Raw genomic sequence first — 143,812 nt, forward strand, 5'->3', positions numbered from 1 at the left:
CAAGTTGGACCCCCCCAAAATAGCCCAAGGAAGGTTAACATCTATCAAGTTGGGAATGAACACATTGCAACAGATTTAGCTGACTCTCAGACAAGAGTAGAAACAGCTACAGCCCCACCATATTTATAGCCATAATTTACTCAACCCAGTTTTATGAGTTTGTATGACACATGGAGCCATAAACAAAGTTGGGATGACACATGGGACTGTAAACTAAGCATAGATGACGTAAGAGACCATAAACCTTGGATGACACATGGAACTATAAACCAGGTTTGGATGATACATGGAACCATGAACCTAAGTTGGGATGATACACAGAACCATAAAGCAAGTTGCAATGATACATAGAACCATAAACCAAGTTGGGATGATACACAGATATCATCACAATAAACCACACAGGTTGGGTTCACACATACTCAACTATGGTACAATGGCCTACTAGTGAACAAACCCTACATTGCCACCCAGGAGCGGGTGGCCAGCCCATAAGCCAAAGTCGGCAGGAATCGGATTGACCCCACCCTGACATTTAAGGAAGAGCAGAAGTCGCAGTTTCGGTTTATCATCCCCAAAAGGCCGTTTTGCAGACGTCGCTTCTAAAAGCGGGGATGTGGGGGTGTGGGAGCGGTCGCACAACCTAAGAAAAGACCCCTCCTTCTCCAAACTCGTCCGAAATGCCTTTAAAATATACTTGCAAAGGATCCCCTCCTCGCTCCCCCGCCCCCCCGCCCGTTCTTTTCCTCCTCCAGAGAGCAGCCAACGTGCGACCCACTGACGGGTGGGAGCCGGGCGCTTAGGGGGGTCTGACAAGCGATGGGGGGGCGGGGGGTTGGAAGGAGGAGATGCTGCCGAGCCCTCCAACCGCAGGCGTGCGCCCTAGGTCCCCCCCCTCCCTCCCGGACCCCGCCTCACACAACCAGCGGCTCCGCTTAGAGCGAAAGCGGGAGGGCAGAGCGAAGGAAGGTGGGGAAAGAGAGGGTTTTTTTCGGTGCCTGCGCGCGCGGGTTTGCGCGTCTGCGCGTGCAATTGCTATTACAGTAGAGCAGCTGAAGGGTCAGCCAGGGAATATATTTATACACTCCGGCGCGCGCATGCCCGCCCAAGTAGCGCTCTCCTCAGCCGGGCCAGCCCCACTTTCTTCGCTTGGCCGGCCTCGGCTGGAGACGCAGGGTCGCCCAGCTCGGAGAGGCGGACGCGCCGTTCCAGCGCCGTGGGGGGGAAAGAAGCGGCGCTGTGGCGGAGCCGTTGCGGTCGGGAAGGCGAGCCTGCCAGCCAGCCAGCCAGCCAGCCAGCCAGTCAGCCAGTCAGCCAGCCAGCCAGCCAGCCAGCCAGCCGGCGTGAAGCGCTACCAGGTGAGAGAGGCTGCTGAGGAAAACGGTACCCGGGCACGTGTAACGGAGCCGGCGGGCGTTTTTTTTAGGCCGGCCTGGACCGGGGGTGGGGGCGGTGGGGTGGGGGTGGTCTCAGGTGGCTTTTCCGGAGAGGCTCGGCCATCGCTTCGGAAGGCGCCGGGAAAGCCAAGGCCGCGGGGACCGAGCGGGGGGCTCGGGACCACGCGCGCGTCTGGCCGCCCACGGGATGGTGGGTGGGCAGGCGCCTCTGGAGGCGTTTGGGAATGGACGGGGATGCGCGGGAGTCGCTCTGGGGCTGCCGGCAGCGAGTGGTGGGGTGCGGGGTGGAAGGGAAGAGATGCGGAAGGCACTTCCTTATTCCCAGCCGGACTGGCAGGGCTCCCGAGGAGGGCAACACTGCGCAAGGCAGAGTGGAGGCGGGCTGGACGGCCACGGCCGAGTGGACCCTCGCTTCTGTCCCTCTTCCGGATTCTCAACGCGACCTCCTTCAATCCCTTTCGCGCAGTCCGCAGCCAGCGCAGAACTGGACTCTCGGGGTGGGTGGTGGGGAGCGGGAATACGGGCGGCTTTTGGGGGGGGGCGTATCAGGCGCTGCTTCATTCCCAAATGCCTCCCCGTCCCAGTCTGCAATCCGGGGGCAAGGAACGTTACTTCTATTCGATCCCCCCCTACCCCCTTCCTAATCCGGAGGAGGCTGATCCCTTTCGCGCGGTGTCCTCCACCTCTACCCACTAAAGGCTGCGGTTGAATTGGCCGCGCGACCGCCAGGACACCTGTGACCCGCTTCCCCCTTTTTTGGGAGGGTGGGTGGAGTGGCTCGTCTCCGCCCACCCTCGCCCTGAGTTTCCTCCTGCCCTTTGGCTTCCCCCTTCCCGCCTGCCTTTGGCGCCCGCTCCTTCCCGCAGCAGGATCGCAAGGGCTTCTCAATCGAATTCGCTCGGCGGGAGGGGGGGCGCCTCACGTTCGCCCCCATTGATAGGCTCCTGGCTCGAACCCCGCCTCCCCCCCCCCCGCTTCGCGCACCCTGTGTTGTAGATCGGAGGAGTAACCTTTCAGAAAGTTCGCCGCCGGCTGCGGCCGCGAACGGCTGCTGGGTTTGCGCCTGGGTTTTGTTTTTGTTTTTGGTTTTTAATGTATCCTGTGGAAATGACTACCTGCATCCTTACGACAAGGTGGACTTCCCTCCCTCTTATCCCCCGTACGGAGTTCCCACGACGGAATAAATCCCAGGCACCCTAACTACAGCATCTTCCCCCCCCCCCCCAAAGCACACTTGTTTTAAGCGATCCAAGCTTAACATGCTGAATTGATTGAGGAATATAATGAGCACAACTAACAAACTATACTTTGAACTTCAGTTAGCCGTAATATCCTTTTTGACTTAGTGCTCTGGGTTAAAAACACCGGTTATTCAGTAAGCATCACCAACCATTATGGCTTAGAGCTGGGTTGGCAATACATGGCTCTGGAGCCACATGTGTTCCCGGTGGACAGGTAGAGGAAAAAAGACACTAGGAGACTCTGGTGGGGGAACCAGATTTCCAGTCTGCTCCAGAATGAAAGAAGTGGGGTTCTGGTTAAGACCTTTGTGGCTCAGTGTTAAAGGTTGCTGACCTCTGGCTTAGAGCCATGCCTGAATTTAGCCATATTTTTCTGTGTTACACTTATCTGGTTTTGCAATATATAAGCTTGTTGGTAACTTAGTTATGTCTATTCACTGTAACTGGAAATATTTCGGCTTTTATGTTTAAAGTCTTCTAAAAGAAGATGATTTATTATTTTCTTCTCTGAATCTTTTCCATCCTTATTAGTATTAGCTGCAAAGATTTTTTTAATGTTAGCAATATTTGTATTGCAGTATATTATTAAACGTCTCCTTTTCAGAATTGGGAGTCCCCCCCCTCCCCAGAAATGGGACAGTTTTCTCTTAATTTCCAACACTCGGAGATCCGGGAATTGGTCTCGGCTTCTGACGGAAATCCTGTTTTTCAAAGCTGAAGATTGCATTGTGTGGGGATGAGAGGACCAGGAGGGCGGAGAAAGACCGTTACTATGACTATTCTAAAATGAGGTGTTTCCTCTCCAGCATTAAGCAGAAGTTAATTCTCCTTCCTGAGAAAGAACATTTCTGTAGCCCATAGGGAGTGTTCCTCCACCCTTTTCTTTTCATTTTGTAAAAATGTTGATTTTAGACTTAACAGCTTTTAGGAAAGGACTGTAGCTAAAAAGTGTTGGAGGGTAGATGTTGTGAATGCCTTTGGATTTGGTTCCCAGCATTTCTGAATAGGGCTGCATAAGTGTAAGAAATGAGCAGGCTGAGCTGGAGCACGGGGTTAAATCTGTCATCAGTTTGGAAACATTGTGTTCCCACAGGAGACCCAAGTCCAGCCTCTCCCCATGAACTGTTGACCTTTATCTAAGGTCAATTTGGCTTGACTGTTAGCTCAGGTAGTCCTCAACTTATGATCACGGTGGAGCTCACAATTTCTGTTAAGACAGCTGTTAAGTGAATTTGGCCTCATTTTACAACCTTTCCTGCCACAGGTGTTAAGTGAGTCACAGCAATTGTTAAGTTAGTAATGTGGTTAAGTGAATCTTTGCTTGTCAGGAGATCGTAAAATGGGATCACCTGGCCCCCAGGGCACTAAAACTGTCATAAATATGAATCAATTGCCAAGCATCTGAATTTTGCTCATGGGAATACTGCAATGGACATGTGAAACGCTGTCAATTTTTACAGTGCTGTTGTTGTAACTTTGAACGGTCAATAAATGGACTGTTATAAGTTAAGGACTACCTGTAGTTTAGATTCTTGTGTATAGGTAGCCTGGAGTAAACTTTCAGGGCTTTGAACTCTGCTCCTGTTCCCGGTTACTTGCATGTGACGGCAAGACTCTCTTGTTAGAGGCAGTGAGAAGGTCCTGGAAGGACAACCGGAGAAAACTTGCTACCAAAACAATGGTGAGATAAGAGTGGCTTAAACCTGAGCCAAGAAAGTAATTTGAGAAAACGCCTGGGGCAAATCCATCCCTAATTCACATGAAGATAAGATGAGGGAGGGGGAAGCACATTCATACAGGTAACCCTCAATTTACAACAGTTCATTTAGTGACCATTCAAAGTTTCAATTACAAGGGGGGGGACTTAGGGCCATTTTCCACACTTACAAACTTTGTTGCCATCCCCGTGATCAAAATGCAGATGCGTGGCAACTGGTTCTTACTTTATGACCATTGCTGGGTCCCAAAGTCACTTGAACACCTTTCTCAACTTTCCAAGTCAATGGGGACGCCAGATTCACTTAACAATCATGTTACTAACTGCAGTGATTCACTTTGGACAAGAAAGTTCATTAAATGGGGCAAACTCACTTAACAAATGTCTCCCTGAACAACAGAAATTTTGGACTCATTTGTAGTCGTAAGTCGAGGGCTACCTGTGCTTGCAAGATTGTTACTTACAACTGTTGCATTACAAGTGAACCTGGCCTTTATGGAAATTGCTTGCTTAGCCTACTCTACCCGTGACCCGACAAATGCGCGAACGTCAAAAGCGCGCCGACAAAACCGCGGCGCTAAAACCACGATGTCAAAAGCGCACCGACAACAGCGCACCGACAACAGCGCACCGACAAAACCGCGCCGACAGAAGCGCGATTTAAGTTAAGGTAAGGTTTAGGGTTAGGGTTAGGTTTAGGGTTACGTTTAGGGTTAGGTTTAGGGTTTGGTTTAGGGTTAGGGTTACAGCGCGCTTCTGTCAGCGGGCTGTTGTCGGCGCGCTTCAGCGCTCATTCGTCTGCGCGGTTTTGTCACTGCGGTTTAGTCAGGCGCGCTTTTGTCGTTCGCGCATTTGTGGTGGAACCGACTCTACCTTATAGGGCTGAGATATCTCTTAAAAGTTACTTCTGGTCCCAGCAGGTAAAATTATCTGACTTCTTCCTAGTTTTAATCCATTTCCTTATTCAGGGTCATTATTGCTAGGGCAGAGATAACAGATCAAATTTGAGTCTGGGGATGTGTGCTTTATGAACAAGAAGTCCCAATTACAAACTTTTTTAGTCAAGTGCTTTCCAGATGGGCTGGGAGGACACCTTCTAGAAGTCTAATTAACAAGTTTTCCCATCTGGCACTGCATCTTGAGGAAGAAATTCACATTATTTTGTCAATCAGCCCATGCATTTTCCTCTAGCTAAGTGGATATCACTAAGATTTCCACTGATAAGATCTTGGCAGGTCATCCTGTGTTGTCTAGTATCAGCTGTTGTGCCAGTATGTTATGAAATAGTTAACAACTAGAACTGCACATTAATCATCCAACTTTGGTTGATTAGCTAAGGATCTGAGAATTCAATGTTTTGTTTTGTGGGCTAAGATATCTTTGATTCTCATGCATTATCATACAAACAAAAGAAAATACAGCATGAAAGAGGAATTCGTGAGAATGTGATAGTCCCTTTTATAAAGTTTAAAGTTGCTTTATAGTGGAACTTTATCTACATTATAGTTTTGTAAAAAGGAAATTATGACACAAAATTACTCAGTAAATTATCATTTAGAGACTTGAAAGGCCGGGATGATGAGGGCAGGACAAGAAGCAATGGTGGAAACTAATCAAGAGAAGCAACTTAGAACTAAGGAGAAATTTCCTGACAGTTAGAACGATTAATCAGTGGAACAGCTTGCCTCCAGAAGTTGTGAATGCTCCAACACGGGAAGTTTTTAAGATGTTGGACAACGATTTGTCTGAAGTAGTGTAGCATTTCCTGCCTAAGCAGGGGGGTTGGATTAGAAGACCTCCAAGGTCCCTTCCAACTCTATTCTATTCTGGAGAAAATCTATGTGGTTTTGAAGAGTTAACAGCAACTTGATGGTCTCCAATAAATCAGGCAGTTAGTTATCAGTTTAAAGAAACCACTAGGTCATTGGGGTTAGTTCATAAACTGGCAACTCTATGTATATTCTCTACCTTTCACCAAGCTATATTCTTCCATGCTGACTGAGGAATTCTGGGAATTGAAGTCCACACATATTAAAGTTGGCAAGTTTGGGAAACTCCAATTTAAGTCTTGAAATTCATCATGGTTTAGCAAGAAATATATATCTTCACAACACTGGGAACTGACTTCCATGTCAAGGCTGTGATTTAACCACAATAATTTGTGCATTAGTAGTGTGTGTATTAGAGAGCTGATTTTTTATTAGAGAGCAGAAAAACAATTACTACCAACCTGCCTTCCATCCAGGACCTGTATACTACACGAGTCAAAAAGTGGGCTGTAGAAATATTTACAGACCCCTCGCATCCTGGGCATAAATTGTTTCAACTCTTACCCTCAAAACGACACTATAGGGCACTGCACAAGGACAGATTTTCCCGAATACCATCACTCTGCTAAACAAATAATTCCCTCATCACTGTCAAACTATTCATTAAGTCTGCATTACTATTAATCTTCTCATCGTTCCTATCACTCATCACCTCCCACTTATGACTGTATGACTGTATGACTGTAACTTTGTTGCTTGTATCCTTACCATTTATATTGATAGTTTCCTAGTATGATTTGATTGCTTATTTGTATTCTATGACTATCATTAAGTCTTGCACCTTACGATTCGTGACTAATGTATCTTTTCTTTTATGTACTCTGAAAGCAAATGCACCAAAGACAAATTCCTTGTGTGTCCAATCATACTTGGCCAAGAAAGAATTCTATTCTATTCTATTCTATTCTATTCTATTCTATTCTATTCTATTCTATTTGAAAAGAACTTAGCTTCATAGCTGGAATTGTACATGTTCCATTTCAGCTAAAATGGGATTGAGTTTTGCATTTCACATCATTGGGAGTCAGCTATATGCCTTTGCATATTGTACCAACCAAGCCATCCCATCAAGCTAATTGTGGTTCAATTGTTTGGTCACCATAAGTTACTGGAGCCCAGAATTCTGCCTTGTTGCCCCGGAGTGTTGTGTGAACCAGACACTCTGTTTGACCTTTATTAAATTTGCTACTTTGGTCCATTATAGCCTTAAAGTTTCTTAAACTCTTTCTTACGGATCTGCAAATTAAAACCAGGCTCATATCTTATAGAGAGAGAGGGAGAGAGAGAGAGAGAGAGAGAGAGAGAGGGAGGGAGGGAGGGAGAGAGAGAGAGAGAGAGGGAGGGAGAGAGAGAGAGAGAGAGAGACGAGATCAAATCTTTAGATTCCCAACTGTATAAATAGCAATATCTGGATGGCTTAAGTGAAGAACTTGATGTAATGAAACTACTGTGTTATTGTGTTTTGGATGTGAAAAGCCAATTCCCACCTGCAGACTCCCTGGCCAAGCAGAACAGCTTTTATTAATGTCCTGGGTATGCTGAAGCACTAATTTGCCTGGGGAATGTTCATTACTGGCAACCCCCCCCTCCCTCCCAGCAAATGTCTCTATTGAAACATATGTGTGCTGTTCAAAAAATGCCTTGATGTGCATTCATCGTGTACTTGGGTAGTCAGCAAGTACAAAATGTAGCATATGCAGCAGCCTCCGCAATCAGTCCCCATTCCCCATATCCGCATAGAGATAGATAGCTGCTCTCTGTCTATTAAGAGTTTTCAGTGGGATCTGGAAAATTGGAACCTTGAATAGATTCATAAAAGATACATTTACTTATTTGGTAGCTTTTTCTGTGTGCAGAGAAGGCTTTGTCACCGATACAGTACATGGGGGAGTAACAAAGCTTTCCTTTTGTGACACGGTTGCTCTGTGAGCTCTGGAATGAAAGAACCTGTATTTAGGATAAATTTTGTGTTGATATGTATGAACAATCAGAAAGGTCGGCAGTTCGAATCCCAATTGCCTTATGTAACGGAGTGAGCTCCAGTTACTTGTCCCAGCTTCTGCCAACCTAGCAGTTCGAAAGCATGTAAAAATTCAAGTAGAAAAATAGGAACCATCTTTGGTGGGAAGGTAATAGCGTTACCTGCGCCTTCGGTGTTTAATCATGCCGGCCACATGACCACGGAGACGTTTTTGGATAGGGCTGGCTCTTCGGCTTTGAAACAGAAATGAGCACTGCCCCCTAGAGTCAGGAATGACTAGCACATATGTGCGAGGCGAACCTTTACCTATGTATGAACAGGTTAGGGCCAGATTGTTAGAAATTCAGGTTTAAGGCATTGACCAACGTTTCTTCCCATTCTTTGGAAGCGTCATAATTCATGGGGAAATTCTGGGAGTTGAAGTCCACCTATCCCAAAGTTGTTGAACTTGAAAAACATTGATTTACGGGTAGTCCTCTATCTTTGATGACAATTGGGACTGGAATTTTGGCTGTAAATCGAGGCACCCATATGACTGATGCAATTTGATGGTAGTTTTTTAAGCAAATGACACCATCGTAAGCCTGAATCTTGTTAAGAAAATCATGTGGTTCTAAGTCTGAATTTATTCTCCCAAAATGACTAAGATGTGATCATGGGTTGCTTCAACCAGTTTTAAATGTAAATTCAAGCACCAAAATACGGCCATGTGACCGTGGAAGAGGGGGGTTTAAACATTTTACAATGGCCAGAAGTACTTTATGGGCCATAAAGCACTCTGTCTGAGGCTGTCGTAACTCTGACCAATTGTTTTATATTCATAAGTTGAGGTCTATTTGTAGTTCAACCCTTTGCAACATGCAGGAAAGCTATTTAAAGCATTCAGGATAAACGGTTTCCCAGTCACTTTTTAAAGTCTTCAGGAGATGGGAAAATCGTAATCTCCATAGATAAGATTTTATTATTTTGTTGTGCCTTGCTTCGATTGTCTGTGGAGGTCCTCAGTCATCCAGGTCACGGTTGTCCCAAAGGTGCTTTCCAAAAGGCAACTGGACTTTGGGGCCTCGCTTTGATTGACGTCTAATCTAGTCTCCCACTCAGGGAAGTAAATCCAGTGCCAGCTATAGGCAATCACTCATCTTCTGCTTGGAAAACTTCGTGGGCAGAGTACCTGCTGTTTGAAAGCTGCATTTACACTTAGCTACAAGGCCACTTATATGACTCGGGCGCAGTAGGATGGGTGAACCCAACCATTATAGGTTATCATTAAAAGTTTAGTATTTTTTGTAAGCCCCATCTACCTGTTTGGGAAATGTTGGTGGCATGGCAATGACTCATCCCCCCTGGGTATTAACTGGCCTCCCACCACCACTATTTCCACTCCAGCATTTTGCCAATTCCATTAACCCTTTGTTGCCTGAGTTCCTTCATACCCTCAGAATAACAGAGTTGGAAGGGACCCTGGAAGTCGTCTAGATTGTCCAACCCCCTGTTCAAGCAGGGAACCCTATACTATTTCAGGCAAGTGGCTGTCCAATCTCTTCTTAAAAAGCCTCCGGTATTGGATCACCCACAACTTCTGGAGTCAACTCATTCCACTGATTAATTGTTCTGTCGGGAAATTTCTCCTTAGTTCTTGGTTGGTTCTCCCCTTGATTAGTTTCCATCTATTTTTCCATCTTCCACCTCTGGTTCTGAAATCTGCTTGTTTCCAAGCTTCTGCTAAGGTAGAAGAAAGTGGAGAAAATCTCTACTACTTCATTTTATGGAGGGGGGGGGAAAGGGAGGTGTATTTTCTGAATTCCTTATTAGCAATTCTCCAAAATGGAGTCATTCAGAATCTGCCCTGAAAATCCCCAGATCTATCAACAGGGTTTGTCTTGCTTATTTGCAACTTTCACTTTATTTGTGACTTTCAATTGGTTTCTTCCCCTTTCCCTTAAGAGAGGTGATTGTCCTGCAGATCAGTTTCAGTCCTACTCTTAGCTAGTCCAATAGAGAGGACTGGATCTATCTGAATCCTCATTGGTTGTTTTTGTGTCCTGATATTTTCCCATTTTAAAACTTAATTTTTGCTTTATTTTTGATTGGGAGTTCTAAAATATGGGGCAGGCAAACCAGAGTAGTGGAGCTCAAGCAGAGTTCTGAAGACCAGCTGACTCCAAGTCATGTTAAAGGTAACGATAAAGGTTCCCATCGCACATATGTGCTAGTCGTTCCCAACTCTAGGGGGTGGTGTTCCTCTCCGTTTCAAAGCCAAAGAGCCAGCACTGTCCGAAGATGTGGCCGTGTATATGTGGCCGGCATGACTAAATGCCGAAGGCACATGGAACACTGTTATCTTCCCACCAAGCTGATCCCTATTTTTCTACTTGCATTTTGATATGCTTTCGAACTGCTAGGTTGGCAGAAGCTGGGACAAATAATGGGAGCTCACTCCATTACGCAGCGCTAGGGATTCAAACCGCTGAAATGTCAACTTTTCTGATCAACATCTTAGCCACTGAGCCACCATGTCCAACAAGTCATGTTGCAGAGCCTCATTGGATGATTTTCTATCTGCTGGCTGTTGTGATCCAGAAGAACTTGATATGGTAGTGAGTCAAAACACATGGAACCTAGAATTGGCAATTGATGCTGGCTCTTTTTTGTGCTAACCCTACGTCCTCAAACTTGGGAACTTTAAAGATGTTTGGACTTCCAACTCCAAACTGGTTGCTGACTGGGGAATGTCTGGGAGTTGAAGTCCACACATCTTAAAGATGCCAAAAGCACTGTGCTACTTGAAGAAGGGTAGATACTGTATTGTTGAGAAAAGTCTAAGGATGAGGCTAGCTCAGATAGATGCTATAATCTGCTCTTAGATGCCTATTTGAGTCCCATGTCCATGATCAGGAAAGCTTGAGAGAAAGCCACATTTCTAGAGATGGATCTGAAGGCTGCCTGCCCTCATCCATTGATTCGTTCCGTAGCTTGAAGCAAGAGGCTTCCTCTAATACTTGTCCTGAATCTTCTTCTTTTGAAAGGGAGAACACTTAGTGTGTCTGCTCCCTTGAATATTCTGATGTGCAAATGTGTTTAGCCAAATGTTACTGGTGAAATTCTGAACTCCCCCCAAAAAACTAGAGGATTACTTTTCAAGGGCAGGTTTCCATTGTTGGAGGAGACATTATTACATCATTACTAGCATGGTAGGCAACCTCAAAATGTGACAATAAAGATAATCAAAGGCCATGTAAGCTTGCGTACTGGGATTACTGGTCATACCAAACCATGGGTCATTTAATGATGGCTTCCTGATTATTGTAAGCCACAAACCATGGCTTACCAATGATAATGGCTGGAATCACACAGCATGCCTACATCAAGAACAAACACTGCAAACAAAACTATGAGGTTTTGGAAGTGATTGCACATCACAGATGTTCCCCTTCTTGCTTGCATAAGCCTATTGTTTGACAAGGTGATTGACACATATCCTGTTCTGACTATATGAACAGAGGCAGGAGATGACCAAATGTGAATGGAGAAAAAAATTTCTCCACTAGTTCCTAGGTTAATAAGTGAATGAAGCAAAGAGAAATTTTGAGAAAAACTCATTGAAGAATTCCGGTGTCCTGGATTTTATGTTGATAAGAGAAGACCAACAATTGTGTTTGGATGGCTCAATATACAATCTCCAGCTGCTTCAGCTAGCCACACTTCCTTTTCTCTTATATATTTTTCATATTTTGTAATTTCTGCCAGGAACTGACTGACTAACTAATTAACTAACAATCTCTCTCCTTCCCTCCCTCCCCCCTCCCTCTCTCCTCTTCTTCTAGTTCTCAGAAGTTTGTCTTGAGATGCTAATAATATAGAGATGAGGTTTTGTTATTATTCCGCTTTGGACCAGCCCTGATCTCACAATACATAGCTAGCACAATTTTGTTTTACTTATGAATTGGCCATATCTGGGCATAACCTTAGAAGTGTGAAAGACATTTTGGTCTCCCACCAGCATGTGGCCTGTTTTGGACCACAGATCCTCCCAATTGGAGAGATGTTGAAATGAGATTTCCCAGAAGGCCACTCTCTCTTCCGATTTCGTTTGGTCATCAAGCTGACTTCAGCTACCAGCTGCTGTATATTCCCTCTGAGAATGCTGGGTTGTTTTCAACCCCATCCCTGTCCTCCCCCTACCTTGCCCTCCCTCTTGCTCTGCTTCCCCCTTGTAGTTGCAATGAAATGGACCGGAATCTGGTGGCTTCCTGTCTCCATCCTGTTTCCTTTCAACAAACACCCTTCATTCTCCTGCACACTTCCTCCCTGCTTGTGCCTTACTCAGACCCTCGCCTGCTCTTAAGACCTTCCGTTTTTCAGGGACACTATGCAAATGTACCTCTCTCCGTGCAGTGCAAGTTCTAGGATTTGATGCAAATAGGACTTCATAAGAAATTGTGCGTTTTCACACTTGGAGAAGGACAGATCAATGTTTTGAAGGTGCTGGAATTAGGAGCGGAGACTCCTTTATTATGGAATACTTTAAGAGGATGTGTATTCATCTCTTACCAATGTAGAGTAACAAAGTTGGAGGGGACCTTGAAGGTCTTCTAGTCCAACCCCCTGCTCAGGCAGGAAACCATACACCATTTCAGACAAATGTTGTTCAATCTCTCCTTAAAAACTTCCAGTGTTGGAGCATTTACAACTTCTGGAGGCAAGCCATTCCACTGATTAATTGTTCTAAATGTTTTTTAGGTACTGTTCTAATTTTTCCACCAACCTTTGCATAATAAAGGTAGTCCTTGACTTACACTGTTTCGTTTAGTGACTATTTGAAGTTACAGCGGAATTTAAGTCATTGGAAAAAGTGACTTAATGACTGGTTTTCACATTTAGGATACTTGTAACATAGTTACCATCACACGATCAAAATTAGGCTGCTTGGCAACTGGCAGGTATTTCTGACAGTTTCACTATCTTATGATCATAGGATCACCATGGGAAACGTCCCCAGATGCCTTCTGACAAGCAAAGTGAACAGGGGAAGCCACATTCACTTAAGGACTGTGCAATTCACTTAGCAACAGCAGTGATTCATTTAACAACTGTGGCAAAAAAGGTCGTAAAACAGAGCAAAACTCACTTGACAGCTGTCTTGCTTTGTTGTTGTTGTTGGTTGTGAAGTTGTGTCTGACCTATCGTGACTCCATGGACAATGTTCCTCCAGGCCTTCCTGTCCTCTACCATCCTCTGGAGACAATTTAAGCTCACACCTTCAGTGGCTCCATCCAGCCACCTCATTCTCTTCTCCAGTGAGTCCTCCTTTCTCATTAAGTGGCCAAATTTTTTGAGTTTCATCTTCAGGATCTGGCCTTCTAAAAGGCAGTCAGGGTTGATCTCCTCTAGGACTGACTGGTTGGATCGCCTTGCAGTCCAATGGACTTGCAGGAGTCTTCTCCAGCACCAGAGTTCAAAGGCCTCCATTCTTTGGTGCTCAGCCTTTCTCATGGTCCAACATTGCAAGTGGGAAAACCACAGCTTGACTATATGCACTTCTGTTGCTTAACAATTGAAATGTGGGTTTCTGTTGGGGTTGTAAATTGAGGACTACAGGTTTAGTATCAGTTCAGTGTAGAGAAACACACAACAGGTGGCCCAAGATTGCCATTGTAATTTTTTTAATGTGATTTAATATTGGTCTATTGAGCAATTCTATTTACCATTTGTTACTATTAAAAATTGGAAGAGAAATTATACCGAATGTAATTTCTCTCCTAGCCTCACACTTTATTTTTTGACATGGGGGCCTCTAGCATCCCATTCTGATGCCAACAACAGTCAGTAACCATCAGTCTGCAACAGTCGCACTCCACTTCCCGCTCCAGAGGTGTAGGCCCAAGTTACCACCATTTGGTTTTCACTACCTCTTACCAGCCAGTCACACGGAACAAGAGCTAGGGTGGGGATGAAGGCGGAAAATGCAGAACTTCTTGATTTTGGGTGCTCAACAGTTTAACATTAAGAGAGAAAAGTTGACGTGACAGCTGATTTTTAGCCAGAGCCCAACATTTGAAAAATTTCTGCATTTGGGGGGGGGGGGGGGCTGTCTAGGAGAGGGACATAGTGGCTCAGTGGTTAAGACTCTGAGCTTGTTGATCGAAAAGTCAGCAGTTTGGCGGTTCAAATCCACATAATGGAGTGAGCTCCCGTTACTTGTCCCAGCTTCTGCCAAACTAGCAGCTCAAAAGCACGTAAAAAAAATGCAAGTAGAAAAATAGGGACCACCTTTGGTGGGAAGGCAACAGTGTTCCATGCATCTTTTGTGTTTAGTCATGCCAGCCACATGACCACCCAGACGTCTTCGGACAGCGCTGGCTCCTTGGCTTTGAAACACAGATGAGCACCGCCCCTTAGAGTCGGGAACGACTAGCACATGTGCAAGGGGAACCTTTACCTTTACCCAGGAGATTGGCTGAGGTCATCCAGAATAATAGAAAATTGGAAAAGTTAAAAGGGATCTTGGAGGTCTTTTAGTCCAACTCCCTGCTCAGGCAGGAAACTATGCCATTTCAGACAAATGGTGGTCCTCTTCTTAAAAACTTGGAGCATTTACAACTTCTGGAGGCTAGTTGTTCCACTGGTTAGTTTGTTGAACAATCTACAAGGGAAACGGAGATCCCACACTTCATCATGCTTGCCATCTGTCCCTTTTATCTTTGATTTATTTATTTATTTGCTTGATTGTTGTCAGCCATCCAAATTCATTGAGAGTTGGGCGTGTGTCATGATGCTGTAGGTGGGAATGACCTTGGGAAAAGGCGAGGAGCCAAAGTCCGGGGAAGGGGTTGGACAAGAGGCTGCTTCCCCCACAAAAGAAATGTGGGCTTGGCAAACATCTCGGAAGGGACCCTCCTAAGTGTCTTGAGCTGCAAAGATGATGGGAGAGAAAAGGACCTTCAGACTTGCAAGATCAAAGTCAACCATGTGAGATAGCCCAGACAGGAAGCTCACCCAGGTGAATTAATTCAACTTTATCATAAAGTTGCATTAACAGAATTTTGCAAGTCTGAGAAAATAAATTTCTCTTGCATTGCCTTGCTACCCCATGAAACTAGAGATGGTCTCTTGTGAGACATTTATCACATCCCTATTTCTTCTGTGGACTAAGCAACCTCTTGTCTGATGGTTCCCCTGGCTACAGCCTTGCCCCTGTTTCCCAAGGCCATTCTCACATGTTTTACAACAGCATACAAGTTATCTTCATGAGTGGTGCGCTGGCCTAGAGGTGGAGCTGTGAGTTCGATCCTAGGCAGAGGCAGATATTTCTCTCTCTGGCACGTTGAGATTACCGTATTTTTCGGAGTATAAGACACACTAAGATTTTGAAGAGGTAAATTAAAAAAAAGTTTTTGCACTGTGCAGGCCTCCCAAACCCTCTGCATGCCTCGTTTCTTGTGAAAAACAGAGCATGCAGTGGGTTTGGGAAGCCTACAAAGTGTTCCTGGGAACGGGGGGGGGGGGGCGAGCAAAAAATGCCCCTTTTTCCACTCATTTTTGCCCTCCCCAGGAACACTTTGCAGGCCTTCGAAACCCTCTGCATGTCCATTTTTGTGAAGGGGACAGGGTTTCGTGAGGCCAAAAATGCTGTATTCAGTGTATAAGATGCACTTAGATTTTCACCGTCTTTTCTGGGGGGAAAAGATGTGTCGTATACTCCGAAAAACATGGTATATCTGCTGAATATATCTCCGCATTGGCGACAGGAAGGGCATCCAGCCAGTAAACAATGAGCTCCATTTAGCTGCCCAGACTCCACCCTGCAAGGAATTATGGGGTCATTAAAAGACTGCGATGATGATACATTTCATCTGCAATTTTGAGCTTTTCCAATTCCAGAATTCCCTCTGACTTTTCTGGGGTGGAGGTCCACTGATTGTCTCTTAGCTCTGATTCTCAACTCTTGGCAAGACCTTCTGAATCCCAGCTTCATCTGCTTAGCTGGCCCTCTTAGAGACCATCTGCCATCTCTGAGTAGGTTGTTGTCTTCGTGCCAGGAACTTTGGCTGCTGGAGGGGCTTAGAGGCCATTCCGTAGCAAGCTTACGCCTGCCTTGTTAATCTTAAGAAGACTGTGTTCCCCGCTGACAGGCTCCTGCCTGCTAGCTTTACCCTCTTTTTATATGATGTACAAGATCTCATCTCCCTTCCCCAATAGATCTATAAAGTCTACTTTGAATGAAATATAGTATGGCACTTTTCCATTTCTTATCTTGCCTTAAAAGCAGCCGTACATGCAAATGGATTCGAGAGAGAGAGAGAGTTAAAAAAAATCTGTTTTGTGAAGATGCTACCCAGGAGCAACAGATATCAAACATCCAATGTGCTGTATTTATGCCAACGCTTTTAAGCTCTTCATCTCCAAGGACCCAACAATAAACTGTCATCCAGAAACCTGGGGCAAAATGCAACAGTTTAAAATCTGATACCACTAAATTCAGCTCATCCGCCCTGGGAATTTGCTCTTGTGTTTTTCTGTTCAACTACAAAGGATTCTTAGTGAAGTAGGGATATTGAGTATGAATCATCCTAAACCCACTTACCTTGGGCTGGAATCAGAAGCACTGTTGTGCTGCGTTGATGTTTTGTTTGGTTTCCTTAGATTACTTTCATCCTGCTTTTATTATTTTATAAACAACTCAAGGCAGCAAACATACCTAGTGCTCCTTTTCCCTCCCATGTTCCCCACAACAACAACAACCTTGTGAGGTGGGTTGGGCTGAGAGAGAGAGAGAGTGACCGGCCCAAAGTCTCCCAATTGGCAGGACCACAGCATAAGTACCTCCTTCCACTTACTCCTTGGCAGCTATTTCGTATTTAGGACATGCTATCCAGGGCTGTCTTAATGCATGGGCCTGATGGGCACTTGCCCAGTGGGCCCCATGAGCATAGGGGCCCCACACTTAGCTGTGTATGTTAACCCTTCAATGCACCTTGTATCATATAAATACAGCAACTCTATGGCTTACTGAGTATTATTGTGTTTTTCAAGCCTTGTGTATCGTTCAACTGTTTATCATGTTGATTTGTTGTTGCTGCGCAGCATGTTTTTAAAAGGTTCAACACTGATTTTGTTGGAAGTGCCAATAAAATAAATATATGTTTAATTTTATCGACCAATTACATTTTTATTCCTGTGAGTTCTGTGTTTCCCCGAAAATAAGACAAGGTCTTATTTTCTTTTGACCCACGAAATAAGCACTTGGCCTTATTTTCGGGGAGGCAGTGAGCATGGTCACCTCATGGCTGTTGCTGTGTTGCAATATTTTCAGGGAGGGCTTATTTTTGGTGGAGGGCATGCACTCAAAAGCCCGATTGGGCTTATTATCTAGGGAGGTCTTATTTTCAGGGAAATAGTGTAGTTGTCATAGGGGCCCCATTAGACTACTTTGCCCAGGGCCCATAATGCTGTTAAGATGGCCCTGGTACTACCTGTGAGTCAGGATTTGATAAACAGACATCAAACCAAATTATGCCCGACTGACAACTATTTCAGCCTCTAGGATTGGCAAACAGAGAGAGTCTCCTTGACTCTGGTGTGCTTCATTGAGTCCATGTAGCTTTCCTGGCATGAATAAGGAAGATTGTCTTGCCTCTCCAGTTAGAAACCGTGAGAAACCTGAACCGTGCAAGCAGACAGACTGAACAGAGTTTGCAATTCATCATTTTAAAAATCCATTTTAAAAAATTGATTGAATCTTTCACACCTGGTAAGTTTTTTTTCTTTTAAATTTTTTTATTTTTATGAAGCTTTATTCTGTGAAGCAGGGAGCCTGTTCAAAAGGACAGCTGTGGCCATCAAACTTTGAGAAAATAGTTTCCCGCAAACCACTGTTTGCAGCTTGGCTGCTGTGAACCTCTGCTATTACCAGCATATGTGATGCTATAATACTTTGTCGCTGGTAAAAGGAAGCAAAGTCCATCTAGTTTGTACCGAGACAGAAATAATCTCCAGGGACCCAAAAGCAGGACCCAACTATTAATGACCAATCTGATGAACCCATGAGAGGGAAACGATCATTTAGCTCCATCTTGATATATAGCTAGTCTCTTCCTAGGCATCTTTTGTGTTTTAGGAAAGCATCTGGTTGGTGGACAGGAAGTCATCTTGCAAAGGCAGGCCCTGTTCTGTGCTGCCAATGACACATGCGGCCAGCTTCTGCTATCTGTGCAAGATATTTGCTGCAGCCATAAATCCTTAACTGAAGTAACGCAGAAGCAGGTCGCAGACTTAAGACTTCCTGCTGCACAAGTGCATGGGAAAAAAACGTAGGCATGAGAAATGCTCCTCCAAAGGAACCCAGAGAAAACAAACCACACGTATTTGGGGAGAAATGAAAACTAGTCAGTCTACGGCAGCGGTTCTCAACCTCGTCAGGTCTTAAGGGGTGAGAACTTCCGTTGCTGGGCTGGGGAGTTTTGGAAGTTGAAGTCCACACCACTTAAAAGTTTCTGAAGTTGAGAAATACTGATCTCCAGTTCGATAGGTAATTCAACAGAGCAGATTGGCGGAGTTTTCAGGAAAGGAAGTGGAATGTTATTCACTACCAAAAGCTGGTCAAGCAGTCATCCCTGACTACTGTACCAGCTTGACTGATTTGCTGAATTGGCCTTATTCTTTTCAAGAGGATACCAGCAGCCTTTGTTCCTGTACTTCATAATTTGAAATGTGAGGCTGGCCTTAGGACCTTGCCTGACTCAAGTTCTGGATCAGTTGACTCAGCCTGTATCTGGATCTCCTCTGGTGAGTTTTCCATCAATATACCGTCTTTCCAATTAACAGAGGAACAGAGTTGGAAGGGGCCTTGGAGGTCTTCTAGTCCAACCCCCCCCTACTCTGGCAGGAAACCATTTCAGACACCTTCTTGCATCTCAAGCTGAGCTGAGATTCAGGCTAGGAAGATCAGGCTTTGTGAGTTTAGATTTTTTTTAAAGCCAATGATATGATTTGTACTTAGTTTTAAAGCACTAAGTATAAATCACAGGAGTAGCAAATAAAGGACATAAATTAAAAGTAAATTAAAAAATTATTAACATCTCTTCTTCTGTTATTTCTTTGCGCTTTCTGTCTTTTTAAAATCTTTTTTTATGGTTTTCATGTTTTTTTAAAATAATTAGTAATGATAAAGGGGATGCGGTGGCTCAGTGGCTAAGACACTGAGCTGGTCGATCAGAAAGGTCGGCAGTTTTGCAGTTCGAATCCCTAACGCAACTTAATGGAGTGAGCTCCCGTTACTTGTCCCAGTTTCTGCCAACCTAGCAGTTCGTAAAAAATGCAAGTAGAAAAATAGGAACCACCTTTAGTGGGAAGGTAACAGCGTTCTGTGTGCCTTCGGTGTTTAGTCATGCCGGCCACATGACCACGAAGACGTCTTTGGACAGTACTGGCTCTTCGGCTTTGAAAAGGAGATGTGCACTGCCCCCTAGAGTCAGGAACGACTAGCACATATGTGTGAGGGGAACCTTTACCTTTACCTTTAATGATAATGGCTTTAAGTATTGATAGGCTGTTTAGCTTTTGGCATGTCGCCCATGGTCACTTGTTTGATGAGAAGAGTGGCTAAAACTTGGCAACTGGATTTCTTTCTCTTTAGAGTCTCATTCATTTCCTTCCTTCCTTCCTTCCTTCCTTCAGTCTTGCCTTTATTATTTTTACAAGTAACTCAAGGCAGTGAACATATCCAACACACCTTCCTCCTCCTATTTTCCCCACCACAACAACAACCCTGTGAGGTAGCTTGGGCTGAGAGAGTGTGACTGGCCCAACGTCACCCAGCCGGCTTTCATAGCTAAGGTGGGACTTGAACTCAGAGTCTCCCTCTTTCTTACCTGGTGCCTTAACCACTAGACCAAACTGGATATATGAATACAAATAGAGCTTGCTATATTTATTAGTGTGGTCTTTTTCTAAAAGCTATACTGTAAATCGGGCTTTTTCTCAGATAACTGAAAAATGTACACGAGTCTGATTTCAAAACCATCTCCTGAATCTTTTATCAGGCTCCGAACAGACCGTTGTAATTGGCTAGGGTTGCACATCACAAAGTTATAATATAGTTGTTTACTTTGAGAGTTGTATGATCTGCAGGCAGAGCCTTGGTGGTTTGGAACGCATGTTTTATGATTTAATGCAGTGTCCAAAACCCCGGTCTCTTATGGCTTAGGCAACAAATCATGATTAAAATCGGCCACAGTCCTCGTGGCGACTCTTTTATGCATATTTCATTTTGAAATAAACCCTGCTATATCGAGTTGCAGTTAATTCATGGATAGGAGAGCCTTGAGTCTCAAGGACCTGATGAATTACAATTCCCAGCAGCGCCAACCAGCATGACCAATAATATGGAACTCTAGAACTTGCACGCAACATCTGGAAGGTTTCAGTTTTCCACCTTTTAGGTGTAGTGTCTGAATTCAGGATCTCAGTTTGCTGGCGAGATGGAAAGCAAACCAATTGAATAAATAAAAAAAATGTTTGCATAATATCCTATACCACAAACTAGCTGACCTTAGATTAATTAGATAAAGTGAACAACCCAAATGATAAGTTAATGATTTAGTTCAGATCCGTAGAAGTGATCGGTTTAGCATGGGTCATGCAACCCCAGCTGTGGTTATAATAATCACCTAAAGCATCTCACCACATCAAGAGGGAGAAGCATTTTAGAGTATTGGGTTTTGGGGAGGGGATTGGGGGGGTATCCCGTTGCACAATCACATTAAGTTCTGTAGCCCCACATTCTATCTGCCACCTTCCTCTCTCCTTCTGAGAAATATCATTGTTGCAGTTTGAGGCTGCAGGGAAGGGTGAGATTGCTTGAGTCAAAGCAAAAGAAGAAGAGATCCATAACTAGTTGTGCAATTGGACCTTAACACGGTTTGTTGAATAAATTACAGTGACCAAGTTCATACAGAACAGTGATGGCTAACTTTTTTGTCCTCGTGTGCTGACAGTGTGTGTGTGTGTGTGTGTGTCCACACAAACAATGCAATGTGCCCCCCCTTCGCATGCACGCACACATACTCACACTCCCCCGCCCCCATGCATGTACACGACCCCCCTGGTCCCATTTTGAGCTTAGCAGGCCTCCCTCAAAGCCTCCGGAAACCGAAAACAGGTGCAGGGGGGGCTGCAATGCCCCATGCTCCACACTCCCCCATTCATGTGCACACCCATGCGCATGCACGCACGACCCTGCACGTGCACGCACCTCTCCTGCATGTGCGGCAGAGGCCCCAAAGCGAGTTGGTCAACGGGAGGTGCGCATGCATGCGCGATGGAGCTGGGCTTGTCCGACGGCTCGCGTGCCCGCAGAGAGCACTTCACATGCCATAGGTTTGCCATCATGGATATAGAAGATGCTAAGCTAAAATCAGGCAATCCAGTTTACGGCTGATGTGTGAACTCGCCCATAGGTTGACCAATATGGTGTTTATCAGATAATTTTTGTAACAATTGGTGGCATCTGCCTTTCGTCCTCGTGTGCTAACAGCGTGTGTGTGTGTGTGTGTGTGTGTGTTCACACCCACAATACAGTGTGCCCCCCTTCGCATGCACACATGTTTTCTTCTTATGTAGAAGTTGGTGAAAAGAATTTTGAGGGTGCTTTTTCCCCACCTTAACAATTCGTATACAGTAATTGTCCTTCAGATTTTCACGCTTCTCCTTCCTGGCTGCCAAGAGATAAATCATATTCTCAAATTTGATCAAATAAAACCTTCACTTAGCAGGAGTTCGGCAAATGCTTGAGAGAAATGCCCAGCAGGTTCTATAGACAGTAACTTTCATAAGATTTTCTCCCCAGGCAATGTAGTTAAAAAAAGAGTTGTTCAGGTAGTCCTCAATTTCTGTTGCTAAGCGAGATAATTGTGAAGTGAACCTTGCTTTATTGTATGACCTTTCTTGCTACAGTTGTTAAATGAATCTCTGCAGCTGTTAAGTTAGCAACACAGTGGTAAAGTGGATCCAGCTTGCCCTTTGACTTTTCTTGTCAGTAGATCACAAAACAGTGATCACATGAAGCCAGGACACTGCAGCCATCATAAATATGACTCAGTTGACAAGCATCTGTCAGCAAATTTCCCGACAGTTAAAACAGTTAATCAGTGGAACAGATCCAGAAGTTGTGAATGCTCCAACCCTGGAGGTTTTTAGGAAGAGATTGGACAACCAATTGTCTGAAATGGTGTAGAATTTCCTTCCTGAGGAGTGGGTTGGACTAGAAGACCTCCAAGGTTATTCTATTCTATTCTATCTGGATTTTGATCACATGGCCATGGGGATGCCATAAGGGTCATAAACGTGGAAAAACAGTCATCATTCCCTTTTTTCAGTGCTGTTGTAAATTCCAGTGGCCACTAAATGAACTGTTGTAAATCAAGGACTAACTGTACTAAGCTGCCTAGATGGATGTCTTCTGGTTGGGCTCCCCTCTGTAAAAGAAAGTGATGTAGCAGGTCCTGCAAAATTTCACAGTGAATTGGGTGAGCAATACGATGCCACAGTTATCCTGTGGTTGGAAACAATGCAAGCTGAAATATGAAAGTGAAATCAACATGCAGAGGATACCCATAAGTGTTAGTTTTCGATCATTTGATTGAATTTGAGCCAGGGTAGTTTCCACAAGATCTGAATCCAGAAAACATGTATTGAAAACAAAAATGGGTGGGGAGACACTGTTTCCACTTGGCTTGCTGGGCTGGGAAATTCGTGATTTCCATCAACTGCTGCTGGGTAGACAGGAGATTCTTTTTCGGTGGGATGGAATAGGGAGAGTACCAATTCCTCCCCCACTTCCACCTCCAATTTCACATTTCTAAAGCTATATTCACTCTCAGCCAGCGTTGAAATTCAGCAGGTTCTGACAGGTTCTGGAGAACCGGTAGCAGAAATTTTGAGTAGTTTGGAGAACTAGCAAATACCACCTCTGTCTGGCCCCAGGAGTGGGGAGGGAATGGGGATTTTGCAGTATCCTTCCCCTGCCACACCCACCAAACCACACCCATATAACTGATAGTAACAACATTTGAATTTCATCCCTGGTCTCAGCCACAGTTTAGAATAGAATAGAATAGAATAGAATAGAATAGAATTCTTTATCGGCCAAGTGTGATTGGGCACACAAGGAATTTGTCTTTGGTGCCCAGGCTCTCAGTGTACACAAGAAGAATAAAGTACATTCACCAAGAATAAAAAGATGCAACACTTAGTGATAGTCAAGGTTACTAATAAGCTAGCAAATTGTATTAGGAAATAAATAACAATATAGTTTGAAAGATAAAAGCAACATGGTTATAGTCATAAGTGGGAAGAGATAGAAACTAGGAAGGAAGAGAAGAAGAATAGTAATATTCTTAGTAAATTATTTGACAGTGTTGTAGGAATTAGTTGTTAAGCAGGGGGATGGCATTCGGGGGGGAAACCTGTCCTTCTGTCTGGTTGTTCTGGTGGGCAGTGCCCTATAGTGTCCTTTTGAGTTGAGGAGTTGAAACAATTTATGTCCAGGATGCGAGGAGTCTGTAGATATTTTCACAGCCCGCTTTTTGCAGTATACAGGTCCTCAAGGGAAGGCAAGTTTATAAAGAAGTACCATATGTTCCGCAGATTAAATCAAGGAGCCTTAATCAAGATGTCTATGGAGATTCTCTGTCATCCCAGTCATGGTTGTTTCAAAGGTGTTTTTTCCAAAGGCCACTGGACTTTCTTTGTTTTTCCTTGAAGATGTTTTGTTTCTCACCCTAGAAGCTTCTTTGGTTCTGACTCTGACTTCTTCAGTTCAGTCCGAAGCTGATGAAGTTTCTTGGGCGAGAAGTGAATCATCTCCTTCTCTTCCTCTCCCTGTTCTTTGTCATCCTCTTTTCTGTCTTTGGCTTACTCTCTGAGCTTGGGCTACCCAGAGAATTTCAGACAGAAACTCTGTGGGCTGAGAAGCAAAATGTCCCCTTAATAGAGCCCATTGCACTTAATGACTTGATTCACTTAATAACCACAGCCAGAACTGACAAATCTTTGTTGTAAATTGGGCAACGTCCGCATGAGTTTCCACTTTGCAATTGCGTTGCTTAGCAATGAAGTTGCCAGCCCCAGTTTCAGTCAGTCAGTGAGGACTACCTGTATGCGTTTTTACACCTGTAAATGGAACAAAAACGAACAAAACAAACTTTTGAAATACTAAAAGAATAGAATCAAAAAAAAAGAAAGGAGGAACTTGGGAAAAAGCAGGAGGAAAAAAGCAGCTTCTGACTTACAGCCAATCATTTAGTGACCGTTCAAAGCTACGACGGACCTCCCAAAAGCTACTTACGTTTTGAACTTTTAACATCTTCCCCCCCAGGACTGCATTTTGGGTGCTTGGCAGCTTGCCGGCATCGAGGGATGCTTGCAGTGTGTGCAGCCACACAAATGTGATTCACAATGTTTTTGCCGTAAACTGGCGTTTACTTCCAGTTTCTGCAAAAGATGGTCCACAGTGAACAAGGAATTCACATAACACACAAAGCGTTTACTTAACGACTGTGCAAGCGAGGCCATAAAACCAGGTTCAGTCACATACATGGTGACTTTCATTACGGCTTTATAACTGTCATTGCAGATAGTCCTCATCTTAGTTGAGCCCAAAATTTCTGTTCCTAAGCAAAAGGTTTGTTAAGCGGGTTTTTGCCCCATTTTATGACCTTTCTTTCCCCAGTTGTTAAGTGAATCACTGCAGTTGTTAAGTTAGTAACACGGTTGTTAAGTGGATCTGGCTCCGCCATTGACTTTTGCTTGTCAAAGGAGGTCACAGAAGGGGATCACGTCACCCCAGGATGCTGCAAATGTCATAAATATGAGCCAGTTGCCAAGCCTCTGTATTAAGATCATGTGAGCCTGGGGATGCCGCAGTGATTACTTAATGTGAAAACGGCCATGAGTCACTTTTTTCCAGAGCCATCGTAACTTCTAACGGGCACTAAGCGAACTATTGTTACACAAGGACTACTTGCTCAATTATGATGGTAAATCAAGGACTACCAGAAGACCTCGCTCACATCCTATGTCACTGTTGCTTGTATAAGAGGGTAGGAGACAGGTACTTTGGTCCATATACCAAACAAAAGACCCATTGGGATCCCCATATCAAAACCACTTACTTTAAGTGCAGCCAGAACCGGAAAATAACATTGAACACAGCACAGTCCTTAAGCAAAAGGGTTCAGCTGAGATCTGCATTGGAGTAGATTGTAAGGGTGGCACCAAAATATAATTTCAGGTCACTTTATTCTATTTTATATATTTATGTATTAAATTATATTGTATTTTATCCTATAACCATTGTATTTTACCTACTCTTACTTTAAATCGTTGATATAAGACTATGATGGCGAACCCATGGCACGCGGAGCCATATCACCTGCCACATGTGGCGTCTCCAATTCCTCTTCTGGGTTCCTGGCATGCATGTCCACGAGCCGATCAGCTGGCCTTTGTGTGCGCGGCAGCTCCGGAAACCAAGAGAGATGATCTTCCGTTTTCCGGCCTCCGCCAGCACAGGCTCATGTGCGGCCGTAAGCAGAAGACTTCCTGGCCATCGGTCATGTATGTGCCAGAAACCGGAAGTATATTTTCTAGCGTGTGCATGCCCCCTGGGCAACTCCTCCTCCTGGTCACGGCCCAGATGAGGGCGTGTGCATACAAAGTGCTCCCTTTTTGGCACTTGGTGCCAAAAAAGTTCACCATCACTGGTGTAAGATTTTATTGGAAATAAGTGTTTGAACCTTGTGCTTTGATATGGCCTATAGGCTAATCAGTAAAGCTATCGCATCATCATAATTGACTACTTGTCATAGATTTTGCAGCCAGATCTATTTGGGGGAACATCAGATCACAACTGCCTCTGCCCCACTGAGTGGTGGAGAGATAAGGAGCTTGGGGGTTTGGCTATTTCCAGCCTCTTTTTTTTTGTGAGGCTCTCTCCTTTCTTCCTCCACCCCCCCCTTTCCTTTGGGGCTGCTGTGAAGGTCAGCACTGGAGACAGAGGACTCCCATAATTCATTGTTATCAAGGCCCCAACCATCAAAAATAATTCCGCAAACTAGCCGTCAGCAGACAATGATTTGGGTTGACAACTGTGCAGTCAGAACTGGGCATGATGGCGAGGTGTAGTTGATACAGCCAGAGCCAAGGGTTGGCATGGATAACGTGACCCCAACAGGGTGAAATCCTCCCGGTTCGGCCTGGTTCAGCCAAACCAATAGGGACAATTGTCCTTGGTTCTGCGAACCGGTAATAAGAAAAAAAAAAGATTCCGAGGATCATGCTACACATCTGTGAGCTGCGGGGTCGTCGGAAGCTTTTCCCCTGCTTTCTAAAGCAGTTTTTTCCCTGCCAGTTTGGGCGAACCAGCAGGGGAAAAATGCTTTAACAAGCTTTAGAAAAAGGTTCTGACGATTGCGTGGCTCACAGCTTGGTGGGTTGATCGTCGGAAGCTATTTATTTTGGATTTTAAACAATTTTTCCCATGCTGATTCAACCAGCAAGGAGGGGGGGAAATGCTTTAAAAATAAAAATAAAATAGCTGAAAGTGAAAAAAAGTTGGTCACGCCCACCCAGTCACATGACCCACCACCACCACCCACCAAGCCATGCCCATAGAACCAAGCGGGGAAAATTAGATTTCACCATTGGACCCCAAGGGCACCAAGTGGGGAACAATTTTCAGCAACTGCTTCTCCAAAAGATTGGGAAAGTGAGAAGTATGCACAATGTCCTTTTCACAGTGTTTTTTGTCCCATCCCCCCCTAAGATCCAATGATCGGAACACTGGAGAACAAACTGAGACCAGACTTTTCGGCAGCATTTATTCACTGATTCGTTTGTTTCTACGGGTTTCTAAGCTTGACAACTCCCAAATAACCCTGGGCGGCTTCACAGATTAGGATAACATAGAAAAGAAGCCATGTCAGATCAAAGGAACAATAGATGCCCAGAAAGAACCAGCAGAACACGCTCCCTAAATTGGGGGGGGGAGGTGTCAAACTCAATTTCATTGAGGGCTGCATCGTGGTTGTGTTTGACCTTGGAGGGGCCGGGCTGGGCATGGCCATGGTGGGTGTGGTCAGCTTGACATCCCCTGTGTCAGGGGTGCCTGTGGTGACCCGAGTACTCTACCAGTGAAAACGAACTCCTGAGCTCCGTTTTCAGCTGCGACGACCTCTTGCAACGCGGCCCTCCTGAGCTCCGTTTTCATGGCAGAGAGTTGCAGGAGGCTGCCGCAGCCAAAAATGGAGCTCAGGAGCCTGTTTTCACTGGCAGAAGCGCCCCAGGCTGGTCCTTTGTTGTTTCCAGGGCAGCCCCGCTGGCCAGATTTAAGCACTCCTCTGGCCAGATCTGGCCCCCGGGCCTTGAATTTGAAACCCCTGCCCTAAATCATTTGCAGCCCAGATGGTTCTGCAGGCATCTTGACCCAAGGCATGGGAAAACTGAGGTTTTAGGTTTTGCCTGAAGGCAGCTGCTACCCTACCACCTTCTCAAGAACATTCTCTGGAAAGGAGAGATAGAGCACAAGTTGTCCAGGACTCTTGGGTCCAGCGGTGGCTTCTTGAGGAGAAGATGCACCATGAGAACCTCCTTCAAGGTTGGTGGAACCAACTCATGTCTCGAGAGGCCAATACCACATCATGGACTGTAATGGAATGTGAGATGGAAGATCTCACGTTAGAAGATGTGAGATACAACTAGACACAAGGATAGTTTTTCCCCAAACGCCATCACTCTGCTAAACAAATAATTCCCTCACCACTGTCAAACTATCCACTAAGTCTGCATTACTATTACTATTTGTCTTCTCATTGTTCCTATCACCCATCTCCTCCCACTTATGACTGCAGGACTGTAACTTTGTTGCTTGTATCCTTATGATTTATATTGATATTGATTGTTTCCTGATTGCTTTTTTTGTACCCCATGACTATCATTAAGTGCTGTACCTTATGATTCTTCACGAATGTATCTTGTCTTTTTATGTACACTGAGAGCGTCAAAGACAAATTCCTTGTGTGTCCAATCACACTTGGCCAATAAAGAATGTTATTCTATTCTATTCTATTCTATTCTTCTTTATGTACACTGAGAGCCTATGCACCAAAGACAAATTCCTTGTGTGTCCAATCACTCCCGGCCAATAAAGAATTCTATTCTAAAAAAAAGAAAAAGATGGTGGGGCGAATGTTGCCTATAGCAGCAGTCCTAAGTCCTTTGGGCAACAGGGACCAGTTTCATGGAAGAAATTTTTTCCACAGACTGTGTGTGTGTGGGTGGGGAGCCTGCAGCCCAGATCTTTCACACGGACAGTTTCGTTTCACCTGCCTCTCACCACCAGCTATGCGGACCAGTTCCTAACAGATCACGAATAGGTACTGGTCCCTGGTCTGGGGGTTGGGGACCTCTGGCATAGAGAATGATCAGATAAACGGAGGAGGAGCCCACAACTGAGTAACAGCTAGAGAAAGAAACATAATAAAGAATCCTAATCAGATGGTAAAACTAGACAGAGGGAGATTTATACTTTCAGACTTGCAAGAGAGATGTCGGTCTCCCAAGTAGGCCAAACGGAAAAAGAACGACCTCAAGATGAACTCAATCTACTTTATTGTAAGGCCGCAGTAACAGAATCTTGTGTATCTGAAATTAAAAATGTCTTCATTTAGTTGCTTTCCTTGGTGTCATTTTTGAGCCTAATAGTTTTGCCCTCTCCGTGATTGTGAGTTAATGCTTGTGTGAGTTGGCATTTGGAGCTGAAATTACCCTTCTGTTTTAGATTAGATTCCAATTCAGAATTTTTTTTGGAGGGGGGGGGTTAACGAGGTTCTTTCTGAGCCTCTTCCTCTTGTCTTTTGTAGAAAAATAAATTTAAGACACAATGGGGGAGTTCAAAAGACACTTTCTGCACTTTGCAATTCAGACTCAAGCTTACCTAGTACATAGGCACTGGGGCAGGTTTTTGACATCACGAATAAATGAATGTAAACTCTACTTTGCCTGGATGATCAGCCATTTGATCTCTCTGACCATTTAATGTAAGGGCAAGGCTATCTATAGAAGATACTTTGTAAAAGTGCCTGTAATTGCAAATATATCCATTGACCTCAAAGATCTGTTTGTTTATTCCGGGCATTTTAGCAGCAACATTTGACTTAGAAGGCAATAGAGAGAGGACTAGAAATAATAAAATTTCATTAAGATTTAAGAGGCAATTGGGAAGTTTGTGAAGCCAAACCATAGGGAAAATTAGCATTTTAACAAACGTTTGTTGCAGAGTAGATGTTAAAAGCTACATACCATGGGGGAATCTGTATAAGAAATCTGTTGAGGGAACTTTGACAAATAGAAACATGAAATTTCTGTCTATTTTTAAAATAAAATTTCATAAAGCAAATTGATAGATTCAGTACTATTTTCCTAATGTAGTTGGTAAAAATAGACATGACTAATTTACGTGTGTATTCTAGCTTAGGTTTGAACAAATGCAAAACAATAGGCAGTGTCCTTCAGCATCTGTTTCCAAGTAACTATGGTTATAATGGTGAAAGTTATAAGCAATTGATGGGGGTGCTCTATGCTAGAGGTGGTTGGTAGAATAATAGAGAAAATTCTGCCTCGGTACCGTTTGTGCTTTTGATTTTTAGTCATTATCTAATTCTTGCTAATTTTAATGTTTTTATACTTATGGTTTTATTGTATTGTAAGTGTCCCAGAATCACTTCGAATAGTGAGATGTCTGGCAAATTTAATAAATGAATATATATAAATAAAAAGTATGTTTCCTTTTTTCCCCCTTTAGACTCCTGTTCTCCAGCAAGAAACATGGAACAAGTGAACTGACGTGAAATCTCATTCTGGTGAGCATTTCCACTGATGTAGGGGTGGGTGGGTGGATGGAGCACGCCCCTGGTCTTGGGTAGGGGGTAGTGGTGGGATTCAAATAATTGAACAACCGGTTCTCTGCCCTAATGACCATCTGGGTAGGTGGGGCTCGGTGGTCATGTGACTGGGTGGGTGTGGCCAACTCAATGTCACTCAGGTCGAGAGGTGCTTCGCCTTAGCTGTTACAATGTAATAAGGGTTAACTGGAAAAGCAGTTTCTGTAAGCAAGGACAATAAAGATTAGGCTAGAAACAACACCAGAATGTTTCCTTCCTGCCTTCCTTACAGGATTAGCCTTGTAAAGTGGGAAAAACACAAAAGGAGATTTCTTCCAACAACCGGTTCACTGAACTGCTTAGAAAGTTAACAACCACTTCTCCCGAATAGGTGCGGACTGGCTGAATCCCACCACTGGTAAAGGGCATAGAAAATAGCCAGACAGAAAAGCCCCTCCCTCTCCAGTGGGACTTGAGTCTATTCCAGAAAACATCTCAGACCAGCTCACTCTTAATTTATACAAAGATAAAGGACATTCAGACTTGCAAGATTCTGTTCCTAAAGCTGTTAACAATAAAAATAGTTTTAGGTCAATGTGGCATTGGTTTCTTAATCTAGGCTACTTTATAGGGCTGACAGGGAAAATGGAAGCAGAGATGGGTTTCCTCCAACTTTGGGGAGTTAGAATTAAGAGGTTTAAAGAGGAAATGAATCATCCAGATCTGGAGGAAGATAATTTAAAGAACCCTGAAAGAAATTGCTGTCGGATATTGCTTCCATCTGTTTCTCCAGAATAGAGAGAAGGTTCTTCATCCAGGACAGTTTTCATCCTCAAATCTGCTTTTTTACAGCCCTGAGAATTCTTCCCAACCTGTGTTGTGTGGGAAACGCGTGGCAAATTTTCCTCTGTGGGAAACCCACGAATGCACATTCTTATTTTCCTATCACTTTGCTTGTTACGTTCCACTTGATTTCATTCCTGCTTCATCTGGACAGAAGTGGTGGGGGCACTTCTTGGGGGTAAAGGAAAGCGAGATGGTGGAGCCTGCATTAGAATGTCTCACTGCCACAAAAAACACATTGTGTGTAGAGGCTACTGCAAATCTGCAAAGTGGCAATAGGCTGAATTTGCAAGGCTGTGCCCCTTTCTGTGCTTTTGATCTATGAGATCAATTCAGGAGAATCTACCGTGTGTGTGTGTGTGTGTGTGTTTGACCAAGTTATTGTCTGCCTACATTTCTAGATGCCCCTTATTGCTCTTCTGTTACTAATGGAGGGCTGCTGTTGGCAGGTGCCTTTGGGGTCCCTGTCATTCTGAATTAGGATATATCTTCAGCTCGGTGCTTATTTTTCCTACGGTCTTCACTGCTCCATGCTTACAACCCTCAACGTAGCCGCAGGAACTCTCTGGATGCAATTCTGCTCTTCCTTTTGTCCCTTCTACCTTCTGAAGGCAGGAAAGCATTCCGGCCACAGTCCAAAACCCCCAATTTAATATAAAACTAGAATAAAATTCCTTTTCCAATATAATTTATGTCTTTATACCTTGGGTTTAGAGAAGGGTAAGGGTAATGTTCTGACCTAGGCTTCACAAAATCATGAAACAGACTCATTGTCCCCCCCAAAAAAACACTTTTTATTTGACGAATGTGAATTTCTAGCATTCACGTACATAAAAGTCCCGGCAATAAGCCTTTCAAAAGTGAATTGCAACAACAGACCTTATCAGTCCTTGGACAGTTGCCAGGCCGATAGCTTCTAGGCTCAACATTGAAAAATGAAATACCTGGCAAGGAGTCTCTGTGAGGCATAACTCAGATAAGCAAATCTCCACACTACTAAACGAACTAATTGTCTCCTGCAAACTCAACTCCCCTTTTGCTCCTATTTATTCTCTGTGAGAGGGGCCATTCAGTGTCCACTGGTGCCTTTACTCCTGAGTTGGCCTTTGTTCCTTAACTGTTCCCTTCTCCTGACAGCTCTGCGCATGCGCACATCAGGAACAGGCTCCAGCTGTTCTTCTGCCCTACTGATCTCCAACTCGGAAGACAGCTGATAATTGTCAGATGGCTCTGGCCCCATCTCTGCCACTAACGCAGAGCCCTCATCAGAGCCTTCCCCAGACTCCAGGACTGGCCCAAGTTCTCCCCAACCTCCTCATTATCCGAGTCTGACACCAACCCTGCTAGCCACTGATGCGCCACAACAGATAATACGTATCTTAAGACAATCCAGATCTACCTGGCGTTTAGCATTGCTTTGATTTGTAGGGAGAATTGGTCTTTGCTTCTCTTGCCCCTCCCTTTTCATTCCTTTGTTGATACTCCAAATGGCCAAGAGAGATCAGAAGGCATCTAGTTTTATTTCCTTGGATTATAGGGAATATTGTCCAGCTGGCAAAATGCTCTTTCCTCAACCTTCAAAAAATGTTTGGTCATAATAATTCCCTTTTCTGCAGGATGCCTCTTTAATTGAAAGCTCAGCTACCAAGGAAGTTGGGCTGATCCTGGAAACTCCCCAAACATGTCTAGCGGTTCTCTCTTATTCCTGAGCATTCACATCCCTTTTTGGAATCGCCACAAATGTCTGCAGATAAAGGAGGGAAGCCCAGTTTCCCTGCAGACTCATTTCCTGTGGTTTTCCTCTGCCAAAAACTGCAGAACTTGGCCTTATATGATGCTGCTTTTTTTTTTTTTTTACAAAATTGTTTGTGGAAGGGTCATCAGTCACAGTCTGAAAAGGACTGTGCTGGAAGCCCAGGACTAAGCTAGGACTAGGATAGGTTACTATCCAAAGCTCTGGCAGCTGTAGTAAATCTTAGGCTAAGATAGAGTCAGATTTATTGCAGTTGCCAGAGCTTTGCATACAACCTTTAAAAATGTCACTCTTTTTTGAGTGAGAAGTAATTTGAGAAAAAATAATTGCAGGTAAAGGTAAAGGTTCCCCTCGCACATATGTGCTAGTCATTCCCGACTCTAGGGGGCAATGCTCCTCTCCATTTCAAAGCCGAAGAGCCAATGCTGTCCGAAGACGTCTCCGTGGTCATGTGGCCGGCACGACTAAATACCAAAGGCGCACAGAACACTATTACCTTCCCAACAAAGATGGTTCCTATTTTTCTACTTGCATTTTTTACGTGCTTTCGAACTGCTAGGTTGGCAGAAGCTGGGACAAATAATGGGAGCTCATTCTGTTACGTGGCGCTAGGGATTCGAACCACCAAACTGCTGACCTTTCTGATCGATAAGCTCAGCGTCTTAGCCACTGAGCCACTCTTAAACTACAGGTAGTCCTCGACTTACTATCACAATTGGGGCTAGTCAGTTGCTAAGTGTTGTTGTCATTAAGCAAGAGATCATGTAACTGGATCCAATTTTGTGGTCATTTTGTCATGGTCATTAAGTGAATTATATGGTTGTTAAGTGAATCACATGGTGGTTAAGCAAATCTGGCTTCCCCAATTGACTTTGCTGGTTGGAAACTGGGTCAGGTGTGTTATTCAGCCAATTTTGACTGTAGGGATAAATGTTTTATGACTCTTCCTGTTTTGATGGAACATGTTTCGTTTTGAAAAGGATCAGCTCCTTGCTTTGTTTGGAAGTGGTCTCATGGTGCGCTTCCTGCTCCCTGGTATGCCCAGCGGGTATCCCTGACCTCCCTGGGTCATTCTGAATCTTTCTAAATATTGCTTTTCGCCCCATCACGGATGCCTTCTCTTTGGACTGATGTGCCAAACAGGTTGCCATGCAACCGACAGACAGCAGAAAGGAAGAATAAGATGGGGGGCGGAGGGAAGCCCAACTGCGAATTCAGCAGCACTTGAGAGAAACAAAGCCAGAAGTGTGTTTTTCCTTGCTCTTCCTTTGAACCTCGTGTTAAATTGCACCATTGTCTTCTCAACCCTGAGGTCACCATCATCAACCTGCTGCAGCAGCTAACACAGTTCTAGGTTGCATTAACAGAAGGATAGAATCAGAGGTGGTATTTAGCTGATTGGGGTGAACCGATAGCGGAAATTTTGAGTAGTTCGGAGAACGGGCAAATACCACCTCTGGTTGGCCCCTCCCCTGTTGCTCCCTGTCCTATATTCCCTTGGTTTTTTTTAGCTCAGCTAATTCGTGCAGCCGAGTGGATTACCGCACCTCAGCTGAGCTAAAACACAGCTCAGCTCACCAGCGCTGACACCAAGGGTGGTCTTTAAGTGCTGCGCTCTCTCTCTCTCATATAGAACCAGTAGGAAAAGATTTGGAATCCCACCACTGGATAGAATCAGGATCACGTGAAGTGTTAATACCACTTTATAAAGCCACATTTGGAATATTGCATCCAGTTTTGGTTGCCACAAGGTAAAAAAGATGTGGAGACTCTAGGAAGAGTGCAGAGAAGAGCAACAAAGATGATGTGGGGACTGGAGGCTCAAACATATGAAGAACGGTTGCAGGAACTGGGTATGTCTAGTCTGTTGAAAAGAAGGACTAGGGGTGATGACATAATAGTAGAGTTCCAATATCTCAGGGGCTACCACAAAGAAGAGGGAATCAAACTATTCTCCAAACCACCTGAGGGTAAAACAAGAAGCAATGGGTGGAAAGTAATCAAGGAAAGAAGCAACCTAGAACTAAGGAGAAATTTCCTGACAGTTAGAACCATTAATCAGTGGAATAACTTGCCTCCAGACATTGTAAATGCTGCAACGCTGAAAGTTTTTAAAAAGGGATTGGACAACTATTTGTCTGAAGTAGTGTAGGGTTTCCTGCCTAAGCAGGGGGTTGGACTAGAAGACCTCCAAGGTCCCTTCGATCTCTGTTATTCTTTCTATTCTGTTCATTATCCCTGACTTTTTCTGATGGTCAAATAGCAACCTTACTCTATCAATAAGGCCATGAATCTTACAAGCAGATCTCCTGTTTCAGAAGGGAATCTTTCTCCCCTTCTCCAAGTTCTGATTTCTCATGCCACTTCAGTTATTCTTTACTAAGCAAATCATATATGTGTGTTGAATGCAAGTAGTCCTTGACTTACAACTATTTGTTTAGCAACTACTCAGAATTACAATGGCACTGAAAGAAGTTATTTATGGCTGACCCTCGCAACATCCCGTGGTTACAATGATCAGTATTCGGGTGCTTGCCATCTGACAAATATTTATATCAGTTGCACCATCCTGGACCACAGCAGAAGTCATAAATTGGACATGACTCACTTAACAACCATCTTTGTAGCAAAGAAATTCTGGTCCCCATTGAGGTTGTCAGTAGAGGGCTACCTGTTTTAATTTAATGCACTGTGTTGGTCATTTCAGTACAATTTTGGGAACACCCAAAGAGCTACTTTTATTTGTTTTTGTTAATTTTATTTCATTAAAGTTAGGGTAAAGAAAAGCCTAGCCCGCTGCAAATACCAACATGCCAGCGGCTGCAGTTCAAAGATTGCAAAATGATGTCATCCAAATTTGACTCTAAGGGAGTAATAGCAAAATCTAATATTAGCAGATTCATGGGGGGGAAATGGTTGAAGCAAAATTGTGTTGTAGCAAACTATGGCATAGTGCAAGGAGTGAAGGTAAAGTCTGATTAAGACCTATAATTTCGGTTAAACCTAGTATGATATGGAGAACTATCCGTTGCTATTCGCAAACTTTAGTATATGGTGCCACCTGTTGTATGAATCAACTTAGTTGGGGAGCTTATTCAGTAAACAATGGTTAAACAAACCATGGTCTCTCTCTCTCTCTCTCTCTCTCTCTCCTCTCTCTCTCTCTCTCTCTCTCTCTCTCTCTCTCTCTCTCCCTCCCTCCCTCCCTCCCTCCCTCCCTCCCTCCCTCCCTCTCCCTCTCCCTCTCCCTCTCCCTCTCCCTCTCCCTCTCCCTCTCCCCCTCTCTCCCTCTCTCCCTCTCCCTCTCCACTTCTGGCAGCTGCTGCCCAGCGATGGGTTGTGTGCAATGCAAGAAAAAGAAGGCGAACCCAACTCCTCCCAACAACAACAACGATGGAGCCAACAACTCACTGCCCAACTCCTGCTACGATCCTAACCCCTCCCAACAGAACCCTCCCAACTTCACACGGATCCCAGATTTCAACAACTTCCCAGGGACCCCAGGGCCTTTGACTCCAGCTGGCCCTGGGGTCTCCGGGCTCTACCCAGCACCCTCCATTCACATTCCAGGAATGGGGATCACAGGTCAGTCTTTATACCTGCTAGGGAAAGGATGCTTGGATTCAGATTTTCCTCTTCGCCTCTTTTCTCTCTTTGAACCCCGGTGGTGCAGTGGTTAGATTGCAGTAATGCAGACTACTTCTGCTGCCTGCCGGCTGCCTGCAATTTGGCAGTTTTACTCTCAGCAGGCTGAAGGTTGACTCAGCCTTCCATCCTTCTGAGGTGGGTCAAATGAGGACCCAGATTGTTGGGGGCAAGGGGCTGACTCTGTAAACCGCTTAGTGGGGGCTGGAAAGCACTGTGAAGCGGTATACAAGTCTAAGTGCTATTGCTGTTGCTATATCAATGATTGTAAATCATATTTTTCAGTTGGTTTAGAGTTTCAGGATGGTGTCTGATAAGTAAGGCCATCTTTTCAAAATGATTATTTGTTGTCAGTCCAATGAATGAAGGTAGCCAGGAAATGAAGGTAACCAGGAGGACTATGGAGAAACCTGTAGGCAAAACCAAACACCCCCAAAACAAGAGCACCCCCTAGGTGCTGTTGTGAAAATAAAATAGCAAGAGCACTTAGACTTATATACCGCTTCACAGTGCTTTACAGCTGTCTCTAAGTCAGTGTTTCTCAACCTTGGCAACTTGAAGATGTCTGGACTTCAACTCCCAGAATTCCCCAGCCAGCGAATGCCAATCAAGGTTGAGAAACACTGCTCTAAGTGGTTTACAGAGTTAGCATATTGTTCCCAACAATCTGGGTCCTCATTTTACCCACCTTGGAAGGATGGAAGGCTGATGAGCCTGGTAAGATTTGAACTGCCAAGCTGCTGGCAACAGGCAGTCAGCAGAAGTAGCCGATGCACCTGACAAATTTGAGAGGAAGAACCACAGAAGGCCATTTGGGCAGAGGAGAACATTTTCATGCCATTGGAAGGCACCGTGACTTTTCGCCATCTCTGTCCTACTATTCAAAAAAAAAATAGATGCATTGAAGGGTCTTTCAATGGACTCAGTCAGGATGCCCTCAATGGCAATGCATCTAAGGTTGAGTTCGTCCCGCCCAGCTTCTTTTGGTCCATCTTTCTTTCTCTCTTTGTAGGTGGGGGAGTCACCCTTTTCATTGCCTTGTATGATTACGAAGCCAGAACAGAAGATGATCTGACATTCATCAAGGGGGAGAAATTCCATATCATCAACAACACGTGAGTGTTGGGTTCTGACATGATGGGAAAAACAGGACAGATTCCTTAGCAAAGCTAAAGGGGTATTTATTTTCTGGATGGGGATAACCAAGCAATTGCATTGCTTTCAGTTTCTTCATGGTGGGATATAAATAAAGAAAAAGGAACTCTCGGTCTAAGCGTGGAGGTGAAGTGGCCCGGCCTTTTTTTAACTTCTGTCTGTGGAATTGCACACCTGGGACAGCTGTGGGCTGGGTTTAACTTGATATGCCTGTGTGTCCATGTGCAATGCAAGCAATGCCATGTGAGTTGCAGGGAAATCTCTGCTCCTCTTTATTTATTTATTTGTCAAGCATGTTGTCAGCATTCCAGATATCATCGCAGAATTAAATCAGAGTCAAAGCCAAAACTATGCTTAAAGTTCCAATTTAATAAGGCAGGCATGTTGGCATCGTGCTATGGGATCCCAATTCTGGAGGTTACATCAGAATCCCACCCAGTTAAAAGTTCATGATCTTGTCCCCACACCCACAGTCCATCCCATGGTCCAATCTTCTTCTTCCACGCTAGCACCTACGCCCAACTGCTTCCGATCAGGTGCAAAGGTTTGGGAGACAAAAGATGACCTTGAGCTTCTAGGAAGGAATTTTTTATTTTGAAAACAACACATTCTACCCCTTGCTAAATCCCCCCACCCTTAATGAGAGTGTGGCAGGCCAAAGATTCTTAAAGGAACCGCTGCAGGCCTGACACATGTATAAGATAACAGATATAAGTGAAAACCGTGACCCGTCAAAACTGCGGTCCACTAAAGCGCGCCCGATTAAAGCGCGTACGTGACGTCATCAGCAGCGCGACAAATAAAATTAAAAATAAATTAAATTAAAATTAAATTAAAGCAAGCTGATTCACATAATGGTAAGGGTTAGGTTTAGGGTTAGGGTTAGGTTAAGGGTTAGCGTTAGGTTTAGCGTTAGGTTAAGGGTTAGGGTTAGGTTAAGGGTTAGGCTTAGGGTTAGGTTTAGGGTTAGGTTTGGGGGGGTTAGGTTTAGATTTACGTGTTAATTTTAAGTTTACCGCTCACAGCGTGCTGTTTTCGTCGCGCTGTGATGACGTCACGTACGTGCTTTTATCGAGCGCGCTTTAGTCTACCGCAGTTTTGTGGTGGAACCAGTGAAAACATGATTATGAATGCAGGAAATGGATATGAATAAATGGGGACGTTAGGACAGGGATGGTAGGCACGCTGGTGCGCTTATGCATGCCCCTTACAGACCTTTTAGGAATGGGGTGAGGTCAACAGTAGACAGTCTAAGGTTTAAGTTATGGGGGTTTGGGGAAGAAACCATTCAGTCAAGTAACGCATTCCAGGCATTGACCACTCTGTTGCTGAAGTCGTATTTTCTGCAATCGAGTTTGGCGCAGTTTACCTTGAGTTTGTATCGATTGTTTGCCCATGTATTATTGCAGTTGAAGCTGAAGTAGTCATTGACAGGTAGGACGTTGTAGGGGATAATTTTATGTACTACACTTAGGTCAGACCAAAGGTGGCACAGTTCTAAGTTGTCTAAGCCTAAAATTTCAAGCCTGGTGGCATAAGGGATTCTATTGCAAGCGGAAGAGTGGAGGATTCTTCTCCTAAAATATCTCTAGACTCCCTCAATTGTATTAATGTCTGATATGCGGTGCAGGTTCCAGACAGATGAGCTGTATTCGGGAATTGGTCTAGCAAATGTTTTGTATGCTCTGGTTAGCAGTACAATATTTACCTGAGAAGAAGCTACGCAAGATTAGGTTAACAATCTTCCTTGCACAGATTTCACTGTTGATGCAGAGCATGCTGTGGGTGTGAAAAGAAGACAGAGACCCCAAGGGGTTTTGGCCAATTAGTCCAATATGGTCCACTCTTGGCTGACAATCATACAATAAAAGATCGATTTGTTCTTCAGCAGCTGCTTTTCAATTCTTTTGACTGAATTGCTCTCTGGATTCTGTGCCCTTTGGCTGGTGAAATTCCAAGCAGGGGGTCACTGATGTTGTGTTTCCCCCCCCCCCGCCTCTTTTTTCTTTTGCTACAGAGAGGGTGACTGGTGGGAGGCACGCTCCCTGACCACGGGAGCCACCGGCTACATCCCCAGCAATTATGTAGCTCCTGTGGACTCGATCCAAGCAGAAGAGTAAGCACAGGGGGCAGGAAGCGGGTTGGAGGGACGTTGAGTGAAATCTGGCAGATGTACTGCATGCATGCCTTAAAGTTGAGAAACGGTGACCCAGAGCTTCCCTTCTTCCTTCCCAGGTGGTACTTTGGGAAGATTGGCCGGAAGGATGCTGAGAGGCAGCTGTTGTGCCATGGCAACCCCCGGGGGACCTTCCTCATCCGCGAGAGCGAAACCACCAAAGGTACCACTGGGGTGTCAAGCTGTTTCTCTTGCCTTTGGCAAGCCATTGAAGGACAGAACCATGTGCGGTGCTTCCAGGGGTGAAATTCCAAATCTTTCCCTACTGATTCTGTGGGCGTTTCTTGGTGGGGAGAGGGTGTCATGTGACTGGGTGCGCATGGCCAACTTTTTTTTTTTACTTTTAAAGCATTTTTTAACTACCTCCCGAAAAAATGCTAAAAAAAGTTTTTAAAAAGTTTCAACCATCAGCTATGCGACAATCAGCTGTGCCGTGTGATCGTTGGATCTGAAGGTTCCCACTGTTTTCACCTAATTAAAAGTTTTTCCCCTTCCCCAGTCAGTCAGTCACATGGTCCAATCAAGGCGCCATCCGGTTGCCGGGTAAACGTCACTCCTCCTCTCTCTCTGACCAGGTGGGAGAATGTCCTTGGTTCACAGGAGAAGGTGTTGTGTCTGATGTGTCAATCAGGGCTGAGGATGATTCCAATTGGCTGAGTAATGGGGAGTGTTCAGGCAGGAAAAGTTCGTGTTCTCATTGGTTGCCGGTTTGACAGGAGTTGTATAAATAGCTGTCAAACTGGAGAATTCTGTTTTTTAGTTCATTCTAGTTCAACAGTTGTTGAATTGATCACTTGCCTCAGTCAGTTATTCCTCTACTGGGAATACACAAAAGAAAGTATTTTGCTTTGGCTACAAACCCCCAGCTATCTGTATTGCCCCTTCCCTATCCCTCAGCTCCCGTGGTAACACCGAAGCTTCAAAATGGCTTCTGTCAGGTCAGCTTCAGGGTTGACAAACAGCTTTTTTGGGTTAATTATAAGCCTATATCAGACCGAAGGGCACATGAGTGACTTCCAAGATTATCTAAAATGTTGTCATCTTTGCTATATCACCATCTGTATTCTATTAACTGAGGTCCTCATTTGGGGAGGCAAGGAAGATGTTGACCATCCCAGTAAGGTTAAACTACAATCCCCAGCATGCCGTGCGGTTGGCCTCTCTAGCTGAAGCTTCTGAGAATTGGCATTCAGTAATGATGCCAAAGTCAGGTGGCTTCCACCCAACCCATTTCTGCTTCCCATCTCCTTTTCCTAGGTGCCTACTCATTATCTATCCGGGATTGGGATGAGACGAAGGGAGACCACGTCAAGCATTACAAGATCCGGAAGCTGGACAGCGGTGGCTATTACATCACTACCCGGACCCAGTTTGAGACTGTGCAACATCTGGTGCAGCATTACAGAGGTAAAGAGTGATGGATCCAAAAGAGGGGCAAATGTTAAGGTTGGTATGAGAAAGATCAACATTTCAGCCTCTTAAGGTTATTCTGATAAGGAAACAGAGTCCACAAAAAGACTAGAACTAAGTTTTTTAGGACACACGGTGGCTCAGTGGCTAAGATGCTGAGCTTTTATTGATCAGAAGGTCAGCAGTTCAGTGGTTCGAATGCCTAGTACCACTTAACGGAGTGAGCTCCTGTAACTTGTCCCAGCTTCTGCCAACCTAGCAGTTTGAAAGCACGTAAAAATGCAAGTAGAAAAATAGGGACCACCTTTGGTGGGAAGGGAACAACATTCCGTGCACCTTCGGCATTTAGTCATGCCGGCCACATGATCACGGAGACGTCTTCGGACAGCGCTGGCTCTTTGGCTTTGAAATGGAGATGAGCACCATCCCCTAGAGACGGAAGCAACTAGCACGCATATGCGGGGGAACCTTTAGTTTCAGTTTCAGTTTAATAAAATTTGTATGCCGCCCACTCCCATTGGGACTCTGGGCGGCTCACAAGCAAGATAAAAGCATTTTAAAAGTTTAAGAAAAGATACAATTATTAAAATTAATACACCATCCATTCAGTCAAGTGGGGCTGGATATTAATCAACAGCCCCAGGCCTGCCGGAACAGCCAGGTCTTGGTCGCTTTACAGAAGGCCGGGAGAGTGGAAAGGGTCCGGATCTCTACGGGTAGATGCAGCTACAGAGAAGGCCCTCCCTCGGGGAGCCGCCAGCCGGCATTGTCCGGTTGACGGCACCCGGAGGAGGCCCAACCTGTGCGATCTTTACTGTTACCTTTAAGCTTTATCAACATAGGCAATAAAAACAGATCTTGCAAGTCTGGTTATGTTTTTCCTCTCCTTCTTCTTTTACTCTAATGCAGTGTTTCTCAACCTTGCTGACTGGAGAATTCTGGGAGTTGAAGTCCACACATCTTGAAGCCACCAGGGTTGAGAAACACAGCTCTAATGAGTCAGGGGAAAGTTCAGCCTGAGCATCTTCCTAATCTCAAGGGATTCTTTCAGGCTTTTTTTTGTAACAGCTTCTGAATATTTTTTTCCCCAAGGCCATCTCCATGGCTCTTTACAGCAAGAGACTGGCAGGAGAATGGTGGAAGATCAGGTGCCAATTCCTGCATTTTGGGGGGTCCTTGGGATATTTTGAGGCTGGTTGTGGAGGGTTATTTTATTCTTTTAAATGCTAGGACTCGTCTTTTCAGGAGCCCCTTGTCTCTGCCTTCAAGATTGTTAGGGTTGCCGTATCGTGATTCAGGGATAAATCTAGCAGACAAGTTGCACAACATCCTAGCTGTTTTGGCTAGCCAAAGATTCAGGCCTTGTGCAGCCATCAGGACCCAGTTCTAGTAGAGTGAATCCCAAAGGTGCTTTTTCAGGAAGCCAATTGGACTTTCTGGTTTTTAGAATGGAATGGAATGGAATAGAATAGAATAACAGAGTTGGAAGGGACTTTGGAGGTCTTCTAGTCCAATCCCCTATAGGAAACCCTACACCACTTCAGACAAATGGTTATCCAACATCTTAAAAACTTCCAGTGTTGGAGCATTCACAACTTCTGGAGGCAAGTTGTTCCATTGATTAATTGTTTTGTTCAGGAAATTTCTCCTTAGTTCTAAGTTGCTTCTCTCCTTGATTAGTTTCTACCCATTGCTTCTTGTCTGCCCTCAGGTGCTTTGGAGAATAGCTTGACTGCCTCTTCTTTGTGGCAACCCCTGAGATATCGGAAGACTGATATCACGTCTCCCCTAGTCATTCTTTCTATTAAACTAGACATACCCAGTTCCTGCAACCATTCTCTGTATGTTTTAGCCTCCAGTCCCCTAATCATCTTTGTTTCTTTGAAGACGTTTAGTTTCTCATCCAAGAAGCTTCTCCTACTCTGACTGGATGTTGGGGAATGGAAGGATTTATACTCCTTGCAGACAGCTGGTCATTTGCCTTATTTTAGCGAGTGGAGTCCTGAGAATGCAAGATACAAGAATGCAAATGACCAGCTGTCTGCAAGGAGTATAAATCTTTCCATTCCCCACCACCATCAATACCAATAGCTGAAGAAGCTTCATGGATAAAGGAACAAAACATCTTCAAAGAAGAACCAGAAAGTCCAGTTGCCTTCTGAAAAAGCATGCTTGGGACAACAATGACCTGGATGACTGAGAATCTCACAGTAGAGTGAATGTTTTTTTAAAATGGATTCAGGGAAGGCTACAGTTCCAACCATCTTTTCTGTTGTAGTTTTGACCTGGATTTAGCCAGGGTTCCATGGCTAGTAAACAAACACAGGTAGTCCTTGACTTACAACCATTTGTTCCAAGTTATAATGGTTGCTGAATGAATGGTGGTTATAGATAGTTCTCAGAATTCTGTCTGTCCCAGTGTCCCCATGATCTGGATGCTTGGCAACCAATTCACATTTATGACTGGTTGCCAAGCATCCCATATTTATATGTTTGCTGTTTGCAGCTTTTCCTGCTGCCTTCCCCAGAAAGTCAGTGGGAAATCTGAAGGGAGGAGGTTGCAAGTTGCCTGGGTAAATATTTTTCCAATGCACAACCTCCTTCAGCCCTCTATGCTTATGATACACCTGTCACACATGCACCCTCCCTCCTGCCCCACCTCACACACTCTCCCCAACCCCCTTGCATTCTCATACATCCCTTCCTCTGTCCTCCACATACCTGCCTGCTGGCCTGGGACTTCAACTTCCTGCTGGCTTCCCCACTGATTTTGATTGCAGGAAGCCAGCAGGAAATTGCCTTGCCTAATACCGAGGGAATTCAGTTAATGACAGCAAGCGGGACTAGAGGAATTGCTGTTGCTAAGCAATGCTTCCACACTTTATTAATTGCATCACTTAGAGATGGAAATTCCAGTCCCAACTGCCATCCTAAGTCGAGGACTACCTGTAACAAATCATGTCTCTCAAATAAAAAAACAAAAAGGGGCAAAATTGTAATTGACGGATGTCTCTTTTGAAGTGCCCGAGGCTACCAGCTGTGAGATCTGCTCCTGAATTTTGCATGCAGAGATTTGCAAAGGTCAAACTCCCCATTTTGGCACTGCGTTGAAAATTCTCTAGGTTTCCTGGTTTATCTCCTGTCTTCCTTTCCAAAGAGGAAGAGAAGATGGGGAATAATTAATCAGCAAGTGGAATGAAAAGGTGCCAGACGAAGTAGCAAGCTCAATGAAAAGCCAATCGGCAGCATTTGGTGTTTACCCAAAGTGAGGATATTTGAGACATTCTCCAGAGTTCCTGTTGTGCGATGAAACAGCAACAGATTTTTTGATCCCAACTCCAAAAGAGGGTTTAACACAAAGTGGCTCTGCTAGAAGCTTTGATTAGAATGGTTAGCAAACCACAACTTTTCTCAGCTTCCAATTATGGCTCCATCCCTCTTTTTCAAAAAGAAAAAAGTTTTAAAGCAAAATAATATTTCTGGAGATGGTCTATCCGAGATGCAGTGGTGGCCCTTGCACTGTCCCAACTCGTTACACTAAGTAACTTTTAAGATTCCTTCCTATTCCACCATTTTCTATGTGCCATGGCGGTGCAGTGATTAGAATGCAGTATTGCAGGCAAACTCTGCCCAATGCCAGGAGTTTGATCCTGACCCACTCAAGCCTTCCATCCTTCCAAGGTCGGTAAAATGAGGACCCAAATTATTGGGGGCAATATGCTGACTCTGTAAACCGCTTAGGGAAGGCTATAAATATTGTGGCCTGCCAGCAGACCTGGCAACAGATTCGGACAGTGAGGAGGTTGGGGAGGAACATGGGCCAGTCCTGGAGTCTGGGGAAGGCTCTGATGAGGGCTCTGTGTCGGAGGCAGAGAGGGGGCCAGGGCCGTATGCCAGTTATCAGCTGCCTTCAGAGTCAGACATCAGTGAGGCAGACGAACAGCTGGAGCCTGTTCCCAGTGTACGCATGCGCAGAGTTGCCAGACGAAGGGAACAGCTAAGGAACAAGGGCCAACTTGGGAGTATGGGCCACATGTGGACGATGATTGGCCCCTCCCAGAGGAAATAAAAGAGGAGGGAAGTTGGCTTAATTGGTTCGTGACTCTCTAAGACTCTTTGCCAAGTTCTGCAGATATCGGCCTGTCCGCTCTCCAAGCCAGATAAGGTCTGTGACTGTAAATCCTCCCTTGAAAGACTTCGCTGGGTGTGAAAGAGAAAAATTCACAATAAATTAATAAAAGGTTTTTTTGTCGGGACCAGGAGTGTGCTTCATGCTCTTGGGAAGCCTAGGTCAGAACAATAAAGCACCATGAAACGGTATGTAAATCAAAGTATATAAGTGCTATTGCTATGACTTTCCTAGAACTGGGAAGGGGTGGGGGAAATGGGAAACCTAATAATAACTGCAGCTGTTTTATCAACCCTCCAACAGATGTGTAATGAGGCTCCAGCCTCCTGCTGCCTTCTGCAAGGACTTGTGACTCTCTGTGGGCTCTGGATTGAGTGGAACAGGATTTTCCTCTTGTTCCTTTCCAGCTCGCCCTCATCTTACCACCCTTTGTTTCTCTCTCTTTCCCTTCCTGCTTCCGTGATGTGTCTCTTGCTCTTCTGCCCCTTCCCCCATTGGTTTTGGGGCCTTCTTTTGCAAGAGAGAGCCGCAGGATTGTGCTGCCGCCTGGCCGTGCCGTGCCCTAAGGGGATGCCCAAATTGGCAGACCTGTCCGTCAAAACCAAAGACGTCTGGGAGATTCCTCGCGAATCGCTGCAGCTCATCAAGAAACTGGGCAATGGGCAATTCGGGGAAGTGTGGATGGGTAAACAACCAACCATTGGGAGGCTGGATGGAAGAGAGGAGGAAGAGAAGGAGCTTGGGCAGGTCCCGGGCACTCAAGAAGTGGGCTTGGCAGGGGTGGGGAAAGATGGCTGCGTTTCTTTCACTCTGGCAAAGTCAACTGGGCAGGCGGACTGCAGAGAAGCAGCAGGATGAATTATAGGAAGTCCTCCACACCAGGGATCTCCAACCATGGAAATTTTAAGACTTGTGGACTTCAACTCCCAGAATTGAGAGTTGCAGTCCCCAAGTCTTAAAGTTGTCAAGGTTGGAGACCCCTGCTCCATACAACAATGGAACTCACTGCCACAAGAGGTAGGGACGCTTGCCAACTTGGAAGCCTTTCAAAGAGAGTTAGATAAATCCACGGTGGAAAGAGCTGAACAGTGTTTATGGATCCTGGCTCTCTTTCTAATCTCCAGCACGGGAGGGAGCACATGGCTCTGATTACCAGAGGGGAGAGCATTATTATAACCATGTGCTCCTTGTGGATTTCTAAACCTGTGGCATCTGGATGGCTTCTCCAGTAAGAAGAGAAGGTAGAATTTGATAGGGGTTTGGTCTGAGTCTGCTTAAGAGTCTTGGAAGACAATGTGGAAGTGGCCCAGACGGTGATCTTAAGTTAGACTGGTCTGTGTGACCAGAGGACGTTTTGCCTCAAATTTTTGATGCTACCATGTTAGATGTCAGGGTTCCAAATAGAATCCAAAAATAAATCAAGGCAAAGTATTGCTCAAAGTTCCAATTTATTAAGAGAGCCATGTTGGCACATCTGGGAAAACCCAAATCTGAAAGCTTCCCAGTTTCCCCCACCCAGTTAAAAATTCAAGATCTCCCCCCTCCCCGCACACAAGTCCATCACATGGTCCAATCTCCCACTGCCATGTTGGCAGTTTCATCCGTAATAGAAAGTGTGGCAGGCCAAAGATCCAGAAGAAAAGATGGCTACAATCCTGACATTAGATCTGTATTCTGGACAGGATTTGGAAAATAGCCTTCATTTAATTTCAGTAATTGAGTCTAAAGATGACCAGGATACAGAGTGGAGACTTCAGCTGCATGCCCCAAATTCTCTGCTCAGCATTTGCAGCCAAAGTGCAGGAAATGCAGTGTGGTCCTCGATGCTTTCAAAGTAAGCCAAGGGCACCACCTGGTGGTTGAAAGCAATATTGCCGCCTGTGCTCTGCTCCTTTCTCACCCTCCGCTCTGAAGTCCAGCCTCCGCTCCTGGGTGCGTGCATGCTCCATTCATCATTCTGCTTTCCCATCTCACTCCATCCCATTCTTTCCACCCTCCCTCATTCCACCCCTTACAGAATACAATGACGGTCTCTGCTACCTCCTAACCAAAATCTGCCCCACCCTGAGGCCCCAGACTTTGGGACTGTCTAAAGATGCGTGGGAGATCGGGCGCACGTCCATCCACTTTGACAAGAAGCTGGGCATGGGCTGTTTCGGAGATGTGTGGATGGGTAAGGCAAAGGGCCAGGGTTTCTTTTTTCTTTTTTAGGGGGCACACATGGGCGAGGTGGGCAGCCTCCCCTGGAGAAAGGCTCCTTTTAGGCTCAGACTAGACTTGAAGATCAAAATATGAATCTTAACCTCTCTGTTTCAAAACCAAGGGGTTTTTTTTTGTTACATATTTTTACTTCTTTTGTAAACAAAATGTTGGCTGGGTTTTCCCCTTTTACATCTTCTCTTATGCATAGTTCATTTCACATCCTATTTTCCATTTCGAATTTCAGTCATCTTATTTTCTTTCCATATTTTCCAATTTCACTTTAGTTTCTTCTTAACATACAAACTCATGATTTGCTCCTCCAAGTTAATCAAGTTTAACATTTCATTTCCATCCATTATTCTGTTTTACTATCAATGACACATATCCTCAAATTTAATTTTGCATAGTAAACATTTCACTTAGTTAATTATCTACAATTAATAGTATGGATCTGATTCCTTCACATCGTATTAACTATATACCATTGGCAATATTACTGTATTTCATTCTATTCTACTAGTAAATCCTTTTCCTTCTTTCCTCCTTTCAACCACTTTCTCTTAGTCTCTCAGGAACTCCACTTCTCTTATATTATCTTCTTTTCACCTCTCTGTTTCATTCAGGGGAAGACGCTAGAGCTGTGTTGCGCATTGGGTTCAGTTCCAAAAAGGTGCCTTAGTGTAGCAGCCCCCAATCTTTCGGGCACCACGGACTAGTTGCGCGGAGAGAGGTTTTTCCACGTTAATTCAGGGTAGTCCTCGACTTACAACCATTTAGTGACCATTCAAAGTTACAACAGCACTGAAGAAAGTGACTTAAAGCCATTTTTCACAGTTACGACCTGTGTAGAATCTCCATGGCCATGGGATCAAGATTCAAATGCTTGGCAAGTGACTCCTATTTATGACGGTTTCATGGTCCCAGGATCACATGATCCCCTTTTGTGAAACAAAACAAACTCAACGGGGAAGCCAGGTTCACTTAACAACTGTGTTACTAATGTAACAAATGCAACGATTCGTTTAACAACTGTAGCAAGAAAAGTAAAAAAAAATGGAGCAAATTCACTTAGCAAATGTTTTTGAGCTCAGTTGTGGTCGTAACTCGAGGACTACCTGTAGTCAGGGCAACTAGATGAAGCTGAGCATTTACTGGCCAGATGCCCTTCCTGACACCACCCAAAGTTAGCAGCAGATATTTTTTTCTTCAGATTCCAGGAGAGAAATATCTGCCGCTACTTAGGATTGAACTCTCAACCTTCCAAGTGGGAAGCAAGTGTCTTCACCTCTAGGCCACCCCATAGCCAAGGAAGTGTAAGCTATGGGAAATGACTCCTTTTGAACGGAAGTCCTCAGTGTGGAGGCATTCCTGTCCCATCATTTCTTCTTCCTCATCTCATTTTTGTTATCGTTCATCTCATGCCAGTTGTCCGGGTCAGCCGTCCCTGACTTTGTGCTCCCGAGATGATGGGCGGGAATTCCAAGAATCATGGGCTCAGCTTAGAGCTGCTGGCTAGAGATTCTAGGGATTGGCGTCCCAATGCATCTGGAGGGCCCTGGGTTGGAGGACGCTGAACTGGGACTTCTTCCAGCCCTGTCCATTTCCATAACATTGGGGTGAGGGAGGCCTGGGGCCTGATGGTGTCTGACTTTGGTGACCCTGACGCTGGTTCTTGCTGGTTCCAGGCACTTGGAACGGCACCACCAAAGTTGCGGTGAAGACGCTGAAACCTGGAACCATGTCTCCAGAAGCTTTCCTGGAGGAAGCCCAGATCATGAAGCGCTTACGACATGACAAACTGGTGCAACTGTATGCTGTGGTATCAGAAGAGCCCATTTACATTGTGACTGAGTTCATGAGCCAAGGTTAGATAAGCTGCCTCCAGCGACCCCCTCTAGATGGGCGGGTGGCAAAGTGGCCTCTGCGAATTGGGTGAAGTAGGAACTGTTGGGGACGCAGTGGCTCAGTGGACAAGATGCTGAGCTTGTCGATCAGAAAGGTCGGCAATTTGGTGGTTCGAATCCCTAGAACTGCATAACGGAGTGAGGTCTTGTTACCTGTCCCAGCTTCTGCCAACCTAGCAGTTTGAAAGCATGTAAAAATGCAAGTAGAAAAATAGGAACCACCTTTGGTGGGAAGGCAATAGCATTCTGTACGCCTTCGGCATTGAGTCATGCCGGCCACATGACCACGGAGACATCTTCAGACAGTGCTGGCTCTTCAGCTTTGAAATGGAGATGAGCACCGCCCCCTAGAGTCAGGAACAACTAGCACATGTGTGCGAGGGGAACCTTTACCTTTAGGAAGTGTTGATTCAATTGAACCATCAAGTAGGTTTTGAGTCACTTCAGAAATTTTGATGGCTTGAATTGGCTCACGCCAAATTGTCTGAACTGAACACCTTCTTCTTAGATGTGCACATTCAGCAACAAGAGTTGTCCAAATGAGAGTCGATTTAGGGAGCCTTGTTTCAAGAAAAAGGACCGAATTGACTCCAAAATGAATATCCATCCTGGGCTACCAAAATGATACCTGAGCTCGTGCGGTTAGGATCATAAAGATGCCCAGGGTTCAGACAGTTGACTCAGAATGAAGGCCCATGTGTCTGTCTGCTGACATTAAGCAGACCTAGAAACCAGGGGTGGGCTGCTGGGGGTTTGCAGGGATTCAGTGCAGTTCAGAGAACCCCCAAATCCCACTCCTGGCTGGCCCTGCCCACCCCTCCCCTCCCAGGAGTCTCCACACAGCCCATTTTGGATGCGGGTAAATGCAGGGCATGCCCGGAGTCTCAGGGAAGGTGGAAAATGAAACTACCAGAAGTTCGGCTTCCAGAGGGTCTCCGGATCGTGGGGAGGGCATTGTCACCCTCCCCCGAGGCACGAAGAAAGCTTCCAGGGAGGGCAAAAACGCCCCCTCTGCTGTGGTGCAGGAGGCCAACTAGGCCACGCCCACCATGGCCACACCCACCTAGCAACCGGGCAGAAAACCCCTCGATAAAATTTTTTGAAACCCACCCCTGCCTAAAACCACCCATTAACCTGGATGGGAGTCCACATGATAGGAATATCGTGTTAACAATGGGTCATGGAGGCAGCAGCCCATGGTGAGAGCCATGAACCACTTTCTCCTCCTGAGATCACCCTATCCAAGGTTCTTTCCTCAAGAAAGAGAAAGCGACAAGGCATAGGTAACACGGTGCCTATGAGCCTCTGGTTGCTTACAAATATCCCTTTCATCTTCTATCAGGTGCCTTAAAATACTAAGTTTCTTCCTTTTTATTAAAATTAAATAGAAACCTAACACCCTGCAAAGGACTTCCAACATTCGTCCTATGAAAATTCTAGGACCATAAAAACAGATTGTGCTTCAGTTTCATGCTTATCCATGTACTTGGCCATTAAACCCCACCCTTCCTTCAGCCTCCCCTTCCCAAAATAGCCTAGGGGTAAGATCTCCATCCCAGCCAGGAGGGGCAAATTCAGGGTGCTGAAGAGCAGATCCAGCTGTTGAATTTCAGGGTTTTTGTGGCCTCCCTGTTCATCACACCAGCCGTTTTGGCAAGTCCTCAGGATTTCCCACCCATCTGAAAACATACTCACCTGGGTTCACCCACAAAACCGCGCTCGACTAAACCGCGTCACTGACGTCATCAACAGGGCGACAACAGCGCGGAGACAGAAGCACGCTGTAAACCCTAAACCTAAAATTAACCCCTAAACCTAACCCCTCTAAATCTAATCCTAAACCTAACCCTAACCCTAACCCTTAACCTAACCCTAAAGCTAACCCTAAACCTAACCCTTACCTTAAGTTGAATCGGCTTGCTTTCAAAGCGCTATTTAAAGCGCCCTTCTTTCTCCGCGCTGTCTGTTGTCGCCCTGTTGATGACGTCAGCGACGCGGTTTAATCAGGCGCGGTTTAGTCGAGCACGGTTTTGACGGGTCAGGCTCACCTGTGTACTAACTCACATTCCTTCACCTGGCCCCCTCCAATGTGACTAAGCTTCTGGAGCAGGACCTGATGGGGATTGTAGTCCTGATACATTTAGAGTAGAAGGTTGGGAGAGCTGGGGGATGGATTTCCAGTGTTTTGTCTCCCATGAACAGACATCCCCCCCCCATTCCCTTCACAAATAATTTGATCTAAGAAGAACAGATAGGAAAGGGAGTAAGCAGCCAGTAGGCCACTGCTACAAATGTATTATACTTGTGTTCCCCCCAAAATAAGACCTGGTCTTTTCTTTTGGGCTCCAAAAGAAGTCCTAGTGCTTATTTTCAGGGGATGTCTTATTCCCCCCCCCATGTACTTTAAGAGTACATGGGAGGCCCACTTCTTCTGCTTGCTCACAGTGAGGCAGGAGGCCACACAGTCTGATCGTGCCACTGCCATGAGGCAGGGGTGGTGGAGCCGCCCCACACACCATGCACCCGCTTACCCTAGGGCAGTGATGGAGAACCTTTTTTGGCTCACGTGCCAAGAGCATGGGGAGCGCTGGGGGGTCGTGCGTGGACGTGCCACACCCATAATGCAATGCGCACGACCCCAGTGCGCATGCATGCATGACCGGCGCTCCCTCCCATTTTTGGCATGCTTTTTTCGCCCTCCCCAGGCTCTCAGAGGCTTTATAGGAGCCCGGGGAGGGCGAAAACAGCCTCCCCTGCCCCACCGGAGACCCTCTGGAGGCTTCAGGACCTTCCCTGAAGCCTCCGGAGTGTCATAAACCCGGCTCTACAGCCAAACCGGAAGTTCAGGAACGGACTTCCAGTTTGCTTGTAGGGCTGGTTTTAGCTCTCCGGAGCCTTCAGGGGCCTTCCGGCGGCTTTCCTGAAGGCTCTGGAGGGCAAAAAAACCCGCCCCTATGAGCAAACCAGAAGTCACTTCCAGTTTGCCTGTGGGGCTGGTTTTTTGTGCTCCGGAGGCTTCAGAGAAGCTCCTGAAGCCTCTGGAGGGCCTTCCTGGGGGTGGGGGATGTTTTCGCCCTTCCCATGCTCCTATAAAGCCTCTGGAGCCTGGGGAGGGTGAAAAATGGCCTCAAAAGAAGGCCAAAATTAGCTGGCCATTTGACAGGGCAACGCCTTGCATGCCCTGACAAATGGCTATGCGTGCCATAGGTTCCCCATCCTGGCCCTAGGGGCCCCTGCAGCCAGGCTATTGACGCCTAGACATTTACCTTGTCCCACGGCGGCAGCTCCAGCAACTCCTTTCAGCGGGACCTTGCGTGGCCACTGGCCCACCTCTCCTGCTTGACTATGTGGCTGCAACAGAGCAGGAGGCCAAGGGATGTGTGAGTGCCGTGGCCGCAAGGCGAGGTGTTGGAGTGGAGCTGGCCCACAGGCCCCACATTGCCTTACCTCAGGGCCCTCGCAGCCACACCATATGACACCTGCCTCATGGCTGCAGCACTGGCTCGTCGCTCGCCCTCCTAATCCATTGTGGCTGTGCAAAGTGAGGGAGGTGTCGGGGTATGGATGGCCCGGCTGCAAGGGCCCTGAGATAAGCCGGTGCGGGGCATGTGGGGCAGTTTCACCCCCTCATCTCGCCTCGCGCCCATGGCACCACAAGTAACCCAACAGAATGGCTGGAACCGGCAGCAACCCTGGTCTGCCACCCCCCTGAACCTCTTCCCCATTCAGCACCATCATCTACACAAGCGAACCAGCAGTAGTGCCCGCCAGAACCAACCCCTGGTGGATTGCTATGGGTTCGCCCAGGTTCGGGAGAATCTGTAGCTAACGTTATGTCCAGGTCAGAGAAACTCCAAAGCCCACCCCTGGCTGGCCCCGCCCTCCTCTCCCCTCCAAGGAAGTCTCCCTGCGGCCCGTTTTAGATGCGAGGTAAGTGCAGGGCCCGCACAGAGGCTCCGGAAGCAATCAAACAAAATGGGTGGATGACGAGCCATGCAGGCTCTTAAGTGGGGCTTATTTTTGAGGTAGGGCTTATATTGAGTGCAGATGCAAAACCACGGAGGGCTTATTTTCCAGGAAACACGGTAGTAGAAGGATCCCACCAAGAAGTGGCTTTGCTGACCTCCCGCCTCTTTTTTTCTACAGGTAGTTTGCTAGATTTTTTGAAAGACGGGGATGGCCGTTTCTTGCAGTTGCCCCAACTGGTGGACATGGCAGCGCAGGTAACTTTGATGGGCAGGGGGCAACCTCAGTAGTCAGTCTGTCTGAAAACGGGGAGCCTGATTTTTCTGACTCTGTTGGAGAGGGGGGAGGGGAGAGAAGGCTGCCCGGGATCTGTGGAGAACAGGAGGAGCGGCAACGATTAAGCCTCCCGTGTGATCTCATCCCTGCCTTTCTGCTTCTGCACACAATCTAGATTGCAGCTGGAATGGCTTACATTGAGCGAATGAATTACATCCACCGGGATCTGCGTGCTGCCAACATCCTTGTGGGCGACAACCTTGTGTGCAAAATTGCTGACTTCGGCTTGGCCCGCCTCATTGAAGACAATGAATACACAGCTCGCCAAGGTAGAACTCTCAGGGGCACCCTGGAGCAGGAGAAAGAGTCACCTTTAAGCGGGCGAAGCTATTTGTGCAATTAACCGTTGATTGGCAGATGCTGTCTCCGCTCTTGGGAAGAGGGAGCTTTTCTCGGTGTGGTTTTAGCAGGAGGCGCCACAGCGAAGCGGAGGATTTCTTTGTGCAAGTCTGCCAGGCACAAAGAATCAGGACTACACGTCAAGCTCCAGCTAATCTTATTTATGGCTCACACCTGTACACAAGGATCTAGTCAACCATCGGCCAGCATTAAATTTGCACTAGATAAGAGTTAAAAGGAGTTGGTCTTAGACCAGGGGTCCCCAAACCTGGCAACTTTAAGACTTGTGGATTTCAACTCCCAGAATTCTCCAGCCAGCTGTCCACAAGTCTTAAAGTTGCCAAGCTTGGGGACCTCTGGCTTAGACTGTGAGAACGTAACAATTCTAAGCTGATCCCTCTCTTGATTCCACCTCCCGCCTGTGCCTGTCTTTTCCTTACAAAGGCAACCAATTTCACTGAGCAATGGTCTCTGTACGATGCTCCCCCTGGCAACCAAATGACCTTCAGAAGCCCTTGCTAAACCGTACCTATAGGCTTCCTGCCATGTGGTGCCTCAGGACTGGATAAAATATTCTAGAAGCTGCCTGAAGTTTGCAGTAGGAGTAGTGAGTCTAGAATTGGAAAATCAGTGATACTTCCAGGATGGACCATACCCAGGGGTGGGCTTCAGTGGTAAGTTCCTACTGGTTCAGACCGATTTGGCCGAACTGGTACTGGTTTGGCGGCCTGGGTCACTGGAACTGGCAGCAACCCAGGTCTGCCACGCCCTCAAACCAGTTCCCTGGGCAGCACCATCTTGTTTTTTCAGTTCTCACACGCAGAACAATTTTAATCACACTGCGTGTGCACAGCACACACACAAAACAACGGTGGGCTGCTACGGGTTCAGCCAGGAGAACCTGTAACTAATGTTGTGGCCGGTTAGGAGAACCTCCAAAACCTACCCCTGGCTGGCCCTGCCCACTCTGCCCCACCCATCCCACCCTTCCCCTTCCAGGAGTCTCCACACAGCCCATTTTGGATGTAAGGTAAGTGCAGGGCCCATGCGGAGGTTTGGGGAAAAATGGGCTTCCCAGGAGTTCTGGAAGGCCAGAAATGGGCCCGTTTCCATCCTCCAGAGCCTGGGGGAAGCAGTATTTGCCCTCCCAGAGCCTCGAGGAAAGCCTCTGGAGCCTGTGGAAGGCAAAAACACCCCCACCTGCCATGGTGCAGGAGGCCAACTAGGCCACACCCATCATGGCCACGCCCACCCAGCAACCTGCCAGAGAACCCGTAGCTGAAACTTTTGAAGCCCAGCCTTGACCATACCTCAAATGTCATTAAGATCTGGAAGGAGGAGGCTGATCTCCAGGCTAGAGCCCAGTGTCAGCCACGCAAAACTGGATTCCCACAGTCCAGATGGCTGTTGTATGAAATCATGTCTGGATGCAAACTGGACAATCTTCACAAAATAACAGTTTCTTCCATCCTGTATTGAAAACAGGAGAAAGCAAGCAAGAAGTTATGTGCCCTTCTCCCCCCCTGTTTTAAATAATTTCATTCCATTTTACAAAATATATCCATAAAAAAAAAATAACACGAACTAACAATCCAGAGAAATGATAGAGTGAAAAGAAAGTAGGGATAGAAGTGTTGGGAAAGTATTTAAAAAGGACAAGAAAAACACAAACATATAAAAAGAATAATTTCTGACTTCTTCCAAGGATATAGAGAAATTAATAAACTAAAACTCTTAGTTTATTAATTTCCCCTTTTCTTTTGGGGAAAAAATGGACCACTTTAAAGGGTTCATTTTTCCCCCAAAAGAAAAGGGGAAATTAAAAAAAAAACACTTTTTTCTCTCTTTAAATTTTAACAATCATCGAATCCATGTGGCAAAATTTGATTATTCTCCCTCCCCTGCCAAAAAAATAAGTCCACAAAGAGCTTCCAATTAGAGATGAATTTCTTCAGTGACATTTCTCTCACAAGGGCCATTCACTTGGCAAGAAGTTATTTTCTGAATTGCTTGTACATGAAGTTCACATTCGGTTGGCGTGTTTGCACTGTCACCTTAGCCTTTTCCCTTCTAAGCTTTCCTGGACAGAGGGACCTTGTTCCTTGATTGTCCAGATTGGTGCTTGAGGCTTCTGACAACATAAATTAAGAACACTTTCTCTTGGCTGACTCTGTTTCTTGAAGAGGGCGGGGGAGGCTGGTATGATCTGTGCTAAAAAGTCCATTTTCAATCCACTGGTGATGTTTCTCCCACAGTGGAGAACATAGGCACCTTTCTCATCTAGGTGGCTGTTGTGGCCCACTAGCAGAGCTGGCAGCAGAGTTGGACAATGAGAAAGTTGGGGAGGAACATGGGCCAGTCCTGGAGTCTGGGGAAGGCTCTGACGAGGGCTATGTGTCGGAGGCAGAGAGGGGGCCAGGGCTGTCTGACAGTTACCAGCTGCCTTCGGAGTCAGACATCAGTGAGGCAGACAAACAGCTGGAGCCTGTTCCCAGTGTGCGCATGCACAGAGTTGCCAGGCAAAAGGAACAGCTAAGGAACAAGAGTCGATTTGAGAGTAAGGCCACAGGTGGACGGTGAATGGCCCCTCCCATAGGGAATAAAAGAGGAGCAAAAGGGGAGGGGTCTTTGCAGGAGACAATTAGTTCGTTCCTGCATTCTTGCCAAGTATTGCGGCATCTGAACGATATCAGCCTGGCCACTATCCAAACCCGATAAAGGTCAGTAATTGTGAACTACCTTGAAAGACTGTGGGAGAGGAAAGACTTTGCTGGAAAGGAATTCACTGTAAATTAAATAAAAGGGGTTTATCAGGACGAGGACTCGGCATCGTGCTGCTGGGGAAGCCCAGGTCGTAACAGTGGCATCTCCATATGTATGATCTTAACCTCTTAATTCCATTTCCTTGCCAACAGGTGCCAAATTTCCCATCAAGTGGACAGCTCCAGAAGCCGCTCTCTATGGCAAGTTCACCATCAAGTCAGATGTGTGGTCCTTCGGCATCCTCCTGACAGAGCTGGTGACCAAGGGCCGAGTACCATACCCAGGTGAAGTGGAAGAGGCTTCCTTTAGCCTAGAGATGAATTGTTGCAATACTCACTGATGCCAGAAATCTTCTTTTCAAATAGAATTGGCCTTTGGGTTTGCATAATCCATTAAATCATAACATCATTGGATTATGTTGCGGTTGGGTTGGGTTGGGTTGGGTTGAGCTCAACATCCAGTCATTGCAATTGCTGCAGTTTTAGCAGTGTTTAGCATCTCACATGAGGTGCTATCTGAGCCTAATATGCTGTGTTTTATTTGATAAACACTGGTGAATCAGCTCCTGATTCATCTAATGATTGAGCAATTTCTAGAGCTTTGAAGGCCACATCAGAATTCATGTGGCTGACGGAGGACTATATTCCCATAGTCATTGGGGCCCAGATTCAGAGTTGACCTGATTTGTGTGGAGAAGTAGTTGGGAGGCTAAAGAAAAGATAAAGGGGCTCTTGAAAGCACATTTTTTTTGCCTCTCTGAACTTCACAAATTTTGGAAAAATCTCCCCAAAGGCCAAATTTTAGCCCCCTATTCTGTTGGGGTCTGGGGACCACACATGTTGCCCGTTTGAGTCAGTATGATGCACCAACCCTGCTCTATGTATTCTCACACAGCTCCTGTCTTTTTGATGTGGCTTGAGTTACCAAATGTTGCGGTGGAGCATCTCCCAATTCACAGGAACTGCGAACACAATCTGTTTGCAGCCCCAGTGAATTTGTGCACACTGGCCCTTTTCTTAGTTTTAATTTTGTATGCCAGTCTATATGTCTCTGTGCCTTTAAGTCACCCTTGGCAACAATTTCAACAGTGATTTTGAAACTCTTGACTACCTCTTGGGGCTGAGAGGGAATGATTAGCCCAAAATTGGCTTTATACCTAAGATGTAACTAGAATTCATGGTATCCTGGTTTCAAGGCTGCTGCTTTAACCACTATCCAAAATTAGCTTTCCATTATGTCAGGGTTCCAAGTAACACCCCCCAAGGAAAGAAGACTCCAAGGCTTGAAGTTCCTCAAAGTTCCACTTTATTAGAAATGTCATGTTGGCACATCTGGGAAAATCCGAATCTGAAAACTTCCAGGTTTTCCCCACCCAAGTGAAAGTTCAAGTCCCCGTCCAGCACCCACATGTCCATCACATGGTCCAATCAGGCACCATCCAAAACTGGAGATGCCTCCCAGTCACACCACTCCATGTGCAAGGCAAGATGTCCTTGACTCTCTGAGAAAGGAATGTTATTTAGACTATATATCTCCCATACTCCATATAATCTCCCCTCCCATTTTCCCACAGTAGAAAATGTGGCCCAGTTCAAAAGATGGCTCCCAGGCCTGACACCTTGATTCCTAGAGATTCACAACAGGGGCCATCCCACCCTTAAGCCTTTATCTTGTCGTGTCCTTCTCGTGCAGGCATGAACAACCGGGAGGTGTTGGAACAAGTGGAACGGGGTTACCGCATGCCCTGTCCGGCGAATTGCCCTCCGTCATTGCACGACCTGATGGTGCAGTGCTGGAGGAAGGAGCCCGAGGAACGCCACACTTTCGAGTACCTCCAGTCATTTCTAGAAGACTACTTCACTGCGACAGAGCCTCAATATCAGCCAGGAGACAACCAGCTGTAATGGATGGATGGGGACCACGGAGAGCTCCCTCCATGGGGAACTCTCTCCCATGTGGTGGGAAACTGGGACGCATTGCAGGAATGTCTTCCCTATCCAGGGCCAGGAACCGAGGGTCCCACCTGGTAGAACTGGGCTTAAACTCCTTTCTTTTTTCATTTTAATTTTATTCCCTTTTTTTGGGGGGGGGACATTGCTTTTTTTTTATCATCGTGGTTTTGTGTTTTAAATTCCGACTCATTCCAAATAGATGCCAGGCCAGTTTTTGGAAAGTTTTTTTTTTTTTAAGATGGAGATGATGAGGAGTGGGGAGGTAGATGGCCAGAGGAGAGGTTTTGTTTCTTTAATAGTCCCATCCTCTCTTAATTAAGTTACTTCTGTGTTAATTGGAGAACCTTTGGCCCTTAAAAGTTCCCCCTGTGGTTCTCTGAAGAGGCTGTGTACTTCCCCATGGGTTCTGGCCCACAAGGAGGGACCCGAGGGGAGTTGTAGCCCCAAATGTTTGAATGCACCTTTCCCCTAACCCTGCTGCAGCCTACAAGGATAAAGACAGGAGGCCTACAGAGCCACAGGATAAAGAAATTTGCACAACGAAGTTACCTAGCCATCCTGCAACCAGTGTTCTCCAGATATATTGTGACTTGCACCTCTCGGAATCCACCAGCTTGCAAGGGCTATGCTGGCTGGGGATTCTGAGAGTTGTAGTCTCGTGGCATCAGGCATGGGTTCCAGTTCCTGTGGAACTCCCAACTGTCCTGAGGCCGTTGGCCAAACAATCTGGGTTTGATCAGCCCGTTCAAGTCTTGCAAGATCTGGACTCCGTTCCTCCCCTACAACATTCCGCGACGTGGCCCACACTATGGACGGTGGGCACAAATTTTCTTCTCCTTCCTCATTATCGCCCATGCTCTGAATTCGTGACTTGGTAACTATCTGGATATCATGTTTGAAATCAACGCGTTGCAATTATGATAGGAGAATGCATGTAGGCAGAATCCATGATAGGTGGATCAATCAATGTCAGCCTCTTTCTCGAAGGGGGTGCGGGTGGGGGGGTCAGCTTGGCTCTGAAAGGATACCCTGGGGGCTGCACTTCAAAAAGGAGATGGGTCAGGACGCAGCCCTAATTCGCTGGTGCATAAGGGAAGCAGACAGCCTTGGCTAGGACAACTGTCAGGGAAAGGTGTGTGCCAAAATGGCTCTGGAGCCTGTTTGCAGAAGGAGAGGAGCGTCTGAGCTGATTACTGTGGAACTGTGAAGTGTCTGTTCCACAGCCACATGGTGCCTTCTGACAATAAGATGACGCGCCTTACCAGATGGGGGCTTGTGCAGCATCCCTTGAAAATTAATGGTTTTTGCTTGTCAACTGGAAGCCGTTCCAGATGTTCCTTACCAGATGTGCTGGGACTGCGGCGTCCAAAATTCCTAGCTAGCAATTACCTAGCCCTAGCAAATGTGGAGGAAACGGCTGCCTTACCTGGAATCCATACCCCAGTTGTTCACCGGCTAACTTTTTCTCATAGATCCTCTTGAAGAGCTCCTGGACTGCGGCGTTGGTGCCGAGGACGGTGGCAGAAATCTTCAGTTCCTCGGGGAGGAATGTCACACATGAAGTCACGTCATGGGGAGGGGGGAGGGATCCATTTCACAAAGAAGATGCTGCTTTTGACGTTCAGCATCTGCTCATCCACCTCCTTCATGGCCATTCTGCCCTGGAAGATGGCTACCACCGTCAGGTATTGGCCGTAGCGGGGGTCATTTCCATCCTTCTCTGTAATTTGAAATACAGCCAAGACACTGGGTTGATAGTAAAGCTATGCAGATTTACTGAGAAATAAGCTTTACTGCTTACCGTATTTTTGGTCTTCAAAACGCACTGGCGTATAAGATGCACCATGATTTTGAAGTGATAATTTTTTTTAAAAAAAGTTTTTGCACTCTGCAGCCCTTCCAAACCCTCTGCATGCCTCATTTTTGGCTTGTAGAGTGCTCCTGTTGGCTGTAGGGGGGCAAAAACAAGCAAAAACAGTCCATTTTTTGCTCATTTTTGCCCTCCCAGCCCCCAGGAGCACTTTGCAAGACTCCCAAACCCTCTGCATGTCCATTTTTGCAAAGGGGGCAGGGTTTCAGGAGGCCAAAAATGCTGTATTCAGTGTATAAGACACACCCAGATTTTCACCCTCTTTTTGCAGGGGGGGGGAAGGTGCGTCTTATAGTCGGAAAAATACGGTATTTGAATCATGGTTCATCACTGTATGGCTTATCACCTGATGGACAAAATCAGAGAAAATGCAGAGTGAATACAGGCAGCAGTGGCTCTTCCTTAGCACCTCAACAAAAGAACAAGAAGCTGAAAAAATCGTTGCGCCAGTGACAAGCAGTTTGTGACAAGAGGTCCTCCACCATGGGACTTTTGAGACCAGAGTTGTCGAACCTCATCCTACATTGGCAACTTTAAGACTTGTGGACTTCAACTCCCAGAATTCCCCAGCTGGGAGTTGGAAATTCACAGGTCTTAAAAGTTGCCAAGGTTGGACAAACTCCCCCCCCCACTTTAGACCAAGAGAAGGTTGGCAGCTGCCCAAGGGTGCCCTCTGCTGCCCATGGTGCTGAAGAGCAACGCCATAGAACATAAGCCACTTTATTTGGGTTTCTCCAACCTTTTCTCAACCTTGAGATTTACGATTAAATCAGCGTAGGGTTCTGGGAACTGAAATGATGTATTTTGGCAGAGGGAAGGATGAGTTCACTGACCATGAGGAAGCAAGTAAATGAGTTGGAGGTCCGTATCCTTTCCTTGCCACGGGCTTCCGTTCAGTGGGGTCCTTCCAGTGAAGCAAGCAAAGCCCATCCATTGACCATATTCTCTTTGCTTCAGGACCATGATTTTCTTCGCAGAGTCCTTCGTAGTCCATGAGATATCTTTACTATCTAAGCTGCACTTCTGGGAAGCTATCATGTCAAGGTTCCTATCCTGGAAATTTTTTAAAGCCCTTGATTGATTGATTCATTGATTGATTCATTCATTCATTCATTGATAGGACAGCTAGCCAGATTCCATGCCAGTAGACCCTGGGAGGTGTAGGCAGACAAGCCAGGATGAGAAAGGGAGGGGCAGAGTCTTTGGGAAGAGGGTAACCACTGCTGGCTTATAGCTAGACAATATTGAAAAGGAACCCAGCGCCAGGTTGTTCAAGTGTCTTTGCTTGGAACAGAAATCTATAGATACTGAGCACGCACAAACCTACAAAGCAAAGTTAAATAAGTTTACATGCCCTGTCCAGAGATTTTTTTAAAAAATTGTTATTCAGATGCCTAGGAGCCGACCCTTTCTATGCTATATAATGTTGGTTTTTTTTAAAAAAAAAATACTGTACATAAAAGAGAAATAAACCTTTGTAACAAGGCTGGGTATGGATCTTTGTCAAGCAGAACAAGTCTGTTTTCAGAGTTAAATCAGAGCAAAGATGAATGGAATATAATCCTAGGCCACAGTTTGGTTTGTTTGGAGTAAACGTAAAGGTTCCCCTCGTACATATGTGCGAGTCGTTCCCAACTCTAGGGGGTGGTGCTCATCTCCATTTCAAAGCTGAAGAGCCAGTACTGTCCAAAGACATCTCTCTGTGGTCATGTGGCCGGCAGGTGCACGAAATGCCGAAGGCGCATGGAACGCTGTTACCTTCCCACCAAAGCGGTCCCTATTTTTCTACTTGCATTTTTATATGCTTTCGAACTGCTAGGTTGGCAGAAGCTGGGACAATTAACAGGAGCTCACCCCACTACGCGGTGCTAGGGTTTCGAACCACTGAACTGCCGACCTTTCTGATCGACAAGCTCAGTGTCTTAGCCATTGAGCCACCACGTCCCTTCTTTGGAGAAGTGTGGGGGGGGGAGGGGAATCAAGAAGATAGCCACAAAATGATTAAAGTCCCAATTCATTCCAGGTAGTCCTCCACCCGACGCCCATTCATTTAGTGACTGTTAAAAGTTGTTAGGGTGCTAGAAAAAAGTGAATTATGATCAGTTTTCACACTTCAGACTCATGCAGATCCTCATGGGGGAACAAAATTCAGATGCTTGAGCAACTGGCAGGTATTGATGACGGTTGCACTGTCCTGGGGTCAAGTGATCCCCATTTGTACCCTTCCCAGCTGGCTCCCAAAAAGCCAAAATACCCTCAATAACAAATGAGAAGCGAAATGTCTTCAAAGAAAAAGAACAAGAAAGTCCACTTGCCTCCTGGGGGGCGGGAAAAGCACCTTGGAGACAGTCGTTCTGAGAAAACATTCCTTTGAAAATAGCTTTCGATTTTCAAAGTGAGAAATACCAAATGGATGGTATTCAGGAACAGGCGGAGAGGCTCATGTCTGGAGTGAGTGGTCACTTGTATTGGAAGAAATGTCAAATCTGGGTTCAGTTCCAAGTGGGAAGAAAGACCCTGGAAATGTGGAGACTGCTTGGAAAGATGGTTTAATGGTGGACAGGATCACATCATGGTATGAGGTCCTGGGCAAAAAAAAAACACCTGGGTAAGAGAGAGAGAGAGAGATTTGTATACCCTCTGTTGGGTTTTGAACTTGCTTCTTGTTCCTGTGGCAAGAAGTGTATCCTGATTGGTTGTCAGACTTTCACGGGGCCATGCAGGGTACCTTTGTAGGTTATCTTGAGTCTCAAGCTTGGTTGAATCTTGTTGGGTGATGTAATCTTCCCAGGTGCCATGTGGGGAGATGGGTAGAGGGCTTATCACCGTGATGGTGAACCTATGGCACGCGTGCCACAGGTGGTATGTGGAGCCATTTGTCAGACCAGCTGACTTCGGCCTTCTTTTGAGCCCATTTTTTGCCCTCTGGAGCACAAAAAACCATTCCTATGGGCAAACCAGAAGTTCGGGGACGTGCTTCCGGTTTGCTTGTAGGGCCAGTTTTAGCCCTCCGGAGGGTTCAGGAGGCTTCCCTGAAGGCTTCGGAGGGCAAAAACGACCCTACAAGCAAAACAGAAATCTATTCCTGAACCTCCGGTTTGCCCGTAGGGCCAGTGTTTCATGCTCCAGAGGCTTCAGGGAAGGTCCTGAATTGTCCAGAGAACCTACGGAGGGTGGGGATGCTGTTTTCACCCTCCCCAGGCTCCTATAAAGCCTCTGGGGAGGGGGGAAAAGCACACAAAAAACGGGAGGAGCGCTGTTCATGTGTGCGTGCACATAGCATTATGGATGTGACACGCCTGCACATGATCCCCCCTGTGCTCCCTCCCGCTTTTGGCATGTGAGCCAACGAAGGTTCGCCATCACTAGCTTATCCTATCATGTCTTGAAGGCCATGTCTTAATTCCATCACCCTAGAGCTGAAGTGGGGGCAGCGAGTTGCAGGAAGCTGTTTTGTCTTTAAAAACATGTTTCTCCTTTTCTCATCCAGGGAAATATAATATTCTGCCTTAAAATGTTTCCTAGAATATTACGTTCTTCTAGGACAGTGTTTTTCAACCACTGTGCCGTGGCACACTAGTGTGCCGTGACATAGTGTAAGGTGTGCCGTGGGAAAAACACCTTATATATAGTCAATATAGGCACAGAGTTAAATTTTTTTAACATTTTCTAATGGTGGTGTGCCTCGTGATTTTTTTCATGAAAAAAGTGTGCCTTTGCACAAAAAAGGTTGAAAAACACTGTTCTAGGAGATGGGTAGGTGCTAACTTTCTACCCTTGTAAAGATTGAATCTGGCCACAGGTGTCCATGAGAAGCCACAGTGGAAGTGTGTTATATCTTCAGCACCTTGAGTTATTTGTAAAAATAATAAAAATGGGATACAAATAAACAAAAATAGTGACATCACATGCGTTATAACATGGTGCAATGCCACACATGATTTCATTACATGCTCACATGAATCTGGAATGTTTAACCTGCCATGGAGGTGGGTTAATGGAGCAATACACCACCGTGATATCTCTGGTAAGATCTGGTCTTTTTATTCTGAAAGTTTATTATTATTGAACGCCTTAATTTATATCCTGCTGTTCTGTCCTGGAGGACTCCCAAGATGGCTACGGTAATAGTTTTCTTTTAAAAAGAAGCAGGCATTAAGCTAAAATTTAATAAATCCTGTTAAAAACAACATCTAACTAATTGAAAAGAGGAAAAGGGATGAAATTAGAAGAAATAAACTCTTGGACCCCATCCCAAAGATAAAAGTGGATGCTGTGTGTAACTATCAAAGAAGCAGCTTCTACAATTTAGCTGAAGTTTGCTCATCTTGGATACACCTTGAGTAGCCACCAGCCCTCCTCATGAGTAAACATTTTCTCATGAGTAAAATCCTACTTATCTCAGCCATGACAATAGCTGGATGACTTGGGGCTTAGAAGCTAAAAAGGGTGGGCTGTGATTAAAAGTAGAAAATGTAGGCTGGAAAACATGTTTCAAATGGTATAAGGTCTGGTCAAACAAGGGATAGACTAGAACAGGGGCCAGCAACCCATGGCTCTGGAGCCACATGTGGCTCTTTCAGCCTTCTGCTGCAGCTCCCTATCATGGGTCGACTCCACAATTGATAAGAGTTAGGCTTAGAGCTTTTGGTTAGGATAGGTGGAGGAAAAAGGACGCCGCGCTAGGAGGAAACTATGGTGGGGGAACCGGACTTCTGGTTGGCTCCAGAATTGTATTTTTGGTTAGGACCTTTGTGGGTCTTTGAGTGTTTTAAAGTTGCTGACCCCTGGACTAGAAGATCTCCAAGGTCTGTTCCCACTTTGTTATTTTATATGTTATGTTCTGGAGGAAGAAGAAACCTGCACAGGTGAAGCCATAAAAGTTACTAGGAATAACAAAATAACAATTGGAAAGAACCATGAAGGTCTTCTAGTTCAACTCCCTGCTCAAGCAGGAGATTGAAAAAAATGTGCTACCTTCTTAAGGTCCTTCCTCCAAGGAGGAACTCTGGAAGAGCTGCTCCAATGATCTTAAGTTGGTACCAAATGGATCCCTGGGAAGTATTCTATCCCAGGTTCCTTGAATTATGAAGGCTTATTAGATTTTGTTGATCATGGTAGCTGTTTCCTTCCACATTCTGTGCTTTATTCTTGGATTGTCATTGCTCATGACCAGCTATGATTTATTTACCATAGCTTTCCTACAATCCCTTACATTTGTAGTCAACTATTTGGAAGTTGTGTTCACACTTCAGGCTTATCCTGGTAATTGGACGAACCTATTTTCTAGAAAGCCAGGGCTAGAATCAAAAGTTGAAATTAAGATTGCTGGGAGAAATATCAACAACCTCAGATATGCAGATGATATCACTCTAATGGCAGAAAATGAAGAGGAACTAAGGAGCCTCTTGATGCAATGATGATGAAGAAGAAGAAGAAGAAGAAGAAGAAGAAGAAGAAGAAGAAGAAGAAGAAGAAGAAGAAGAAGAAGAAGAAAAAAAGAAGAAGAAGAAGAAAAGAAGAAGAAGAAGAGTGTAAAAGTTGGCTTGAAACTCAACATTAAGAAAACTAAGATCGTGGCATCTGGCCCTCTCAATTTCTTGCAAATAGATGGGGAAGAAATGGAGGTAGTGACAGATTTTATTTCCTAGGGCTCCAAGATCACTGCAGATGGAGACTGCAGCCAAGAAATTAAAAGACGTTTGCTCCTGGGGAGGAAAGCTATGGCAAATCTAGGCAGCTTACTTAAAAGCAGAGATATCACCCTGCCGATAAAAGTGTGTATAGTCATGTGTATGGTTTCCCCAGTTGCAATGGATGGCTGTGAAGGTTGGACCTTAAGAAAGGCTAAGCGCCAAAGAATTGAGGCCTTTGAACTATGGTGCTGGAGAAGACTCCTGCGAGTCCCTTGGACTGCAAGGTCATCCAACCGGTCAGTCCTAGAGGAGATCAACCCTGACTGCTCTTTAGAAGGCCACATCCTGAAGATGAAACTCAAATACTTTGGCCACCTAATGAAAAGAAAGGATTCACTGGAGAAGAGCCTAATGCTGGGAACGATTGAGGGCAAAAGAAGAAGGGGACGACAGAGAAGGAGGTGGCTGGATGGAGTCACTGAAGCAGTCAGCGTGAGCTTAAATGGACTCCAGAGGATGGTAGAGGATAGAAAGGCCTGGAGGAACATTGTCCAGGGAATCGTGATGGGTTGGACATGACTTTGCAACTAACAACATCATTTTCTAGTTGGCACAATGGGCTGAACTCCGTGGATTCCTTTTAGATAGTATATGCACCAGTCCCTGTTGTACAAATGTGGCCTCTGCAGAAAGGAGTTCACATGTAGTATGGATGGATTGGCTTCAGCTTTACCTGACCTCATTAAGCATGGCATGAGAACAGAGCCATGCTAAATAATGTAATGCTATTGACTGTATTGATTTCCCCTTGGGAAGAATCTATCCAAGTCTTCAGGGGAAACCAGTGGGCAGGATCAGAGCTGAATGTGGGAGGGGTGATTCTCCCTCTTTCCCTCTGTTATGCTCACCTTTTATCTCTTTGTCTCATTCATTGCTCTTCTTTCCCTGGTATTGCCTACTTTTACACAACACCAGTTCGGTGTCTGCAGTCCTTTAAGAGATCTGCGTGCCTTTTAAAATGCTAGGGGCATCTTCCTTTGTCCATTTGCTCAACCTTCAAGGCATCTCAGCACAGGCACAGTCTGAGTCCATACAGGCAGGGCTGAAATCCAGCAGGTTCTGACAGGTTCTGGAGAACCAGTAGCGGAAATTTTGAGTAGTTCGGAGAACTGGCAAATGCCACCTCTGATTAGCCCCAGAGAGGGGTGGGAATGGAGATTTTGCAGTATCTGTTCCCCTGCCATGTCCACAGAACCGGTAGTAAAAAAAAATTTGAATTTCACCACTGCATACAGGGCACTAAACCAGAACAGGGCTTGTTTAATTAATTGGCTGGTCGATTTAGATTTAGCAAGAAGTTAAAATCAAACTGTAGCTTGGTGGGCCCAATCAGATGCAGTCTGTATTTTTTTCTAAAAAACAAATAAAAGATTGAAAGGGATGGCTATTTATCAGTATACCGAATTCATCTCTGATGTCAGATTTTATACTTTTCAAGATGGCAATATGCAACAACTGCAAATGTGCATTTATTCTAGAGAAACAACCTAGAACGAAGGAGACATTTCCTGGCAGAACAATCAGTGGGACAACTTGGCTCCAGAAGTAGCAATAGCAGTTAGACTTATATACCGCTTCATAGAGCTTTCAGCCCTCTCTAAGCAGTTTACAGAGCCAGCATATTGCCCCCAACAATCCGGGTCCTCATTGTACCCACCTCGGAAGGATGGAAGGCTGAGTCAACCTTGAGCTGGTGAGATTTGAACAGCCGAACTGCAGTCAGCTGAAGTAGCCTGCAGTGCTGCACTCTAACCACTGCACCACCTCGGCTCATATCAATTAAAACTATCAATGATTATCATTTAATCAATTATCATTTATCATTTATTTAATCAATTATCATTGATTAAAACTATCAGTGTGGGTGCTCCCACATCGATAGTTTTAAAGAAAAGATTGGGCAACCATTTGTCAGTAATGGGATAGGGTTTCCTGCCTGAGCAGGAAGGTTGGACTAGAAGACCTCCAAGGTCCCTTCCAACTCTCCTCTGCTCTGTTTCAGTTCTGTTATTCTGTTACAGGGAAAACTAGGTAGGTCAGCGTTTCAACCTGGGCAATTTGAAGAAGTGTGGACTTTAACACACTGGCTGGGAAATTCTGGGAGTTGAAGTCCACACATCATAAAGTTGTCAACACTGAGATAGATTATATCTTTAAAAAGAGTGGTTGTAGCAATCCCTGGTTCTGTTAAGACCTGCTGGTTCCCTTGTCGTCCAGATGGGATGAAGGGTTCTGGTCCCAGATAGGTCCTTTCCAACTCTGTTATTCTAGTCTAGTCTAAATATAGGAACAGAGCTATTTTATTGTGTTATTTTATTGTGAGTTGGACCAAGGAGAAATTTGCTAAGGATGAGACCAATCAAGTTGGCCATGCCCACCCAGTCACACGACCCATTTCCCACAGAAAACACAGGGAGCCACAAAACCTGGGTAGGTGTGGCTGAGGTTGTATGTCATGTGACTGGGTGTGAGTGACATTGAGTTGGCCACGCCCACCAACTCACATGCCCATCCACTCACATGACCAACCAGCACACTCACCCACTCACATGACCACCGGGCCACACCCACCAAGCCACGCCCACAGAACCGGTAGTAAAAAAAATGGAATCCCAACACTGTCCCAGACTTCAGTTACAGTACTCCGTGGAATATGGGGGTCTGTAGTGTGTTGAACCCAGATATCTCCTAGTCGTTCCAGACAGGAGATCAGGCTGCAGACTCCTTGAGCAACGCACCCATGAACTTTATGTTATTAATAAACAATTGGTCAGAAGAGCCGTATGGAAAACAAGCAAAATAGAAATATTAGCAGCCTAATTGCATTGAGCGGTATAGCCATAAAACATTTAACAATTAAAAACCCTGCTAATAACATTGAGAATAATAATTTACCCCTCCCAAATTAAATCACGAGTTGCATTCTTAGTTTAATAGCCAAGGCCAAAAATGAACCCTGATCAAGAATCACCTTGAAATTACTATTAGACAATAACGTTCTACATATTGAAAATCAATCTGCTTGGTGTGGTTTTTTTCTTCTAACATTGGTCAGATAGTTCAATTGGGCATTTATTGCAACAGCTTGCTCCCTCCCCATCCCCACCCCTATATCAAGGTAGCTTCTACTCTGACGGCCTTCCAGAACCTTATTAAAACTTGGCTGCTCAGAAGAGATCAAAAGGCTGTAGAGCTCCAGGCACCAGGAATGTTGTATCATTTCTAGGGTGTTTTTTTTAATTGTAATTATGTACAGGTAGTTCTCAGTTAATAATGGGGCTGGACTTTCCATTGTTAAAACAACATGGTCATTAATTATGTCAAATGATCATGCCTCTTAACGACAGTAGCTCCGGCATTTTTGGTTGCTGCCGTAAGCAAATCCCATGATGTTAACTGAAAATGTCACATGAAGTAGGTTGGTTCAAGAAACAGACAATAGAGATTCCAGGCATATTTTTTATGGTAAAATGACAGGGGTCTAGGACAATTCTCCACGGCCAACTTGTCATGGCTTACTGGTCATGGTCAACCCGCTACAACCCAATTGTCATGGCCAACTCACCATGACCAAGTTGCTGTGGGACAACTCACTGTGGGACAAGACTTATTCTAATAAAGAAATAGTGGAATAGAATCGTTAAAGAAAGGATGCAAAAGGAGGGACAGAATGAAATGCAAAGGCCAACGATTAAAATATATTTTTTTTAAATTCTATTTTAAAATTATTAAATAGAATTGTTAAATTGCCCTGCAGCAAGTTGGTCATGGCAAGTTGTCCCATTCCGGAATGGTAGACTTAACTGTTCTGACACAGCTCCCCAAACATGATGAACCCTCTGTAGTTGAAGCAATGATTCCCTTATTAGGAGCGCTGGCTGCCCCGGAAAAAGTTTCTCTCTCACCGCAGGCTAACAAGTATGTCTGGCACATCTATTCATCTCTGCCCCCTGCCTTTTATCCCCAGAGCTAGGGTGGGACTTCACTAGCAGCCATGGCTCTTCTGTCCCAAGGACCGGCCCATAGATTTCCACTGCTCTCCTCTCCTCTGCCTTCTGCACATCTATGTGTCAGGCACTGGACCCAGCTGTTCTTCTTCTTCTTCCTCATCAACCACCTGCACACCTGGAGACTGTTGACTCTCCATCTGAGGGCTGATGTACAGCTCAGACTCCACATCTGTCTGTCTGTCTCTCTCTCACTCCCTCCCCCTCCCTCCCTCCCTCCCCCCCTCTCTCTCCGGCATGCTCCTTCTTTCCCCCTTAATGGCTCCCACATACCATCTGTATGGTCAGCTGTACATTCCTTTACATGCTTTTCCCTCTGAATAAGCCACTGTCCAGTTTTTTCAGAATAGCTTGGTTCACCCAATACGTAAAGACAGTAGCTGGGTACTGACTCACAAACTCCCCTAGGTAGAATTTTAGTCCAGTCTAAACTGGATTGTGTGTTGATTGGCAAGGTCTTCTGTACCCTGGGTTGAATGACACAATTAAGGTTTTTGAATGCTTGCTTTTATAAAGAGGTGCAATGGATATAAAGTGCTTTTAAAAAATGAAAGACAGCAAAACTGTCTTATGTTCCTCGTCAGTTCATTCTCCCCAAATCTGGCCTTGCAAATGCAGGTTCCGATGGAATTGAGTTACAGACCTCAGCACTTCTTTCTTCTGTCCAAAAGCACTGATGACGTTACCTGGTTGGGTAATGAAATGTCTGCAAGCAAACATCCAACCTCAGAGAGCGCCAAGGGTTCCCCCCCCCAAAATTAAGAAAGTTGGTTGTATCAAAAAAAATAATAATCAGATAACTTGCCCCAGTTGGTGCCAAGTGGGCTCTTCTTTCTTACTGTCACGCTCGTGGTATGTTCTCTTGAACGTGTAACGAAACGTTACACGTTCTGCAAGAAGGAAAAACAGATTAAGCAAGAATCTGCTTTTTCTATGCGGCCAGTCTGGCGAGCTTGATCGGAGTTCACCCAAGTTGAATCCTCTTCTGCTCTTCTCTCCCCTTCCCGTCCGCCCCCCCCCCCGACATTTGCAAAGCCACCGATTCCTCTTCCTCAAAAAAAAACAAGCACCCAAAAAAAAACCAGCTTGCAGGAAGTGGGGCACCCTGGACGTCAACCTTCATTGCAGTGAGAAAAGTGCAGCTAAGCAAGAGACTTTGGCAACTGCCCTTTCCCCCTCCGCGTCCAGCTGGTGCACATTAGGCTGCCTTTGCGCAGCGGCCCCTGCCCTCTGTTTACGGAAAGTGGCCGCGGCCAAGATCAGGCTTGCCTGTTGCAGAATCAGGCGATGAAACATGGCCTGTCTCTCCTGCTGCTCTCTCTTGCCAGCGTGCTCCAAATCCTGCTCGGAGCCATCTGTGGAGGCCATTTGGCGCAGTCTCCCCTGCGACGCTGAGCTTGCCAGGGAGTTGTTTTTATGCTGACCCAGCCAGCAAGGACAGCTGGCTATGCAAGAAGCGTAGGAGGGTCAAGGGGCTAGGAGGGCTAGAGGGGAAGAGAGGAAGGCTGCCTGCTCAGAAAGACAGCAGGGAAGCGGAGGGTGTGACAGCCAAGTGCAAAAGAGACAAGCAAACCAGAGATCCGGGGAGCAGCGTCTTTTTCCCACCCCACCCCACCCTTCCCCATCAAACTGGTGCATTGCAGAATTGGCCAAGGCCGTGGCAAGCAGAGAGCAGCAGCACCTGCCCACCAGATGAAATGAATTTGCAAGAGGGAGAACCCTGGAGCTAATTCTCCACATCTGGCTGGGTTGAGCCTGGGAGGGGACGTGAGAGAAAGGATGGGGGATATTGCAGGAGAGGGAGAGAATGCGTGGCCTGCGGCCAGGGGTGGCCTTCCCCCACCCCAAGTCTCTGCTTTGTTAGCTTTTGGTCCCTAAACAAGCCCCCCCCTCCCCTGGAATTACACTGCTGATAAATGCACGTGCATTTTCGGCCTTCCTCATCCATCGGGGAAACAAAAGACAGCTTAAAAAGGAGCAGCAGGCAGGAGATAGAATCCATGGACTTTGGGAAACACAGTCCAAATACCAGTCTCTGGAAACTCTGGCATTGCAGCGCCCGCCCCCCCCTGAAAAGGGGGTCCCTAGCAGTTAAAAAAAAGAGAGAAAATGTCTACTTCTGAATTAGAGAATGATGTTTCCCAGAGCCTCACCTACTCATACTGCTCCCCCTTTCCGGTTAGGGTCTGCTTCCCTCTCATCCAGCTCTGCAGACAATGAGACCTCGTTGAGTTGGGAGACGACAATCCAGTCCAGTGGTGGGATTCAATTTTTTTTAAACTACAGGTTCTGTGGCTTGGTGGGTGGGTGTGGCTTGGTGGGCATGGCAGGGAAAGGATACTGCAAAATTTCCATTCCCACCCCACATTGGGGCAAGCCAGACATGGCATTTGCCAGTTCTCCGAACTACTCAAAACTCCTGCTACCGGTTCTCCAAACTACTCAAAATTTCTGCTACCAGTTCTCCAGAACCTCTCAGAACCTGCTGGATTTCACCTCATCCCCACTCCAGGTGAAGGTTACTGCAAAATCCCCATTTCTTCCTGATCAGCTGGGACTCAGGAGGCAGAGAAGAGATGGGGCGGGGCCAGCCAGAGGTGGAATTTACCAGTTCTTGGAACTACTCGATTTTTCTGCTACCGGTTCTCCAGAACTGGTCAGAACCTGCTGAATACCATCTCTGCTCCAGTCCCTATTGAATGCCCAAATGGGGCAAGGTATCTCTTGTGCCTTCCAGATTCGAGGGGGGTATTAGGGTTAGGGTGGAGGGGTCCCATGTCTTTGTTTCCTCGAGCTCTTCCCCAGTTTCCTCTGCATGGAATACGGAGCAAGGCTAAAATGAGAAGTTTCTGCTGAGAGGCAGGAAGTGAATTTCTCCCCAGGCAGATTCAGAGATATTGACCCCCTGAAGCAAGATGTGATTAGTTTCATCCTTATTGGGATTTCTCAGGCATTCATTCTGGAGTGAATGAACGCCTGAATTCTATGGGGTTTAGACCTTCTACTGAGGTCAGCCCCACTCAGTAGGCCAGACCAGGAGATTAAATACTCCACAGGAAACCTGAAACTACTTCTATTGAGACTGGCTATAATAAAAAGAAACTTGCAAGTTTGATTGGGATGATGATGATGATGATGATGATGATGATGATGATCCTCCTCTTTCTCCTCCTCCAACTGCATTCCTTCCAGTACTGATGATGTTACCTAGTTGGGTAATGAAACGTCTGCCAGAAAACAAGCTCAGAGAGCACCAAGGACCTCTCAATAATCCCCCTCCTCCAACTGCATTTTCTTCCAGTACTGATGATGTTACCTAGTTGGGTAATGAAACGTCTGCCAGAAAACAAGCTCAGAGAGCACCAAGGACCTCTCAATAATCCTCCTCCTGAGTCCCTTCCAAATACAATATTATCTTCTTGTGGACTTAGAAAATGTTTCAGTTCCTGAAGATCTCCATCAAGGTCATCTGTCTACAACTGGGAATAGAACTTGGAACCATTGCAATTGAAAGGACTCTATACAGTGCATCAACTTTGGGAACTATCCAGGTCCCGTTTCTTGGCGGTGTTGCAGGAAAGAATATAAAGAATCAATCGATACTCTAGTCATTAAGTGAGTCACAGTCAATTTTACAGCCCTTCTGCTGCAGCTGTTAAATAAATCATGTGGTCATTAAATGAATCTGGCTTCCCCCATTGACTTCGCTTGCTGGAAGCTAGCTGGGAAGTCATAAAGGGGGATCATGTGACCCCAGGACAATCTAAACATCATAAATCCATGCCAGTTGCCAAGCGCCTGAATGTTGATCATGTGGCTGTGGGGATGCTGCAACAGTCCTAAGTGCCAGGATGGGGTTATACAATACAATAGCAGAGTTGGAGGGGACCTTGGAGGTCTTCTAGTCCTGCCTGGGCAAGAAACCCTGCACCGTTTCAGACAAATGGCTGTCCAACATCTTCTTAAAGACTTCCAGTGTTGGGGCATTCACAACTTCTGGAGGCAACTTCTGTTCCACTGATTAATTGTTCTAACTGTCAGGAAATTTCTCCTCAGTTTTAAATTGCTTCTCTCCTTGATTAGTTTCACACATTGTTTCTTGTTCTGCCCTCAGGTGCGTTGGAGAATAGTTTGACTCCCTCTTCTTTGTGGCAGCCCCTGAGATATTGGAAGACTGCTATCATGTCTCCCCTAGTCCTTCTTTTCATTAAACTAGACATACCCAGTTCCTGCAACTGTTTTTCATATGTTTTAGCCTCCAATCCCCTAATGATCTTTGTTGCTCTTCTCTGCCCTCTTTCTAGAGTCTCAACATCTTTTTTACATTGTGGTGACCAAAACTGAATTCAGTATTCCAAGGGTGGCCTTACCAAGGCATTATAAAGTGGTATTAACACTTTCCGTGATCTTGATTCTGTCCCTCTGCTTATGCAGCCTAGAACTGCGTTGGCTTTTTTGGCAGCTGTTGCATACGGCTGGCTCATATTTAAATGGTTGTCCACTAGTACTCCAAGATCCCTCTCACAGTTACTACTATTGAGGAAGGTACCACCTGTACTGTACCTGTGCATTTCATTTTCCTTGCCTAAATGTAGAACCTTACTCTTTTCACCATTGAATTTCATTTTGTTAGATGGGGCCCAATGTTCAAGTTTGTCAAGAAGCATGTCTTCCGGAATGTTAGCTTGTAACTTTGTTGGCTTGTTGGGTTGTAACTCACTTCCCCCCCACACATCATTTTAACTTCAAATGGTCATGAAACATATGGCCGTAAGTCAAGGACTCTCTATAAAATATATTATTTGAGAAATTCCCTGACAGTTAGAACAATTAATCAGTGGAACAATTTGACTCCAGAAGTTGTGGATGCTCCAACACTGGAAGTTTTAAAGAAGAGATTGGATAACCGTTTGTCTGAAATGGTTTAGGTTTCCTGCCTGAGCAGGGGGTTGGACTAGAAGACCTCCAAAGCCCCTTCCAATTCTATTATTCTAAATGATTCTATTCTATATGTTCCCATAGATGCCAGAGAAGCCAAAGCTATGGCTCCCCAACAGAGATGAGACTGCCCTCCCCTTGGTAGCCTTTTTTAGGATGTTATTAAAATATATATTTTTTCCCAGCACTTTTCACCTTACCTGCAACCTCTGCTTGTTCTTATTAATTTTGTCTCCTCGTTTGCTTGGCGTTAGGATCGTATTTAATTCTGTAGCCACCTAGACTTGTGAGATTGAGGTTGGGTTAAGAACAGAAGAAGCACTCAAGCCACCAAGCAAATCTAAAGGACTCATCTCGCACAACAGTACCCATGTTCTGGAATCTGTGTCCCAGTTCCGTGGTTTGGGTTGGCTGACCTGATTGCCCTGATTTCCTCCTCCTGCAGATCAGAGAAGCCCTGAGGCATCAGCCCTTGGATTCCCAAGAAGGGGAAGAGGCAGTGGTGGGATTCAAAATGTTTCACTACCAGTTCTGTGGGTGTGGCGTGGTGGGCGTGGTGGGCGTGGCTTGGCTTGGTGGGCGTGGCAGCAGAAGGAGATTGCAAAATCCCCACTCCCTCCCCACTCCAGGGAAAGAATACTGTAAAATCCCCATTTCCACCCCACCCCACTAACCTGCTTTCCAGCTCCGTTCTCCTGTGCAGGGCAACAGAAGAAGACGCAGCCGATCAGCTGGGATTCAGGAGCAGATGTGGTTTCCGGCTTCTGTTACTGCGGGTTCGCTCAGGAACGCACTTTGGGTAGTAAAAAAGTGGAGGGGGGTGGGAGAGGGAAAGAGAAGGGAGGGAGGGAGAGGGAGAGGAAGAGGAAGAAGAAGGGAGAGAGGGGAAAAAGAAAGAGGGAGGGAAAAGGAGAGGAAGGGAGGAGGAGAGGGAGAAGGAGAGTTAGAGAGAGGAAAAGGAAGGGAGAGAGAGGAAGAAGGAGAGGGTGAGAGACAGGAAAAGGAAGAGGGAAAGGAAGGGAGAGGGGGAGAGGGAGGGAGAGGGAGAAGGAGAGTTAGAGGAAAAGAAAGGGAGAGAGAGGAAGAAGGAGAGGGTGAGAGACAGGAAAAGGAAGAGGGAAAGGAAGGGAGAGGGGGAGAGGGAGGGAGAGGGAGAAGGAGAGTTAGAGAGAGAGAGAGAGGAAAAGAAAGGGAGAGGAAGGGAGAGAGAGGGAAAGAGGGAGGGAGAAGTAGAGTTAAAGAGAGAGAGGAAGAGGAAGGGAGAGGAAGGGGGAGAGAGAGGGAGGGAGAGGTGGAGAGAAAGAGTGGGAGGAAAGGAGGGAGGGAGAAGGAGAGGAGGGGCCGGCTTTAGATTCTAAATTGTCCTCTTATATATTTGTTTTTACACTCATGCAGGTTGGATAGGTGGAAGACATTAAGCCATAAGGTAAACAAGCTAATCAAATAAAAACCGAATATTTAAACTCCAGAGATGGTACATAAAGAACCTAGAAGAAAAGAAAGCTAAGCTTGATGCCCCTGGAGCCTTTTTTAATGGTTCAGGAACGATTTATTTTATTTAAAAGTTTTTTTTATGTACCGTACCTGCCTAGTTTATGCACCTTCATTCTCTCCATGGCCACTTTTTGGACAAAATGTTCCAGTTGTGACTTAAGTTCCCATATTTTGCTAAGCCAATAGATGGTTACCAGCCACTGGGGCTGGTAAACTGTCTTTTGGTAATATGCCGAACTGGAACCCAACTAAAAGTAACTTATTCAGGAGACAATAGTTCAACCAATTATGGCTTAGCATTAGGTAGAAATCTGGCCACTATGTAAATGTGGACTGCTCAGGAGCTGGGGATTTTGGAAATTGTAATCCTGAGTGTCACATCTGGTTGGAAAACTCTGTCTCTACATTTACAAAGTTTCTAATAATAAGCAAAGTTCATCATGGTGCAGCTCAGGGATGTGCAGTCACTAGAGGCAAGGGAGGCAAAGCCTCACCAGTCTCCTCAGGAAAAAGAAAGAAATTTAAATATTTTTTTTTAATAATTAAAGCCAAGATAGTTGCTACCAGATTCCAGCTCACAGTGGCTTGGTGTCTGCTTAGTGTTAACCAAAGCAGGAGGCGAGAGAACTCGGGGCCTCTTTTCCATAAGGAATTTTTCGCCTTCTAAAAGTTAAGAAAGAGTTAAAAGGCAAAGAAGTTCAGATGGAAAAGAGGCACTAATTCTCCCGCCTCCTGATCTGCAAGCAGCGAATCATGTCTTCTTGAGCACCCTTACGTTGGGCGGGGCGTGCTTCAGAGGAGAGAGGAGTGGGTGAGAAGGAGGAGGCTGGCTCTTTGCTGCAGACCTGGGCGCTTGGCGGCTCCCGCGATGCAAAGTGCCCCGCCGCCCCGGCCTGCTTCTCCAGGCTCCGCTGCTGGAAGTCCCGGATCGCCTCTGGGGGAAGGCTGGGTGAGAAGCGGAGCGAAGCTTCTCTGTGGCTTCCCGGCGCTACGCAGAGGCTCTCGCAGGAGCGCGTGCCAGCGGCCGGCAGCCCGGAGCGGCCCTGGCTGCGAGACCGCCGGCTGCTGGCACACGCTCCTGCGAGAGCCTCTGAGCAGCACCGGGAGGCCACGGAGAAGCTTCGCTCCGCTTCTCACCCAGCCTTCCCCCAGAGGCGATCCGGGACTTCCAGCGGCGGAGCCTGGAGAAGCAGGCCGGGGCAGCGGGCGGGCGGCAGCATCGGAGGCTGCGGGGCACTTTGCATTGCGGGAGCCGCCAAGCGCCTTTGCTGCAGACCCGGGCGCTTGGCTGCTCCTGTGATGCAAATTCCCCCCCCCCCGCAGAGGCCGACCGCTGCCCTGCTGAGCTGCTTTGCAAAAGGATGCTCAGCTGAGCCTCACCAGGTATAAACCTCACCGCACGTCACTGGTGCAGCTGTCATTTTCATAAATATAATAGTGCAGTGCATTTTTCTGCATTAAATTCTGCTTTAACTTAATTGATTCATCAAAAATGACATACTCAGACCTTAAATATATTGCTTTGTGTTTTATTCTAATAGCCTTTTTAAATGAGGACAAAGATTTTTTTTAAATCAATCTTTTTTATCTCTTTAGAGGCCAATTTGTATACAAGTTGTAGTTATGCATAAATAAACTCAGCAGTTTTTAACTAGCTAACAGCGGGAATATGGGGTCTGACTCTGCCTATTTTAGTTAAAGCCCCAGAGCTGGAAGGAAAAATCAATGCAGGTAGTCCTCGAGTTACAACCGTTCATTTAATGACCATTCGAAGTTACAACAGCACTGAAAAAGTGGCTTATGACCATTTTTCAACCTAGTCATGTGATTCCCCCTTTGCGACCTTCTGACAAGCAAAGTCAATGGGGAAGAAGGATCCACTTAAAAACGGTATTACTAACTTAAGAGCTGCAGTGATTCACTTAACAACTACAGCAAGACAGGACTTATATACCGCTTCACAGTGCCTTCCAGTCCCCTTTAAGCGGTTTATAGAGTCAGCCTATTTGCCCACAACAATCTGGGTCCTTGTTTTACCCACTTCAGAAGGATGGAAGGCTGAGTCAACCTTGAGCTGGTCAAGATCGAACTGCTGGCAGTCGGCAGAATTAGTCTGCAGTGTTTCTGTCAGGCTTGAATTTGCATTCTGACCACTGTGCCACCACGGCTCCTAACCAATGTCTCACTTAGCAACAGAAATTTTGGGCTCAATTGTGATTGTTAAGTTGAGGATTACCTGTGGTCAGGTAATGCAATAGATCTGGTTGCTCAGTTTAAAAACCTAGAACACCTCCAAGCAAACATCTGGGACCAAACCCCAAGACTCGGGCATGGTATTTGTATTTATTTGTATTTATTAATTTGTCAAACATGTACAAGATAGCAGGTATAAGTATAAACATGGACATGAACAAAGGAAATGAGTACAAATAAATGGGGACAGTAGGACAGGGACAGTAGTAGGGGTGGGTTCCTGCCAGTTCTAACCTCTTCTATAGAAGAGGTTCCACAAATCTACAGTGCCGTTTAGAACCGGTTCCAGCTCCCTCCCCCCGCCCGTCTGGACATCATCAAGATGAAGAGCGAGAGGAGGAATTCTGGGAGTTGAAGTCCACAAGTCTTAAAGCTGTCCAGTTTGAACACTCCTGGGGTTTTTTTCCGAAAGGGTTAGGGGTGCAAGGGTCTTGTAACTTGACAGCTTTAAGACTTGCATGCTTCAGTGCCAGAGTTCCTGAGCCAACATTTTGATTGCTAAGCAAGAGCGTTGTTAAGTGAGGTTCACCACATTTTACAAGTTGGCCACGCTCACCCAGTCACATGAACTACCAAGCCACTCCCACTCGGTCACATGGCTGGCAAGCCACTCCCACCCAGTCATATGGCCAGCAAGCCACTCCCACCCAGTCACATGGCCAGCAAGCCACTCCCACCCGGTCATATGGCCAACAAGCCACTCCCACTCGGTCACATGGCTGGCAAGCCACTCCCACACGGTCATATGGCCAGCAAGCCACTCCCACCCAGTCACATGGCCAGCAAGCCACTCCCACCTGGTCATATGGCTAGCAAGCCACTCCCACAAAACAGGCCACACCTACAGAGGAGGTTCTAAATTTTTTGAAACCCACCACTGGACGGAAGGCATGCTGGTATACTTATGCACGCCCCCTTTACGGACCTCTTAGGAATGGGGTGAGGTCCACACTAGACAGTTTAAGGTTGAAGTTTTGAAGGTTAGAGGATGTAACCACGGAGTCTGGTAGAGCATTCCAGGCATTGACCACTCTGTTGCTGAAGTCATATTTTCTGCAACTGAGTTTGGAGCGGTTTACTTTGAGTTTGTATCGATTTTTTGCCCCGTGTACTATTGAGGTTGAAGCTGAAGAAGTTGTTGACAGGTAGGACGTTGTAGCAGACAGTTTTGTGTCCTGTGCTTAGATCATACTGCAGGCGGCACAGTTCCAGATTGTCTAAGCCCCAAATTTCAAGCCTGGTGGCAAAGGTCAACCTGTGGTCCTCCCTGCCAGGAAAGGCAGCTAGGAACTACAGCTGAACATCACCTGGAGAGGATGTCCATCCTTGAGCCAAGCTGAAAGCATTGGTTGTTCTTAATCTCAAAAAAAATAAATAAATGAGGTGCTGAAAGATTTTCCGAGTGTTCTTCATTGTTGGCTCTACATGAAGCAGCTCTGTCTGGTCTCAGTGAAACCCTTTGTGAAAATAATGACGTTAGTTATTTGCTCATGGAAGTTCCTTGCTTGACTTCTGTGGTCTTCTCTGACATCCAGCGGCTGGAGGAGGACAGTCATAACACAGAGTGGGGGCGTTGGGTTGGTTGGTGAAAGCAGCTTCAAAGCTTGCTTGTTTTTGTTATGGGACAAATTTGTTTTCGGCCAAGCAGTGAGGAAGAGCAGACTGCTATTAGCATATTCGCCTTCTGTAAATATCCATGAAGCTACCAGGCTCCCCACCCCAGCTGATGCATTCCATTAAACCATGACTCTGAACCATGACTTGCTAAATAAATTATGAGTACATGTAACATGTTAAGTCATAAAGTAAAATAAGGTTCTACATTTAGGCAAGGAAAACAAAATGCACAGGTACAGTATATGTGGTACCTTGCTCAACAGTAGTAACTGTGAGAGGGAACTTGGAGTCCTAGTGGACAACCATTTAAATATGAGCCAGCCGTATGCAACAGCTGCCAAAAAAGCCAACGCAGTTCTAGGCTGCATAAGCAGAGGGACAGAATCAAGATCACGGAAAGTGTTAATACCACTTTATAATGTCTTGGTAAGGCCACTCTTGGAATGCTGCATTCAGTTTTGGTCGCCACGATGTAGAAAAGATGCAGAGACTCTAGAAAGAGTGCAGAGAAGAGCAACAAAGATGATTAGGGGACTGGAGGCTGAAACATATGAAGAACGGTTGCAGGAACTGGGTAGGTCTAGTTTAATGAAAAGAAGGACTAGGGGAGACATGATAGCAGTGTTCCGATATCTCAGGGGTTTCCACAAAGAAGAGGGAGTCAAACTATTCTCCAAGGCACCTGAGGTTAGAACAAGAAGCAATGGGTGAAACTAATCAAGGAGAGAAGCAACTTATAACTGAGGAGAAATTTCCTGACAGTTAGAAATATTAATCAGTGGAGCAACTTGCCTCCAGAAGTTGTGAATGCCCCAACACCGGAAGTTTTTAAGAAGATGTTGGATAAGCATTTGTCTGAAGTGATGTAGGGCTTCCTGTCTAAGCAGGGGGTTGGACTAGAAGATCTCCAAGGTCCCTTCCAACTCTGCTATTCTATTCTATATGTTATGATTTACAGATCACAGCGGTGGGATTCACATAATGCACCAAACTAAAACAGGAACAATATGGCTTAATGTGATATGGAAACACAGGCAATACGAGTGATTCAATAAAACCCAGTTATGTCAAGTCAATTTAAATGTAGTTCACAATAGGCTGCATTATACTGATGGTAGCTTGTCTAGTTTGCTGTTGCAACAATAATTGGGAGTTTTAAGTCAAGTTTTATGGCTTATAATATGTATGAACTCAGCCACTGGTGGCTTATTCAATAAACTTTGATTAAGCAAACTGCGGTGACGCAGTAGTCAGAGTGCAGTACTGCAGGCTACTTCTGCTGACTGCCCGCTGCCTGCAGTTTGGCAGTTCGAATGTCACCAGGCTCAAGGTTGGCTCAGCCTTTCCGTCCTGCCAAGGTGGGTAAAATGAGGACCCAAATCGTTGGAGGCAATAGACTGACTCTGCAAACTGCTTAGAGAGGTCATGCCCACTCCACCCGGCCTCCAGAGGTCAAACACAACTCTGATGCGGCCCTCAATGAAATTGAGTTTGATGCCCCTGCCTTAGAGTCTGTCCCCAGGGAAAGGGAAAGAGCCTTAAAGATGCTTCGGTTCTTTTGCTCTCCTCCAGGCCTTATGGAAGGTGGATGGGAAGGTTGGGCACCCATCCAGGAGCTGTTCGGAGCTGCTGTTTGAAGATCTCACATGCTTCATTGCAGCTGGTCTGGTGGCTTCTTGCTGAATAGAGGAAAGAACACATGGAAGAGCCTGAGAGGAGGCTGGGCTGTGCCGAAGGAGAGGGGCCTTTGCAGAACAGCTGTCCTGTTTTCCATGATGGAGAATGGGAAGCTGGCTTTGAAAGGAGTCTGTGTGATGACCTAACAGAAACTGCGACATAAAGTTGGGAAAAGCAAGCAGACTCTTGGTGGGAGAACTGGCTCGGGGTCAAAATTTCTCCGGATCTCCTAAAAGAGACTGTTGTGACTTGTGACTGGCTTGTTTGGGCAGTGGTTATAGCAAAAGCAATAGCAATCGCACTTGTTAGGTAAGCTCCCCGTTGGGAGAGCAAGTACGTTCAGAGAAGCGTTGTGAGAGTTGTGTTGGAGAACTCACAAACCAGCATACAGAGACACTGCAGTTTAAATAGGCTTTTACTTTCGTGGAAATAGAGGTATCAGAGTCCACCAAACAGTCCAAGTCATACATGGATAAGATAGTCAGTCATTAACGCCTTTCAGTTAAGGGATAATCCAAATAACATAGTCCATAATCATACAAACAGTCCGGTACTCAAAGTTTGCTAGCAGTTGCAAAACTGACAATAGCTCACGGCACTTTCTAACAGCCAGCTTCCAAAACACTCAGATCAGATCAGCCCAGCATCTAACAATACAGAGAGCTAAGAGTCATTCTGGCTCCCTCTTATGGCCGATTGAGGAAACAGCAACCAATCGCATTTTACAGTATGATTTAAAGAAACAGGTTCATCATTGTTACATGATTTATATATTGCCAACCCAACCGTTAGATTATATTCCTAACATTCCCCCCTTTGGGTAGGACACTATATAAATCTTATAATCTTAATCCATATTCCTTGCAACAACGTTTATGCTTTATATTACCTTGGGCCTTAGTAAAATTATATTCCTAACAGCACTTAGACTTATATACCACTTCACAGTGCTCCATAGCCCTCTGTAAGCGGTTTACAGAGTCAGAATATTGCTATATTAATATAATGAATGGTGGTGTAAGCCAGATTTTCTTCATTTTTGCCTTCTCCTGCCTCTAATTTTTTTTCTTGTTACCGTTTCTTCCTTTTTCCCATAAGAGTTTGCCCCAAAAGGGAATAGTGTGATGAGTATGCATAGCTATTAATGTTTTAATCTGGGGAAAAATTTATGCCACAAATAATCTTCGAGGGATTGTAACTGTACAGATAGTCCTCGACTTACAACAGTTCGTTCAAAGTTACAACAACACAAAAAAAGTGACTTAGGACCGGTTTTTACATTTACGACCATTGCAGCATCCCCATGGTCACATGATCAAGATTCAGGTAGCAATAGCACTTAGACTTATATACCCCTTCACAGAGCTTTCCAGCCCTCTCTATGCGGTTTACAGAGTCAGCCTATTTGCCCACAACAATTTAGGCCTCATTTTACCCATCTTGGAAGGATGGAAGGCTGAGTCAACCTTGAGCCTGGTGAGATTCAAACTGCCAAATTGCAGGCAACCAGCAGTCAGCAGAAGTAGCCTGCAGTACTGCACTCTGACCACTGCGTCACCATGGCTCATATCTCTTCCTCTTGGGCGGGTTGTACTCAGTCCTTTTCTAGTAGTATCAACCCATTGGGTGAGATTTCAGAGGATGTCAGCCCATAAAAGAGAACTATTGATTCACTCTAATATATGACTGGACATATGTAGCTGAAAGGGAAATGGAGAGTCCTGATAGCCCACTCAAGATCATTATCAGGGGAATTTTCTTACTTGGGAAATCCACAGCAATAATAATAACAATTAATCCAATTCTCTTGTTTTCAGACTCTTCAAGTTCTCTACCCAGGTCCAGCAACAACATAGACTTCTCCAACATAGATTGGAGTCAGTCCTTCTTTGACAGCCTTTCCTTAAGCCCTGGATATGAAGGGGAACTAATGTGATGTACCTGTGGTTCGCTCATGAGGCCAATGTTGAGAAAAGACACGGACACGAGCTTTCTTGGGATGAGGCGACCCAGATTGGGGATCTGGGAGCCCCTTTTATTGAGATAGGACAAAGGCAGGAGGAGCAATCAGCATGTGATTTAAAACAGCCTGTCAAACTACAATTGCTAATCTACTGCTCAGGGAAGTTCTGTCTATATATGGTCATATCCTGGTCAGGATGTTTTATCTTTTGGGACTTGTTTTTTCCTGTGTGGTTCAGCGTGGCTGCGCATGCCCTGTTATGCACTGGGCCATGGGTGACTGCCACACCTACACAAGGAGTTATATGACAACAAAATATGCTTTGACTTATGACTCTAATGACAAGCCTGGAAGAAGTAGGGTCACAGTATCACTTTGGATACTGGCTGGAACTAGCCATTTAAATCCCTCCCCAAAAGATACAGGAGGGATATGTGTGGGAAAGTTGCCTTTAGGTTGGTCTGTACCAGAGGTGAAATTCAGCAGGTTCGGACAGGTTCTGGAGAACTGGTAGCGGAAATTTTGATACCACCTCCGATTGGCCCCGCCCCCATCTATTCTCTGCCTCCTGAGTCCCAGCTGATCAGGAGGGAATGTGGATTTTTCAGTAACCTTCCCCTGGAGTGGGGCGGGAATGGAGGTTTTGCAATATCCTTCCCCCAGGAATGAGAGGTAATGGGGATTTTGCAGTATCCTTCCCTGCCATGCCCACCAAGTCACACCCACAGAACCGGTAGTAAAAAAATTGAATTTCACTACTGTACCTACTGTAGGATAAGTGGCATAACCTGGGGTGGAGGATAAGTGGCATAACCTGGGGTGGAGTTAAAAGAGGGGTCAGCCTAGAATCTCTACACAGCCGCAAATAAATTAAGTCCAACCTCTCTTGAATTCTACTGATCCTTATCTAACTCCATGCAGGTGCTAACCGTTAGTTGAGAATGTCCCTGTGCACGAGTATGAGTTGCAACGAAACAGTTCAATTAGACCTTCACTTGTGGACCTGATCTTTCATGACCTACAGATTTATCCATCAGCATGTGGAGAGAGGTAGAGGGGGCATGGAGCCCTACGACCAAGGAAAAAAGAATAATTTGGCTTATAATAGGTTGTTTTACCAGAAGCTCTTCTCAATTCTGCTGCTGTCTTCAGACATCCTGCTCAGGCTTGCTGTGTTCCAGTGGCTTCCAGTTTGCTGCTGTCTCTAGATGTTCTGCTCTGGTTTCCTACCTTCCCGTTGCTTTCTGTTCTTCTGCAGTTTCAGATACCCCATTCTGGTTTCCTCACCTTCCAGTTGCTTCCTGGTTAGCTGTGGTTTCCAGATACCCCATTCGAGCAGCAAAGCAAGCAGCGTGCATGCAAAGCGCATGCAAAGCGTGCACAAAGCAAACCGGGAGCAACCGGTACAGGAACCCACCCCTGCTCCAGATGTCCTGTTCTGACTTCCCTACCGTCGCTTCATGATCTGCTGTGGTTTCCAGATGCCCCATTCTAGCTTTCCACCTTCCAGTTGCTTCCTGTTCTGCTGTGGTCTCCAGATGCCCTCTTCTAATTTCCTACCTTCTAGTTGCTTCCTTATCAGCTGTGGTCTCTAGATGCCCTGTTCTAGCTTCCTACCTTCTGGTTCCTTCATGATCTGCTGTGGTTTCCAGATGCCCCATTCTAGCTTCCCACCTTCCAGTTGCTTCCTGTTCTGCTGTGGTCTCCAGATGTTCTCTTCTAACTTCTTACCTTCTGGTTCCTTCATGATCTGCTGTGATTGCCAGATGCCCTCTTCTAACTTCCTACCTTCTAGTTCCTTCCTGATCAGCTGTGGTCTCTAGATGCCCTGTTCTAGCTTCCCACCTTCCGGTTCTGCTGCGGTCTCCAAATGTCCCATTCTGGTTTGTTCCCTTCCCGTTGCTTCCCGTTCTCCTTTACCGCTCCCGGGCCCTTTCCCCTTCTCTTTGCCTGCCAACAGAAGTGCTATCTCCCTGACCTGCTGCTGCTGCTGCTGCTGCTGCTGCTGCTGCTGCTGCTGCTGCTGCTGTCACCTCCTGGCGCACGACCTGCTTTTAGCCACTCAAAAAAGCCCTCACGGTAGCAGGAGGTGATTAAAGAGGAAGCTTTCTTTAATCAGGTGGCACAGGCTCACTGCATCCCATCTCTCAGTCAGAGGCTGCTTGGCTGCTTTGGAGAAAGAAAAAGAGAGAGGGAGGGAGGGAGGAGAGAGAGAGAAAGAGAGAGAGAGAGAGAGAGAGAGAGTGAGAGAGAGAGAGAGAGAGAGAGAGAGAGAGAGAGAGAGTGTAGGGGGTGGATTGATTTTATGTTAATCACCAGCCCAGTGACTGGGGTGGTTTGACTGTGAAATCAAAAGGCACTTATCTGCTTTCCAGAAGGACACTGCAGGGAATATGGCTGCTGTTTTGTTTTTGTCCCAGCATCCTCTGTTCCCCGGGGATTGCTCCTGCTCTTCCCCCCCCCCCCCATACACACACACCACAACTGTGCATGTCTTTCTGTTTATACTTTGGAAGAGATCTCTAGGGGCAAGAAGAGAAGACAGGAAAGATGCTGTGCTCTAATGCTCATGAATATATCTGGTCTCTCTACCTTAAATCTCCCCAGTGGATTGATGCCCTACCTCTCTCTGAGGCTCAAGTGTTACCATCGCAGCTTGGTTGCTGAGGAAATGGCATTTCTACAGAACAGGAGGGCACACCTCTGTGGGAGATAGAGACAGGTTGGGGAAGGAAGGGGACCGGAGCGAGGCCAGTGGTGGAAACGCCACAGCGGTAGAGTCACAGAGTCTCCAAAGCTCAAGGTGGCACCTACTGTGGGTGGGACGTGCGTCAACACCACTGCCCACTTAAGGCAAGGGAGGGTGGATTTCCTGGCAGATTTTGCTGACAAGAAGTGCCCCGAAAGGATGTCCCTGCAGTCGTCCAAATTCAAACAGTCCCAACTGATAGTCATTCAGTCTTTGCTTGTAGAGGTCCGGCAAAGAAGAAGCAGCACCTTCTCATTCATCATCATGGGCAACAGGGACCCTGAATTTGGTCCCAGCTCTTACTGGATATGCTCAGGGGTGGGATTCAGCCAGTTCGGACCAGATGTTAATTTTAATCTGTTTCACTGACTGGTAGTTGGAAGAACTGGCTGACCGCACCAACCCCACCCCTCTCCTCCCAGCTTTACCTGAACTTACCTGGTTCTTCATGCCAGGTAAGTTCAGGGCCCATGTGGAGGCTCTGGGAGGGCAAAAAACAGGTGTACCAGAAGTACTGGAAGTCTGGAAATAGGCCTCTTTCTGGTCCCTGCCAGAGATAAAGGTTCGATCCTGTTTTCAGCTTCCGGAGAGGCTCTGGAACCCGGGGGAGGCCGTTTTCACCCTCTCAGAGACTTGAGAAAAGCCTCCAGAGCCTGGGGAGGGCAAAAAATGAGGCTCCCAGAAATACCGGAATTCTGGAAATGGGCCTGTTTCTGGTCCCTGCCATAGGTAAAGGTAAAAGTTCCCCTTGCACATATGTGCTAGTCTTTCCCAACTCTAGGGGGCGATGCTCATCTCCGTATCAAAGCTGAAGAGCCAGCGCTGTCCGAAGACATCTCCGTGGTCATGTGGCTGGCATGGCTAAATGCTGAAGGCACACAGAGCGCTGTTACTTTCCCACCAAAGGTGGTCCCTATTTTTCTACTTGCATTTTTTACGTGTTTTCGCTGCTAGGATGGCAGAAGCTGGGACAGTAATGGGAACTCACTTCATTACCTGGCGCTAGGGATTCAAACCAGAGGTGGGTTCCTACCAGTTCAGTCCGGTTTGGCGGAATTGGTAGTGATTTGCCGGCCTGAGTCGCTGGAACCGGCAGCGACCTAGCCCTGCCATGCCTCCAAACTGGTTCCCCAGCTGGCGTAGCATGGTTTTTTTAATTTTTTTAATATTCTGCACATGCACAGACCTATTTATGGGCAACTGCGCATGCATGTGGAGAAAAAAATCCACTGAACCAGCAGTAATGCTGGCAGCAACCCATCCCAATTCAAACCGGAAAACTGCCGAACTTCTGATTGACAAGCTCAGTGTCTTAGCACTGAGCCACCATGTCCACATTTTCCTGCCATAGAATGATGATGATGATGATGATGATGATGATGATGATGATGATGATGATGATAATGATGCTGATGATGTTGATGATGCTGATGATGATCCTCCAACGTTACCTTAACAGTTCCTAGGTCCTTGGTTAGGACTTGAGCTGTTCAGCTACCAACCAGTCCCAAAGGCTGTGAATCTCACCAAAGATTAACCAAATAATAATAATAATTGAAGATAAGCAGCAAGAAAAAATCATAAAGTACCGGGGCTTGCAAATTGAAGTTGAGCAACTGTTCTTGAGTTGCCAAAATAAAGCCTTCTGTTTCTTTTTTCAGTGCTCCTGATCTTAACCAGTTCCAAGTTATTTCAGTGCTCCTGATCTTAACCAGTTCCAAGTTGTTGTTGTTGTTATTAACAACAACAACAACAACAACAACAACAGAACAAGCTTTAGCCACAAAGTGCATGAAGGCAAAGATTCAACATGTTACCACCAACAGCAAATGTCACCTCTGTAATGAGAAAGACGAGACAGTCAACCACTTGATCAGTGGGTGCAGCAAAATTTCACAAACTGACTACCTACAATGCCATGACCACGTTGCTAAGATCATTCACTGGAAATTGTGCCAAAAGTTTGGATTTGAGTACAGCAAAAACCACTGGGAACATCAGGTTGAGAAAGTTCTAGAGAATGAAAAAGTCAAGATCTTGTAGGATTTCAGAATCCTGACTGACAGGCACTTGGCCCACAACACACCTGACATAACAATAGTTGAAAAGAAAAAAGTATGGTTCATTGACATTGCAATATGTGGTGATGCACCAATTGAAGGTAAACAGCAAGAAAAAATCACAAAGTACCGGGACTTGAAAATTGAAGTTGAGTGACTGTGGAAAAAGAAATCATGTGTTGTCCCGATTGTAATTGGAGCCCTTGGAGCAATACCTAAAGGATTACCTTGCTATTTGGAAATTTTAAATTTATCAGACTTGAACATTCTGATTCTACAAAAAAACATCCTACTTGGAACAGCTTATATCCTCCGGCGTTACCTTAACAGTTCCTAGGTCCTTGGTTAGGACTCGAGCTGTTGAGCTACCAACCAGCCCCAAAGGCTGTGAATCTCACCAAAGATTAACCCAATAATAGTAGTAGTAATAATAATATGCCTGGCCTGGAGAGAGAGAATTAACAGAATGAGTTTTGTTCCCTGTAGGGAAAAATCATCTAGACTCTCCCATACCTACTCTGGGTTTTGAGTCAGTGGACTGCAGCCCCCTGCTCTCTTTCTCACCTAGGGCTGGACCCACCCTCCTTTGTTTTAAGAGGCGCATTGATTCAGTTTGTGCAGACCCCCCTCCCTGTGCTTCCACCCCATGGTATGTTCTCCTGTCACGTTCTCCCACCTTGGCGCTCTCCATCTGCCCTCCTTTGAACTTTTCTCTCTGCCGCCTTGAAAAACTCCTTGCTGGTGCTGTGCACAGAATCCCAGGCGAGCCCTGGGCAATGCAGAGAGAGAGGGGGGAGAGGGAGAGGGAGAGAGGGAGGAAGGAAGAGAAAGGCACTCTAGGACAGCCTCCCATCTGCAAGTGGCTGGCTCGACACAGCCCCAATTAGAATGCTTCCAACTCCCTTTGCAGCAGAGGCGTCACACAGCGAGCTCCCTCTCCCCCCCTCCCGCCAATACCTTGAAATCACTCTCCTCCTGACCGCCTTCTAATTAATGCTCCCCATCCCCAGATCTGCCTGGCGTTGATGTAGCTTTACCCAAGGCATGTTTTGTCTTCTGCTGTGAGGCTGTGAGGCTGTGAGGCTTTAGCCAAGCCAGGAGGAATAAAGGGGGTGTACCCAAGTGGTTGTGCCCCCTGGTGCATTGGAGGCAGCAGGAAAGGCTTTTATTGTTCCAGCAGGGGAAGAAGGCTTTCTTTGGTTGTCCCCAGAAATGTAGAGGCGAGGAACTGATTGTCAAAACAGTTTCACGCCTGCCTTCAACTCATCGGGTGACCATCGGATGTTACAAGTGGAGAAAGCTTCTCCTGACCACCCGAATCCCATAGTGGCTAACATTCTGAGTTAAGAAGTCCATAACTTAAATCTCTCTAGGTTCCTTTTACCTCTGTTTCCCCCAAAATAAGACTAGGTCTTATTTTCTTTTGGGCCTCAAAATAAGCACTAGGACTTATTTTTGTCTTTTTTCCCACCTCCCCCAAATGTATGGGAGGCCCACTTCTTCTGCTTGTTCACCGTGGGGCAAGAGGTCATGTGATGCACCAGGGTGCTGCTGTAAAGCAGGGGAGTGGAGCAATGGTGGGATTCTAAATTTTTACTACCGGTTCTGTGGGCATGGCTTGATTGGCATGGAACCGGTTTGGGGGCATGGCAAGCATGCCCTCCCTACCAGTTCGGAGACCGAGTCACCATTTCCACTACTGAACCAGTGCAAACCGGTACGAACCCACTTCTGGAGAAGACCCCATTCCCATTTTGAAGTTTACATTTTCAGAGTGATGATCTGAACTTCAAAGAAATTCTGCAAAAGGAACTCAGCATGCTGCAAAGCATCCTTCTCCAGAAAGATCTTTGAGTTGCATAATCTTAAATTCCATGCAGGCCCTATTTATCTTACAATCTGAGAGGATAAGTATAACAATGGTGGTATTCATTTTTTTTTACTACCGGTTCTGTGGGTGTGGCTTGGTGAATGTGGCATGCCTTGGTGCGCGTGGCAGAAGAAGGATACTGCAAAATCCCCATTCCCTCCCGATCAGCTGGGACTCGGGAGGCAGAGAATAGATGGGGGCGGGGCCAGCCAGAGGTGATATTTACCCGTTCTCCGAACTATTCAAAATTTCTGCTACCGGTTCTCCAGTACTGGTCAGAAACTGCTGAATACCACCTCTGAAATATCTCCATTGCCCCATAAGTAGATGTGTTTACCTGCTTATTGGGGGGGGGGGGGGACTACAGCATCCAAGCAGTATCTAGGAAGAATTTCCTAAATTTGGCTTTGAAAATGGGCGTTTGGTGATAGACCATATCCTCTGTGAAGAGAAAGTGAATGGACAGGCCCCCTGGCAGTTTTCTTTGAATGCCAGTGGCTTGTGTGCGTGTGTGCATGTGGTGGTGCGGGGGGGGGAATGCAGGAGTTGCACGCATGCACAGGGTGCAGAGCACATGTGTGTGGGGGGTCACACATGCATCGCAATATGGGAGAGAGCAGCACTTGATGCCAAAAAGATTAGCCATCCTGAGTAAAGCATCTCCTGTTTGAGCAGGGAGTTGGACTAGAAGACCTCCAAGGCCTGTTCCCTTCCAACTCCATTATTCCGTATTCTGTATATTGGCAATCAGGAATTTAAAGCTGCACTATGCTCAATTGGTTGAGTTTTTATGTTAGGATACTGATGACCTGATGATGCATAGAAATGACAAAGATAATATCCCTGTCTAGACTGGTAGTGTTCCCTGAGCAATAGCTAGCCTTTTAGGCAAGTGGGTCATAAGCCAAGGCCATAACTATGAGAAAATACTAGTCATTGGACTTTACTAGTTCCGATGCGTTGTGGTTTGGTTTTAGAATGACTCGTCAATCAAATCATTGCTCTCCTAACATTCTTTAATGTGTATACTAAGCCTTCTATGGTGTCTGTCTAATTTGTATTTGGTTCCCATCCCTATTTTCCCCAGTTTCATGATACCCTGTTCTTTCAATAAAGCATTCAGATCTATGCTCACGGTCTGTTTTATTGGAGGATGGGTGGGTTTAGTTCCATGTTGAGCTGTCCACAGACTAATGTGTGGTGGGGACAGAACAGTTTCCTAACAAGCCACAGTTAGTAACGAAGAGAACAGTTTCATACATCTGCAGTTCTTCATAAATAGTTACTATTTTGGAACAGTCTCCGGACCCGCTTCAAGGTGCTGGTCGTTACCTATAAAGCTCTACATGGCATCGGACCTGGGTACCTGAGAGACCGCCTCCTGCCGATTATCTCCCAGAGACCGATTAGATCTCACAGGTTAGGTCTCCTCCGGATTCCATCTGCCAGCCAATGCCGGCTGGCGACTCCCCGGGGGAGAGCCTTCTCTGTTGCAGCTCCAGCCCTCTGGAATGACCTCCCCGTGGAGATCCGGACCCTTACTACCCTCCCGGCCTTCCGCAAAACCACCAAGTCCTGGCTGCTCCAGCAGGCCGGGGGGCTTGTGAAACATCCAGCCCCACGGAAATTGTGAATGTTGCATCTTTTTTAAAGTGTTGTCTTTGTCTATTTATCCCCCTTCCCTTGTCTGTTGTGAGCTGCCCGGAGTCCTCCGGGAGTGGGCGGCATACAAGACAAATTTAAAAAAAACAGTGCAATTGGAAGATTCTCAAGGACAGAGGTCCCAACCCTTGGGCCATGGCCCACTACCAGGCCTTGGCCTGTTTGAAACTGGGTTACAGAAGTGGCAGGTTAGCATGTGCATGCATAGCTCTATTTAGGCGAGTAGTAGGTGTATGTGCATACCTCTGGGGTAAATGGATTGCGTGTGCATGCAAGCTCGCCTGCCGCTCGCACATAACACTTCCCCCTGCTGATCCACAAAGGCTGGGGATTGCTGCTCTAGGAAAGCCTATCCTAATGGTGTGCTTGCTTGCAACTTCATACCAGGGGTAGAAAGCATGAGCTGTGCGGCTGAACAAGGACAGGGCTGAGCATTGATTGCAACACAGAGAGGCCTGGAAGACAGCAGCATTCTTTTTGTTTATTGTCGCATTGTTTACAAAGGCCTCGTTCTGCCTTGAAGGCTAATCTTTTTGGATGAATGGATGGAGATGATATATAGACAGACCGACAGATGGGGACAGACAGACAGATGGATAGATAGATAGACATTGATAGATTAATAGATAAGGTAGATAGATCTTGCATAAGATCATCCTGCTCACATCACACGGAATTTATAGATGTGGTTTACTGTTGTCTCACACTGAAGGTGTTCCTGGTCTGTGGTCCCCAACTTCAGAGCTGAGACAATATTTTCAGGGCTGGGAAAACTATTTTTCTCCTGATCTTTTCCTGGCTGTATTTGCACAGAGAGCTCAGTTGGAAGGTGTCTGAACACACAAATGCTCACATAAGACTCTTTGGCAGGGATGAGGAACCTGTAGTTCCTGGGCAAAAACGAAGCCTCTAACACACTCCATTGGCAATCCTGGGTGGCACCATTGACAGTTGAGGACAAAGCAGCCTGTTTTCAGGGTTGGGTTTATAGGATGCAGCCAAGCCACCTTTAAGCCAAGTGTATTATGTCAAGAAAATCTGCAGGGTAGTTTAGGTTTTGATATGTTGGGCAAAAATGGGTGGGTGTGTATGTATGTATGTATGTATGTATGTATGGGTGGGTGTGTATGTATGTATGTATGTATGTATGGGTGGGTGTGTATGTATGTATGTATGTATGTGTGTGTGTGTGTGTATGTATGTATGTATGCATGTATGTATGTATGTATGTATGTTCCAGCATAACTCTGGAGTGCCTTGAGCAATTTCAACCAAACTTGGTACACAGATGACTTATCCTCTGGAAACAAATACTGGGGGGTGTTAAGATACCGTGCGTGTGTGTGTGTGTGTGTGTGTGTGTGTGTGTGTGTGTGTGTTCCAGTATAACTCTGGAATGCCTGGCCTGTCAAGGAGAGCAAGTGTGGCGTCCTAGAGCATCAATTGTTTGTGATGTCACTTCCTCCCCAACTTCCTCTGGAAAGCCAGCCATGACATTCACCCTCCAGTGGCCCAATGGGGAAGCGCCTGATAGATTTGGGGTAAAGTGCCATGATCGTAGACATGGCGGAAAAGAGGAGCGCATGGGAGGGGAACGGGAGAGGGCAGGGATGATGGGCATGGGAGTAGGGGGAAGAAAGGCCCCTCTCAATGGCTCCCTGTCAGAAAAACGCTTTGATGTCTATAAATACCTGGGCAACGCCGGGTTATCAGCTGGTCAGAGATAAATGTGCCATCATGTACAATCTCCAAAAGGGGAAGGAAAGTTTGCAGAAAGTTTAGTTTAGTTAGTTTATTAGTTTTGTATGCCGCCCACTCCTGAAGGACTCCAGGCAGCTTACAACAAAAAGGGAAGGGTGATAAATAAGACAATACAAAATTTAAAATACAACAACATTCCCAATTAAAGTGGGGCTGGATATTTCAACAGCCACAGGCCTGCCGGAACAGCCAGGACTTAGTAGCTTTACGGAAGGCCGGGAGGGTAGTAAGGGTCCGGATCTCAACAGGGAGGTCATTCCAGAGGGCCGGAGCTGCAACAGAGAAGTCCCTCCCCCGGGAGGTCGCCAGCCAGCATTGGCTGGTGGATGGAATCCAGAGAAGGCCAAGTCTGTGTGATCGAATCGGTCTTTGGGAGGTAATTGGCAGGAGGCAGTTTCTCAGGTACCCAGGTCTGATGCCATGCAGGGCTTTAAAATTAACGACTAGCACTTTGAAGCTTGTCCGGAGACCAATGGGCAGCCAGTGCAGCTCATGGAGGATATGTGTAACGTGGGTGTACCTAGGTGCACCCACAATCACTCGCATGGCTGCATTCTGGACTAACTGAAGTCTTCGAACGCTCTTCAAGGGCACCCCATGTAGAGCGCATTACAGTAATCCAGTCTTGAGGTGACGAGGGCGTGAGTGACTATCCGAAGGGCCTCCTGGTCCAGGTAGGGTCGCAATTGGTGCACCAGGTGAACCTGGGCAAAGGTCCCCCTGGTCACAGCCAACAAATGATGTTCTAACGTCAGCTGTGGATCCAGAAGGACTCCCAAATTGCGAACCCTCTCTGAGGGGCGTATGATTTCACCCCCCAGGCTAAGGGATGGAATAGCTGGACCATTTTTGGGAGGGAGCATCAATAGCCACTCGGTCTTGTCGGGATTGAGTGCAAGCTTGTTCGTTCCCATCCAGACCCTAACAGCCTCCAGCCACTGGCACATCACTTCTACCGCTTAAAAGTTCTTTGAATTATTGCTTAAAGAACTATCATGGTACTTGTGAGATGCCAGCTTTGAATTGTGAATTGTCAAGTATTGAGGCTGGCAATGTGGAACATGTATCCTAAAATTGCCTGGACTGTGACACAGTTCATGCATGACATAAATACATGCCATTTCCTGTCCATTTGTACGTCAAGAGTTCTCCTTGCAATTCTGACAGTTCTTTTTATTATAACTCCATTCTACTTTTGTAGAGAAGCAACAGAATTTAATTTTTCCCATATTGGAATTATGGTATAATGCTGTCGCTGGGTTTCCAAGTCCTAAGCCATGATTCATGGAATAAGGAACATGAGGTTGCTTTCTAAGCTGTAAACGTGGCTTACAACCCCACTGATGACTGTGTTGTGTTCACACAACACACTAACCCAAAACCAATCAAATCACAGTGGGTTTTGTGCCCCAATGTCAAAGACATTGACTATACATGCTTAACCTGGTTAGCATTAGGGTTCACTCAACTTGCTTAAATGGGTAAGTTAGAAATTTGACCGCTGCATTCACACAATAAGCTAAGTGGGTGAGTTTTAATCCTGATTCCTTTTTCTTTTCTTCTTTTCTGTGGCTCAGCACTTTGTATGAACTTAGGCCATGTGGACAATCTGTGATTCAATACAGTGTACAAATCCAGGAAAGAAATGAATTTGACAATCAAATTAAGCATGTTGTAGGAATGGCAGTGTGTGTGTGTGTGGGGGTGCTTGTTCAAACAACATTAAGGCTATGTTGTTCCATGTAAGCACAGCCCCCCCCCCCATCTACCTAGAATTTCTTAAAACACTTTGATATGTGTGTTTCGGTTTTTGGAACTAGTTAAGAGCAAAAAATAAATTTGCAGAGGGGACCAGAAATAAATCTGAACCCATAATTCTTTAAAATATGATTATTTTAAGATTAAGATCATTAAGATTCTCTCCCTGCCCTCCCCCCTCTCTCCCTCCCCCCCTACCCCTCTGTCCATCTGAGATGAATCTCTCTTGCCGTTTGTATGGTCGCAACATGGACACTTTCTATTCGTTTTTTGTTTTTTTTAAATCTGAGTCGGATTCACTCATCACCCAAAACCTTTGCCTGGATTCACACATTCCTCTAAACCAGTGTTTCTCTACCTTGGCAACTTGAAGATGTATGGACTTTAACCCCATAAATTCCCCAGGCAGGATGCTGCTTGAGGAATTCTGGGTGTTATGGCTGCTCCTTGCCAGGTTTGAGAAACACTGCTTTAAACCACGGCAAGATTTGTTTAGCATTGGCTAGGTTGGATCCATAAACTCCCCCTAACTATGGTTTATAAATCATAGTTTATGGCCATAAGGGGTATAAATCAGTTGTGGATTGTGCAGTTAAGCAGAGTTAGGCAAACCTTGGCTTAGCATGACATGTTGGACCCAGTATATAAAAGGCAGTGAGTAGTGCTGGTAGTATGCATTTTTGTATTAGGTAAAGGTAAAAGTTTCCCTTGCACACATGTGATAGTCATTCCCGACTCTAGGGGGCGGTGCTCATCTCCGTTTCAAATCCAAAGAGCCAGTGCTGTCCGAAGACGTCTCCGTGGTCATGTGGCCAGCATGACTAAACGCCGAAGGGGCGCGGAACGCTGTTACCTTCCCACCAAAGATGGTCCCTATTTTTCTACTTGCATTTTTTACATGCTTTTTAACTGCTAGGTTGGCAGAAACTGGGACAAGTAATGGGAGCTCACACCGTTACACGGCGCTAGGGATTCGAACTGCTGAACTGCCAACCTTTCTGATTAACAAACTCAGCATCTTAGCCACTGAGCCACCCTTATTTTTGTATTAACACCTGCTTAAAAACTCAAATGAAATTTTTCTCCCCTTACTGCCTTTCTCTTTCCTTCCTTCCTTCCTTCCTTCCTTCCTTCCTTTCTTCCTTCCTTCTTCCCTCCCTCCCTCCCTTCCTTCTCAGGAGAAATTATTCCAGAGAGCACTTGTAAAAACACACAAAAGGCTGGAGGGGAAAAGAACGTCAGAGAGAAGAGGGGCAAAGGTGGAGAGAGATATTGGCAGCACCCACAAATCTGTTCCAGTGGTGGGGGAGGACAGCTGGGGAGAGGGCTTGGGACCGGTCAATCATCCTGCTCGGAAGGCGACCTGCATTGAAAGAAAGCTGGTTTTGTCCCAAAGGCTGGAAGAGAGAAGAGCACAGGTGCGATTGGAGGTGAGAAGCCTCCCCTTCTCTCCTGGGATCTGCAGAAAGGTTTAGGTATAAGTGCCCAAAGAAGAGCATGCTGGGAATGAGCCAACTGCCTGCATTGTTAATGCAAGGAGAATATCTGACATGGATTCCCGTCTTCCAAGGGGCAAGGGGATGCTGTGGAACAGGGGGCTTGAACCTGTGCGGTACTTTAGCGTGACTTGTTTATTAAGCCTCCGAGGAGGTGGCTTACTTGCTGGGAGGTCTGGTTATATTTCTGCCTCCCAAACCAGCCAGCCAGGCGACAGGGGAACAGCTGTATTCAGACAGACAGATGATTTATCCAACGATGGCTAGATCTGGCTCCAGGAAAGAGGGGCGGGGGGGGGGGACATAAGGAAGAAAGAAAGAAAGAAAAATGCACAGGACAGGGCAGCTACTGCTAGGAAACGGGGGAGAGGCAGGTTGAAGGTACAGCCGCTGAATGCAGGATTAGCAAATTCAAAGAGCAAGTTTCTAGCCCTCAGGGTGCCAAGATTAGAAAGGGAAAAGAAGCAGCTGCCAGGAATTCTGGAAGCTCTGGAAAGATAGCTTATGTTTCAAGATCCTAACCGAGAAACTTTAGATCTGTGAAGAAGCCAGGGAGCTGGAAATGAAAAAAAAAAAAGGAGTTCCATTGAATATTAAGTTTCGTGGGCTGCCTCTTTCTTTTTAACATTTATAAGCAGTAATATAGTTGGAGATGTGGATGTTAAGCGCAAAAAAATGCATTTATTTTTTACATCAGGAAAACAACTCAGTGTATTCTGCTTGGTATCTTTTACTAGTGCTATTTGAGGATTAATTATATACTTTTCCCATATTTAAGGGTCCTTTCTGAAAATGCTCCTTTGTTTTATCCTTATTTCTAAACATACCTGGGGCTCTTTAGGAAAGCTACAAAACTCACGTGACGACCGAAGCTGTTATTTTAATCGAATTAAACTATTGAGTGTTAGGCTGTGATCTGCTCTAAAGAGCCTCAATTAATTCCTCTTCCAAAAGTTGAACACCTCTGCAATTTAGGAGAGGCTGCCAAGTTTAATCTCACAACAGAGGAACACAGCCAGTCACAAAGCACTAATAAGGCTGTTCCCGTCACCCTTTTAACCCCGACCTTCCCATTTGGGCTTATTTTGGTCTTTGTTGCTGGGCAGGTGGGCCACCGCTTCTAAAGAAAATATTAGGTGGCAGCTTGAAACATTTTCACATGGAGGTAACCCATTTGAACAGGTCCTCCAGGAGGAGTTTATGGTAAGCCCCATTCTCATGAACTGATGGGGGATGGAGGAGTCATCAAACAGAATCCCCTCCATCTGAAACAGACTCTTCCTGCAGCAGTGTTTCTCAAACTTGGCAACTTTTAAGATGTGTGGACTTCGACTCCCAGAATTCTGTCGCCAGTGAGCTGTCTAAGGAATTCTGGGAGTTGAAGGTCCCCCCCCCCCCCTATTGTAAAGTCGTTGAGTTGAGAAACACTGCTGTAACAGTTAGCTTGGCTCCCTGGATCTTCCAGAAGTTGGCAAAGATGGAATCTTGATTATTATTATTTTTTTGTGCACTGGGTTTGAAGCTGTTTGGGGAATGTAGGTTATTCTTACCACGGGCATATTATTTATAGCCGCTCTCTGAGTAGGGAAGGATGTGGAAGGATACCCACTGAACAAACAATGGTAATAATAATAATCTTCCAAGAATATTTCTGGAATTGATTAGTGGCCAGGAGCAATACATGGAAATAAAGGTGAAAATAGATTTCGGCATTTTGCTTCACAGCGTGCCAAGTTCTGACTGTGTGTGCATTTTAAGAGACAAGGGAGGCAGGGAATCTAGTGGATTTCAAGGGATAGATCCACAACCCTTTACAACTGCTTTAGCTACCTCTACAGTACAACTTTGCTCCTGGGGAGGAAAGCTATGGCAAATCTAGACAGCATACTAAAAAGCAGAGACATCACCTTGCCAACAAAAGTGCATATAGTCAAGGCTCTGGTTTTCTCAGTTGCAATGGATGGCTGTGAAGGTTGGACCATAAGAAAGGCTAAGCGCCAAAGAATGGAGGCCTTTGAACTATGGTGCTGGAGAAGACTCCTGCGAGTCCCTCGGACTGCAAGGCCATCAAACCGGTCAGTCCCAAAGGAGATCAACCCTGACTGCCCTTTAGAAGGCCAGATCCTGAAGATGAAACTCAAATACTTTGGCCACCTAATGAGAAGAAAGGACTCCCTGGAGAAGAGCCTAATGCTGGGAAAGATGGAGGGCAAAAGAAGAAGGGGACGACAGAGAATGAAGTGGCTGGATGGAATCATCAAAGCAGTCGGTGGGAGCTTAAATGGACTCCAGAGGATGGTAGAGGACAGGAAGGCCTGGAGGAATGTTGTCCATGGGGTTGTGATGGGTCGGACACAACTTTGCAACTAATAACACAATAACAGTAGAAAATTTCAGCTTTGTCTGATGCCTTCATCCCTAACATCATTATTGCACAAAAATGGGGGGGGGGGGGAATGCAGAAGACAACCTCTCTGTCCTTTGTGTGAGGAATCCAGCCACGATGGCTTGTAAACAGCAGTATATTACACAGCACCATATTTGAACTTCCAATTATTTCTTATTGGCAAACTAAGATTACACAGAGTGGGTCTGCAGCTCCCTTTTCCCCAGTCAAGGGGTAGCTTTGAAGTCGGAAAGGACTGGGAGGAGGCAGCTGCTAGAACTGAGAGTCCAGTGGTTTCGCTATTAGCACCTTGACCTGTCCCTGCACAGCTGGCATTCCTGATGCTGACGCAAAAAGACCTGAGGCGCAGCACCAGAACTAATGGGCTCTGGAGTAGCATAATGCTTCCTGACACCTGCTCTCACCTCCCCCTTGTAGCAATGTAGGTACAGCATGCAAATACCTGGACACATTTCTCCAAAGAGAGAGAGAGAGAGAGACAGACAGACAGACAGACAGACAGACAGACAGACAGACAATAAACATCAAATAGGATACTCGGTTTAATGGAATCCAATGTGCTGCTTGATTTTTGAACTCTAAATCAGGGCTTCTCAATCCTGACAGCCTGAAGAGGGGTGGACTCAGTGGTATTCTACCAGTTTGCATCGGTTGTAGCAAACTGGTAATTCTGGTGAGCAGTTGGCTCAGTGCTGGGATACGACCGGTACGCCCCAGTATGGGCGTACGGGTGCCACCCACCCTCCTTACCTCTATTTGAGCCAACTGGGGCATTTGCACACACACACGGAGAGTACGGCGCCTGCATGATGCTCCGCCAAGCAGCTGGAGTGTCATGGGTGGTGGGTACGCATGCGCGCACTGCGCGCCAGTGGTGGGTTATAGCTGGTACGCCCCGGTACGGGCGTACCAGAGCGTGCCTGGAGCACCAGGTACCGTTCTGGTATGGTGCTCCAGAGGGCCCCACCTGCCCGCCTGAGCTCCTTACCTATCCTTCAAAGCCTTCAGTGCTTCCGTGCAGTGCATTGCGCATAGCGCATACAGAGCCTGCGTGATGCTCCGCCAAGCAGTTGGAGCGTCGCGGAGGCTTGTGGAGGTGCCGCTGGCATGTACCGTACCAGTTGGAACGGGATCCAGAACCCACCACTGAGTTGTCTCCACCAACCTGCCCCTACCCTTTCCTATCATATATTTCCCTGTTTTTTAGCTCAGCAAGAGAGAGAGAGACAGACAGACAGAAATCTTTATTACGGTCAAAGACAAGCAATGGACATTACATTTTTACAATATATTTTAAAAAGTACTGACATTAAAAGTGGATAATAGCATCCCTGTTGAGAAAATACATGCTCTCAAACTATTTGGGTCACTCCCTGGTTTACATGGGTAAAAAGCCGGTAAGTATGGGAGAAGATATACTGGCCCAGAAATTGTTTCAGATATCCAAATAATTGGTACAAGATGACAACTATACTTCTGTAACCAATTTCCTTCTTGTGGACATTGCAGCAACACAGAATTTTGCCACTACCTACGTGGTAGCCGGGTTTGTGTCCTGGAGGAGAAAGCCTACATTAAAATTGTCTGCCCTCCCTGGCAATCTCTCTAATAAGGGGAGAATATATGCTGACCTATAAACTCTGTATAGCTCACAGTATAATAGAACATGTGAGATATCTTCCACTTCTCCTTTACCACATATACAAACCCGTTCTGCTATAGGTGTTCTCTTATACCTGCTCTGGAGGAGTGCTGAAGGAAGCTGGTTAAATCTGGTTCCGAAGAGAGCTATTCTTTGTTTTGGGAAGATCAGGTCATTTAGATATCTTGTCAATTCCCACACACCCTGTTTGATTCTGTTCCTGCTGTGGAGAGGCAACCTATGGATTGCCACACGTCAGCTGCTTTACTCACCAGAGCTTGACATAGAAGGTAAGTTTTTAAGCTTGAAATGGGCGTTTTTTTTAATGCTGCACATGCGCACAAAGTGCGAGTTAGGGGCGCACGTAAAGCGCACGCTCACTGAACCGGTTGTTAAACCGGCTGCATCCCACCACTGGGTGGACTTCAACCAGGGGTGAAATGCTACCCATTCAGGCCAGTTGGCCCGAACCAGTAGTAAAAAATGCTACCCGTTCGCCCGAACCGGTGGTAACAAAATGCTAGAAATCCCACGGTGCAGCTGATTGTCGCACAGATCGTCGGAACTTTTAAAAAACTTTTTTAAATCATTTTTTTTTTTACTACCGGTTCAGACGCGCAAAGCAAACCGGTAGCAGACTTCAGAGCATTTCACCCCTGACTTCAACTCCCAGAATTCCCCAGCTAGCCAGCTAGTCCCTTCAATTCTGGGAGTTGAAGTCTCCCCATCTCAACATTGCTGAGGTTGAGAAACACTGTTTTAGCATACTACGTTAACCCAGCCATCTGTGTTTTACAGTTAAGGAAATCTTGGCTTGGCGCACCGTAAGAACACAGGCAAAGAAAGCTTAGAAAGTCTGAGTGTGCAGGAGGCATCTGGCAATGGAACAGAACTGAGGATTGCCAAGCGGGGTGGGAGGGGGGAGAACCTGAGAGCTTTCATCTCCCTGGCAAATGCTTCATCCTGCCGTTCCGAAAATAGATGGTTCCCATGGTGTAGCAGGTCAGCATGCAGTTTGCTTGCCTTGGGCTTAGCTCTTTGTGTGAACCCAGTCGATTATGGCTTAGGGAGCCAGCCATAGTTAAGCTATGGCTTACGGCAATGCATGAACCAATTGCTTGTTAGGAAGGAAGGAAGGAAGGAAGGAAGGAAGGAAGGAAGGGAGAGAGAGAGAGAGAAAGGAAGGCAGACTTTGGCTTTGAAAAGATGGCTCGTGTCTTAAGAGAATTTTGCTGAGATGGCTGATTCCCCTGTCCTTCCAACTGTTTTTTTTTCCCAGTCCTCCTCAGCCCCCCCGACTCCCGTTCCTGCAGAAGAAAAAGCAAGAAAGCAGCTAAAACTCAGGTAATCATTTCAGCAGCCGAGAGTATCATCACCTGATAACCTGAGAGCATTCTGCAACTTGATTGTTCTGTCTTTTGTGTCATTTCCAGGACAAAAATTGCATGGGCATATCCATCAGCATGGGATGCGGTGGCTCATTGGCTAAGACGCTGAGCTTTTCGATCAGAAAGGTCGGTAGCTCGGCAGTTTGAATCCCTAGCACCGCGTAACAGAGTGAGCTCCCGTTACTTGTCCCACCTTCTGCCAACTTAGCAGTTCGAAAGCATGTAAAAATGCAAGCAGAAAAATAGGGACCACCTTTGGTGAGAAGGTAACAGCGTTCCATGCCCCTTCACCGTTGAGTCATGCTGGCCACATGACCACGGAGACGTCTTTGGACAGCTCTGGCTCTTTGGCTTTGAAACGGAGATGAACACCGACTCCTAGAGTTGGAAATGACTAGCACATATGTGCGAGGGGAACCTTTACCTTTTCCTTTTTATCCATCAACAACCTATATTGCAAACCTGTTCCAAATTTTTCAGAGGAAATGTGATCTGTAGGTAAATCTAGGCAGGAAGGTAGATGGGCAGCTGAATTAATGCTAACAAACCAGCCAATGAATCCTTTTCATTCTTTGTTTTAAACGAATCAGTCGCTCGATTTCCAGGTCACACCCAGGTTTTCCCAACACCCTTAATGGTTTTGGCTTGCATGCAGTCTAGCGTTTTTTGCATGCTCTTCGCCACGGTGGCTTCTAAGCCATGGTTTGCTGATAAGCGTAGTTACCAAAAACCTGTGTATGTGAACCTAGCCATTAAGCAAACAAACGGCAGAAACTTTTACTCAACTGGACTCACACACTCAACATGCCAGCTGGCTTGACCAAAATGAACACAACATTGGTGCAATTAGCACTCTCTCTCTCTCCCGCCCCTCCTTGACCCCCCGGCAACCTCTATGCCCAATGTGATGTGACAGAGCAGTCATGTGTGAATATCCACGTGTTGTGTGCCCATTCATATATGAAGCATAAAGGGGGGGGGAGAGGCCCAATACTTTTAGAAGAGAAGAAGGGGAAGGAAAGGGAGATCAAACAATTGCCACCTTGTTTTCACACTTCGCTTCAAGGACCAGAGATGAGACATGTTGAAGAAAAAGAAAAAGAAGAAAGTAATCACTTAAAAAAAGAGAGAGGATGCCCGCTTATTTTTATTGCTTTATTTATTTCAAGATGGCTAAGGCTGCCCAATTCAAATAGTGTGATTCTAGCAGAGGTGGGTTCCTGCCAGTTCGCACCTATTCAGTAGAAATCAGTAGATTTTCGTCGAATCTACTGAACCGGTTAGAAGAGGTTCCACCAGTGGATCCAGAAAGTAGGCCACACCTACAGAAGAGGTTCCAAAAATTTTTGAAACCCACCACTGACACACACACACGTGGAATCACACCGAGAGAGAAAGAGAAAGACAAAGAAAGGAAGAAAGAAAGAAAGAAAAAAAGAAAAAAAAGAAAAAAAAGAAAGAAAAAGTGAGAGAGAGAAAGAAAACGCATGGCCAGCAAGCCACTCCCACCAGGACACATTGCCGGCAAGTCATTCCCACAAAGGAGGCCACACCCACAGAGTAGGTTCGAAAAATTTTTGAAACCCACCACTGGACTCTAGGCAGGTTCCAACATAAAAGTAAATGTTCCCCTCGCACATATGTGCTAGTCGTTCCCGACTCTAGGGGGCGATGCTCATCTCCGTTTCAAAGCCGAAGAGCCAGCGCTGTCCGAAGACGTCTCCGTGGTCATGTGGCTGGAATGACAAAAAGCTGTTCCCTTCCCACCAAAGGTGTTTCCTATTTTTTCTACTTTTTTAATTATTTTTTTTATTTTTTGAATAGACACAAACAAACAAGACACAACAAACACCTTAAAATCATCTTCCATTACAAATTGTAGAAAGTGTGTCAATTGGTTACAAAGAACTTTTGTGCATCCCTTTCACAGTCATCACCTATAATCCATATGAAATTATATATTTTATATCAAATATATTTATATATATATATATATATATATATATATATATATATATATATATATATATATATATATATATATATATATTACTATCATCATACCTCATCCTTCATATGACTATAGTTGTTTTAACATCCCTTTATAACAAATATTCCAAAATTCAAAGCAAAACCACATAATGGCATTCCATTGTCTATTTTCAATATCACCCAACAACATTCTATCTTTGTGAAACGTTCTAAATAAAAATTAATTATGTTTGATAACAAAGTTTCTAAACCTCCTTTCTTAATCACTGTTTACAATTTACATCCAATTTCAATATTATAGGCTTTCATACATAACTGAGTTTCAAAACTTCCTTTCATGGTCACCATTTAAAATTTATACCAAATTTCCTCTTGTCAAACCAATATATATGTCTACAATATATCATTATCAATTATTTATCTAACTATATTCATGAGCCGAGGTGGCGCAGTGGTTAGAGTGCTGTACTGCAGCCACTTCAGCTGACTGTTATCTGCAGTTCAGCTGTTCAAATCTCACCGGCTCAGGGTTGACTCAGCCTTCCATCCTTCCGAGGTGGGTAAAATGAGGACCCAGATTGTTGTTGGGGGCAATATGCTGACTCTGTAAACCGCTTAGAGAGGGCTGAAAGCCCTATGAAGCGGTATATAAGTCTAACTGCTATTGCTATTGCTATGATCAATCCAATTTCAATATTATAGCCTTTCATACATAACTAAGTTTCAAAACTTCCTTTCATGGTCACCATTTAAAAATTCATACCAAATTTCCTCTTCTCTTTCTACTTGCATTTTTTATGTGCTTTCGAACTGCTAGGTTGGCAGAAGCTGGGACAAGTCATGGGAACTCACTCCGTTACGCAGGGCTAGGGACACTACATCCCTGGGTCCAACATAGATACACAATAAATCAAAGAGAAGAAACCAAAGCTATCAAACAAACAAACAAATAAATGTAGTCCTCATCTTGCAACTATCTGCTTAGTGACCATTTGAAGTTATAGGGGTGGTGAAAAAAAGTGACTTATGACCGTTTTTCACACCCAGGGCCATTTCAGCATCCCCGCAATCAAGTGATCAAAATTCAGAGGCTTGGCAACTGGCATGTATTTATGACGGTTGCAGTGTCCCAGGATTATATGATCCCCTTTGGTGACCTTCTGATGAGCAAAGTCAAGGGGGAAAGCCAGATTCAGCTAACAACCATGTTGCTAACTTAACAACTGCAGTGTTTCACTTAACAACTGTACAAGAAAGGTTGTAAAATCAGGCCAAACTCACTTAACAACTTAGCAACAGCAATTTGGGGCTCGGTTTTGGTCGTAAGTGGAGGACTACCTCTAATGTGAAATGGCAAACTGGCACATACTACAAAACAACCCTGGGAGGGACTTCCACTCAATTGACTCCTGGGGAAAAAGTCACGCTGTAATGGCTTTCCTAGCGGGAGGAGAGTTGAGACTTGTTGTGTACCAGAAGAAGATCGTCTCGGAGAATGGGAAAATCCACAGAAATGACACTCTTCCAAGGTTGCATAAGATGGCAAGGCCGAAAGGACAGAACCTGGAGTGTGTACAGCATGGGCATGTTTTGGGGAGAAAGTGGTTCCTAGAGTAAAGTAGAACAGAACAGTACAGAATATAATTCTTTATTGGCCAAGTGTGATTGGACACACAAGGAATTTGTTTTTGATGCATATATTTTTTGTGTACATAAAGAAGAATAGACTAGACTAGACTAGACTAGAATAGAATAGAATAGAATAGAATTCTTTATTGGCCAAGTGTGATTGGAAACACAAGGAATTTGTCTTTGGTGCATATGCTCTTTGTGTACATAAAGAAGAATAGAATAGAATGGAATGGAATGGAATAGAATAGAATAGAATAGAATAGAATAGAATAGAATAGAATAGAATAGAATAGAATAGAATAGAATAGAATAGAATAGAATTCTTTATTCTAAAGGTGGCGCAGTGGTTAAATGCAGCACTGCAGGCTACTGCTAGATCAGCAGTTCAGCGGTTCAAATCTCACCGGCTCAGGGTTGACTCAGCCTTCCATCCTTCCGAGGTGGGTAAAATGAGGACCCAGATTGTTGGGGGCAATATGCTGACTCTCTGTAAACCGCTTAGAGAGGGTTGAAAGCCCTATGAAGCGGTATATAAGTCTACTGCTATTGCTATTGCTATTGGCCAAGTGTGATTGGAAACACAAGGAATTTGTCTTTGGTGCATATGCTCTTTGTGTACATAAAGAAGAATAGAATGGAATGGAATGGAATGGAATGGAATGGAATGGAATGGAATAGAATAGAATAGAATAGAATAGAATAGAATTCTTTATTGGCCAAGTGTGATAGGACGCACAAAGAATTTGTCTTTGGTGCATATGCTCTCTGTGTACATAAAGAAGAATAGAGTAGAGTAGAGTAGAGTAGAGTAGAGTAGAGTAGAGTAGAGTAGAGTAGAGTAGAGTAGAGTAGAGTAGAGTAGAGTAGAGTAGAGTAAGATAGGATAGGACAGGACCTTGGAGCCCTTCTAGTCCAACCCCCTGCTTAGGCAGGAAACCCTATACCATATCAGACAAATGGCTATCCAATCTCTTCTTAAAAACTTCCAGTGTTGGAGCAAACAGCCCAGTCCTATATTAAGTAAAGCAGGAGTGTCCAATTTTGGCAACTTTAAGACTTGTGGACTTCAACTCCCCTGCAGGCTGGACAATTCTGGGAATTGGAGTCCACTAGTCTTAAAGTCGCCAGGGTTGGACTCCCCTGATGTAGAGCTTTAAAAAAGTAATCATTAGCACATTGAATCACACCAGAAGGCTATCAGAAGCCACTGCACTTGGTTGCATTCTGGATCAATTGAAGCTTTCGGACAGCTTTCAAGGGCTACCCCTTGTAGAACATACTGCAGTAATCCAATCTGGAGGTGACCAAGGTGTGAGGGACCATGAGCAGAATGTTATTCTGCTTTCATTCTTCTATGCCAGGAGTGCCAAACCTGATTGCATTGAGGGCCACATCAGGGTTGTGTTTAGCCTAAGGGGTGTGGGGTGTGGTGGCCAGGATGGGTGTGGCCAGCTCAACATCACTTGTGTTGTGGGGAGAGGGTGCCTGTGGCGGCCCAAGCGCTCTGCCAGCGAAAACAGGCTCCTGAACTCCGTTTTCGGCTGTAGCTGCCTCCTGCAACCCCTCTGCCAAAAAAAATGGAGCTCGGGAGGGTCACAGGCGGCCCTCCTGAACTCCGTTTTTATTGGCAGAGGCACCACAGGCCAGTCCTTTGCTGTTTCCAGGGCAGCCCGCAGGCCATTTCTAAGCATCCCGCGGGCCGGATCTGGTCCTCGGGCCTTGAGTTTGACACACCTGTTATATGCAATCTTTCTACATCATTCTATAAAAGAACACTCCCTATATAAACTTTCTTAAAAACATGTTTATTTAAAACTTTCTATGATATACTTGTTTTTCAGACAGATTTTTCTGAGTATGTGGTGGGTTTTTTTCCCCCATTGGTGGAAGATGAATCTCCCACAGCTTCATTTGGTGCTAGCAGCTGAGCCACTGTGGAGTCTAACCAAAGAGAGTTCTTACATTTACTCCTAATGGAATAGATGACAAAATTATTCTGTACTCCTACTGAATTTCTCCCCCCCCCCAATAAATAAAGGACCTTCCTATGGCGGTTACAGTCATAAACTGGATCCAAATATTTATTAATCTGTAGTCCTTGACATACAACCCCAATTGGAACCAGAGTTTTCATTGCTAAGCAAGAGGTTGTTAAGTGAGTCTCACCTGATTTTATGAACCTATTTGCCCTGCAGTTGTTAAGTGAATCAAACAGTCATTAAACGAATCTGGCTATCCCCTTTAACTTTGCTTGTCTAAAGCCAGCTTTGGATGATAATCATATGATTCTGGGATGCCGCTACCTTTGTCAATGCATGCTGATTGCCAAATATACAAATTCTGATCATGTGCTATTGGCATGTGCAAAGACTGGTTGTAAATAACTTTTTTCAGTGCTGTTGTAACTGTGAATGGCCACTAAAGGAATGGTTGTAAGTTGAGGACAACCTTATAAACTATGGCTTGCACATCAGTTGTTGGGTTCAACCACACTTAAGCTAACTAAGGTATCTTACGGCTTAATGTGTCATGTGAATATATATATTTTAAATGCCAATGTAGGACAGGGGTGTCAAACTCAAGGCCCGGGGGCCAGAGTGTTTAGATCTGGCCCGTGGGCCACCCTGGAAACAGTGATGGATTGGCCCACAGTGTCTCTCCAAGCAAAAACAGAGCTTGGGAGGGCTGCAAGAGGGTTACAGGAGGCCATTACAGCAGGAAACAGAACTCAGGAGCTCGGGTTTTTTGGCCACCACTGGTGCCCCCAGCATAAGTGACTGGCCACACCCACCTTGGCTACACCCACTGTCAGAGTTCCAAGTGGCACCCCCAACGAAAGAAGACTCCAAGGATTGAGTTTCCTCAAAGTTCCATTTTATTAGAGATGCCATATTGGCACATCTGGGAAAACTTGAATCTGAAAGCTTCCATGTTTTCCCCACCCAAGTGAAAGCTCAAGTCCCTGCCTAGCACCCACATGTCCAATCAATGCGCCTTCCAAACTGGAGATGCCTCCCAATCACACCATTGCAACTGCAGGGCAAGATGTCCTTGACCCTCCGAGAAAGGAATGTTGTTTTGACTATATCTACCGCACTCCATATAATCCCAACTCCCAGTTTTCCACAGCAATAAATGTGGGAGGCCTGAAGGCCCAAATGTAAAAGATGGCTTCCAGGTCTGATACCCACCCTGCCCCCCCCCCCCCCGAAATCAAACACAACCCTGATGTGGTCCTCAATGAAATTGAGTTTGACACCTCTGACATAGGGAGATAAATGGCTTGGCCTCATATATACATTCACAAATATACAATCTCATAACTGTTATTAATAAGGTGTGTTATCTTTTAACATTTATAGCAATTTTTCTCCCACAATTAACAATATAATCAAGATTGCTTTTCTACCTTCCCATGCACCCATGTTATTTTATAGCAACCCTACTTCTTTCTTTCTTCCTTTCCTTTGTCTCTCCTTCTCTACTTTCTTCCTTTCTCCTCTCCTTTCCCTTCTCTCCTTCCACTTCCTCTCCCCCCCTCCTCCCCTCTTCTTCCCTTTCCTACCCTCTCTCCTACTCTTACTTCCCCTCCATCTCTTATTCTCCTTTTGCCTTTCTTCTTTCCCTCTCCTTTCTCCTCTCCTTTCTATCTTTCCCTCTACTCCTCTTTCCATTCCCTCTTTCCGTTGTTGCGTTTATATATTTTCCTCTTCAATCTGGTGTATTTTCGGGATGGTATTCCAGCAAACTCGGTTCTGTATTTACATAACAATCTTAAATTCCCTCTTCCACAATAGACTTTCTTGAAAAGATGCACACAAGGAAAAGGATAAACAGGTGAGATCACCACCAATTTTCTAGAAACAGTTTTATCTTCCAGCAGTGGTGCGTTGCCGGCGGTACGCCCCGGTACGGGCATACTGGAGCCACTCTGGAGCACGGGATATCATTCCGGTACGGTGCTCTGGAGGGCCCACCCGCCCACCCACCTGCCCACGCTCCTTACCTGTATTTTAAAGCTTCTGCGCTGCTGCGCATGCACATGGTGCATACAGCACCTGCACGACACTCTGCGGAGAAGCTGGAGCATCACAGAGCATCACAGAGATGCTAGAACACATGCGTGCACTGCGCGCATCCATGAGGATGCCACCGGCCCCATTCCAATTGTACTGGTTGGAACGGGATTTGAAACCCACCACTGAGCTCCAGGATTTCTCTTTATGGCATTCCTGGCAGGAGTTAAATGCCAAATTATCGATGTACAGGATGCCAAAAGAAATTTGCACCAACGCTGATTAACAACCTTGATAAGCCACCATTAAATTTCACTTTGATTAATATCGGCCTTTCCAGATTTGTGAAATGGTGAATAAAATGTCTTCCCTTTACATAGAGCTGGAATTATATCCTCTTGGCTCCTTGATGGGGAACCACTATGCTATTGTTCGGTTAATGCTTCTTTATAGAGGACCATTGGGTTCACACAATACATAAAGCCAAGAAACAAGGCTTACAGGTCAGGACAGTAGAGTTCACACAATGCACTAAGTCAAAATTAGAAGATGGATTAGCTGGGTGTGAGAATCCTGACAGTGGTTTTTGGAGAAATTAGTTGTTTGGGAACTTATTGCAATCACAGAAAGCCATTACTACTCTAGGATGTGGTGCTGTGGTGAAATTCATTTTTTTTTACTACCGGTTCTGTGGGTATGGTTTGGTAGGCGTGGCAGGGGAAGGATACTGCAAAATCTCCATTCCCACCTCACTCCTGGTGGTATTTGCCAGTTCTCTGAAACTACTCAAAATTTCCGCTACCAGTTCTCCAGAACCTGTCAGAACCTGCTGAATTTCACCCCTGAAGCGGTCTTCTTCTTGTTGGTTGCGTGTTTGTTTCTTTCTTTCTTTCTTTTCTTTCTTTCTTTCTTGCGTTCTTTCTTTCTTTCTTTCTTCTTCTTTCTCCTCTTCCTCCTCCTTCTAGAAAGAGGTTTATAATGGGAGAGTGGGAACTATTACAAATTCCCTGTGATACTTTGCCCCTCCATTATATATAGTTCTATTGCCACTATCTTACATTCCTAAACATCCATTCCCTGTACAAAAGTCAAGTATTGTGTTGGGATTGCTCTATGCCAATGGGATCTTCATGCTCCTTATAATAGCCCATATCTAGGTACTGCATATGGACCTCCCAGAATCCTGTTATTACGTTTTTGTGGAATAAGAAGGCTGGACTAGGTAGCTATCTAACCCTGGTTGTGATGGATTTGTGAGCATGCCACCGACACAACTGTGTCGTTATGCTGCATTAATTGTATATGCAAATGTCCAAGGAGAGAGAAGATGATGGCGATTTGTATTGATTGTGATTAGATGCTAAGAATAGCAAAGGAATTCAAAGCTGACATCAGCAGCTGGTGAAGGCCAACAGCCTCTGATCTTTGTAACATCTCCCTGGGGCACAAGGAATGTTCTGGAAAGTCTTGAAGATTGTCAGCACAGTAACAGGATGATATGACTGTATTTACTTAGGAAGGAGCCCCGCTGTGTTCCTTAATGCTTGCTCCCAGGGATCTGGTGATGTTCCTGATAGTTCTGAAGCCATAATTCCTGGAAAAGGTCCTCTCCAGAGTGGGTTTACAATAATTAGATGAGAATTAGAAAAATCAAACAAGAAGCACCCCAAGACATTTTTAAAACTACATCTAAATCCATAAATCGGATTAAAATCAATACGTTTTGAAGAAAAGTAGGAAATAAAAATATTAAAATAGCAGCAGTGGTTCATAGCATTGCTTTATGAACAGAGGGATTACTGGAACGAAAAGACTTGTACCAGTGTCCATCAGCCAATTAGGAAATGGGCGGGGGGAATATGGCACAATAAATACATAGGACTGCCGCTGTAGAAGCACACATTTATTATGCAAAGCCAGTTTAAACATGGTTTATTGAGAAACCATAATTGGCTAAGTTGATGCAGCATGCTAAATCAAAGTAACTGTAATAGCTACACTCACACAAGATGGCTGGTTATGAATCTCATAACTGGCACTGTTTTTTAATGTACCACTCTTTAAACTGAAATTTAAGGCTCACTGATTCATTTCAGTTTAACCCCGAAATGGAGGAAGGAGTGAGGAAGAAACTCAAGATTACCCCATATGGATTCTCTTTGTTATAAGAAAAGAGAGGGAGAATCTGTCAGGCTTTAAACATCGTTATTTATCCCTGCAACAACAGCACAGGTAATCCTCACTTAATGTCTATCACTTAGCAACGGTTCAAAATTACAATGGACCTCCCTAGAGCTACTACTGTTATAACACATTTGCAAAGTTCTGAAAGCTGCCCTTCTCCCCAATCATGTGATTACATTTTTGGCACTTGGCACATGCCAGTCACATGACCATGATTTGTAACGGGTTTTAAACCCATTTGCAGAATTTACTTTTTGTTCCTGCAAAAAAGCATTTGATGCGATTGTGTGGTAATTCTGGGCTTAATTGCAGTTATAATTTGAGGACTATCTGTAGTCCATGGTGCCTGTTTCTTGACTGGGCCTACCTCAAAGGGCTGACAGGAGCCTTGGATCTTTTTACCTCAGATAAACAAACACAGATTGTTTATCTGAGGTAAAACACTGCCTGAAACACAATTTGGTGTGAAAATCCTTTAAAAGGAATTGAAATTGGGCAAATGAAAAGTATTTGATACATTAGCAGGCTTTAAGATTAATAAACAGAAGACAAAGATGTTAACAAAAATGTGAAAGCAGGTTTTTAGATTGAAAAGAAAGTAAAATATTTGGGTATCACCATGACAAATATGAATCTATGGTATTTCAAAATAACTGTGATAAGACATGAAATGAAGTTAACAAAGATGTGTTAAGATGGGAGAAACTACAACTGTCATTGCTGCAAGAATTTATGTGACTAAAATGGATGTCTTGTCTAGAATGTTGTTTTGTTTCATCAATACCTGCTTTGACAATTGATGCACCATTTAAACAGTGGCAGAAGGATCTCTAAATTTGTGTGGCAAGGGAAAAAACCATGAGTTAAATAAAAGGTGTTATAAGATGTAAAGGAAAAGGGAGCATTGGGTTTACCTGACTGGAAATTGTATTTTGTACCTTGCTGCTTGGTTTGGATGAAAGAGTGGTTATGGCTGAGAAATAGAAGGCTTTTGGAGTTTTAAGAAACATAACCTGTAAAGAAAATAGGAAGCTATTTCTTGGCATCTGTTTTCTGTATTGGCATCTTTTTTCTTTCTTTTGCATTTTAGCTTTCTTTTGTTTTTCTTCTGCCATTTTCTGGTACAATTAAGAATGAGTTTGGGAACAGAAAAGTGACACAGAAGAGAAGGAACAAGCAAAAACGTTTAGACTGAAAACAAAATGGCTCCAATATATTAAAAAAAGAGGGAAGACAATGGATTCATTTCCCAAACAGAACCAGTGGGAAATTGAGATTACTCTGCTTGAAACAGAATAAAAAGAATTAAATTACTGAGTTTCACAGAGCTGTATGGAGTTACAGTAAAGGACTGCTCTATGAAATGATGAAGTGAAAGAGGCTGTGGATGAGGGAAGTATATATAGAAAAGTGCTGCAAAAATCGGAATAAGGGAGAAATACAATATACTATATATGCAGAGAGAGAAAGGGACAGTTAGTTGCTAACAATAGTCAAGGATACAAAACAAATCAGATTAACATAATAACATAATAACATAATAAAAGAGTTGGAAGGGATCTTGGAGGTCTTCTAGCCCAACCCCCTGCTCTGGCAAGAAACCCTGCCTATAGCATTAAAAGAGTCAAGAAAGTCTACAGTGATTTTGATGGAAATTTAAAAAATAGCCTTGGAACAGGGTGAACAAAGCTAAACAAGGAACTTCCTGTTGAATGAAGGGAATTAAGAATCAAAGCAATTGTATTATTTGGAAGGAAATCTAAGTCAGGGAATACTGGAAGAATATTTTAGAGGAGTGTTAGTAATCTGTTAAAGAGTGGAAATTGAAACATTTAAAAAAAACAATGTTATGGATGTCACAATATTGGGGATTTTAAAGAAGAGATTGGACAATCTTTTTTTTCTGAAATGGTATAGGATTTCCTGCTTGAGCAGGGGGTTGGTCTAGAAGACTAATAATTGTTTCTTCTACAAACATTAGCATTCAAATGCTGACAAAGAAGTAATTAATGTAGGGGAAATACTGAAAAAATAGTAAGGCTGCAGGTTAGATGGTGTCTATTGGAGAGATGTTAAAACGTGGATGTGGTTTGATTATGAAATGGTTTTGGATCTTGTGTAATGTGTGTGTGTGTGAAGACTGTATTTATGTCTGGTAACTAGAAGAATACAGTTCTATAACAAGGAACAGGTAACAAGAGTGTAAAAACCACATCTCTCTGAAATGTTCCTTGGAAGTTGTTTAGCAGAATTCTGGTTGAAAGAGTACAGAAGTTGACAAAAAGCAAAATGTGGGAAGTTCATTGAAGTATATGAGTGGGTGTGCAACTTTTGCTCTTCAGAGTTATCAAGAAACCCAAAAAATGTTGATTTGTTGTAGAATTGCTGATTTAAGAGAGCACAGATGATAAAATGTTTTAAAATCAATTATGGAATGATAGATACTGAAAATGAATAATGGCAGGTAGTGATGTATGGATGCCTATTTAATGAAAGAGTGGACATTTTGACCACTAGGTTTTTCTTGTTTGGAAGAAATCATGTTAGCAGCTTGTTGTTGTTAATTGCGAAGTTGTGTCCGACCTATCGTGACCCTATGGACAGTGTTCCTCCAGGCCTTCCTGTCCTCTACCATCCCCTGGAGTCCATTTAAGTTCACGCTACAGCTTCGGTGACTCCATCCAGCCATCTCCTTCTTTTGCCCTCAATCTTTCCCAGCATGAGGCTCTTCTCCAGTGAGTCCTTCCTTCTCATTAGGTGGCCAAAGTATTTGAGTTTCATCTTCAGGATCTGCCTTCTAAAGAGCAGTCAGGGTTGATCTCCTCTAACAGCTCCCAAAAGGGTTACATCCATTCTGAAGATGAGCATAATAAATTTATTTTTCATGTTAGGTTCCTTCCGTTTTTAAGCGTGCTCTCTGAAGTGTGCTGTTCTTGAAAAGCTAAGCGGGGGGTCAGACCCTGTTGGCTGGGAGACCATTGATTTGAAGAGGACTTTTTTTTCCTTATTTGCTTAGTTTTATATAGGGGAAAACAGGGAAGCTGCACAGCTGTTCTTTTGGCCATTGGCCTTCAAATTTTCCAGTAGGATCCTGGGTGGCTCTGGTGGGGGAGCTGTCGTAAGGAGTTTATGGGGCTGCTCACCCCTACTGTTCACAGCTCTGGTCAGATGTGTCCTGCAGTTTGTTTAGAAGGCTACAAGCTCCCTGCAGAGACTGCTTAGCTGAGGTAAGAGTAGGCTGAGCTCACACCCTGTGGATTGCTTGATGTCATCCCTGCCCCAGGCCACCATCTGCGCCCTTGTCCTGCATGGGAGAGAACCGTCCTTGCGGAATTACAGAGCAAGTCGAGGGTTCAAGCCTCGGAGATTCCCCGAAGCGGAGCAGTCCCGGTTCCCACCATCAGAGGGCACTGCTCACACATAAACAGTATAGTGTCTTAATCATCTAAGAGGTATTTTTCTCTTCTATAGTATTTCTTTCTTTCTGTCTTTGGAAAAGCTTCCCGGGGATCAGCAAGTACCCCCCCCCCCGCGAAGTATTCTGCGATGGGCTGGATATCTCAGGAGTGTCTCGTACCTTTAAAACAAACACACAGCTAACTCCCAGGGGGCCGAAAGTTTTAAAGAAGCCGAACAAGGACACGAGAGAAAGGGGGGGGGGGGAGAGTTACAGCTGAGCATTTCTTTAAAACCGAACCCTGGAAAACCCTGGTTTGGCCCACAACGCTGGCAGGAGGGGGAAGCCAGACCCCCCCTCCCCCAGTTACCTCCAGCTAAGTCTGCCTTCTCCACCTGGCAAGGATCCCCGATATCCTACAGCCTCTCTCTCTCCCTGTCCCTCTTTTTTTTAACAATTAGGGCCAGTTGCGAACCCGGAACAACCATGGCGTTTCCCCAGCGCGCACTCCCGACAGACGGGAAGCACCGCATCCAAAGCGCCTCCACAGCCGCCGACGCGCCGGGCTGGTCCCGCCAATTCGCGCACCCCCCTCGCCGCCCCGTCCAAACCCCGAAAGTCGGCTCGAGCTCCTTTCCTGCTCTCGCTCTCTCTCTGTCTCTCCTCTCTCTCTCCACACCTCCTTTGCCGAGGAAAGACTACATCCCCCAAGATGCTTTGCAGGTCTCTCCCTGGGGTTCCGGATGCTGCTCTGGCTGCTGACAAGCGAAGGTAAGCCGAGAGCGTCTGAGGCAGCCAAGGCGGCAGCAGTGGCTGCTAAGAAGCTCCCGGCCAGCCTTTTTCTCCGAGCCCGGCAAGCCAGAGGCACAAGGCAAGGAGCGAGAGAGCCAAAGCGGCCGTGGGAAGAAGGAAGGAGGCGGCGGCGGTGGCGGCGGCGGGCGACCAGCGGGGCGGAGGAGCAAAATCCCCAGCACAGCCCAGCAGCAGCAGCTGAGCGGCAGCGCGAGCCAAGGGTCTGCTTTTCCTCTCCCCCCCCCCTTCCCGCCCGCCCGCTTCTTCTTCTTCATTTCCTTTTCCAGCAGCGACGCGAGAGACAGAGGCGCGGGGGGCGGCGAGCGAGCGAGCAAGCGAGCGCTGGGAAGCCAATTCTCGCCGCCTTGCATATTTTCCCTACCCACCCCTCCTTCCTGGCTCCCGTCTTTTGTGTGCGGTGTGTTGGGGAAAGGGAGGGAAGGAAGGAAGGCAAAAAAAAAAAAGAAAAAAGAAAGGAAGAAAGCGAGCGAGCGAGCGTGTTTGAGAGCGCCAGCGGAAAGAAAAGGAGGCGAGGGGAAGAGGAGGAGGAGGCGGCGGCGGCGGAGGGACCATGTCCAGCAGAGTTGCGCGAGGATAATGTGATCGGCAGGCGATGAATATGCTGTCGCTGAAGGTTGGCAGTGGCGCCGAAGGGTCGGGCAGTCTCCCCGGCAGCTCGGAGTCGCCTGATCCCCTGGAAGAAAAAAGTCTCCCACGAAAGGCAGCCGCCACCGCCGCCGAAGGGATCGGTGAGCAGCAACAGCAGCAGCAGCAGCAGCAGCAACAGCAGCAGGCTGGTGAGTAACTCGGCGGGCTGCCCCCTCGCCAGCAGCCAGCCAGCCCTCCAACGCCCCCCCCCTTCCTTCCATCAACCCCCCTACACACACCCGGCCAAATCTTTCCAGAAGGGGTGGGCGGGGGGGTTGGATTTGGCTGGTGCCAAGCTCTTTCCCCGTTTCTTTTCTGGCTTTTTTCCCTCCCCGCGACCCCAGGACGTTGGATGGCTACCCAATTTTCTTTTCCCAGCCGAGTTGCTCTGTGCCTTCGGTTTCCGCCTCCCTCTCCCTCCCCCCCTCCCCCCGGGTCCCTCTGCACTCCGCTCCTCTCTAACCTTTTCGGGAAGGGTGGGGAGGGAGGTTTGGGGGGGAGCAGAAGTCCACTCCTCCTCCTCCGCTCGGAGGGGTTGCGTGTGGGCAGCGAAGTAGCAGCGGGATTCGGAAGAAGGATGGTGGGTGGAGAGAAAGAGGCGAATGCTTGATTTTTATTTTATTTTTTTGACACACACACATACACACACACAAAATCCCAACAACTAATCCGTATGAACCAGCCTTTTGTCTCGACCAGTGTAAGCAAAGCCTTGGCAGCTGGAGGTAAGACAGTTGAAGCGCGCGCGCAAACAAAAAAAAAGGTGATAATTTCTTTTTTTTATTTTTTCCCTTCTCTCTCTGTCTCTGTCTCTCTCTCTCTCCCCTTCGGTTATTCTCCATCACCCTCTTTTTTTTTTTTTTTTGCAATATGCGGATTGTCAGCCGCCACTTTCTTTCCTCCCTCTCTCCCTGCCGCCTCCCCTCCTCCTCCCCCTCCCACTCATCCCCCGCGGTCCCCTTGGCGCTGCCGCTTCTTAAAATCGCTCCCGAAATCGCTTTAGGTGTAAACATTAATCTGACTTCGCACATGCAGTTCGGGGACGCGCGAGCAGAAGGGCGCTGGGCGCGCGCGCCTGCATGTGTGTGAGGGAGTGCGGGCGTGTGCGCGCGCCGGAGAAGCCACGGAGTAAGCGGATCTGTTTACCGGCGGGGGTGTGGGGAGGGGGGGTGAGTACAGAGTTGAGAGGCGGAGGTGGGGGGGGTAGGAGGAGGAGGCGATGCTTTGAAAGGGGAAGGAGTTGCGCCCGGGGAGTGGAGTGGGGCGGGGGGGGGAGAGAGAAGCGAGCACAGGCGCGCTTTTTCGCAGGCAAACAAACCTTTATTATTTCAGCATGTGGGGCTGGCAGGAGAGGAGGCGCGATTAGGAACGGAAGCGCCCTGCAGAACCTTCCTTGGGAAAGGGGTGAACTCTCCTCTTAAAGAGTTTCCTCTCAGCCCCCCTCCACCTCCTCCCCAAGGCATTGTGAATGTGGCTTGAGAAAGAGAGGGGAGGGAGGGAGGGGTGGAAGAAAGAAGGAAAGGGGTCTCGAGGTAGCCTTCTTGCAAACGGACGGAGGAGCGAGCAGCGGAGCTTGCAAAACAGGTCTGTGGTCCTGGGAAGAGGGGGGGGGGGTTGTTGTCTGTCTGTTGGCAAGCTGAAGGACGGGGGGGGGGTGTTTGAGCCTATGGCATGACAGTCCCCCAGGCCAATGAAGAGAGGTGGCAAGAGGAGAAACGGGGATTTTTTGTGTCTTTCATCTCTCCCTCCCCCCTCCTTAGTGGAAAAAGTGTTGAGTGACACTAGCCAGGCGGCTTTTATCCCTTAGAAAAGGTGGGGAGCTGGGAGTTTTTGTGGTATAGGAAAACCAGTGGAGGGTGGCACCAGAGTGTGCCCCCCCACCTGCCTTTCAGACAAATGGTGTGTGTCTAAAAGCTTCCCTGAGGAAATTGGGTTTGGTTACTCAAGGACAAGCTTCATCATGTTTCCAGTGGGCCTTACTTGCCAGTCAGGATGCTCCAGGTTGCAGCCGAAGTCAGTCCCCTTCCACACACCTTTGAGTTGGTTCCCCCCCCCCCCGCCAAAAAAGAAGGTTCAATGGTTAGATTGTAGAAGGAATCATCACCTTGCAGGGCAGTTTAGGTATAGCAGAGGGGAAGCACTCCTGCAAAGCAATGTTTTCCAGATTCTGGCCCTAAAGAAGCTTCCCATCCTCCTTTTTAAAGGTATCGCATTGGACATGTTTATACTCTGGTCTTATCTGACCTCAACCTTACTTACCCCTAGGGAAGTAGGCATCGGGTGGCAGCATTGATTGTTCCCATCTTAGTGATGGCACAAGGTGTCTTGTGCTGCTCCCACGTGGAGGCCCTTTTGGAAATGCTTAGATGATTTTTTTTTTTTAAAAAAACCCACTTTCCAATGCTCTTTCATGGGGTGGCTCTCCCCCTTCCCCCAAACCCCCTCTGGCTTCTGATCCGAATCTGGTTTGACAAGCCGATAAGAGGAAGAGGAATCAAAACATTACAGACTCATACAGGAATAAATTAGCAGGAACACTTTGGCTGAGGAGAGGTGCTCTGGGTGCTACTTGCCTTAAACCTCTGAGCTTTTCTTCCTTGAGATCTGTTGACACACTTTTGCGCAGGAAAAGTTTCAGTAAGGGGAGAGAGAGAGAGAGGGAGGGAGAGAGGGAGGGAGAGAGGGAAGGAGAGAAAGCAAGAATGCTTGGCTTCTGAATCTCGGAAACTCTCCTTTGGCTGGGCTTGTGAATGGACCATAGAGCATTCTTTTCAGAGATGGGAACCAGAAGGTAAGAGCTAGATTCTCAAGGAGTTGTGTGTGTGTGTGTGTGTGTGTGTGTGTGTGTGTAAAAGGAACCTGATGTTTGGGTTTAATATTGATATGCCGTTCGCTTTCATGAGTTCTAGCGTCTCTCCTTACAGTGTATGCCCAGAAACATCTCCTGGGAGGGGGCTCTGTAACTCTTGGCAGAACACATGCTTTCCATGAAGAAGGGCCCTAGTTCGGTGCTGGGTATCTCCCATTACAAGGATCTCAAATAGCAGCTCCTATCAGACAGAAGGCTGGGCGAGACTGAACTAGTAGAGTATCAGGCAGCTTTTGAAGTGCGCTGGGCTGTGCGTTGGCACTTGGGCAGGCTGAAGGAAGCGAAAGGTTGAGGTTAGGTTCCCTCTTAGGTGCCCCTGTGGCTTGTGTGTGCCAGGCTGTTCCTCAAAAGGGTTATTTTAAAAAATCACCGGGCTTCCTTTTCTCCTTTCAACAGTGGTGCACCCCAGGACAGAATGCTCTTGCCCAGCCTGATGCAGTGGGAAGGCAGGCCGGCCACTTATACACACTGCAGGAGTTGGTGAGAGCAGGCAGCCCCCACCCCAACTGTGACAGGATTTCCTAGCGGTGGTTGCAGATTGCAGCTTAAGAGCCCTGCTGGAGTTGTGTGGGAGGTTGTGGGCGGGGGGGGGGGGGGAGGGAGGCTGAAGCAAGGACACACTTGGAAACTTGTGTCTGGCAGATGCAAGCGAGCAGATGGAAACGTGGAGAAGGTTATGGGCAGCCTGGAGGGGCCTGTCTGGCTGGAGTCCTCGCCCTTCCTGCCTGGGAGGGAGGCTTTGGGGACCTGGGAGTGGTTTATTTCTGCTGAGGAACGATCTGGGAGAGAATGGTAAGCATCTATTAATAGTGCACATCAGCCAAGTAGAAACAGAGGCTCTCTAGTGCTGCCACCTTGGAGCCCACAGGGAGGTTCAGATCTGGGGGTGGGGGTCAGGGGGCAAGGATGCCAAGCGGAGTTGCTTCGTATGGGGGAGGTGGGGGGTTGCTTGCCGGTCCTGCAGCCTCATCAGAAGCGCAATCTCTGTCTGTGCGCTAGGAGTGGGTTAGGTCATGTTGCCTTGCCTGCATGCTTTAAGAAGGAATGCAGAAAGGCTGGGGAGTGGGGATGAGAAGTGCCAAATGTCTTGGGAATTTTGTTCTAAAAACACTTCTGGCCTGTCTTCCAGCTGGTGATGAGTAAACCCCGCTGGGGTTTGCTCCTTCCTGTGGAACATTCAGTTGCAATTCTCTTAACTTCAGCACACAGTCACCTGTTGATTGGTCAAGTGACACGTAGGCTGCATGCCATTTACTTCGAGGGCAACTGTGACTGTGTCAGCATGGCCGGAGGCATCCTGACTGTTAAAGGCAAAGGCAGAAGCTGGCGATCTGACTCTTGAGCAGAGCTGTTCCCTGGCTCACAACCTGTTGCGCACCCCAGGAGTCTAAGGAGATTGTGCATGGAACACTTACGTAAGGAGTGAGTCTAACTGTGGGCAGTCCTGTTGGGGGTAATGCAGGTGTGTGGTGCAAAATGCAAGAGCAGAACCAACTCAAATAATTTGGCAGCTGGAGGGGAGAAGTGTCCACAGGTGGCCCAGGATTTGGTGGGAAAGTTCTGTGTGATTTTGATGACTCTTGGGGCAAGAGACCCTCACACAGGATTAAGGCATCGTTGGCTTGACCTAGGTCTCACATTGTTCGTTTTTCACCATGGGGATGGCTTGAAGTAGCTGTTCAAACTTTGGCTGAGAAAAAGAAGCAGAAGCGTAATATAAATACACGGCCCAAGTACAACTATGGGTGTATTTTTATAATGCAACAAGCCTCTTTCTGCATGCATAATACCACCCTGCCTGTGTGGTCCCACACAGACTTAAAGCCACATAAGGCAAGCATTTGTGGATCTGTTTGTGTAGCTGCCTTAGATGCTTGTCCTTATGTTTTGGGCTTGCGCATCTCAAAAACAATTGGCTCTATTGTACATAGCATCACCATCCCTGATTATTATTTGTGGTGGTTTTCCCCTCCTACCAACTTCCCCCCATCCCCTTGTCTGTATGCAAGGAATCCTGGATTTGGTAATTCTTGTGAGAGCATGTCTCTGAAGCTACCAGCCCTGATGAAGCTACACAGTCTTTTAGAGACACAATGATCTACAACAGTATTTGTCAACCTTAGCAAGTTTAAGAGGTGTAGACTTCAACTCCCAGAATTCTCCAGCCAGCCATGCTCTGTGGGGAATTGGGAGAGTTGAAGTCCATATCTCTTAAAACTGCTAAGGTCGATAAATACTGGTCTACAATTTAGCTATGTTTTTTAAAAAACTTTTTAAAAGCCTGGATTATTGTTTTGGATTTAAGGATCCTGCTCTTCTCTTCCATCCCCTTCAGTCCTGAGGATTGTTCCTTGTGCTGATGTTACTGTACTTAATGTGAATTACACGTATGTTCCCAACAGAAATGGTCAGAATCTGTTGGAAGAAAAGGGCTGTTGAAAGATTTGGATGACATCAGCCAGGCAACAGGCATTAGGTCTCTACTGTGCCTTCTGGGAAAGCCTTTTCAGACCCTGGGTTCAAGTGTTGCACTAAGTTAGAATTAGCTTAATTGTGGTTTGTTGAGTAAACCTGATTGCTTGGGATAGTGCAACATGCTGTGTCAGATATAGGAAGATGGTGTTATGGTTTAGCATGATGAGAGAACTTGGGTAGAGTTGAACAGTGTCTAAATAGGCTTCTGAAATCATTCATGGTGTCCTGGAATACTGGACTTTGTTGTTGTTATTCTCTGGAGCTCTTAATGGGTGGTTCTTTGCTCTTTAAATATTCTGTTCTTGGTTATTTTTGTGTCTACATGATTAACTCTAGTCTTCTACCTTTTCAGTTTGATGTTTTCAGTTTTCAGGTTACCTTACACAAAATTCAACAAGAAAAACAACATTTGCAAAGTTAGCTAAAACTGCAACATGTTCTAAGGAAATGTTAACAATACTATTAACAATGTTCAATTTAGTGAGTTTGAGTGGGATCTGGCCGCAGTTAAGGTCACATTTCCATCTTGCTGTTCTCCAGCTGTTTGGTGTAGAACTGTCATAATTCCCAGTGGATGGGCAGACTGTATGGTTTGTCTTCAAAATTTGCAGGTAACTTGCTTTTTAGCTGCTCCTTTAATCCCCAGTTAATGATCAGGCTGATTGAGAATTATGGGAATTAAAGTCCCAATGCAGCTGAAGGCACCGGAACAATAATGCACTCTAACTTTTAATAACAAGAAAATCCGTATGGGGTCTTCTGAATTAGACCTTTATTCTGGCACAATCATGTAGTCAGCCATTTCAACCATTTAATGGTTTTAGAATAGAATAGAATAGAATAGAATAGAATTCTTTATTGGCCAAGTGTGATTGGACGCACAAGGAATTTGTCTTTGGTGCACATGCTCTCAGTGTAGATAAAGAAAAATAAAATAGAATACATAAACAATATTTGATAGTCATAGGTTACTAATAAGCAATCAAATCATACTAGAAAACAAAACAATATAAATTGTAAAGATACAAGGTACATGGTTATAGTCATAAGTGGGAAGACATAGGTACTAGGAAGGATGAGAAGAATAATAGTAATACAATCTTAGTACGTAATTTGACAGTGTTGTGGGAATTAGTTGTTTAACAGAGTGATGGCATTCAGGGAAAAACTGTCCTTGTTTGTTATTCTGGTGTGCAGTGCCCTATAGAATCGTTTTGAGGGCAGAAATTGAAAAAATTTTGGTTGTAAACTTCTCTGAGTATTTTTAAATTCCCTGACTTATACCTCGTTCTCCCTCTCCATACTTCTCTGCTGAAATCAGCTATCACCTTGCCTGGAACAAGGGAGTGTGGAATGTGTTGGCACTTAACTCTTGATTGGGAGGATCAAATTAGTTTGCTCAAGAATTTGAACTATTAGGGGAACTGCTCTACTCTGCAGCAGTAAATCACTCTTAAATCCTAGAAATGTAGGTATTCCTGGAGTTGCACTGTTCCTTTGCAAGAGGGCTTTGTTTTGGCAGCAGCCTCTGGTGGAATCAGGTTGATGATGTGGGGCCAATTCCATTGCTGTCATTTATGGTAGCATTCCGTTTTGCATGTTCAGGTAGTCCTCACAACCTCAGTTAGACCCAAAATGTCTGTTGCTAAGTGAGACAGCTGTTAAGGCAGTTTGGCCTCATTTTACGGCATTTCTTACTGCGATTGTTAAGTGAATCTGGCTCCTCCATGGACTTTGCTTTCAGAAAGTGGCAAAGGATGATCATATGACCCCCCCAGGCCATTCCAACCATCATAAAAATGAGTCAATTGTCAAACATCTGTGAGCCAAAGTGGCACAGTGGTTAGAGTGCAGTACTGCAGGCTCCTCCTGCTGCCTGCCAGCTGCCTGCAATTCGACAGTTCAAATCTCATCAGGTTCAAGGTTGACTCAGCCTCCCATCCTTCCAAGGTCAGTAAAATGAGGACCCAAATTGTTAGGAGCAATACGCTGATTCTATAAATTGCTTAGAGAGGGCTGTAAGGCACTGTGAAGGGTATATAAGTCTTAGTGCTATTGCTATCTGAATCTTGATCATGTGACCATGGGGATGCTGCAATGGACGTAAATGTAAAAACTGGTCATAAGTCACTTTTTTGTATTGCAACTTTGAACGTCACTGAACGAACTGTTGTAAGTTGAGGACTATTTGTACAGTTACAATCTCTCAGATTATTTGGGCCAGGAATTTTCCCCAGATTAAAACATTAATAGATATGCATACCCATCACACGATTCCCTTTTGGGGCAAACTTATGGAAAAAGCAAATAAATGGTAACAAGAAAAAATAGAGACAGAAGACCAAAGTGAAGGAAATCGGGCTTACACCAATATTCATTGTATTAATTATGCTTCAGTGTATTTTTCTATCTTGGCAAACTCTCCCTCTTTCCATAATATCTGTACGATAGTGTGTCTGAAAACTGGGTCCTGTTATGGGAACAATGAGGAGTATATTTGCTCTCCTGGATCATATACAAAAACAGTGGTGGTATCCTCAGTTGACAGATCTGGTGGACTGAAAAAACAGCATCTGGTTTGCACATAGCAGCAAGCCCAAATGTGATTTATTTAGCATTGGGCTAATGCATAGGTTACCCAGACAGCGTGTCCTCACCTGGATACAGTCTCAGGTTTATTTTTTAATTAACTGATACTTGTTAAAATTCAGCAGAACATTTCAAGTCACGTGGGTTCCTTGCCTTGGGCCTGCTTATCCTGGGGACTGTACAGGTAGTCTTCCATTTAAGACCATAATTAAGCCCCAGATTTCCATTGCAGGGGCTCAGTGACTAAGACGCTGAGCTTGTCAATCAGAATGGTCGGCAGTTCAGTGGTTCGAATCCCTAGCGGTGCGTAACGGAGTGAGCTCCTGTTACTTGTCCCAGCTTCTGCCAACCTAGCAGTTCAAAAGCATGCAAAATATGCAAGTAGAAAAATAGGGATCACCTTTGGTGGGAAGGTAACAGCGTTCCATGCACCTTTGGTTTATAGTCATGCCGGCCACATGACCACGGAGATGCCTTCGGATAGCGCTGGCTCTTTGGCTTTGAAATGGAGATGAGCACCGCCCCCTAGAGTCAGGAATGACTAGCACTTATGTGCGAGGTGAACCTTTACCTTAAGTGTTTGTTAAGTGAGGTTTGCCCTCTTTCATGCCACTATTGTTAAGTGAATCACTTCGGTTCTTAAGATAATTACATAGTTGTTAAGTGAATCTTGCTTCCCCACTGACTTTGTTTATCAGAAGGTCGTACGTGACTCTGGGACACTGCAGTGGCCATAAATATGAATCAGTTTCCCAGTGTCCAAAATTTTGGTCACATGACCATGGGGATTCTGTGATGGTGATAAGTGTGAAAAACAACCATAAGTCACTTTTTTTCAGTGCTCTTGTAACTTTGAACAGTCACTCAACAAAATGTTTGTAAGTTAGGGACAACCTGTACTGTCTTGGGACACTCTGAAGGGCCTTTAACTTCCAACAGTGTGCAACTTTGCTTAGTTTATCATGCAAACTCAGTGTTTGTGTTTTGCAAACAATAATATATAGCTTAGGATCAGAGGTGAGTTGCTCCCAGTTCAGCCCAGATCGGGCAAACTGGTAGTAGCCGCAGCAGGAGGCTCCACCCACCTGCCCGGATGCTTTTGTGCATGCGCGCAAGACCGCACGAACGAACCGGTAGTAAAAAATTTGGAAACCCACCACTGCTTAGGATAATGTGTGAATCCAGGCAGTTCTACCTTAGTTAATAAAAGACAGTTTGGCAAATCGTGGCTTCAATATGACTTCAAATGAGTTCAGGGCGGAGGTAGAAATTGGTCTTTGAAGATAGCTGCTCCTTGCCATCTCAAATTGACAAGAACCTTTTGGGGAACTGCTGACTTCTTGTTCAACCTCAGCATCTCCGAATGACTTCTGTTTGCTCATTGTGGGTATTTGATGCCCTGGTAGACATACCTGCTCCCTCGGAAAGAAGCAGGGTGCAAATCCAGGTGGATTCTGCAGTCGTGTTGAGTATAGTAGAGCTTCCATGAGCGAGGAGTGTCATTCCTGTTTCTCATGGGAAGGGCAATTGACTGTGTTAGAAAGTCCCAGTGGTAACCCACTAGTTGATAGATGGGAGCCGGTGTTTGGTTACATTGCTGCCCAAGGGGAAGTCTTGATGGGATCAACAGGTGGGGTTAAACAACAACAACCAAAAAAGAAGTTAAAAATCCCTCTGGGGTGTTTCCTTAGTAAAAATAAAATAGAAAGCCAAGCACTTCTTAAAGCAGGCATGCAGGGAACTAATAAATAACACCTCTCCATTATCTGGAGGGCTGGAAGAGTGGAGCATTGTCTGTGCTGGTAATCATATAAGGGGTGGGGGGAAGGATGCCACTGCTGAGCAGAATATTTGGGTATTTCCTTATGGTAAAACTCCCTGCAGCTAACTTTCTTTCTTTTAATGACTAGCACAGTAGAGAGAAAAAGAGATCATCAGACTTTACTTCCTGCTCTGTTTATTTTTGTTTTTCCAGAGGGGGGGGGAATGTGATCTCACTGAGCCTGAAGTGGCACGGTCTGTTCTGTAATGGTCTGTTCTGTAATTTTGGGACACTGGTAGTTTTCATGGCATGTGTGGATTAGGCTTTAATCCCTTGATGTGACAGAAGAAGGAGCCAGAAAGCACAGGGGCTGACCACTAGGATGCATCAGGCACTTACAGGAGGAAGAGAGGAGAAGGGTCTCCTTAGAGAAATTATTGGGAAAAAATGAACACTTCAATGCAACAGGTAGATCTCTTTTCCCAGTGGAAAAAACAAGTTACAATTAGTTTAAAAGGTAAAGGTAAAGGTTCCCCTCACATATTGTATATGTGCTAGTCGTTCCCGACTCTAAGGGTCATGTGACCAGCACGACTAAATGCTGAAGGCACACACAATGCTGTTACCTTCCCACCAAAGGTGGTTCCTAATTTTCTACTTGCATTTTTACGTGCTTTTGAACTGCTAGGTTGGCAGAAGCTGGGACAAGTAACAGGAGCTCACTCCGTTACGCGCTGCTAGGGATTCGAACCACCAAACTGCCAACCTTTCTGATCGACAAGCTCAGCGTCTTAGCCACTGAGCCACCGCATCCATTTTACAGTTGGTTTAGCCATGATTTATTGGCTAGGTTACCGTTCTCTGAGCTGTCACAAGCTAAGTATAAACCACGGTGGGCAAAATAGGTTGCCACAGTGGGTAGGATAGTGATGATGGAGGGGAGAAGATTCAATCTTTTCTTTTAGGGTGGGTGGGATTATTCTGTTTTAGTATATTTCTCTTCTGAAAATAGTAGGAAGTCACGCTGCTGATTCTCAATAGCCATGCTGAAAGGATGAAGGAATGTTTTGAAGTCCCATGTAAAATAAGAACCTCGGGATCCAATCTGGGTCGGTCACTGGGGACCAGAGGTTTAGTCTTCTGAGCTTTTGGACTCATGTTGGATCCCATCCTCATAAGAACTTCAGTCTGTCCTCCATTGCTATAAGCTTGGGTTCCTCCCCCCCCCCCCAAACTTGACACTGTTCAGATATATGAACTTCAATTCCCAGTACACTGGATGAGGAATTCTTGGAGCTCATCCGACCATTATCAACTTTGAAAAACCCTACTATGAACCAGGGTTTATGAAAGCAGGATGGGTGGCATCTTACAGAACTTTGTAAGCTGAAACCCAAAGAAAATCATATTATGAATCAGTGGAATGTATAAAAATAGTATTTTCTGAGGGAACGTATAAAAGTTTCAGCTGTGGGTTGCACAAGTGCAACATTTGATGCTGTGTGGGTACAGCTTGCCATGACAAACTGAAAGCAGAAGTGTAAGCAACGGCAGCCTTCATTTCCCCCCCCCCAATTTTTGTTTTTCTCCAGGATTTTTCCACTGTCCTGTCTTGTCTTTCCATCCCCTTGAAATGCAAAAAGAACATCACAAAAGTTTGAGATGTTGGATGGGACTTACTTCACTTGAGCACAGTTGTTTATTGGGGAGCAAAGAATAAATGCGGCTATTGAGAGATTTCTCATTTTAGTGGCCATCAAAATTTGGGTTTACAACTGTGCTCTAATTCACATTACAATAGTGCCAATAATGGAATATGTTCGCTTCAGCATTTTGGATGGCTTGAACCATTGCCACTGGTAAACCATGGTTTTTGCGCTTTTTTGCTGGGCAAATTGGATTTAATCTGGGTTTATTCAATCAAGCAGCAGTGGCTTCTTCAATAAAGCATTGTTAAACTTCATCTTAATGTGACATATGTAAATTTTTCCGGCAACGGAATGAAGAGAGTCGCAACTTTAGTATTTTGGTGTTACAACACAGTAAGAAAGGTTGGTGTTAAGGTAGCCAGAAATGAATTTGGAATATCTTTGTGACCTTTAATGATTTGGCAATTTGGGTTCCTTGGTCAGCTTGCATAGCTTGGAACTTATGACATCAAAGCAGAATAATAAGTAATTCTTTCCTTCTTTCTTGTCCAAATAACTGGCTAGAAGCTTTTAAAAAACATTTTAATGTTCTTATATTTTTCTTTTTATGATGCTGTAAACCATCCCAAGTTGCTCCACAGTAAGATTGGCAGAGTGTAAATTTAATAAGTAGACAGAAGGAAGATCAGAAGTTAAATAAGCTGAGTTTGATGATGGGGAAGACAAAAGTTTGTGGAGAGGGGGTGTTGTTGTTGTTAGTTGCGAAGTTGTGTGCAACCCACCACGACCCCACGGACAACGTTCCTCAAGGCCTTCCTGTCCTCTACCATCCTCTGGAGTCAATTTAAGATCATAGCTACTGCTTCGGTGACTCCATCCAGCCATCTCAATCTCTGCCATCCCCTTCTTCTTTTGCCCACAGTCTTTCCCAGCATGAGGCTCTTCTCCACTCCAGTGAGTCCTTCCTTCTCATTAGGTGGCCAAAGTATTTGAGTTTCTTCAGGATCTGGCTTTCTAAAGAGCAGTCAGGGTTGCTCTCCTCTAGGACTGACTGGTTGGATGGCCTTGCAGTCCAAGGGACTCGCAGGAGTCTTCTCCAGCACCATAGTTCAAAGGCCTCCATTCTTTGGTGCTCAGCCTTTCTTATGGTCTAACCTTCACAGCCATCCATTGCAACTGGGGAAACCATAGCCTTGACTATAGGCACTTTTGTTGGCAGGGTGATGACTCTATTTTTTAGTATGCGCTCTAGATTTGCCATAGCTTTCGTTGGTACCCAGGAGAGGGGATATACCAAGTGAGAAATGGGGTTTAATTTATGGGAGTGTTGGGGGGAAAAAAGAGAAGACAGTGAAAGAAGTAGTCATTGGATTTCTGAGAGAAAGGGATGGGTCAACATGACTCCAGTTGCATGGAGGAAACTTTAAAGGAAAAAGGTGGAAAAACCACCATCCCCTATGAATGATTTTGGTAAAAGAATAGGTGAATTCCAGTAGTTAAGTATATTGCAGGATCCAATCTGCGTTGGTCGCCAGAACTAGATATTTAATCACCACATTCTGGTGAGAGAGAATTTCCCTGAGGAATGGGCTCCAGCATGAGTCTGAATGCTTGGAAGATTAAACCTCTGGTCCCGGTGACCGACCCAGATTGGATCCTGCAACATTATCCTGGGATGCTTATATTTGTCTTCATTAGTAAGTATATTGGTAGGAAAGGTTGGTTCACTTTGTCTGCATGAACTGGCAAGGAGAAAAGGAGAGGTTTTTAGCCCCCTTTTCATGGTTATTGAAAATAATTTTTTGCTTGATTAGAATTAAGATTGAATTGGAAGACTGCCCATTGCTTGTTCCTATGTTCTGTTGTTGGCTTGTGGTAAAGCAGGTCAGCAAATGTAAGGTAATATTGAAGGGTCTTTATTATCTCTGAATAGGCTGGGAAAGTCGGATGCATATAGGGGACATGTTTTGAGTTAAGGTCCCTCTCCAGTTCTCCCCGTCCCTTCCATGTAGATTATATGTGTGGACAATCTACCACTGGGAAGGTGTGTTAGCAATACACTTACAGGTTAATGCAAATTAAGTATCACAGGAAATTATAATGGGTTGGTTCATGGAAATCTGGCGAATAGTAGAGTAGCTTGATAGATAAATGTAGTTATTAGATGGGTCCATGATTTCATCCTAGCTGGGAAGTATAGAATAGAATAACAGAATTGGAAGGGACCTTGAAGGTCTTCTACTCCAATTCCCTGCTCATGTAGGAAACCCAATACCCGTGATGGCAAACCTATGGCACATGCCCCCAAAGGGGCAGGAGAAGCCATGTCGCCTGGCACATGGGGCCTTGACTGTTTGTCTTCCAGGTTTCTGATACGCATGCAAACGTGATGATCAGCTATCCTTCGTGTGCGCGGTAGTACCAAAAACTGCCCTGTGCATGCGCACCAGCCAGCTGTTCGTCAGGTGCACATGCGAGTTAGAATCTGGAAGTTTGGCTTTTCCGGAGCACCAGCCCTGACAAGCAGGTGCGCATGCGACATTTCCATGTGACCTTTTCGGCACTCGGTGAGAAAAAGGTTCGCCATCACTGCCTATACCTTTTCAGACAAATGGTTATCCAATCTCTTCTTAAAGACTTCCAGTGTTGGGGCATTCATAACTTCTAGAGGCAAGTTGTTTCACTGATTAATTGTTCTAACTGTCAGGATATTTCTCCTCAGTTCCAAGTTGCTTCTCTCCTTGATTAGTTTCCACCCATCACTTCTTGTTCTGCTCTCAGGTGCTTTGGAGAATAGTTTGACTCCCTCTTCTTTGTGGCAACCCCTGAGATATCGGAACCCTGCTCTCATGTCTCCCCTAGTCCTTCTTTAGTCATACCCAGTTCCTGCAACCGTTCTTCATATGTTTTCGTCTCCAGTCCCCTCATCATCTTTGTTGCTCTTCTCTGCCCTCTTTCTAGAGTTTCCACATCTTTTCTACATCGTGGCAACCAAAACTGAATGCAATATTCAATGTTCTTTTGATTGGTGGAGCCTCTCTAGGATTTTGCTGTACTCGTCCTGGACTTACAGTCATTGTTTAGTGACTGTTTGAAGTTGCAACAGCACTGAAAAAAATTGACTTATGTCTGGTTGTTGTAGCATTCCCAGGTCACATGACCAAAATGTGGTCGCTTAGCAACAGGCATATGTTGTTATGACAGTTGCACTGTCCTGGGGTCATACTATCACCATTTGTCACCTTCCCTGCTGGCTTCTGACTTGCAAAGTCAAGTGGGGGCAGATTTGCTTAGTGACCACATATTCACTTAACAGCTTCTGTGATTTGCTTAACCATGGCAAGAAAGGTCGCAAAGTGGGGCAAAACTCCATTAACAACTGTCTTGCTCAGCAAGGGAAATTTGGGGGCTCTATCTACCTGTATCCAGAAAAGCAAATAGTTGAACTTGGGATCTGCCAAGTCTCTTCCCAGCGCTTGTATCTTCTTTTGTAGACTTGTTGGTCCACGTTCCATTGGAAGCTTCTATTATCTCCCTGGTACTGTTTTCCTGGCAGTGTGTTAGTCCTCATTGTAGTATCCCATTCTATAAAAGGCAAAATACTTGCAAGTTCTTTCTTCATAACCTCTGAAAAAACACACAGAGACAGCAGATAAAGGGATGGTACAAATGCTGCAAGTCCATCATAAGGAGTTAGGCTTACATGTTTCCATGGTAGCTGAGAAGCCTACCACCTGCCCTGTTTCTCCCCCCCCCCCACCCATGTGGCATTTTTGGATAGTCAGCATGCAGGCTAATCTTCTCCAACCTGTGTATCTTGGCTGGAGCAGACACACATGCTGTACTTAGGGATTTACTTACCCATGTTGGAAAACAGCAGGGCTTAACGGTTGCGCAAGATATTTCCTCTTACTTGTCTTTTGAAGAAGTGCTGTGGATTGATTTGAGCATTATGGTTAATATTAACTTTTCCTCAAACATGGCAACTTCAGGATGGGTGGACTTCAACTCCCAGAATTTGATGAACGGTTGCAGGAACTGGGCATGGCTAGTCTAGTGAAGAGAAGGACCAGGGGAGACATGATAGCAGGGTTCCAATATTTGAGGCGTTGCCACAGAGAGAAAGGGGGTCAAGCTAATTTTCCAAAGCACCTCAAGGCCAGACAAGGAATAACAGATGGAAACTGACCAAGGAGAGATTCAACCTGGAAATAAGAAGAAACTTTCTGACAATGAGAACAATCAACTAATGGAACAAAAGTTGCATTCAGGGTTTGTGGCAGCTTCATCACTGGAGGCTTTCAAGAAGAGACTGGACTGCCATCTGTCAGGAATGGTGTAAGGTCTCCTGCCTTGGGCAAAGAAGGTTGGACTAGATGACCTACAAGGTCCCTTCCAACTCTGTTAATCTGTAAACTCTGAAGTAGAGGCTGGTTGGGAAATTCAGAGTTTATAGGTTAATGGAGTTTGAGAAACACATTTGAGAAACATTGGTTTATATGTCAGGGTGAAACTGGAATGGTTGCTTCTGAAATTTCATCAAGCATCTTTTAATCCTATTAAATCAGGATTTTGCTGGGACTCAGAGATCTGTCTTTTAACACTACTGTTCGGTTGAATGCCAGGCCTGACTCGCAACAACGAGAGAGACATTGGCCCAAGCCTGCAAGGACATATCCTTTATGGGGAGGGCCTGGTGGAGAGACCACAATGCCTCCCTCTGCTCCCAAAGCCGCCATTTAATGTGCCAGGAAAAGTGAGGCAGGCACAGTCCTTCAGCTTGCCCTGGCTATTGAAATGTCACAGCTGCTTCCTGGGTCACTGGAGAGCTATTGCACAGCTCAGAGGTAGCTCTGTGTGCATTACGGAGCCTGGGAGAAATAAATTGTTGGAAAGGGTTGTGGGGGTGGGGGAGGTAACAAGAGCAGGAGGAAGTTGTTAGAGGGCTGCCAAGCTGGGTTGTGTTTTGAGTGTGGTGGTGTCCCAAAATGCTTGGTGTGAATGGTAATGGAACAGGAGTTGAACCTAGAAGGTAATCTAAGATTCCTTGGAGCCGGATAAGAAGGCTCCCTAAAGTGCAGGGTATGTTGGATACAATCTCAGGCTAATGTGTAGCTCATCATATGGCTGGCAACCCCACTAGCTGATCAAAGGTAAAGGTAAACACTCTAGAAAGAGTGCAGAGAAAAGCAAAAAAGATGATTAGGGGACTGGAGGCTAAAACATATGAAGAATGGTTGCAGGAAATGGGTATGTCTAGTTTAATGAAAAGACTAGGAGAGAGATGATAGCAGGGTTCCGATATCTCAGGAGCTGCCACAAAGAAGAGAGAGTCAAACTATTCTCCAAAGTACCTGAGGGCAGGACAAGAAGCAATGGGTGGAAACTAATCAAGGAGAGAAGCAACTTAGAACTGAGGAGAAATTTCCTGACAATTAGAACAATTAATCAGTGGAACAACTTGCCTCCAGAAGTTGTGAATGCTCCAACACTGGAAGTTTTAAAGAAGATGTTGGATAACCATTTGTCTGGAGTGGTATAGGGTTTTCTGCCCAAGCAGGGGGTTGGACTAGAAGACCTCCAAGGTCCCTTCCAACTCTTGTCATTCTATTAAGTTCCAGAGGCCTCTCAGTCCTGCTCCTACTTTCTTACCCCACGCCCCAGTGGAGCCAATATTTAATATCTTCCCTTGAGGCCTCTTTTCTTTCTTAACTTTGCATCTCAGAGGCTGCCCTCATGTCGGTGCTTTCTGTCGTAATCTTGATTTTCTATGGCTAGCGAGAGCTGTCTCCTTGCTACAACCGCCAGCGTATCCATCCCCAAGAATGTCAAAGTCGCCAGTGCCAGGGTGACAGAAATAACCTTAGATCTATCCGTCTGTCCATCATGTCCTTGTTCTCTGAGGCTTGAGACACCAAGGTCTCCTAATGTTCAGGGTGGAGGGAGAGAGATAAATGAATAGATGTGGGGCAGATTTGAGGGCTGCAGGATCCTTGTTTGATTTTCATGAACATACAAGAATTTCACCAGCCAAAGGCCCGAGATGGCGATAGGATTGCAGATCTTGTAAAACACAATGCGCAGCACCAGAATTGGTTCCTGCTATCAGGTCTGCATATACAATTTTACATCAGATTCCTCCTCCTCTCTCCTTTTCACAAACCCTGCGGCTTCTTAGAAACCCCCACCCTGAAAAAAGATTGTTGCTTTTGCTGCTGCTCTCAATTGAAACCAGGGAAATCTTCCTGATCCACCAAAATCATCTAGGAATCCACTTCCGTTTCTTGCCGTAAGGCTGCATTCAGCAGAAGGACGTTAAATGGGCAGGTATATATAAGTTTTAAAGTTGCCCTTAAGACGGGCAGCTATATATAGGTAGTCTTCAACGTACGACCACAAATGAGCCCAGAATTTATGTTGCTGAGTGAGAAATTCGTTAAGCGAGCCTTGCCCCATTTTACAACTTTTCTTGCCACATTTGTAAAGTGAATCCCTGCAGTTGTTAAATTAGTAACATGGTTGTTAAGTGAATCTGGCTTTTCCCCATTGACTTTGCTTGTCAGAAGGTCGCAAAAAGGGATGACATGGCCCTGGGATGCTGCAACTGTCGTAAATATGAACTAGTTGTCAAGCATCCGAATGTACCATGGGGATGCTACAATGGTCGTAAGTGCGAAAAATGACCCTAAGTCCCTTTTCTCAGCACCATTGTAACTTTGAACTGTCACTAAATGAACTGTTGTAAGTCAAAGACTACCTGTATATGGTTTATATAAATAAATACTGTCAATAAAATTTTAAAAAATAACAGACTTAAGTGAGTTGCTGTTAGGAATATAATCTAACGGTTGGGTTGGCAATATATAAATCATGTAACAATGCTATACCTGTTTCTTTAAATCATACTGTAAAATGTGATTGGTTGCTGTTTCCTCAATCGGCCATAAGAGGGAGCCAGAATGACTGTTAATTCTCTGTTTGTTAGATGCTGGGCTGATCTGATCTGAGTGTTTTGGAAGCTGGCTGTTAGAAAGTGCCCTGAGCTATTGTAAGTTTTGCAACTGCTAGCAAACTTTGCGTACCGGACTGTTTGTATGATTATGGACTATGTTATTTGGATTATCCCTTAACTGAAAGACATTGATGACTGACTGTCTTATCCGTGTATGACTTGAACTGTTTGATGGACTGATACCTCTATTTCCACAAAAGTAAAAGTCTATTTAAACTGCAGTGTCTCTGTATGCTGGTTTGTGTGTTCTCCAACACAACTCTCACAACGCTTCTCTGAACGCACTCGCTCTCCCAACGGGGAGCTTACCTAACAGTTGTTATGTTTCCTCTATTGTTTTCTCCCTCTCCCTCCCTCTGCCTCGCAATCTGCCTTCTTCAGTTGACTTTGTTTGTCAGAGATTAGATGGGAAGGTTGCAAAAGGTGACACACACGCCCCTCCCCAGGATGCTGCAAAGGTCCTAAACATGTGTCTGTTGCCAAGGGCCCAAATTTTCATCCTATGACTGTGGGGAATGCTGGGACTGATGGGTAAATGTGAGAAACGATGGTAAGTCACTTGTGTTGTAAATTCAAACGAACCCTAAATGAATGGTTGTAAGTCAAGGATGTGCAATAAGAAATGAGTGTACTTTCTTACTACAGGAACTGGCTTTTTCTTTAGTGTTGCCAGCTTGGTCTGCATTTTGAGCGTCTGCACACACCTGAAGCCGTCAGCTTGTTATAAAAAGGCTTCCGTCATTAAGAAGTCACGTGGGGTTCATAGTTGGCGAGTAGTATAGAAATGGTGACTGGGCATGGAAAGTGGCATGAAATGTTTCTAAGGTGTTTTGTCAAGAGGCATTGGGAAATTATGCTAACGACACCGATCCTTATATGTTTTGCAATCAGCTAATCATCCTTCTGAAATCTGCCCTTCACAACTTCCCCCGAAGTATAAACTTGGGCCAAATACAGCTAATGCCTGACTTACAACAATTTATTTACCGTATTTTTCAGAGTAGAAGACGCACCTTTCCCCCCCCCTCCAAAAGAGGGTGAAAATCTGGGTGCGTCTTATACAATGAATACAGCATTTTTGGCCTCCCGAAACCCTGCCCCCTTTGCAAAAATAGATGTGCAGAGGGTTTGGGAAGCCTGCAAAGTTCTCCTAGGGGCTGGGGAGGGCAAAAAAACGGCCGTTTTTTTGCTCATTCCCCTCCCCCCAGCCCCGAGGAGCACTCTAGAAGCGACCTAAAGGCTATGCATGCTCTTTTTTTGGCAAAAAATGGACCATTTTTTGCTCGTTTTTGCCCCCAAGCCCCCAGGAGCACTTTGCAGGCCTCTCAGACTCTCTGCATGCCCCATTTTTCACAAAAAATGAGACATGCAGAGGGTTTGGGAGATCTGCAGAGTGCAAAAACTTTTTTTAAAAATTTACCTCTTCAAAATCTTGGTGCATCTTATACTCCAGTGCGTCTTATACTCTGAAAAATATGGTAGTGACCATTCCAAGTGACAACTGTTTTTCACACTTAGAACCGTTGCAGCATCCCCCGTGGTCATGGAGTCAAAATTCAGATGCTGGACAACTGACTCATATTTATGACGGTTGCAGCGTCCTGGGGTCATGGGATCAGCTTTGGAAACCTTTCGACAAACAAAGTGAACGGGGGAGACAGATTCACTGAACAACCGTGGTACTAAATTAATAGCTGCAGTGATTCATTTAACAACAGTGGCAAGAAAGGTCCTAAAATAGGGCAAAACTCAACAACTGTCTCGCTTAGCAACAGAAATTGCGGACTCACTTGTTATAAGTCGAGGACTAATGTATTAGGTATATTCATCACCTTGAATTATGTACTAAAAATAATAAAGGCGGGATTAAAATCTAATAAATACTATAGACAATATAACCCAGCAGTCACCAACTGGTTGTCCGTGAGAAAATTTTGGGGGTCCACAGACAAATTATTTGCATTTTTATATTGCACTAAATTGGGGTCCTCAAACTACGGCCCCTGGGATGGATACGTGCAATGAACATTTGTGTTGCTGTAGAGAGTCTCCCCCTTCAGGGTCTTTTTGTGTGAGTCAGAGGGGGTAGAAATTACAACTTGGGGTCTGCTTTAGCCTCCTGGTGTGGGGCTTTGGGCGAAGGCTGGAGGGAAGAGCCGCTGGTGGCGAAGAGCCGGAGGGCCTCGTTCCAGTGGGACTGCATCAGGGCCTGGAACTGGCTGATCATCCCAGCCCACTGAGCCTCCAGGCGCCGGTACCCGGCCTTACACTCCCGCAGGTCTTTCCTCTGCTTGGAAAGCCTATGCTCGTAGTCCTCAGTGTGGTGCTTCTGCTGAGCCTCCTTCTCGTTCAGATCCAATTTGAACTGAGCCAGTTGTTTTGCCAACTCTTTCTCCTGGTGGCTGCTTAACTCCAACAAATGCTTCCTGTTGGGGCCCTAAGGAGGCAGGCGAGGAGTGGCTGGGAGGGGATGGGCAAGTAGAGGTTGGTGAGATGCCCCTCGACATGAGTGACATTGAGTTGGCCACACCCACCAAGTCACATGACCACCTAGCCATGCCCACCCAGCCGGTCATTAGGTAGATCATATTAGTGGTCCGCGGGATTTAAAATTACGAATTTAGTGGTCCCTGAGGTCCGAAAGATTGGTGACCCCTGATGTAACACATCATGAGAGAACTGGATATTCTTCAAAAAAAGGGGATGGCATATTGAGAAGGCAGTTCTCTGCTCTATAATCAACAAAAGTCAGCATATAAAGGTCATAAAATGGGGAAACCTCGCTTATAACAAATGTCTCACTTAAGAACAGAAACTTGGGGCTCGATTACAGTCATAAGTCAAGGACTACCCTGTATGTGGATGCGTCCATAAAACCATAATTCTGTTCAGCCTATGTCTCTTTCAGTGATCTGTGCTTCAATTAAAAAAGAGGAGAGGTCTCCTACAGAATCCTCTTTCCTCCTCTAGCTTTTCATTGCACAAAACCTCCATGTCTCTTAACTTCCTTGCTGGTGCCCTCAAGGTCTTGGGTTGGGTGGGTGGTCTTCCTTCCCTCCCGCCCCATTTTGCTCTCCCCTGCATTCCACCAGAATGAAGCCCAAGCACTGACACAGACTTCCTATTTCTCTCTGGCCCATTCTCCAGTTCCCGAACAAAGCCTGCGCCCAGCTCTCCTGGGAGCGCTGCCTGAAACAGCAGAGGCTGCTTTTGTAAGAAAACGGTGATTGTTCTTTTAGGCTGGGGGTGTCCAAACTTGGGAACTTTAAGACTTGTGGACTTCAACTCCCAGAATTCTGGGAGTTGAAGTCCACAAGTCTTAAAAGTTCGCAAGTTTGGATGCCTCTGCTTTAGGCCCATTTCAGGTTTCCATGGTAGGGGCTGGGATGATGGCAAGATTTCTGTGGCTCTCCCCAGACCATACCTGTCCCCCCACCCCTCAAATCATGGTTAGGGGTTCCGCAGTTTGGCTTTTAGGAATGCCACCCCCAGCTCTTGGGCATGAGCGCACAGCTGGGGGACCCTTGATAAGGCTGGCTCCACAGTGGCCACAGTGTGGTGGCAATGCTTCATTTTTCTTTTATGATTAGCTTGGCTCCTTCCAGGTCACACAGGTTGGCACGGAGGCTTTCCCCCTTAGGCAAGAGGAGGCTTGCACCAGATTATCCTTTGTTGAGTTGGTGTGAAGGATTCATTCGGGTTGCTCGGGATTTGCATCGCCGAGTTTCTTCTGCTCTCTTGCCAGCAAAAAGGAGGCTGTGGTAGATTCCTTGGGGAGATTTTAGAAACTTGCCTGGTATGTTTAGGAGGATCTTGCTGAGTAAAGTTGGGAGGATTTGAGCACTTGGTCTCTCTGAGGTGAGGGAGTGAGGGAGTCGTGCCCAGGTTTGTGCATGTTCCGAGCACGTAACTCAGCAATGCAAGAATGATTATTCTTATGTACTCTTAAGTTTAACAAACTTCCTTTTCCGTGTAGCTTGTAGAAGCAACATCCACATTAAGATAATGTATATTAAAGGAATAAACACAATGCAGACTTGGGTTTCATTAACATTCCCTGAGTACCAGAAGAGGTTTCCAGTTTAGCTGATTGCAAAGAAAGGTTTACACCAGGGATGGTTCTATATCTGTGATATAGAGCCATGTTCCCTGGCATGCGCGACATTGCCTGTTCCTCTTCTGGGTTTCTGGTGCACATACACAGGCAACAATCATCTCGCCTTTGTGCATGTGGCAGTGCCAGAAACCAGAAGAGCTGGTCTTCCATTTTCCAGCGTGCGCATACACGGCAGTAACCAGAAGACTTGCTGGCCAGCGCGCATGCGTGTTTCAGAAACTGGGAGTTCAACTGGAAGTTCCTCTTCCTCGTCGCCGCCCACACAAAGTACTCCCTTTTCGGCACTCGGTGCTGCCTGCGCATGTCATGCACTCCCTCTTTGGCACTTGGTGTCAAAAAGGTTCGCCGTCACTGTTCTATATCATGGTTCCTTTATGACCTGTGGACTTCAGCTTCCAGAATTCCTGAGCTAGCGTGGCTGGCTAGCGTGAGTTGAAGTCCACAAGTCATAAAGGGGGGGGCATAGTTGTCCCACTCCCCTGGTTTAAAAACCATCTAATGTTTGTAGAACAGGGATGTCAAACTTGATTTCATTGAGGGCCACATTAAGATTGTGTTTTACGTCGGAGGGGGCAGGGGGGGGCAGAGAGAACCCAACGTCACTCATGTTGGGGTGCCTGTTGAGGCCGGAGCGCCCTGCCAGTGAAAATGGGCTCCTGAGCTCCGTTTTCGGTTGCGACTGCTTCCTGCAACCTTCTGCCAGTGAAAATGGAGTAGGCAGGCACACTGTGGGTCGGTCCTTTGCCTTGAGTTTGACACCCCTGTTGTAGAAGAATCTTTGTCTACGGGATTTTAATAATAAATAAAATAAATAAATATTGGAACGGAAATTCCGCTGGTGAAAAGGTGGTATGAGAATGCCTGATTTTTTGTGATTAGCAATAGCCAATTAAAATATCTAAGGTAGGCTTATGCCTGATTATTTCTAAATTTGCATGCCATGAGAAGATCATCTCGATGTCTATTTCTTGGGACACAAAGTATCTCCTACGAGTCGTCCTATAGCAATGTTTGATAAACCAGAAGATTGTAAAAAAAAAAAAGTGTGGTTTGTTCAATTTGACTTCAGCGCATTAGATTGAACCCTGCCAGTTGTGATTTATTCAATAAATCATGGCGAAACTAGCTTAGTAGTTTAGTGCAATAGGAAAATCCAGTCAATGTCCATGTAATTCTGATAATAAAACTTGTTTGGTTTTAGGGATTTCTGCAATGGATATCATGATCCAAGATATTAACCAATTACAGGCAGTGCTTGACTGATGACCACAATCGGAACCAGAATTTCTGTCGCAAAGCAAGGCAGTTGTTAAGTGAATCATTGTCTGATTCAATGAGGTTTTTTTCTTTTGCTATGGTTGTTATGTGAATCACTGCTCTTAAATGAATCACATGATTGTTAAGTAAATCTGGTTTCCGCCATTGACGTAGTCCAAAGTTGGTTGAGAAGGTCACATATGGTGATTACATGGCACCGAATACTGCAACCATGGTAAATACATACCAGCAGCCAAGCAACAGGTAAGGATTTTGACCAGGTGATTATGTTGATGCTGCAATGGTCATAAATGCAAGGACTGGTCATAAGTCACATTTTTCAATGCCATTGTGACTTTGTGGGAAGGTAAACAAATGGTTATGGGATGCGGTGGCTCTGTGGCTAAGACGCTGAGCTTGTCGATCAGGAAGGTTGGCAGTTAGGCGGTTCGAATCCCTAGCGCCGTGTAACGGAGTGAGCTCCCATCACTTGTCCCAGCTTCTGCCAACCTAGCAGTTCCAAAGCATGTAAAAATGCAAGTAGAAAAATAGGGACCACTTTGGTGGGAAGGTAACAGGGTTCCGTGCGCCTTTGGCATTTAGTCCTGCCAGCCACATGACCACCGAGAATGTCTTCAGATAGCGCTGGCTCTTCGGCTTTAAAACAGAGATGAGCACCGCCTCCTAGAGCCAGAAACAACTAGCACATATGTGCGAGGGGAACCTTTACCTTTAAACAAATGGTTGTAAGTCCAGAAGTACTTCGATTCTGAATGGTTGAGACAGCACGCAAAAAACTTTGGAATTATATTTAAAAACGTACACTGAGTAGATCCCCAATCTTCCCTCTTGCATATCTAAGCGCCCTTTTGATCCAAAATGGAATCAGCTGTTGGGAAACACATCTCCAACACAGAAGGTTATTTTAAGGGATGCATTATTTTAAATGAGCACTCATCATCTCTCCCGCCGTTAAAACGCAAGAGTATAAATAGCAACACCTCCCTTCCTCCTCCTCCTCCCCCCCCCGAAAAAAAATCCCCTCTGTGCAGCCAGTTAGTAAAAATATAAGCGATTCAAAAGGCTTAGATGCCAAAACTTTATTCGTGTCTAGGATGGGAACTCACCAAGAATTCCTCTGGCGTTTCCTTTTTCTCTTGCCTGAGATACAAACAACAGCACTGCCAGCTATGCAGGGGTGGGGAGGCGAGGGCCCCCTTGATCTGCTGTAGGAAGCTGGTCTCAGGTTGTGCGTCGTCGTTGTGGGGGGACGCATTACGTCCCCTCCCACTCTAAGGGAAGAAGAGTCGCGTTGCCTCAAGGCTAGATTGGATTTTAAGCTTTCAAAGTGCAGAGAAATGTTTGCCTCTGCTCTTGTGGGTGCTGGTGCATTGTGGGAATCTTAAGTCTATGGGATGAGCATCAGTTCCGTTTTTTTCCCCCCATTGTTCTGCCTGCCTCTAAGCACCAGAGTGGCTCTAAAAGCAGCTGATCCCAGGTGTAATTGATCCCTGTGGATGACTCCTCTTTCTTTCTTTTTTTTTTGCTTTCATGGAACAAGAAAATTGCAGGGAATTGCTTGCAGAGTATCCTGGATGCTGTCTGCAAAGTATTAAATAGAAAGGAAGCCAAGTTCAGGGGGAAGGCATAGCAGATGGGCGAGAGACGCCGGAGGTGAATGAAACGGGCAAAGCAAGTGGGAAGATGGGCTGATTGCTTGGCACATATCAGCATTTGCATTCAAGGGCATAGACAAAGAACGGACCGTTTTTATCTTCTTTAACAGAATAACAAGAGTTGGATGGGGCCTTGGAGGCCTTCTAGTCCAACCCCCAGCTCAGGCAGGAGACCCTATACTATTCCAGGCAAGGGTCTGTCCAATTTCTTCTAAAAAAAGCCTCCAGTGACAGAGCACCCACAACCTCTGGAAGGAAGCCATTCCACTGATTGACAGTTCTCAGTGTCAGGAAATTTCTCCTTAATTCTAGTTTGCTTCTCTCTTTGATTAGTTTCCATCTATTGTTTCTTGCCTTCCTTCCTGTGCTTTGGAGAATAGGTTGACCCCCTCTTTTTTGTCAGCTCATCAAGCATTGGAAGACTGCTATCATGTCACTCCTAGTCCTTCTTTTCAATAGACTAGACGTACCCAATTCCTGCAACCATTCTCTCTTTCCCTCGCTGGTAACTTTTTTCGGTTGAGTGTAGTGCCTCATTCGTGCCACGCCTAGTGGTGTCTAGTGGAATCTAAGCCTGTTGCTATGACCATTGGGAATGCTGGACCAAATTTGCTTATTCCATTCCTGATTTCTTTTGGATGGATGGACTGTGGGTTTTTTCAGCTCCTAATAGCAATAGCAAAAGCACTTAGACTTATATACTGCTTCACAATGTTACTGGCATGTGCATCAGTCACCTGGTCTTCCAGTTCCTGGCACGC

The 143,812-nt window shown here is 45.6% G+C and overlaps 2 protein-coding genes across 6 annotated transcripts in view; both read left to right on the plus strand.

The window, feature by feature from the left end:
• Positions 1–978: 978 nt before the first annotated feature.
• On the plus strand, positions 979–60,546 carry FGR (FGR proto-oncogene, Src family tyrosine kinase). 3 transcript variants are annotated; one of them, XM_032227735.1, is made up of 13 exons: positions 979–1,358; positions 30,025–30,082; positions 36,030–36,284; positions 37,357–37,459; positions 39,517–39,615; positions 39,735–39,838; positions 40,933–41,082; positions 45,735–45,899; positions 49,102–49,281; positions 53,467–53,543; positions 53,738–53,891; positions 56,877–57,008; positions 58,417–60,546. In XM_032227735.1, exons 3-13 carry the CDS (start codon positions 36,032–36,034, stop codon positions 58,626–58,628), a joined length of 1,629 nt encoding a protein of 542 aa, XP_032083626.1. In that variant the 5' UTR covers positions 979–1,358; positions 30,025–30,082; positions 36,030–36,031; the 3' UTR covers positions 58,629–60,546. The 3 variants fall into 3 exon arrangements, with proteins under 3 accessions (XP_032083626.1, XP_032083625.1, XP_032083627.1); XM_032227734.1 differs by having other exon boundaries at positions 980–1,358; positions 36,019–36,284; XM_032227736.1 differs by lacking the exon at positions 45,735–45,899 and adding an exon at positions 47,232–47,387 and having other exon boundaries at positions 989–1,358; positions 36,019–36,284.
• Positions 60,547–118,222: 57,676 nt separating this feature from the next.
• AHDC1 (AT-hook DNA binding motif containing 1) overlaps positions 118,223–143,812 on the plus strand; it is a 280,849-nt gene continuing 255,259 nt past the window's right edge. For 2 of the 3 annotated variants that reach the window (XM_032227381.1, XM_032227379.1), the window contains exon 1: positions 118,223–118,370. In XM_032227381.1, coding sequence (XP_032083272.1) covers positions 118,319–118,370 — 52 coding nt within the window. In that variant the 5' untranslated portion in view covers positions 118,223–118,318. Of the gene's footprint in view, positions 118,371–121,517; positions 121,930–143,812 lie in introns of those variants that run through there. The other variant, XM_032227382.1, reaches the window with a different exon arrangement.

Source organism: Thamnophis elegans, chromosome 12, assembly GCF_009769535.1.
Source record: "Thamnophis elegans isolate rThaEle1 chromosome 12, rThaEle1.pri, whole genome shotgun sequence".
NCBI lineage: Eukaryota > Metazoa > Chordata > Lepidosauria > Squamata > Colubridae > Thamnophis > Thamnophis elegans.

Coding starts and splice junctions, on each gene's coding strand:
- FGR (XM_032227735.1), top strand. CDS start 36,032: ATGGGTTGTGTGCAATGCAAGAAAAAGAAGGCGAACCCAACTCCTCCC. Junction 41,083..45,734: donor TCTGGTGCAGCATTACAGAG/GTAAAGAGTGAT, acceptor TTCTTTTGCAAG/AGAGAGCCGCAGGATTGTGC. Junction 45,900..49,101: donor ATTCGGGGAAGTGTGGATGG/GTAAACAACCAA, acceptor TGCTGGTTCCAG/GCACTTGGAACGGCACCACC.